This window comes from Haliotis cracherodii, unplaced genomic scaffold (assembly GCF_022045235.1).
Source record: "Haliotis cracherodii isolate W230 unplaced genomic scaffold, xgHalCrac1.p SCAF_19, whole genome shotgun sequence".
Classification (NCBI taxonomy): Eukaryota; Metazoa; Mollusca; class Gastropoda; order Lepetellida; family Haliotidae; genus Haliotis; species Haliotis cracherodii.
The window spans coordinates 3785862-3921194 of record NW_027266274.1 but is presented as its reverse complement, the minus strand read 5'-3'; the positions used below and the strand labels follow the sequence as shown (position 1 = coordinate 3921194).

The 135333-nt window shown below is 41.2% G+C and overlaps 7 protein-coding genes and 1 pseudogene across 10 annotated transcripts; 4 read left to right on the top strand and 4 right to left on the bottom strand.

The window, feature by feature from the left end:
- Positions 1–16713: 16713 nt before the first annotated feature.
- Positions 16714–79364, top strand: LOC139466683 (synaptojanin-2-like). The gene is made up of 35 exons (XM_071248305.1): positions 16714–16846; positions 19846–19932; positions 20578–20845; positions 21724–21949; positions 22404–22487; positions 22956–23114; positions 24585–24751; positions 24913–24994; positions 25277–25432; positions 26046–26202; positions 26814–26993; positions 27657–27762; positions 28734–28874; positions 35634–35826; positions 40901–41059; positions 43490–43643; positions 44622–44700; positions 45932–46135; positions 46856–47106; positions 48660–48746; positions 49415–49635; positions 50145–50259; positions 52431–52534; positions 66210–67769; positions 70822–70929; positions 72047–72163; positions 72277–72494; positions 73801–73896; positions 74440–74639; positions 74803–74910; positions 75399–75476; positions 75603–75698; positions 76237–76390; positions 76588–76834; positions 78061–79364. The coding sequence occupies exons 1-35, from the start codon at positions 16714–16716 to the stop codon at positions 78283–78285; spliced, it is 6720 nt and encodes a 2239-aa protein (XP_071104406.1). The 3' UTR covers positions 78286–79364.
- On the bottom strand, positions 59101–69300 carry LOC139466680 (PIN2/TERF1-interacting telomerase inhibitor 1-like). Of its 3 annotated transcripts, none has more exons than XM_071248299.1 (6): positions 69212–69300; positions 65941–66063; positions 64998–65169; positions 64515–64638; positions 63141–63747; positions 59101–59718 (listed from the first exon to the last, which is right to left on the bottom strand). In XM_071248299.1, exons 1-6 carry the CDS (start codon positions 69282–69284, stop codon positions 59465–59467), a joined length of 1353 nt encoding a protein of 450 aa, XP_071104400.1. In that variant the 5' UTR covers positions 69285–69300; the 3' UTR covers positions 59101–59464. The 3 variants fall into 3 exon arrangements, with proteins under 3 accessions (XP_071104400.1, XP_071104401.1, XP_071104402.1); XM_071248300.1 differs by having other exon boundaries at positions 59101–59723; positions 63152–63747; XM_071248301.1 differs by having other exon boundaries at positions 59633–59723.
- Positions 79365–80669: 1305 nt separating the features above from the next.
- On the bottom strand, positions 80670–85765 carry LOC139467024 (GPI mannosyltransferase 2-like). The gene is made up of 3 exons (XM_071248735.1): positions 85675–85765; positions 84065–85246; positions 80670–82647 (listed from the first exon to the last, which is right to left on the bottom strand). The coding sequence occupies exons 1-3, from the start codon at positions 85750–85752 to the stop codon at positions 82345–82347; spliced, it is 1563 nt and encodes a 520-aa protein (XP_071104836.1). The 5' UTR covers positions 85753–85765; the 3' UTR covers positions 80670–82344.
- A 67-nt stretch (positions 85766–85832) lies between these two features.
- Positions 85833–92877, top strand: LOC139466682 (transcriptional adapter 3-B-like). Of its 2 annotated transcripts, none has more exons than XM_071248303.1 (10): positions 85833–85929; positions 86998–87126; positions 87830–88005; positions 88729–88869; positions 89118–89370; positions 89765–89867; positions 90153–90268; positions 90384–90494; positions 90874–91067; positions 92256–92877. In XM_071248303.1, exons 2-10 carry the CDS (start codon positions 87015–87017, stop codon positions 92382–92384), a joined length of 1335 nt encoding a protein of 444 aa, XP_071104404.1. In that variant the 5' UTR covers positions 85833–85929; positions 86998–87014; the 3' UTR covers positions 92385–92877. The 2 variants fall into 2 exon arrangements, with proteins under 2 accessions (XP_071104404.1, XP_071104403.1); XM_071248302.1 differs by having other exon boundaries at positions 85833–86033.
- Positions 92878–93206: 329 nt separating this feature from the next.
- On the bottom strand, positions 93207–104637 carry LOC139467023 (leucine-rich repeat-containing protein 72-like). The gene is made up of 8 exons (XM_071248734.1): positions 104620–104637; positions 104151–104224; positions 97872–97941; positions 96864–97059; positions 95762–95851; positions 95210–95359; positions 94668–94704; positions 93207–94375 (listed from the first exon to the last, which is right to left on the bottom strand). The coding sequence occupies exons 1-8, from the start codon at positions 104635–104637 to the stop codon at positions 94210–94212; spliced, it is 801 nt and encodes a 266-aa protein (XP_071104835.1). The 3' UTR covers positions 93207–94209.
- On the bottom strand, positions 99686–100723 carry LOC139466595 (uncharacterized; annotated as a pseudogene).
- Positions 104638–104926: 289 nt separating the features above from the next.
- LOC139467022 (dual specificity protein phosphatase 3-like) lies at positions 104927–128563 on the top strand. The gene is made up of 4 exons (XM_071248733.1): positions 104927–104977; positions 121111–121284; positions 127386–127609; positions 128286–128563. Exons 2-4 carry the CDS (start codon positions 121154–121156, stop codon positions 128498–128500), a joined length of 570 nt encoding a protein of 189 aa, XP_071104834.1. The 5' UTR covers positions 104927–104977; positions 121111–121153; the 3' UTR covers positions 128501–128563.
- On the top strand, positions 105196–118206 carry LOC139466679 (uncharacterized). The gene is made up of 4 exons (XM_071248298.1): positions 105196–109599; positions 110155–110308; positions 113162–113280; positions 114675–118206. Exons 1-4 carry the CDS (start codon positions 105654–105656, stop codon positions 115985–115987), a joined length of 5532 nt encoding a protein of 1843 aa, XP_071104399.1. The 5' UTR covers positions 105196–105653; the 3' UTR covers positions 115988–118206.
- Positions 128564–135333: the final 6770 nt, after the last annotated feature.

Here is a 135333-nt window from a genome sequence, read left to right as displayed (position 1 = left end):
CATCTCTACCATAAAACATTTTCAAACCTTTACTGAGTCCTTAATGTTTTAACCTTGATGAAATACAAAAACAAAACAATTTCTAAGTAAGGGTTGCTCTTGAAATCTAGTAGAAAGAGCATGCTCGATATTATCTCAAACGTGGTGAAATCAAGACATCAAGGGCTAGTTGGAGCGACAGACGATCAGGTGATGGACCAGAAATCAAATCACACGATAGCGCATTTACTGAAGAAACCTTGACTAAGATACCAGGTGCTCCTCAAACATTTTGCCACCCGTCAAAAATTCATTCTGTTGGCATACCTATTTGAGCAAATCCCTCTAGATAAAACATAATACAATTTATTTCGAGTTAATCCCGCACCATTAAAAACACATAAATATCCTCTCTTTCCATTTATAATTGCAGTGACTAGCCCTGCACAAAATCAATACCTATACTAAAACAGTTACACTGGCATGTATGGAACACTAGCATATTAAAAACAGGTTTCATGTTCATAAGAGGTGTCTGCTAAAAGCAAAATCGATTGTACGATTCCGATTATTGTCATAAGCATGTGTTTTTGAATCACTAAAAGTGGTGATTATACCAGACAGTCTGACAAAACTCTGTTAACTCCACATATCCGTTTGTATAAAACACACGTTCGTCTTCATAACCCACAGTGTTGGCTCCAAATAATCGTCTTCAAAACACACACTGTTGGCTCCAAATGATCGTCTTCAGAACACACACTGTAGGCTCCAAATAGTGGTGAGAAGCGTCAACTGGAAGCTCCAAATGATCGTCTTCAGAACACACACTGTATGCTCCAAATGGTAGTTCGTAGCGCCAACTGGAAGCTCCAAACGATCGTCTTCATAAAACACACTGTTGGCTCCAAATGATCGTCTTCAAAACACAAACCATAGGCCCAAAATAGTGTTGAGTAGCGCCAACTGGAAGCTCCAAATGATCGTCTTCAGAACACACACTGTTGGCTCCAAATGATCGTCTTCAGAACACACACTGTATGCTCCAAATGGTAGTTCGTAGCGCCAACTGGAAGCTCCAAATGATCGTCTTCACAACACATAATGTAAGCTCCAAATGGTAGTGAGAAGCGCCAACTGGAAGCTCCAAATGATCGTCCCCATAACACACCCTGTCGGCTCCAAATGGTGGTTAGTAGCGCCAACTGAAAGCTCCAAATAATCGTCTTCACAACACATAATGTAAGCTCCAAATGGTAGTGAGAAGCGCCAACTGGAAGCTCCAAATGATCGTCTTCACAACACACATTGTAAGCTCCAAATGGTAGTGAGTAGCGCCAACTGGAATCTCCAAATAATCGTCTTCACGACACTTACTGTAGGCTCCATAACACACACTGCAAGCTCCAAATGATCGTCTTCATAACACACACTGTAAGCTCCAAATGATCGTATTCACAACACACACTGCAAGCTCCAAATGGTAGTTCGTAGCGCCAACTGGAAGCTCCAACTCATCATCTGTATACGACATACTGCAACTTTCGGATGCTATATTAGCAGAACATTCTTTCTCAGGTAAACAGGAAAATCGACCCAACAAACGGAAGTGAAATATTTCATCATTCACATGTAGACACGAGAATATAAAACCTATCAGGTTTTTAAATTTAAATTACTTTCGGATGCAATATTAGCAAAACATTCTTTCTCAGGTAAACAGGAAAATCGACCCAACAAACGGAAGTGAAATATTTCATGATTCACATGTAGAAACGAGAATATAAAACCTATCAGGTTCTAAAATTGAAACGAAAATGGCCCTTCAACAGTACACAACATAATTATTCAAATAACTCATATCAAATTGTATATGTGAAGGAATTCTTCTATCAAACTGTGTACTCAAAATGTTTCATCCTGACCGTTAAACCAACAACACAACTCTTCTTTCAAACTCTATATGCAAAGTAAGTGAAATGCTTTCACATGCAGGTAACAATGAAAATTGATCTTCTACAAAATTGTATCTGAAATGTTTCTTCTTTCACTTGCTGAAACGAAAATTGGCCTCTCTGTCAAACAGTAAATACAAAACGATTCTTCTGTCAAACTGTGTATGGAAGATGTTTCTTTCTTTATTTGTAACAGCGGTACTTCTGACAAGCAGGTACTTGTAGTTTATAAGTGATTTATTCGATGGAGCGTGATGAGTGATATTTGGAGATCCCTAAAGGGTAGTTCGGCCCTATAACATAAATACTTTAATAATATTTAAAAACACACTTTTGAGCTCCAAATAAACATATGTATCACAGACACTGTAAGCTTGAAAGGGTAGTCCGTAGCACAAACTGAAAGTTCAAAGTGCTGGAGCATAATATGGTAGTTGGTAGCGCCAACTGCAACCTCCAAATGCACATCTGTATAACACAGACTGCAAGCTCCAAATGGTTCTTCGTAACGCCAACTGGAAGCTCCAGATGATCATCTGCACATCACGCACTGTGAGTTTCGAATGGATATATTGAAAAACAGACACTGTAAGCTATTAATGAGCATCTTTAAAACACACGTTGCAAGCTCCAAATGGACCTGTATAACACTCATTGCAAACTCCAAATGGACCTGTATAACACACACTGTAACCTCCAAGTGGATCTGTATAACACAAAGTGTAACCTCCAAGTGGATCTGTATAACACACATTGCAAGCTCCAAATGATAGTGAGTGGCGCTAACTGGAAGCTCCAAATGATCGTCTTCATAACACACAGTGTAGGCGCCATAAGATTGTCTTCATAACACACACTGCAAGCTCCAAATGATCGTCTTCATAACACACACTGCAAGCTCCAAATGATTGTCGTCACAACACACACCGCAAGCTCCAAATGATCGTCTTTACAACACACAGTGTAGGCTCCATAAGATTGTCTTCACAACACACACTTTAGGCTCCATAAGATCGTCTTCATAACACACACTGCAAGCTCCAAATGATCGTCTTCACAACACACACTGTAAGCTCCAAATGATTGTCTTCACAACACACACCGTAGGCTCCATAAGATCGTCTTCACAACACACACTTTAAGCTCCAAATGGTAGAGAGTAGCGCCAATTGGAAGCCCCATATCGTCATCTGTATAAGACATACTGCAACTTTCGGATGCTTCTTTCAAACTGTGCACGCGGTTAAAAACGATGTATAACCCTTATTGTAAACTATATAAGAAAATATAGGGGGATTCATACATCAGGTTTTCGATTCATACCCCAATGAACCAACTAAAATAAATTCATAATGCAAAATCAATCTGTTTCCTCGTTGAAACGAAATATGACGTTTTTCTTGAGATATATATACATACACACAAAAAAATTCTTTAATGGCTAAAACAAAAGATATCTTCAGGGAATCTGTAAATACGATATAATTCTTCTTACACATTGCAAGCTCCAAATGATCGTCTTCATAACACACAGTGTAGGCTCCAAATGGTAGTGAGTAGCGCCAACTGGAATCTCCAAATGATCGTCTTCACAACACACACTGTAGGCTCCATAAGATCGTCTTCATAATACACACTGCAAGCTCCAAATGATCGTCTTCACAACACACACTGTAAGCTCCAAATGGTAGAGAGTAGCGCCAATTGGAAGCTCCAAATGATCGTCTTCACAACACACACTTTAAGCTCCAAATGATCGTCTTCACAACACACACTGTAGGCTCCATAAGATCGTCTTCATAACACACACTTTAGGCTCCATTAGATGGTCTTCATAACACACACTGCAAGCTCCAAATGATCGTCTTCATAACACACACTGCAAGCTCCAAATGATCGTCTTCACAACACACACTGCAAGCTCCAAATGATCGTCTTCACAACACACACTGCAAGCTCCAAAAGATCGTCTTCACAACACACACTGTAGGCTCCATAAGATCGTCTTCATAACACACACTGCAAGCTCCAAATGGTAGAGAGTAGCGCCAATTGGAATCTCCAAATGATCGTCTTCATAACACACACTTTAAGCTCCAAATGATCGTCTTCACAACACACATTGTAGGCTCCATAAGGTCGTCTTCATAACACACACTTTAGGCTCCATTAGATGGTCTTCATAACACACACTGCAAGCTCCAAATGATCGTCTTCATAACACACATTTTAAGCTCCAAATGATCGTCTTCACAACACACACCGCAAGCTCAAATGATCGTCTTCATAACACTCACTGCAAGCTTCAAATGATCGTCTTCACAACACACACTGCAAGCTCCAAAAGATCGTCTTCACAACACACACTGTAGGCTCCATAAGATCGTCTTCATAACACACACTGCAAGCTCCAAATGATCATCTGCACAACACACACTGCAAGCTCCAAATTGTAGAGAGTAGCGCCAATTGGAATCTCCAAATGATCGTCCACAACAAACACTGTAGGCTTCATAAGATCGTCTTCATAACACACACTGCAAGCTCCAAATGATCGTCTTCGCAACACACACTGTAAGCTCCAAAAGATCGTCTTCACAACACACACTGTAGGCTCCAAAAGTTTGTCTTCATATCACACACTGCAAGCTCCAAATTATCATCTGCACAACACACACTGCAAGCTCCAAATAGTAGAGAGTAGCGCCAATTGGAATCTCCAAATGATCGTCTTCATAACACACACTTTAAGCTCCAAATGATCGTCTTCATAACACACACTTTAAGCTCCATAAGATCGTCTTCATAACACACACTTTAGGCTCCATTAGATGGTCTTCATAACACACACTGCAAGCTCCAAATGATCGTCTTCATAAAACACACTTTAAGCTCCAAATGATCGTCTTCACAACACACACTGCAAGCTCAAATGATCGTCTTCACACACAGTGTAGGCGCCATAAGATTGTCTTCATAACACACACTGCAAGCTCCAAATGATCGTCTTCATAACACACACTGCAAGCTCCAAATGATTGTCGTCACAACACACACCGCAAGCTCCAAATGATCGTCTTTACAACACACAGTGTAGGCTCCATAAGATTGTCTTCACAACACACACTTTAGGCTCCATAAGATCGTCTTCATAACACACACTGCAAGCTCCAAATGATCGTCTTCACAACACACACTGTAAGCTCCAAATGATTGTCTTCACAACACACACCGTAGGCTCCATAAGATCGTCTTCACAACACACACTTTAAGCTCCAAATGGTAGAGAGTAGCGCCAATTGGAAGCCCCATATCGTCATCTGTATAAGACATACTGCAACTTTCGGATGCTTCTTTCAAACTGTGCACGCGGTTAAAAACGATGTATAACCCTTATTGTAAACTATATAAGAAAATATAGGGGGATTCATACATCAGGTTTTCGATTCATACCCCAATGAACCAACTAAAATAAATTCATAATGCAAAATCAATCTGTTTCCTCGTTGAAACGAAATATGACGTTTTTCTTGAGATATATATACATACACACAAAAAAATTCTTTAATGGCTAAAACAAAAGATATCTTCAGGGAATCTGTAAATACGATATAATTCTTCTTACACATTGCAAGCTCCAAATGATCGTCTTCATAACACACAGTGTAGGCTCCAAATGGTAGTGAGTAGCGCCAACTGGAATCTCCAAATGATCGTCTTCACAACACACACTGTAGGCTCCATAAGATCGTCTTCATAATACACACTGCAAGCTCCAAATGATCGTCTTCACAACACACACTGTAAGCTCCAAATGGTAGAGAGTAGCGCCAATTGGAAGCTCCAAATGATCGTCTTCACAACACACACTTTAAGCTCCAAATGATCGTCTTCACAACACACACTGTAGGCTCCATAAGATCGTCTTCATAACACACACTTTAGGCTCCATTAGATGGTCTTCATAACACACACTGCAAGCTCCAAATGATCGTCTTCATAACACACACTGCAAGCTCCAAATGATCGTCTTCACAACACACACTGCAAGCTCCAAATGATCGTCTTCACAACACACACTGCAAGCTCCAAAAGATCGTCTTCACAACACACACTTTAGGCTCCATAAGATCGTCTTCATAACACACACTGCAAGCTCCAAATGGTAGAGAGTAGCGCCAATTGGAATCTCCAAATGATCGTCTTCATAACACACACTGCAAGCTCCAAATGATCGTCTTCATAACACACATTTTAAGCTCCAAATGATCGTCTTCACAACACACACTGCAAGCTCCAAATGATCATCTGCACAACACACACTGCAAGCTCCAAATTGTAGAGAGTAGCGCCAATTGGAATCTCCAAATGATCGTCCACAACAAACACTGTAGGCTTCATAAGATCGTCTTCATAACACACACTGCAAGCTCCAAATGATCGTCTTCGCAACACACACTGTAAGCTCCAAAAGATCGTCTTCACAACACACACTGTAGGCTCCAAAAGTTTGTCTTCATATCACACACTGCAAGCTCCAAATTATCATCTGCACAACACACACTGCAAGCTCCAAATAGTAGAGAGTAGCGCCAATTGGAATCTCCAAATGATTGTCTTCATAACACACACTTTAAGCTCCAAATGATCGTCTTCATAACACACACTTTAAGCTCCATAAGATCGTCTTCATAACACACACTTTAGGCTCCATTAGATGGTCTTCATAACACACACTGCAAGCTCCAAATGATCGTCTTCATAAAACACACTTTAAGCTCCAAATGATCGTCTTCACAACACACACTGCAAGCTCAAATGATCGTCTTCACAACACACACTTTAAGCTCCAAATGATTGTCTCCACAACACACACTGCAAGCTCCAAATGATCGTCTTCACAACACACACTTTAAGCTCCAAATGATCATCTTCACAACACACACTGCAAGCTCCAAATGATTGTCTTCACAACACACACGTTAAGCTCCAAAAGATTGTCTTCACAACACACACTGCAAGCTCCAAATGATCGTCTTCACAACACACACTGTAGGCTCCATAAGATCGTCTTCATAACACTCACTGCAAGCTCCAAATGATCATCTGAACGACACACTGCAAGCTCCAAATGATCGTCTTCGCAACACACACTGTAAGCTCCAAAAGATCGTCTTCATAACACACACTGCAAGCTCCAAATGATCGTCTTCGCAACACACAATGTAAGCTCCAAAAGATCGTCTTCACAACACACTCTGTAGGCTCCATAAGATCGTCTTCATAACAAACACTGCAAGCTCCAAATGATTGTCTTCATAACACACACTTTAAGCTCCAAATGATCGTCTTCACAACATACACTGCAAGCTCCAAATGATCGTCTTCACAACACACACTGTAGGCTCCATAAGATCGTCTTCATAACACACACTGCAAGCTCCAAATGATCATCTGCACGACACACACTGCAAGCTCCAAATTGTAGAGAGTAGCGCCAATTGGAATCTCCAAAAGATCGTCTTCACAACACACACTGTAGGCTTCATAAGATCGTCTTCATAACACACACTGCAAGCTCCAAATGATCGTCTTCGCAACACACACTGTAAGCTCCAAAAGATCGTCTTCACAACACACACTAGGCTCCATAAGATCGTCTTCATAACAAACACTGCAAGCTCCAAATGATTGTCTTCATAACACACACTTTAGGCTCCATAAGATCGTCTTCAAAACACACACTGTAGGCTCCAAATGATCGTCTTCACAACACACACTTTAGGCTTCAAAAGATCGTCTTCACAACACACACTGCAAGCTCCAAATGATCGTCTTCACAACACACACTTTAGGCTCCATAAGATCGTCTTCACAACACACACTGCAAGCTCCAAATGATCGTCTTCACAACACACACTGCAAGCTCCAAATGATCGTCTTCACAACACACACTGTAGGCTCCATAAGATCGTCTTCATAACAAACACTGTAAGCTCCAAATGATTGTCTTCATAACACACACTTTAAGCTCCAAATGATCGTCTTCATAACACACACTGCAAGCTCCAAATGATCGTCTTCACAACACACACTGTAGGCTCCATAAGATCGTCTTCATAACACATACTGCAAGCTCCAAATGATCGTCTTCACAACACACACTTTAGGCTCCATAAGATCGTCTTCACAACACACACTGTAGGCTCCAAATGATCGTCTTCACAACACACACTGCAAGCTCCAAATGATCGTCTTCACAACACACACATTAGGCTCCATAAGATCGTCTTCACAACACACACTGCAAGCTCCAAATGATCATCTGCACAACACACACTGCAAGCTCCAAATGATAGTGAGTAGCGCCAATTGGAAGCTCCAAATGATCGTCTTCACAACACACACTGTAGGCTCCATAAGATCGTCTTCATAACACACACTGCAAGCTCCAAATGATCGTCTTCGCAACACACACTGTAAGCTCCAAAAGATCGTCTTCACAACACACACTGTAGGCTCCATAAGATCGTCTTCATAACAAACACTGCAAGCTCCAAATGATTGTCTTCATAACACACACTTTAAGCTCCAAATGATCGTCTTCACAACACACACTGCAAGCTCCAAATGATCGTCTTCACAACACACACTGTAGGCTCCATAAGATTGTCTTCATAACACATACTGTAAGCTCCAAATGATCGTCTTCACAACACACACTTTAGGCTCCATAAGATCGTCTTCACAACACACACTGTAGGCTCCAAATGATCGTCTTCACAACACACACTGTAGGCTCCATAAGATCGTCTTCATAACAAACACTGTAAGCTCCAAATGATTGTCTTCATAACACACACTTTAAGCTCCAAATGATCGTCTTCATAACACACACTGCAAGCTCCAAATGATCGTCTTCACAACACACACTGTAGGCTCCATAAGATCGTCTTCATAACACATACTGCAAGCTCCAAATGATCATCTGCACAACACACACTTTAAGCTCCAAATGATAGTGAGTAGCGCCAATTGGAAGCTCCAAATGGTCGTCTTCACAACACACACTGTAGGCTTCATAAAATCGTCTTCATAACACACACTGCAAGCTCCAAATGATTGTCTTCACAACACACACTGTAGGCTCCAAAAGATTGTCTTCATAACACACACTGCAAGCTCCAAATGATCGTCTTCACAACACACACTGTAGGCTCCAAAAGATTGTCTTCATAACACACACTGCAAGCTCCAACTGATCGTCTTCACAACACACACTGTAACCTCCAAAAGATCGTCTTCACAACACACACTGTAGGCTCCAAAAGATTGTCTTCATAACACACACTGCAAGCTCGGAATGATCGTCTTCACAACACACACTGTAAGCTCCAAATGGTAGAGAGTGGTGCCAATTGGAAGCTCCGAATAATCGTCTTCACAACACACACTTTAAGCTCCAAATGATCGTCTTCACAACACACACTGCAAGCTCCAAATGATTGTCTTCACAACACACACTGCAAGCTCCAAATGATCGTCTTCACAACACACACTGCAAGCTCCAAATGATCGTCTTCACAACACACACCGCAAGCTCCAAATGATTGTCTTCACAACACACACTTTAGGCTCCATAAGATCGTCTTCACAACACAAACTGCAAGCTCCAAATGATCGTCTTTACAACACACACTGCAAGCTCCAAATGATCGTCTTCACAACACATGCTGTAGGCTCCATAAGATCGTCTTCATAACACACACTTTAGGCTCCATAAGATCGTCTTCACAACACAAACTGCAAGCTCCAAATGATCGTCTTTACAACACACACTGCAAGCTCCAAATGATCGTCTTTACAACACAAACTGCAAGCTCCAAATGATCGTCTTTACAACACACACTGCAAGCTCCAAATGATAGTGAGTAGCGCCAATTGGAAGCTCCAAATGATCGTCTTCACAACACACACTGTAGGCTTCATAAAATCGTCTTCATAACACACACTGCAAGCTCCAAGTGATCGTCTTCATAACACACACTGCAAGCTCCAAATGATCGTCTTCACAACACACACTGTAAGCTCCAAATGGTAGAGAGTAGCGCCAATTGGAAGCTCCAAATGATCGTCTTCACAACACACACTTTAAGCTCCAAATGATCGTCTTCACAACACACACTATAGGCTACATAAGATCGTCTTCATAACACACACTTAAGGCTCCATAAGATCGTCTTCATAACACACACTGCAAGCCCCAAATGATCGTCTTCATAACACACACTTTAAGCTCCAAATGATCGTCTTCACAACACACACTGCAAGCTCCAAATGATTGTCTTCACAACACACACTTTAAGCTCCAAATGATCGTCCAACTAAAATAAATCCATAATGCAAAATCAATCTGTTTCCTCGTTGAAACGAAATATGACGTTTTTCTTGATATATATATATATATATATATATATATATATATATATATATATATATATATATATATATATATATATATATATATATATATATACACACAAAATAATTCTTTCATGGCTAAAACAAAAAATATCTTCAGGGAATCTGTAAATACGATATAATTCTTCTTTCTCAAATTTAAACACAACTTGGCCCTTCTGTTTAACCGTACACAAAATATCTCTTTAACTTGTTGAAACGGAAAATGTAAAACAGTTCTTCTCTCTAACTGTATCCGAAACGTTTCTTCCTTCATGGTTAAACTGAAACAACTCGTCTTTTAAACTTTATACACGACATTAGCAAAACATTCTTTCTCAGGTAAACAGGAAAATCGACCCGACAAGCGGAAGTGAAATATTTCATCATTCACATGTAGAAACGAGAATAAAGGAACCTATCAGGTTCTAAAACTAAAACAAAAATGGCCCTTCAACAGAACACAACATAATTATTAAAATAACTTATATCAAATTGTATATGTGAAGTAATTCTTCTATCAAACTGTGTACTCAAAATGTTTCATCCTGACCGTTAAACCAACAACACAACTCTTCTTTCAAACTCTTTATGCAAACTCTATATGTAAGTCAAATCCTTTCACATGCAGGTAACAATGAAAATTGATCTTCTACAAAATTGGAAGCTCCAGATGAACATCTGCACATCACGCACTGTGAATTTCGAATGGAAATATTGAAAAACAGACACTGTAAACTATTAATGAGAATCTTTAAAACACACGTTGCAAGCTCCAAATGGACCTGTATAACACACACTGCAAACTCCAAATGGACCTGTATAACACACACTATAACCTCCACGTGGATCTGTATAACACACATTGCAAGCTCCAAGTGGACCTGTATAACACACACTGTAACCTCCAAGTGGATCTGTATAACACACATTGCAAGCTCCAAGTGGATCTGTATAACACACACTGTAACCTCCAAGTGGATCTGTATAACACACATTGCAAGCTCCAAGTGGATCTGTATAACACACACTGTAAGCTCCAAATGGACCTGTATAACACACACTGTAACCTCCAAGTGGATCTGTATAACACACATTGCAAGCTCCAAATGGACCTGTATAACACACACTGTAACCTCCAAGTGGATCTGTATAACACACATTGCAAGCTCCAAGTGGATCTGTATAACACACACTGTAAGCTCCAAATGGACCTGTATAGCACCCTCCTTCACGACTCTCTACTCTCCCAGATTCTCCCTTCTTCCCGACTCTCTACTCTCCCAGATCCTCCCTTCTTCACGACTGTCTACTCTCCCAGATCCTCCCTTCTTCACGACTACTCTCCCAGATCCTCCCTTCTTCCCGACTCTCTACTCTCCCAGATCCTCCTTTCTTCACGACTCTACTCTCCCAGATCCTCCCTTCTTCCCGACTCTCTACTCTCCCAGATCCTCCTTTCTTCACGACTCTACTCTCCCAGATCCTCCCTTCTTCCCGACTCTCTACTCTCCCAGATCCTCCTTTCTTCACGACTCTACTCTCCCAGATCCTCCCTTCTTCCCGACTCTCTACTCTCCCAGATCCTCCCTTCCTCACGACTCTCTACTCTCCCAGATCCTCCCTACTCTCCCAGATCCTCCTTTCTTCACGAATCTCTACTCTGCCAGATCTCCCCCCCCCCTTCTTCGCGAATCTCTTCTCTCCCAGATCCTCCCTTCTTCCCGACTCTCTACTCTCCCAGATCCTCCTTTCTTCACGACTCTACTCTCCCAGATCCTCCCTTCTTCCCGACTCTCTACTCTCCCAGATCCTCCTTTCTTCACGACTCTACTCTCCCAGATCCTCCCTTCTTCACGACTCTCTACTCTCCCAGATCCTCCCTTCCTCACGACTCTCTACTCTCCCAGATCCTCCCTACTCTCCCAGATCCTCCTTTCTTCACGACTCTCTACTCTCCCAGATCCTCCCTTCTTCACGACTCTCTACTCTCTCAGATCCTCCCTTCTTCACGACTACTCTCCCAGATCCTCCCTTCTTCACGACTCTCTACTCTCCCAGATCCCCACTTCTTCGAGACTCTCTACTCTCCCAGATCCTCCTTTCCTCACGACTCTACTCACCCAGACCCTCCCTTCTTTACGACTCTCTACTCTTCCAGATCCTCGCTCCTTCACGTCTCTTTACTCTCCCAAAGGCTCCGCCACTCTCTTTTCTCACAAGCTTTCTTTTTCTCGAAACCCCTTTCTCCAGAACTTTCCACCATCAATTACCCTACCTTCCTTCTCCTGTAATCTGCTTTGTGGGAGTATTCCTTCTCCTCAGTGCATTGACGTATCGAAATAATTGTAATATGTCTGTTGATGAATGACATTTTGATAATTAGTACATTGACTATCGGTTGTTTTGTTCCAAGTGAGACATGTACTTCGTACAAGAGATCCTGTCATAGTCGCCGTTTTTAGCCGCCTCGATAAAATAACAAGTAATTTGAAGGGTCTTTCCACCGACATTTAGGCTTTCAATAAATTCTTTAGTGTGTAGCTCCCAAAGTTAAGGAGAAATATTACCTATATTTGTTGAATGCGGTCCCTGTGCGTGCGACTGATGAGTTTGCCGCACGTCGTTATGAAATCTCATTTTTCGATTCTTTTTGGTGATGTTTATGCATGAATAATCATATTTTGCTGTGTTATTCAGTTCCAAGGTTTAAGCATACTAAAACACACAAATGCTTGCAGAATACCTGTTTAACTTATTCTAAGCTCTATCCCCATATTATCCAAATAGTCAAACTACCATGTAGCGCTACATCAGTAGCATAAAACAAACATGGCGGACAGGCATCCGATAAAATGCATGTGTATAATTACAGGTACAACCTTAGAGCCCCTATAAAACCCTTGAACGTCCCTTAGACAAATTGTATTTTCAACTTGTTTTGGAACAATATTTCAATTACGAAATTAACCCTCAAAGTGCAGACAATCTGATAGAAGTCTCTTTGGGAGTTAAATATTTAACATTTATTATGTGACACAAACATACGATAAAACAGACCTGGGAATAATAGCTATGATTTCAACAGGCATTAAAACGAGGATGAAAACGATCATTTTTTTGTTTTCTTTTCCTGTAAATGACACAGTCTATGACCATGGCTTATGGAGTGCAATTTTTCTCTTATACAGCTAAATTCTTTACCTGAAGTCTTCAATTCTACAAGATCTACCCTTGCGTCGTGTCTCAATACGTGTTGCAGAGCCCATGTTGCCATATCGGAATGAGCTGCATGTATTTTTATGACGTCATTTCATTGTGACGTAACAGTTAACAATCAGTCGGTCGCTTCCGTCGGTTTCCTCGGTAACAGGGCCCGTTGTACGAAATGATATTGGTGGAAGACTACCTTTAGTCTGTTAGTATTTTTAACCTAACACGCACGGGAGACGACGCAAACGGTGGAAGTTCTATATTCAATCCAACTATGGATAGTATAACTGTATGATGCCATATAATATGTTACATAAAATCCACGCATCATAGGTCATAATATGTACCCAATCAGTAAATGTTTTTTTTAAACAAAAAAACCCATCCCATTGTTATAAATAGACAGCATCCGCGGTAGTTTTGAAGTAGTCCTTGTTTCCAATAATTACACACTTATGTATATCTGTGTAAGACTCTGCCTAAATTCTTGAGTTAAATTTCATGATCTCACCAGTGGAAGTACATCTGGCGGCCGCCATTTAAAATATAGAGGCATACAGTGAAACATGATCTCACCAGTGGCGGGTATGGGCCACCGTAGGCATACAGAACATGATGTGGGTCCACATATATCCCATGTACTCTTTTATCAAATGTTCTTATTATGAATTATGCGTATGCAGGGAGAAGGAAGAGTATGCATGTGGTTTTATTCCGCTTTCCAGACCGACAAGGACATAGGAATGTGTTTCATACATTGTACCCATCTGGGGAATCGAACCCGGATTTCCGGCGTGGTGAGCCAGCACTCCAGCCACCAGATTTGTTTCTTTTAACACATGCAGATATCAGACTTACGATATCATCAAGGACAGAAACATCGACGTAATGAGAAGACAGGCGTTATCCTAAAATAGCTAAACTGTGAGCCAGCGCTTTTACCAGTTGTTCTTAATGTATTTTACTTTCTTTCCCTTTTAAAATCATGAAAAATAACGAACCTCCTGAAGGCCTTTAAGTTATCGCATATTGTATTCCTCTACACACGTGTTACAGTTGTTGCGAGTTTGAAACATGATCGTATTGAGAAACAAAAAAGCAATAACACAAAGCCTCACTATCATTCAGAGTAGGACCATATCTGAATTTCTGAAATGTGCCCCCATTTCTTAAGTTATGCCGACCCTTTGTATGTAAAATGGGACTGTATCACTCCTCGACTTATTTCGATTAGGACTCTTTTAAATTTGTATTTTTGCAATAATTCAACTTCTCATTTGTTTATTAAACGCTTTGCTATCGTATCTCCGTGCTAAATAAACGGATTCCAAGATGTTAGTTCCCGTGCATGCATATCACTCGTGTATATCTTTCTACATCACCTAACAGACCCGTGAAGATCCAAGTCAGCAACCCAGTCTTGTCTCAGAGGCGACTATGCTTGTCGTAAGAGGCGCATGGTCGCTGACTTGTTTGATGGATGTCATCGTATTTCCACTGCGTGGATCGATGCTCATGATGTCAGTCACTGGATTGACGATTATTTACAGACCGCCTTCATATAGCTGGAATATTGCTGAGTGTGGTGTTAAACAAATAAACAAATAAAACAAAACATCATCAAACAGATATATCGTATAACATATTACAATTAGGAGAATTGGGTTGACCCCACCACAGGCAGCCAGACTGTATGTTTGTATCAAGGTCTGAAATAGATAATTAAATTACTGATGCGTAAATTCAATGGACAGAGCACACAATCGGTTAGTGGGTGTGTACTGAACGTACAACTTAACGAACCGTGACCTAAACGTGTATCATACTGGCCTACAGAATATATTCCTCACACGTCAATTACACATTGAAGACGTATGTAAAGAAATGCAAATACAACATAAATACCTGTTACAATATTGAATTTAACATTATGTGTGGACTTTAAATTGTGTTGACCCTGAGAACCCGTGTAGCTCATACCACAAACCAAGGAAAATCTTTCACGGCCGTCTCACTGTAGTGAGTGAGTTGCATTTAATTTCCGAAGTCCGAAGTGGTGCAGGTCTTAGACGTGCACGGGTATGGTGCTGACAAACTTAGAAACATAATCGGGGCGAACCGGGATTCGAACCCACAATCATATGTTTCTGGCGTGCCCAAGGGACGCAACTCTGCACAGCGAATCGCGGCGCCTTAGACGACTGGGCCACCCGTGCCCCACTCTCACTGTAAATACGTGTAAAATGTGTGACTATAAACACAAATCCGTATAGGACTACACCATTGTCCCTAAAGAGGCAAGAAACCATATCCATCCCCACTATACAAAGTACATAAACTTTCTGACAAAGATATTAGTATAATTCATTTATTCAACCAAATGTAGGTATTGACACACGGGAAAACCCATCTCTAAATAAGTTTCTTTTAACATATATCTCTTTACAGAATAAAATTATTGTTTCATCAAGTAGGCTGATAAAAGGCAACAATGAATGAAAGTTCAATTAGTCTGGGTAGATTCTAGGTTCTAGAGATTTCGTAACTATTACATATCTTAAAATGTGTATGGTTTAGACGGGCAATAAAGGGACATAATCATTATCCTAGTTTAAAACCACTATGCTTGTCTCAACATCCAACAACCACGTATCTTGTCTATTAAAAGTACTTTATAATGAACGAAGAGTGCATTTTCATGTTTAATCTACTCTATTTCTCAGAGAAAGCTCCCTTCTCTAATTTTTTTTCATTTTCACACATAATTGTATTAATAGATATATCCGTTCGGCAGATATATTTTAATTTCAACACAAAACATTCAAAACCCACTTTTTTCTGCTTACACAATTTGTGTGAAATATCATATCATGGACGTGATTACATTGACATTCCTATGCTAAACATATACCATTATAATCTTAACCATTACCGAATGGATTGCGGTATATATATTCCGAAAGGACAGAATCAAGTCTATTTCCTCACTAATGAACCCCTTTATACCAGTTGCACAAGATTATTTCATGCTGATATGTATGGATAATCGAGAACGAGGGGCAGATCCAAGGGGAGGTAATCACAGGAGCTGTCATAGACCGGCAAGATGGCGATGGGGAAAGGCTACCGAATATTTCACAAGGTTCCACCGGACCGTGAAACTCCATATAGTGTTATAATGGAGAGCAAATCAAAGGATGAAAGTCTAATGTTCGAGTCCGATGCAGTGGTGGTCTTATGTAAGTTCAGAGATATCTTTTTCGCGATATTTTATGGACGTAATCAATAAGAAAAATTGACGAATAGGCAATGACAGGTAGCCTTACTAAACATAGAGGTCACCCAGGTGGTTGAACTATGATATTTTTAGTTCCTTTGTCTCACGTGTGTACACCTATGTGTACTTATAGCATCTACGGTTTACAACAGCGTATATTACGGTGCAGTGCGTCGAATTATTTCCAGAAATATAGACCTGAGCCGTGATTATAATCAATAGGAGACCAACATCCGATTATAAAAACGATGCCTTTATAAGGGTGTTAGATATCCGATACCATATAGTGATATAGCCCCCACATCGTCTAGACATGTGCACCTGTAACGCCATGACATACACACACTCTTCAAACAGGCCAAAATAGAAAATAGAAACAAAATAAATAGTGAGCTCGATTTGTTTCAATGGATTTAAATGGTTGCACACAAGTGGTTTTAGAATATTTAGTGTCCATGGATCATAGAAACAATGTTGATTTATCCCTGTGTTGTCCCAGTGCATATGGAGAGCATATTATGGATGGTAGACGGTACTGTCAGATTATTATATGATTTTCATTGTTATAATAATAAACATTATCATGATTGATAAAGATGTTAAAAATAGAAAATAAAATCATAACATGTCTTTTAAGACAAGTCACGTTCTTCAGTATAGTAATCAAAGGCAATGGCTGGCTGGTGGAATATCACATTGATTAGCAGGGTCAGGCCAGGCCAATTTAATTGCATGTTTATGGATGAAACAGTCTTATGATACTTATTTGTTTAGAAAATTGCGAAAGAAGAAAAGAAATATCAGCAAATATTGATAGAATCCAAAGATCGTTTTTTGGAAACAAATGCAATATGGCTAGTTAGATTATTTAGTCATGTTGGTTGGCATAATCATAACGGTTGGCTAATATCGTGAAATAACAACAAATCAGACAGTTTGTACTAAAAGTTGAAGCATGCATTTAACATTTCAAGGATTTCAAGGATGAAAGTATGAGAATCTGTACTTTACCGAGAAAGTGTTTTCCCGAATGTAACATTTGTTAGATAAGCAAGTTGTCGTTGTCATGAGTGTCAAGTAAGTTGGAACCTAATTCAGGCCTACCAAAGAAAACCAGCAGAGAGCAACCAAACACACTTTAAATAAGTAGCCAAACAAATTACAAACAAGATACAATCCCCATAAAGTTTGCATCGTAATGATTACAACCTGGCACATTTTCAGTGGAACTAAACACAGTGAATCACACAGGCTGCAACAAACCGAGTGCACACTCGTTTGTTGCAGTCATCATTGTGATGTAAACTTTATGGGGATTGTGTCTTGTTTGTAAGAAAGTGGACACATTCTTTGGTTTGGTTGTTTTTCTTTGGTAGGCATGTAATGCAGCACTAGAAAGCTGCTCAGATCCGACAAGGTGCTGTGATGGGAGCACCTTGGGTGTTGTTGCATGAACAACATCACAATTTGAGACTGTTATGTAGTTTTGCAAAAGCCTCAGCTATCAACTAGTTTAGGATGCAACAGTTTTGAAACTGAAGTACTGAAACAGAAAGCCACGTCACAAGGTATACAGGTCATCACATTTGAAACGATATGCACTACACTGACAGTGCCGCAGACCGTTGCCCTCCACATCAGGGTTCTGAACTTGTGACTTAGTCATCAGGAGGGAGGCTCAAATGGCCCAGAAGTCTTTACAGATGCCATATTGTGCTGTACAAAGTTGTATCCCATAAATGCCATCACTCACTATTCCTCAGGTCTTCACCAGCAGGTAATTGGTTAATTGTACTTTCAGGTTTAGCTTTCATCTCTTGCAGTTGATTGTGCGTTGTAACTTTTTCCTCTCGGTGCTCTCAGCAACTGCAGTTCCTACACCCCTGCTTTGTGTCCACCTCGTAATATAGGTGAAATATTGGAAAAGGAGGCATAAAATCATACAACGGCATCAAAGGCAAATCATTTGTTTAGAGATGAATAAGCTGCACTCCTAAGTTGTCTATGTCAGTATGTGTTTCAGCCTCAGTACTAAGCTGAATGAGCTGCATTGCTAAATTGTCCATGTGTTTCAGCCTCAGTACTGAGGTGAATGAGCTGCACTGCTACATTGTCCATGTGTTTCAGCCTCAGTACTGAGGTGAATGAGCTGTAGTGCTACATTGTCTATGTGTTTCAACCTCAGTACTGAGCTGAATGATCTGTATTGCTACATTGTCCATGTGTTTCAGCCTCAGTACTGAGGTGAATGAGCTGCGCTGCTACATTGTCCATGTGTTTCAGCCTCAGTACTGAGCTGAATGAGCTGTAGTGCTACATTGTCTATGTGTTTCAACCTCAGTACTGAGCTGAATGAGCTGTAGTGCTACATTGTCTATGTGTTTCAACCTCAGTACTGAGCTGAATGAGCTGTAGTGCTACATTGTCTATGTGTTTCAACCTCAGTACTGAGGTGAATGAGCTGCACTGCTACATTGTCCATGTGTTTCAGCCTCAGTACTGAGGTGAATGAGCTGTAGTGCTACATTGTCCATGTGTTTCAGCCTCAGTACTGAGGTGAATGAGCTGCACTGCTACATTGTCCATGTGTTTCAACCTCAGTACTGAGCTGAATGAGCTGTAGTGCTACATTGTCCATGTGTTTCAACCTCAGTACTGAGCTGAATGAGCTGTAGTGCTACATTGTCTATGTGTTTCAGCCCCAGTACTGAGCTGAATGAGCTGTAGTGCTACATTGTCTATGTGTTTCAGCCACAGTACTGAGCTGAATGAGCTGTAGTGCTACATTGTCCATGTGTTTCAGCCTCAGTACTGAGGTGAATGAGCTGTAGTGCTACATTGTCCATGTGTTTCAGCCTCAGTACTGAACTGAATGAGGTGCAATGCTAAACTGTCCAAGTCTATTTCAGCCTCTAGTCTCGGCAGAATACGTTGCCATGCTACATTGTCTGTATGTTTCAGCCTCGGCGGAGATGGACACTATCAGGAAGCAGTATACCAAGGTGCTTGATGCCTACGGTTGTCTGGGGGTTCTAGGCGTCAACTTAGGTAAATACAGTTATATCAACACCCTATCGCCCATTGCTGGGATGTCCAGGGTATTACCATGGCCCATCAAAGTCATTTCAGGAAAAAGATACATGTATTCTGCATGTTCAGCATAAAGTTGCCAAAGTCTACACCGTGTACACTGGTTGCTATTTGTGCTAGATTATGCTGTCCACACTTGTGTCATTAGGTTTACAGTATGGTCACATTTTAATTTGTTGTCAGATCGTTTTCATAAAGAGTACAAATACATTGCACATAGTAAATGGTAATAATGATGTTGATAAAGAAGAATTTCTTATTCAAATCTGAAAAAAAATACCTTGAAGTATCCAAAGGAAAAGTCTCTGATCTTCATGATTGAATCATTCAAGTCTCAATAAGAAAGCTGTGATATCCAATTTCTCAATGTTCTCAGGCCCCCATTCCACAAAGTGATCTTAGCGCCAAGGTGATCCATCTCCAATTCTTAGCATTGACTTACGACAGTTGTAGTGCTAAGATAGCTTTGTGGAACAGGTCCCAGTTATGAACTTGTAAATATGGCAGACCAGACAAAGTCCCACAATGAGATCCTATTACTTGTAAGACATGTTGCCATCCTTGTTCAACCTGTACTGACCCTAGTTCCATGGTTATTGGTAGGCCGAGAGAAGATCATGTACCTGGTGATGGTGTCGGGTTGTCTCTCTGTGGGCAAGATTACAGAATCAGAAGTATTCAAGGTGACCAGTGTTCAGTTTGTGTCGTTACGCAATGAGCCTACAGACGAGGATAGGATTGTGGAGCTTCGGAAACTGCTGTCATCTGGAACATTCTACTTCTCCTGGTCTCAGACAGGTGCGCCCTGGGACCTCAGTCTGTGTGCTCAGCGAAAACAGCAGGACACGGAGACTGACAACAGATTCTTCTGGTGAGTGGAGGAGTGGTGCTCAGTGAGACATCTAGGGGTGACTATTGGTCTGGAAATCACTATTGTGATAACTGTTGATGTTGAAAGAAACTATCGCGTTAAATATCGATAGTTTTCAGTGTATCATTTTAGATGGATTTTAGAGTTGAATTAAACCTTGAAACTGAAGTTTCCTTTGGATGTGATTACCATAACAACAAATAAAATGTAAAGTTTGAGATATGACTGATTTGTTTTTTCTTTACCCTAATAATTTAAGAAAATGAAACTTCCACATTACCACGTGTAAATTACTACCACTCATGATCAAAAGAAAAACCAATTTGAACAGCATTGTATGTATTTTTTTGATATGGTAAATACAGTCAAAACTATCGATATTCCTTGATCGGAGACAATCGATTTATTGACTTTAAGTGCTTACCAATAGCAATATATCGATATTTCGATTTATCGTGACACCCTTAGAGACATCATCCATTTCAATCTCCAAGGACTGATTTGGGGACTGAAGACAAATTGTTGACAGGTTCCAAGAACAGTTCACTTTGTTGGAATAATCATTCCTAGGCTTAGTTTGCTCATGATGATGATGAGGATGATGATGATGAGGATGATGATGATACAATTAAAATGATTGGTAACCGTGGTAGTACAGGACTGTGAAGATCCGGGTTGGCATCAATCTTCACCAACCCATGCTTGTTGTAAAAGTCGACTAACTGGATTAGGTGGTCCGACTCGCTGACTTGGTTGATGCATGTCATTGTATCCCAATTGTGTAAATTGATGCTCATGATGTCAATCACTGATCCAGACTCAATTAATAGTTCAACATCCATTTTCCCTCCGCTAACTCAGCTGTGGTTGTGTTCCAGGAACCGGATGCTGCACGTGCACCTACAGAGATACAGCATAGATTGTGGTCAGTGGCTGCTGAAGATCATGTGTGGCGGGGTTGAGATCCGCACCATCTACGCCGCTCACCGCCAGGCCAAGGCGTGTATCATCACTCGTCTCAGCTGCGAGAGGGCAGGCACTCGCTTCAATGTTCGGGGTACCAATGATGACGGACATGTGGCCAACTTCTGTGAAACTGAACAGGTACAGCAATAGGTGTCCGAATGTTTATGTTAGTGTCAGGATGTTCAGCGGATGGTCAGTACAGATCCCAGGTGGGGTGATTCTGGGTTAGAATTTGTCCCCAGCAACCTATGCTGGGTGCAAGAGGTGACTTAATTGATAGAGTGCTCAGACCCACTGACTTGTTTGATTGCATGTCGTTGTACCCCTATGGTGTGGATCAAATTACATGTGAGAATACTCCCTCAGTATGTCCTACCTTGGGGAATTCCCTGTGAGAATACTCCCTCAGTATGTCCTACCTTGGGGGATTCCCTGTGAGAATACTCCCTCGGTATGTCCCACCTTGGGGGATTCCCTGTGAGAATACTCCCTCATTATGTCCCACCTTGGGGGATTCCGTGTGAGAATACCGTGTAGACTGCAGAACTGACTGACTGAATATTTACACTCTCTCTCTGTGTCTGTCTTTCAGGTGACATTTCTAGACGATCAAGTGAGCTCTTTCATCCAGACGCGAGGCTCAGTTCCGCTGTTCTGGGAACAAACAGGGATACAGGTGAGTCTGCGGGAAGTGTTACAGACCACTCCATCCCTCACAGGACACGCCTGTTTTGATTCCAGGGAAGTAGTACTGGTCCCGAGTAAACCAGCTTGGACATTAGGGCTGACTAATGAGGATTGGGAGGCAACAATATGTGGCCTGACTAGTTGTGTGTCATCATTACAAAACCCCTTGGGTTGTTGCTCATGCTATCAACCACTGGCTTGGCCTGTCCAGGATCTATTGTTGGCCACCATTATAAAGCTGGAATATTGCTGACTTTGGATGAAACAACATTCACTATTCTCTGGACTCATTTCATCTACAAACAAGATTTATGTATATTCTGATACTGCCGTGCTTGTTACGGTAATTAATTTTGTTTGACATTTCATTTTAAAGCCATCAGCATATCAATCTGAATTTGAGCATGTCCATTTCTTGTTGTGACTGTACATAGACCTACAGTACCATTCTTTGTAGGTTGGCTCTCACAAGATCCACATGTCGCGTGGGTACGAGGCGTCTGCCCCATCCTACGATCGCCACTTGCAGATGATCAAGAAGCAGTATGGAGACCAGGTCCTCGTCAATCTGCTGGGATGCAAGGAAGGAGAGAAGATGCTCAGTCAGGCTTATCAGGTAGAGTTAGCAGCGAAGCTAATTGGCAACAAATAGACATGAATGTCTGCATGACGTTTGGCGGTTTATTATTTGGTGTCATAGATGAATCTGATAATTGGTACAATAAAAATCTCAAGTTTATGACAAATTGATTTGGATGGTTGTCCTTTCATTTACAATGGATGGTGGACAGTGTTTGTAAGATTCTTTAAACATGATAAAAACAGAAAAGTTTAGAAAATATATGTTGCTTACCTGATTTATTATCAGGTTTCAGTTTCAGTTAGTGGTAGGTAGGCTTTAGTTAGTGGTAGGTAGGCTTTAGTTAGTGGTAGGTAGGCTTTAGTTAGTGGTAGAAAGGTTTCAGTTAGTGGTAGAAAGGTTTCAGTTAGAGGTAGGTAGGCTTAAGTTAGTGTTAGAAAGGTTTCAGTTAGTGGTAGGTAGGCTTTAGTTAGTGGTGGAAAGGTTTCAGTTAGTGTTAGAAAGGTTTCAGTTAGTGGTAGGTAGGCTTCAGTTAGTGGTAGATAGGTTTCAGTTAGTGGTAGATAGGTTTCAGTTAGTGGTAGGTAGGCTTCAGTTAGTGGTAGATAGGTTTCAGTTAGTGGTAGGTAGGCTTCAGTTAGTGGTAGATAGGTTTCAGATAGTGGCAGGTAGGCTTTAGTTAGTGGTATGTAGGCTTCAGTTAGTGGTAGAAAGGTTTCAGTTAGTGTTAGAAAGGTTTCAGTTAGTGGTAGATAGGCTTCAGTTAGTGGTAGGTAGGCTTCTGTTAGTGGCAGGGTTCAGTTAGTGGTATGTTGGCTTTAGTTAGTGGTAGATAGGTTTCAGTTAGTGGTAGATAGGTTTCAGTTAGTGGTAGATAGGCTTCAGTTAGTGGTAGATAGGTTTCAGTTAGTGGTAGGTAGGCTTTAGCTAGTGGTAGATAGGCTTCAGTTAGTGGTAGGTAGGTTTCAGTTAGTGGCAGGTAGGTTTCAGTTAGTGGTGGGTAGGTTTCAGTTAGTGGTAGATAGGTTTCAGTTAGTGGTAGATAGGTTTCAGGTAGTGGTAGGTAGGCTTTAGTTAGTGGTAGTTAAGCTTTTGTTAGTGGTAGGTAGGTTTCAGTTAGTGGTAGGTAGGCTTCAGTTAGTGGTAGGTAGGCTTTAGTTAGTGGTAGATAGGTTTCAGTTAGTGGTAGATAGGTTTCAGTTAGTGGTAGATGGGTTTCAGTTAGTGGTAGGTAGGCTTCAGTTAGTGGTAGATAGGTTTCAGTTAGTGGTAGATAGGTTTCAGTTAGTGGTAGGTAGGCTTCAGTTAGTGGTAGGTAGGCTTTAGTTAGTGGTAGGTAGGTTTCAGTTAGTGGTAGATAGGTTTCAGTTAGTGGTAGATAGGTTTCAGTTAGTGGTAGGTAGGCTTTAGTTAGTGGTAGATAGGTTTCAGTTACTGGCATAGGAATGCTTTGGCTGATGAAATGTTTCAGCCAGGGTTATTTTCTTTCCTTCCTTTTTCCCCCAGAACCACCACAAAGCATCTGTACACAGTCAGGACACGCCCTACTATGAGTTCGACTACCACTCAGAAGTCCGAGGCAATCTTAAAAACTTGGAAAAGCTCAAGAGCAGAATAATCAAACATGTTCACAACTTTGAATTTTTCTACTCCGAGAAATCTGGAATCAAAAGGTATGTCTCCAGTCTGTTGTCATTTTGACCTTGAAAATCTTTCAGACCTAGAAAATAAGTCTTCCCTAGATTTGGGATGGACATTTTATATTTTGTCATCATGATTGACAATGTTTCTATATGTCCAAGTGTGACACATGTATGTATTGTGTGTTCTACAGACAGCAGACGGGGACCATCCGGACCAACTGTGTGGACTGCCTGGACCGGACTAACTCTGTACAGAGCATGATAGGGATGGAGGTAAGCTGGCCACGTGGTGGGCAGGGATTGATCAGCTCCAAGATAGTGACATGGGTAGGGTCTCTGTTATAACTACATGTCCCTTGCTGTGTTGTGGGGTGGCTAGCCTAGTGCTTGAAGCAATCGCTCAGCAGGCCTGAGTTCAATTCCTCATATGGGTACAATATGTGATCCCCATTTCTTGTGTCCCCATCATGATATGGCTGGAATAGTGCTTCATGCAGTGTCAAATCCAACTCAATCACTCTTTTTCTGTGTTGGTAATGTTAAAATGTTCTACAGATCCTGCCGAAGCAGATTGAAAGTCTGGGACTAGCCAACAAGCCACAGATGTTGTCAAGGTTCCAGGAGGTGTACAAGCAGATCTGGGGGCTCAACGGCGACCATGTTAGCAAGATCTATGCTGGAACAGGTGCACTTGGTGGTGGGAGGTCAAAGGTATAGCATCAGCTTACTCTCAGGGGGTTAGGGGTAGTAGTGTTGTGTAGGTGTGACAGCTTCACTTCACAGGCACTAAGTAGACCTGGACTGTGTCATACTACATGTTATGTCTGGAGAACCACTTACACTAAGCACCTTCCAATGTGATAGCATCTCTGAAGATCAATCAAGTCAAATCCCAAATGGGACACTATAATTTCACTAACATAAGAGTAACTAACATTTCATTTACAGCGGTTGTGGAGTTCACTTAAAGTATCATTCTTTCTGGGTCTACCTATCTCGAAAAGTCAAGTTGTGGCAAATTATTAGCCCAAAACTACATGAACATTGTTGGCTACCTATGGTCAACATTATCTTTCATTATCATGATTACAGTATATCATCCAAAACATGTGCCCAACAGTAACAAGCATATTCCAGTTAATTTAGCAGGTTGTGTCAGGAATAAGGTTTATAAGGTGCTGTCGGATCAGATGATAAAGGATGCTTTGGCTGTGCACAACATCAAATTGAGGTGAAGGGTCATGTTTGTTGTGTGTTTGTATTCACTGTGTGATGAGGAGGGAAAGGTTCCGTGTTGTCACAGTCTGTCCTACTTCTTTCACAGTACTCAGACGCAGCTAGATCGGCAACTCGGACCATACAGAACAACTTCCTGGATAACAGTAAACAGGAAGCCATTGATATCCTGTTGCTAGGCAGCTCTTTATATGGAGAGCTGGCAGACAAGGCCAGGTCATTGCTGAGTCCCAGATGTCTTCATGGTGTGTACAGAACTATTATTAGAATACCCTACAGTAGGATAGAGTTAATCACATGACATATGTACATTTGTACGTGTACCAGTTTAGGATTGATAGTGTATTCAACGGGATGCTTCCCTATACGTTTTAGTTCACCTGATTGAACGTCAAGTGAGCTGATGTCATGGCGTGTTGTCCGTCCAGTGTCCACAGAATTTAAATCTAATTATAAACATGGCTGCACTTATTTCTCCATAAATGTAGTGAGCTTCAGAGTCTTGTTACCATGGTTACTCTAGTTTTAGGTAAGAGATAGGAAGTAAGTTGAAACATGTTGATTATTACATGATTACTGTCCTCCATAGTTGTAAACAGTAGTGCTGTTAGTGTAAATTAGAGCAGTCTGTTTTATGATGCTGTGCCCATTCTTGGTTTTGCATGTATTTATGAATACTGTTTATAAACACCAAGTTTTAGAAGAATATTTTGAGCCTAAATAATTCAGGCTTAACTATTTTTAATTAAAATAACAGCAGTGAGTTGATCGATTTAGATGGATTTGACTACAGAAAGTGCTCTTACTTTGATGTGTGATTACGAGGATGAAGCTGTAGACTGATATTGTGTTGCAGCTGCCCCCAGCATCCTGTACGGCATGGTGCAGCGATATAAGGAGTACACCAAGCCCACACAACTCAGGGTCGGGGTCGGTACGTGGAACGTCAATGGTGGCAAACACTTTCGTAGCGTGGCGTTCAAACACCAGTCTGTCAGTGACTGGCTGCTGGATGCACACAAGAAGGCAAAACCAGGTCAGTTGTGCTAACGGAACTGTTGGATTCGAAAGTTTGAAAGGCTAGATTGTGTATTATCCTTATTATATATGCAGAAGTTACTTGACATAACATTTGTATTTGATTAGAGTAATAGTAGGTCCCAGAGATTGATTAATACCTTCATCATCTTTGTAATGTCTGTAATTGAAGTAGTTTTATATTATCATATAATGGGTAGGTTTCTCGACAGGTTAAAGCCCACAGATAAAAACGATATTCGTAGGGGTCATAGGAGGAGAGAGATGCAAATATCAAAGGTCAAGTAGGGACTACTTTCAATGTTTATAAACAAACATGGCGTCACCCTTGTCATTCGGCGATCGAGTCAGAATTAACCATTGGCAATCTGGATAAACTACAGGGATGATTGCTATCATTATTGAAAGAACAGTCTATTATACTGAAAATCAGTGTCTTGTATCAGTCTTGAATATACTGACAGTCAACTGACAGGCTTGTCTCCCTACTCCTGTGTTATGTCGTGCCTCTCTCAGGGAGAAGCCAAGAGTGTTCATCAAAACTGTTCAGACAAAATCATCATGTCCTGTAAGTCCTTATCAACACTGGTAGAATCTGAAGACATTTTATTGAATCTTCCAAAGTGTTGATTTGGCCACTGAAATGACTTGTTATTTGTAGGCACCTTGGAAGATGAGTCAGTTGACTATGAGAAGCCTGTGGACATTTATGCAATAGGGTTTGAGGAAATAGTGGACTTGAATGCAAGCAACATCATGAGTGCAAGGTAAGGAATTTATTGTTACATCACCTCAGCTATCTCAGATAAAACCTTGTACCTTTGCCAGTGGCCACAAGCCAAAACACTTCTTTCTCAGTTGTAATTGCAACTTTGTCACCTGATATATTTATTGTAGTCGCCACATGGCTCGTAAGATTGTTATCATGGTTATTTGAAGTGAAATAATCTGAAAATGTAACTTGGCGCCTTGGTAAAACATAACATGGAGCCCTGCAAGCGAACAAGATTGGAGGAATCATCACTTCCTGAATGATTCAAGCAATCAGAAATGTTTATCATTCCGTTCACTTTTTGACATTCAACATGTTTCAACTTTAGATGCAGTAAGTTACTTTTATAACAAACACGCTTATCACAAACTGACAGATATAAGAAACTGTTTTTTTTCCACTGCCATTTGTTGTATATTTGATCATATAAAATTGATTGATATAACGAACACGCTTATAACGAAATAATAGATATAAACTCATTTTGTGGTCCCCTGTGACAATGTTTATGTTAATACGAACTGTTAATCTCTGAGCTGCTCACGTGTTACAACGCACATCTGTTCAAAGTGACTATAAACAATTGAAGGCAAGTGATTAACTGGATCAAGTACTGACACATTGTCTTCAATTTGCACCCTCAACTAAGAATTGACTCCTATGTCTGTATGTTAATGAAACTATCAATAAGATATTTATAACATGTCTTTACTTATGTTATACATTTTATGTCATTATGGGATGCCTGCAGTCGAAATACTTACAACTAACTACAGATATAACAAACTAAGATTAGTGGTCCTTTGAGTTTGTTATAACCGTACTTCACTGTATATATATGAACATGGTGAAGATGTGATCAATTACGCCAGGCACAGTGAATAAGTGTCAAGACAACTGAAGGCTATTTCCATGTGTACATTTATCCTCTGTTTACAATTATTGGTGGTTAAAATTTGATTGCAGCACAGCAAATGCCCGTGAGTGGCAAAAGGATTTGTTGAAGACAATCTCGCGAGACAACAAATATGTGCAGCTGACTCACATTCAGTTGGTGGGCGTCGTCCTCTACGTCTTCATCAGGCCACACCTTGCACCATTCATTAGGTCAGTACCAGGCACTACACATGGCTGCTGTTAGTTCAGGCTTGAAGTAATAACATTAGAACATGTTTTAAGTCATCTATTCAAATCACCAACTAAATATGTTTCAATTTTGCCAGGCTTTGTTTCAGTGTGTTGAGTCAACAATCTCCGATATATGCCTTCTCCAACACTTGCTAATAGCTGTAACTAACAAGGGAAGTAATTTTAGATTTACCAGTTAAATGTCATATGTTACATGAGAACAACTGTTCAGGGACAACTCATATGAATATGTAATTTTGTGATTGGTTATATTTTTGTCTACTTTGCAGTAATTAGACAGACATCAAGGAAACAATGGACATACAGTGATGATTTACATGTAATATATGAAAAGTAACTGTTGTATCATGCTTATTTCCGGCTTTCTACTTGGATTTTTTTCACCGTGTCAGCTGGCTTAGCAATCTAGATCCAGGCGACACTCATTTAAAGTTTCCAGAAAATATATACCATGAATAAAGAAAATAGATACATCTTATGTTTTCATACAAAAATCATTCTAGTAATAGTTATTTCGGATGAAATGCAAAGTATTACTGTCAAGCAACATCAGTTCCGGGCTGGCTTCCAAACACTGCTGACATCTCCAGTGTAACCTGAAACAGCTAGAAAAAAATCTTGAGATCTTCTACTCAAGTGCACAGGTTAACCCTATTACATTAAGTAATACGTTACCACTGTTATACCGAAGCTGTTGTCTCCCACAACTGCTCTTATAGCGAAATCTACCACAGAGATTCAATTACCTCATGCAGCACGTGCGTAGCCACCTGAGCTGCCATGTGACACCCCTCACTCGTATCTTCGCTTGCCTCAGCAAGATGTACAAAGACTTCTCGGAAACGTTCCTGTTTCTTCATCCTTTGCTGATATTTATTACTGTTTTTTTAAAGGCATATAAACTGTATCTATTGAGGGCGTTTGCTTTAACTACGCTCGGAAATATTTTTCCCGCCAAAAGGAAAAAAAATTCCCGCCCTTTTCTCTATATACTTATGGGGTGTTTCGTCTGCACGTTGCGTCTTACGTTCCCCTGTTATAGTATGTTGTTGTTTTTTTACATCACCTATTTCTCTAACGCTAAAATATGTGTATGTTTTATATTCGCATTACTCGTTTATTTTCTTGTGAAAATGTTCGCTGTGAATATATGTGGTGCTTCGCCGTGCTCCACCCCCTCCACTCCCGCAACCAGGCGTTGCGCGATGTTCCGCAAATTTCTATCGTTGCCCGCGGTGCAGGGTTCCTTGCGGGGACACCTGGTGCACCCTGTGTGACGGTCTGGGGCCTGAGACGCTCGAGCACTACAGGCTCTACGTGCAGTCTGTCTCCACCCCTGTGGTGGCCGGCTCGTCCGGTCGGGGTTCCCTTGTGGGTACCACTTCCACATCTGCAGCGGATCCCCTGGCGGCCCTTGGGCTGACCGGGGACTCCGTTACCGCGTTGCTTTCGCAACTCGTTGACTCCAAGCTAGCGGCCTTATCCCAGGATAGGCCGCTGGCTGTTCCGTCCCCGGCCTCTTCGGTGGCCGGGGGTTTGGACGCGGGGTCTTTCGGTGCGACGGGGGCTCCCGGGGTCACTGGTCCTTCCCCCTAACCGCTATCAGTTAAGGACCGTGTGGCCATGGTTTTTTAGGACATGCCCAAGCCCCTGCTGGTACCGCGGGGAATCCACGGCTCCGTGGGTTCCGCCGAGGTCTACGAGGAGTCGTCCGACAAGGCTTTCCCTGCTTCAACCTTGTTGCGCGGTATTAAGCCTTCCCTGGAGAAAGCCTTTGCTGCGGCCTCCGGTCGGGGACTCCCGTTGCCTTTGCCGTCCTGGAGACAGGGATACAGGGCTACGGTGCCACAGGGTACCTTGCAGCAGTTGGACACCCTCGCTAGGCGCTCCATGCTCGCTATGTCGCACGGGGATACCTACTTGGCAGCAGCGGCCAGTCTGGTCGAAGGTTCTCCCACGGACCGAGACCAGCGCATTTACAACTGTTTAATCGGTTTAAATGCTTCGCTTGAGTACGTCGCCAGAGTTTCGGCCTTTCTTTCCGGCACGTGCCTCTTCCTCAGACGGCAAGCGTACCTTGCCGCCTCGGGGTTGGAAGCTGCTAACCAGGAGATCCTCCTTTCCCAGCCTTGGTCTGCACGGACCTTGTTTAATAACAAGATCCCTGGCGTTCTGAAAGAACGTCAGGCTGCTGTGTCCGCCGAGGCCTCTCCGCACACGCTGGATCTTGTTGGCCGGTAAGTCCAAGGGGTCGGGTCCTTCTTCCTCCGGGAAGAAGCCCCGCCCTGAGGGCGCCGGTAAGGGCAATCTGCCGTCCTTTCATGGGAAGAAGGGACACTGGGGGAAGCCCAAACCGCCTAAGGACGGCAAGGGCTCCTCCAGGTGACTGTCACTGGAGGAGTTTGTATGCCGACAGTGTCAACTTTGGTTGGCCCGTAGGCGAACCCGAGTCTCTTGGCTCTGGACAGTTGCGCCTGCAGCAGCCTGTCAGGCCTCCCTTTCCTTCCCCAGAAGGAGCCAGACTCCAGACTTACTGGGTACGGCTATCGGCTAGATCTCAAGGGGGATCTGCCGCTCACCGTCGCCCTGTTGGAAGATTTCTATTCGGAAGCCGATCTTCCCATCCTCGCCGATGCCATCGGCAGGTTGGTGGAGAAGAGGGTGGTACGGGAGTTAGCCCTACCAGAAATAACACCGGGGTTTTACTCCAGGATATTTCTCGTTCCCAAGAAGGACAGTGCCGAACTCACAACATGATTCACAACCTGAAATTGTTCAACGAGTTTTATCTACACAAACCGCCCAAGTTCAGAATGTTGACCTTGGCGGACTTGAAAGCACTGATCATACCCACCGACTGGCTTGCATCGATGCTTATCTGCATGTTCCGATTCATTCGGACCATCACAAGTATCTCAGGTTCGTCTTTCAAGGCCGGCACTACAAATTGGTAGCACTCCCATTCGGCCTATTGTCCGCTCCCTGGCTGTTCACCCGGTGAACCACCCCCATAGTGGGGTTCCTCCACCAGAGGGGTGTCCGGTACTTCGCGTACCTGGACGACTCGCTTGTGGCCAATTGAATGATGGACACCCTGTCACGCCAACTCGATTTCACACTTCGGCTATTGGAGCAATTGGGGTGGATTGTCAATCTCCCCAAGAGCGGGTTAACCCCCTCGCAGAACTTGATGTTCATCGGAGGTCGGTTTGACACAGTGACCCATCGCCTCTTTGTCCCCCCAGATCGGTAGCACAAGATTCAGGCGATGATTGCCAAAGTCTTAGCGGTGCAACAGACTGTTCACTTTTGGGAACAACTTTTAGGGCTACTTGTATCAGCACAAGACTGCACTGAACGGGGTCATCTCCAACTCTGCCCGCTGCAACGGTTTCTCATCCAGTTGTTAGCACAGGGGGAGAACAGTGCGTCTGTCGCCCTCCCAGATCGGCTCCGACCGCATCTGGAGTGGTGGACGGTCCCATACAACATCTTATCAGGAGTCTCTATGCGGCCCTACCGGGCCACGTTGAACCTGTATACAGACGCCTCTCTAGTGGGCTGGGGCGCCCATCTAGAGGGGGAGGTGAGCTCGGGGCTGTGGTGCGTAGATGAACTAGGTCTTCACATCAATTGCCTAGAGTTCAAGGCAGTGATCAACACAGTCAATCACTGGAAGCATCGTCTAGTCGGCGCCCGACTCATGCTGGCAACCGACAACACGACGGTAGCGTCTTATGTGAACAAACTGGGGGGAACCCACAGTCACTAACTACTTGATCTCACGTTCGAGTTTTATGCTCTGGTGGACAGTATCCCGTGCCAGGTGTGCGTCTGTCACATCACCGATGTGAGGAACGTAGTGGCAGACGCTCTGACGCTCAATCCAGTAGTGTTTCAGTGGCTGTGCGAACGTCTGGGTCGTCCGATGTTCGACCTGTTCGCAACACGGTTCAACAATCAACTCCTGTTGTTTGTATCACCAGTCACGGGCCCGAGGGCCATTGATCACGATGCACTCGTGTTAGACTGGACGGGCATGGACACTTACTGGACGCTTACCCGCCGACGGCGTTAATACCACTTATTCTAAGCAGGCTCCGAGGAGTTCGATGTCGATTGTTACTGATCACGCCCATGTGGCCGAACAGATCATGGTATCCCGACTTGCTGGCCCAGGCCACGCAGTTGCCACTTCCACTGCCTGTGAGACTGGATCTGCTGATCCACCCTCACACCCGTCAACTTCATCCAAACGTAGGGCAGTTCAATCTGCACGAGTGGATGTTGTCACCGAGTGATTGAGGAAGAAAGGGTTCTCTCGTCGGGCGTCTTGGGCATACGTTAGTATGCATCGTGATTCTACCCAGAAGTAGTATAATGCACGCTGGGCTATTTTCACGAAGTGGTGTTGTAAACATCACATTCATTCACCAGATAAGGTATCTGTGCAGGATATTGCTCGTTTCATGTCTCACAAGAGACCCGGAAACTCTCCGGGGATTCCATTGCCAACTATGTCTCGTCCGTTGCTATGGTACGGGACGTTGCTATGGGTACCAGTCTCTCAAAAGAGCTGGTGATTCGGGGTATTATCAAGGGTTTCAAGCAGCAAGATCTTAAAAAGGGGCGCCTTCGGGCACCGGCCTGGGATCTCTCCTTAGTGTTAAAATCACTTACGGAGGCTCTGTATGAACCTTTGAGTGGTGCTTCGTTCCGGCGTGTGACTTGCAAAACAGCATTTCTCCTCTCCTTTGCCACGGCGCCACGAGTGTCGGAAATACACGCACTCGATGTCACCAAGGTTCGATTCGATAGGGGCGACGAAGGAGCGGTCCGCCTGGGCCTGCTCATGGGCTTCGTCACTAAGAATCAGAACTTTGGCCAAACGGAGAGAGAATTCACTGTAAGATCACTCAAGGAAATCTTATATCCTGCTGATACCGAGGACAGATCACTGTGTTCGGTTAGGGCCCTTAAGTATTATCTTAAGGCCTCGAATGAACGTAGACAAGGGCGCGACCGTCTGTTCATATCATGTAACCCTAATCAGACTGCTGGCATAACTCGCAACTGGATTGCGCTATGGCTTCGTTCATCAATCTGGCGTACCGGTCACGGGGGGTACTGATTGCAGGGTCAAACCCGCACGAGATCCGTGCGCTAGCGGCAACATTTGCTCTACACTCTAATATCTCTGTTCACAGAATATTGAGAGGTTGTTACTGGCGTTCTGACTCAGTATTTGCCAATCATTACCTCAGAAACGTTTCTAATGCAGATGTGGAGGGTGTGCACTGTCTTGGGCCGCTGATCGCGGCACAAGCAGTCATCTAAGGGGTGTGCCTACCACAGTTCCGAACTCCTCAGGCTTCAGACTTTTGCATGGTGGTCAATCTGGGTCGACGCCAGTGTTCCCACCGCCGTGGGTAACAGGAGTGGGGGTCCCGCAAACCAGCGCTCTCACACCACAGATGAGGGGGCTTTTTGTGTGTTTTGTCCTTATTTGTATTTTTGACAATTATGTATTTAATTGTCCGTCATGTGTCCCAACCTTGTAATGCATGCTTACAAATACTGGAATTTGGACACGCGCCTAACGCATACTTTAAGTAGGCTTGCTTTGGGATATACGGTCCGGATGAAATTAATTTCCCTCTTCCCGACGGTTTAACCTGATCTAAGATTCAGCTCACACGGGTACTGTGTTCTCATCCACTGCAGCGATGAAATACCTATCCAGTGAGGCCGTTTGGAGTCACCAATCGTTTGGCAAAGACGATTGAGCCTTATGGTATGCGCTTGACAGTGCTTTGGTATTCCTATAGGGTAACGCCAAGCTGGGAGCATGCGCATTGAGTGCTTCCGCCTGTCAGGTTTGGGTTGTAGCGCTCCGCACCGCCTACTGTGGTAATCAGCCTCGGTATAACAGTGGTAACGTATTACTTAATGTAATTTGTAGAATTTTCCTTTTCGAAATATTCTATCAGTAATACGTTACCACTTGGCTGATGCCCGCCCGACCGTCCCCTGAGCACTTGCTCTCGTAAGAGACAAGAGTGAAGGGTGTCACATGGCAGCTCAGGTGGCTACGCACGTGCTGCATGAGGTAATTGAATCTCTGTGGTATATTTCGCTATAAGAGCAGTTGTGGGAGACAACAGCCTCGGTATAACAGTGGTAACGTATTACTTATAGAATATTCCGAATGGGAAAATTCTACAATTTATACCCCGCTAATAACAGGTAAAAAAAACCTAGCGTTATAGCGTTATCCTTTATCCAAACACACAACTAGTAGACAGAACACATTTGACCAGGATGTCACAGCATTGTCATTGTGATATGTAAGTACAGGGATTTATCTAGACCTGCTTAGAGCCCCAAGTCTACAGTCTCTAAATATTTCCCAAATTGAATCACAAATTTCCCAATTTGTGTTAAATAGTAATAACTAATGCAATGGTTTTGCAGTGGTGACTTGTAATTCACTGACCAATTTGGGCAAAATAAAGATTTTTTTCCCAAATTAAATGCCAAGGTTACCTAGTTTGGAGTCCGGGGCCCCGTTCTACAAAGTGATTGTAGTGCTACGATTGTTGAAATTCTATGTATTGTATGGAAGTTACGAAAACGGTACGATTGCTTTGTGGAAAAGGGCCTAGGATCAATCCCTGAAGTGTTTGCTATGTAGTGATGACATTCTTGTCCTTGCAGAGATGTGGCTATAGAGAAGGTGAAGACTGGCCTTGGGGGTGCTGCCGGGAACAAGGGGGGCGTGGCAATACGTATGTTGGTTCACAGCACGTCAGTGTGCTTTGTGTGTGCTCATCTGGCAGCAGGCCAATCTCAGGTCAATGAGAGGAACGCTGACTATGTGGAGATTACGCGCAAAATGATGTTCCCAATGGTAAGTGTTTCACCATTGTCCTTCACTGCGGGGTGGGGGGTCTGAAGTGGCTGGGATTGGTTTGATGTGCTACTTGTATGTATGCTACTTATACTTGGTACTGTACATCTGGAATATACTGTGCCATGAAAGCGTAGACCCCCTCCGTGGTCTAGTGGTAGAGTGTCCCCCTGGATAGTGGAAGGTCCGGGGTTCGATCTTCAACCGCGTCATACCAAAAGACGTTAAAATATGGTACTTGTTGTTACCATGCCTGGTGCTCGCCATTAAGGGGTTAAAACAAATACTGGTCGGATCGGAGTCTGTATACTGTGCCTGAGTGAGGTATTCATGTTAATCTGCAGCATGGTATCTCAGCACTATAAAATCAGCATTAGTCCGGACTAGTAAAAGCAGACACACAGAATTTTATTTATGTTTTATTAAATCTTGATGACTAGGATCACTGCCAGTGGAACATTACTTGTTCCCATGACTCCCTAATCCAGAATGTTTTTAATGGAACAATTTCACTGGGAAGTGTGCATCTAGATTGCAAATGATTATAAGAGGTTTATCTGTACTTATTAGAGCCTCTGTGGTCTAGTGGATAGAGCATCTGCCAGGAGAGCAGAAGGTCAGTGGTTTGATCCCTGGCCATGTTACCCCGTCTGACTTTCGTCATTAAGGGGATAAGACATGACTTGTTGGCTCTGAGTATAATTGGTGTGAGTGGAGTATCCATGTTAAGCTGTGGCATGGTATCTCAGTGGACTAACCCTGTTCAACAGGCTGAGTCTGGACGAGCACAAGCAGCCACACACATTCGCGCATGCACTTAGCTATATAAGTGCAATAATCTTGAACCCGATGTGAAAACCCATTTTACCCACCTTAACTATACCTACCAGATTTTCAGTATATGCCAGTTAGATGTGTTGGATATTATGTATCAGAATTGGGGCTGCACTTTACTTCATGGGATTTCTTCCACAAAACTTACTTTGAATCAAGATGTAGATAAACCGTTGTACATGTCCTATTACTGTCTTCCACTGTCTGCCCAGCAGAGCCTCGGCTAGAGTTGGTTCTTTGTGGCTGCCATCTTAGTAATTGCATCAACACACATATGATTACTCTGGCTGTGTCTTGTACACATGCTATACATACCTGATGTGAAGCATGTACAGATTACTGCTGGACTAAACATCAATATCATTATCAACCATCAGTTACAATACTTGTATTTCACTGGCATCAATTAAACAAGTCTTACCCTTAAATCCCCAATATACTTATGGCATACCCTCTCGGCCAACCTTGTCCCTTTCCGCTACTTTCCGTAATCGCAAAGAAGACTCGGCTGTGAGTGTAGGAAATGGGGCAACTTCTGCCCCAACCGTAAACAGGCTTCTGCCTAGACACGATCTAGATGCACATTTTTGCGTCTTAATGTTTGATCTGTGTAAAGATATTCTGTGACTTTGTCTTATATTGTAGTTGTAAAACTTATAGAACGACCCTCGTATTCTGCTGTTCTGCAGTGCAATTAACCACTCAGATATAACATGATATAATGCACATATTCCTCGTCGTGGTAGATATACTTCCGCTTGGCTAGATGTGAGATCCTACATACATGTAGTGACACTTTAACATGAGATGAGATATCACAAGGAAATCTTGAACATATGACAAGGAAGCATACAGTTATTTACAAAGTTTCAAGGATTAAATGGAGTTCAGTGATTAAAGATATGAGGGGAAAGGATAGACAATAAAATAATTGATTGTCATTTTCAAAACAAGTTGTCAGCTGTTTAGGAAAGTCAAGGAAACATGATCAATTCCATGATAAGGTGGTATGGTTTTATATTTGCGACAAAACAGCAGGTTTTTCACATCCACACCACTAAGGTAATAATCAAGATGATAAGAATCTAAAAACTGATCAAACAGCTAAGAGAAATGATATTTCTGGACGATATGAGCCTTGGGGACCATGGACACAGCTACTAGTCGGAGACAAGGCATCGGGACGAGTTGTTGGCTCCCCTGTTGTTAAAGTACTTCTGCTCTCATGTGAGTGGCGGACCAGATGGATGTAGCTGTCTAGCCCAAGTTGTACCTGTTGAGTGTAGAAACCTACATAATGCCATGCTTCCAGCTGTGCTGCTGTTCCCCCATCTATATGTATATATATATTTCTCTCTACAGGATGTGTGTATGGTATGTATAGCCACAGCATGTGTAGCATGCATGCATGTTATGTACATAGGCCCTCCTAGCAGGCTAGCTCAGTCTTGTCTGTACACATGATGTGTTCAGGAGCCAGGCCTCCTAATGCTTTCACTGTGGAAGGTATGTTTACGTGTGTAGACTCGAGTGTGTGTCGCCTTGTTGAATGTGTAGTCTGCACATCAGATGCTGGCTATTGACTCAGCTGCAAAATGCTGAGTTTACTTGGGTTGGCAGTGGCTGAATCAATGTATGTTTTGGAAGTTTATTACCTATCTCCTTGATTATCAAGTGTATTATATATCTCAATGTTATGTGAATCATCTCCTGCATCCATTTGTTGCCATGGTTTCGTTTGGGAAGCAGTGACACAATCTCCCTTTCTCATCAGTAACTTTTCACAGTTTCTTTTGCACGTGAAAATAATTTGATTGCACAGATACTTTTTAGGTTTAGGAATCAATATAAACCTATGTCAGCCTATGGGTCTGGGGTATTATATGATAAAAGAATGGAAATATGATACACTGGATAATAGGAGATACTTAACTACATCAGAGACCAGATACCGATGTATGGTCTGACTAGATGTACCTGGGACACATACATATTGGCCTTTGGTATGCTTCCAATACAGTACTAAGCCAACCCTGCTGAACTGCAAGCCAGACAAGGTGTTACATCTATTCTAGTGACTTTGTTGTGTCTATACTTGTGAGTTTAGTTTGTTTGACCTTGTAATGATTGTAACATAATGTGGCGTTCTCAGGGAAGTGTTTACCATGGTGACATACCGTGTGAGAGTGAAGGTTGTAGGTGCTTGTCTGTATGAGCCCGGAGTGTTAGCCATCGTGTGTTGTTGCTCAGGCAGTGTCACAACTAACATGCATGCTTCTAATCTCAAAGTCCAAATCAGAATTCAGTGTTTTTATGCTGATGACCAGTGCAAACTAATGCAGATTCTAAGCCATTCCTTGTACAACTGTTATGTCACTGCATCTGCAAGCCCCCTCTAGCTCCACAGCAGGACATGTGCCTGGAGCCACTCACTCACATATCCAACTAACTACACCACACAGATGCTCGTCAATGTAATGCAGCGATCATATGTTCCAACTTGCATGAAGCTCACATATATCGAGGTCCATGTTTGCATAAATATGACATGATTATGATGTCACGTAAGAGTGTTGAGGATTTTTCTTCAGGGAATTGGATTCTTTTATATTAGTTCCAAATGTTCAAGTATTGTTTGTCTGTTTTTGTTTGCATGGTTTCTAGATATCTAGAGTTGTGATATGTATAATTATGTCTCTTCCCCTCACCCCCAAGGCAGGGGAGACATATTGTTTTCAGTTCTGTTCATGTTGGTGTTGGCGTCCGTGTTCCCATCCTGTTCCAATACATAAATTGGAAACTGTTCAATGTTTTTCAGCAAAACTTGGCATATGCATTGCATCAGTTGAACGGGTGTCTTTTGTTATTTCAAACTTTTTCAAAATTTACTTTGTGTCAAATGAGGGTAGGGTTTGTTTCCGGGCCATAACTGGAAAACCTTTTAACAATTTCAACATGAAGATGCCATATGCATTGCTCATAACAAATCTGGTGCCTTTGGCTAGTTTGTAGTTTTTCTCAATTTTATTTTGTTACAGGCTCGGTTTCCAAGCTATTACTCTCAAACTAATGAATATATTTGCATGAAAGTATACATGTGCAATGACCACATGTTCAACTATTGACTTTTCATACTTTTCAATTTTTTAGTTTATTGTGTTGCCATGGAAACAATTTGGACTAAGTCTCAAACAAGGAGTATTTTGTTTCCTGCCAAAACTCATCAGCTAATGAACATTTGTGCATGAAACCAATATCTTTGCTATATTTTGCTATTATTGTTTTTCGTATTTGCCAACACATTTACAGTAACAACTTGAACTAATGTATCACAAAAAAAAGGAATTGGGAGACATGTTTTTGAGTTTATTCCTGTGTAGGTGATAAGTCTCCTATAGCCTGGACACTTTCACCGCATTCATCAATTATATTTTGACCCTCCATGGCTGGGCAGAGAGTAGAACACTCATACAATCCTTATGACAAAACTAATGTATTTCTAGCAGCAGTAAGTATTGTTTTGTCAACTATTCATGCCATGTTCTCGTTTACCTTTGTATTTGTTATGAAACACATTGTAACATAGTTATATGGTAAATGTCATAGCAGCATAACAGACACTATGGTAACACGATGGACATCCTGGTTACACAACTGACATCCTGGTTACACGACTGACATCCTGGTTACACGACTGACATCCTGGTTACACAACGGGCATCCTTGTTACACAGCGGGCATCCTAGTTACACAATGGGCATCCTGGTTACACAACAGGCATCCTGGTTACACAATGGGCATCCTGGTTACACAACGGGCATCCTGGTTACACAACGGGCATCCTGGTTACACAATGGGCATCCTGGTTACACAACGGGCATCCTTGTTACACAATAGGCATCCTGGTTACACAATGGGCATCCTGGTTACACAACGGGCATCCTTGTTACACAATAGGCATCCTGGTTACACAACGGGCATTCTGGTTACACAACGGGCATCCTGGTTACACAACGGGCATCATGGTCACACAACGGGCATCCTGGTTACACAACGGGCATCCTCATTACACAACGGGCATCATGGTTACACGACTGACATCCTGGTTACACAACGGGCATCCTGGTTACACAACAGGCATCATGGTGTGTATTGAAGGGACGAACCATACAAGTGTGTTTTTTGTCTGGTGAAGGATTTGTGTGTATTGCGTATGGTATAAGAATCGTGTGTATTGCAGGGCCGGACTATCTCTAGTCACGACTACGTGTTCTGGTGCGGAGACTTCAACTACCGCATCGACATGGACATAGACCAGGTGAAGGACCTGGTCCGCAGTGAGAACTGGGCAGCACTGCAGCACTATGACCAGCTCAATGTACAAAGGGCGGAGGGCAAGGTAGGTCCTTTGTCTTCAGGATCACTGGTTATACTTCCTTGTGTCACTCACCCCAATGTTACAGACCCCCTCCGTGGTCTAGTGGTAGAGCATCCGCCTGGAGAGCGGTAGGTACGGGGTTCGATCCCCGGCCGTGTCATACCAAAAGATGTTAAAAGATGGTACTTGTTGTTACCTGGCTTGACACTCAGCATTAAGGGGATAAAACAAGGATTGGTTGGCTCAGAGTCAGTATACTGTGTCTGAGTGGGGTATTCATGTTAAACTACAGCATGGTATGTCAGTGGGCTAGCATTATAGAATTGGCATCAGTTTGGACCATTACAAGCAGCTACACATACAAACGTGCATGTAGTCGCTTCATACATGCAACAATCTTGGACGTGACATTAAAGGGGCACTGATCTAAAGCAATTCCCCGGGACTGGTTGTTGCCTTTGTTATTGTTTTTTTCCCGTGAGTACCCGGATGATATAGCAGAAACCTAGACTAGTTCACAACCTGTGCTGCGCAATTCGTAAGGGCATTTGTCACTTTTATTGATAGTATAAGGGCATAGGGTATCCACCGTGCAAGATAACAGTGATTAATCAATCAATGTATTTTCTGTTAATCCTTTGATGACTACGAATGATCCGCTGATTTACAAAAAAAGTATATCAACTGATCATTCATCTCTTGGTGGGCTGCCAGGTGCATATTCATAACACACATTTCACCTCACTTCAAACCTGGATTTAGATTGAATAATTACCCCAGACACAATAAATGACAAATGGGAACCTTTGTCAGGTAATCAAAGTGGTGCTACCACTAATTATACCTGTAATAAATTCATTAACTCAGCATCAAGTGAATGATGACAAATACACAAGGGTTATACTAGAAAACGTGGATGACAACAAGGACGTAGTAATCATATTATTGACACAATCCGAAATCCAAAAATGCTTTCACTGCATGGATACTTTTTTTAACTATAAGTATAACAATCAGGGGTATTTCCAAATGACGACAACCGATGAGCTCCGCCGTTCTTTTTGTCTGTTTGTTTAGGCTGAAGAAATTAATTACCATGCGCCCTTTGTCGAAATCTTTATAGATCATGGTTAACCAATCAGTGTTCAAAAATGGGTAAAACAAATATTGCTTCCAAGTTTATTTAGCTGTTCTTGCAGACGGTAGCCCAGTCTCTGGTCACGCTCAGTTGCGTTGTGTATCATCCGGGTATTCACGGGGGAAAACAATAACAAAGGCAGCAACCAGTCCCGGGGAATTGGTTTAGATCAGTGCCCCTTTAAACCCCATTTCATCTCATCACCCAATGTTACAGGAATTGTCATCTGTGTATGGGCTTCCTTGAGATTCACATACTGTTTCAGTCTGCTTGTTGGTTGTGGATTTGATGCCCACCAAATTCACACGTCGGTCTTAATTACAATTTTGAGTACCTTTTCCTCTTCCCATCGTATCTTAGTTGTTTTCAGTTATGAAAAGTCTTCAAAGTAGGTCAAGGAAGGGGAGTAACCCTTTGTATTCTTATCCCCCTAATTGTATTTTATTTTATTTCGCTGATGTCACCCAAATGATAATACCAGTACTTGTGATAAGGGATCTCTTGGCAAAACAACACATTTTTTAAATGTTTTTCGATCACTGAAAATGTGATCTTCAGGCCTCAAAGTTGCAACTAAAACGGGAGCCAATGCGACCTAAATTTCAGTTTGTCTACTGTCTAAAACTCAGAGGTAGCCAAATGACTACCTTGAAAAATATCTAGTAGCAACTAAATTCTATTGCTAAACATCTGTAGACACAAAAAAAAATAACAGCTGATATTGGAAAACACGTCTGCTAATAATTGTACTCGCAAATAATTCCTTCTAAAGTCAACAATGAACCAAAATACATAAATATTAATGTAATTAGTACTTTATTTCAGATGACAATGCTCATTGGATAAGCAAGGATATACTGATATAATCAAGTAACATAAACTGCATCATTGTTCGAGTCACAAAAAACAATAATCAAGTACAGTTTCCACTAATATACAAAAACTGGTGCTATAACTTGTACATATTTTAATAGTTATTTGATAATGATCATTTCAAATGCGTTTGGCTACCTACAATATTGGCTTGACTTCTTGATGTTACCACTGGCTACCTGGAACAAAATACTTGTAGCCACATGGCTACTTGGTAAAACTTTAAAACTTTGAGGCCTGATCTTGCAAAAGAAATTGATTTGATCAATGATTTAAACAAAAGCTTTTATCTACCTCTCATAAATTAAATCATCACAGTTGCATTGCATGTAGTTTCATGAAAACACTTGCATTTCAATTGCCTTCATTAGAATTGTCAAGAATGATGTGTCTCTAGAATTGCCAAGAATGATGTGTCGTTATGTGTGCTTGTTGTGTAGTCGTTTGCTGGATTCAACGAGGGGAAGACCAACTTTCCACCAACCTACAAGTACGATCTGTTCAGTGATGACTACGACACCAGCGAGAAGTCCCGCACACCAGCGTGGACAGACAGGGTGCTGTGGAGGCGCAAACACCTCCTGCCCAGAGAACGTAAGTGTAGACGTAGAGCTGGTGATGTGTGAGTGTGTAGACCTAGAGCTGGTGATGTGTGAGTGTGTAGACGTAGAGCTGGTGATGTGTGAGTGTGTAGACGTAGAGCTGGTGATGTGTGAGAGTGTAGACGTAGAGCTGGTGATGTGTGAGTGTGTAGACGTAGAGCTGGTGATGTGTGAGTGTGTAGACGTAGAGCTGGTGATGTGTGAGAGTGTAGACGTAGAGCTGGTGATGTGTGAGAGTGTAGACGTAGAGCTGGTGATGTGTGAGTGTGTAGACGTAGAGCTGGTGATGTGTGAGTGTGTAGACGTAGAGCTGGTGATGTGTGAGTGTGTAGACGTAGAGCTGGTGATGTGTGAGTGTGTAGACGTAGAGCTGGTGATGTGTGAGTGTGTAGACGTAGAGCTGGTGATGTGTGAGTGTGTAGACGTAGAGCTGGTGATGTGTGAGTGTGTAGACGTAGAGCTGGTGATGTGTAGATGTAGATCTGTGAGTGTGTAGATTGTAGATGTGTGAGTGTGTAGATTGTAGATGTGTGAGTGTGAAGATTGTAGATGTGTGAGTGTGTAGATTGTAGATGTGTGAGTGTGTAAATGGTAGATGTGTGTGTGTGTAAATTGTAGATGTGTGAGTGTGTAGATTGTAGATGTGTGAGTGTGTAGATTGTAGATGTGTGAGTGTGTAGATTGTAGATGTGTGAGTGTGAAGATTGTAGATGCGTGAGTGTGTAGATTGTAGATGTGTGAATGTGTAAATTGTAGATTCGTGAGTGCGAGTGTAAGTGGGAGCCAGTGTTTGAGGCTTCACAGACTACAATAGTAAAGAACAGTTAGTGTTTTAATATGGAACCCAGCTGCTTCATGACCCATCCAATATTATCAAGAAAGACCTACTGGTGCCAAATAATCTCTTTGTTCTGTATAAGAAGAGACGGAGGAGGAGGAGGGGTGTAATGTGAGGAGTGTTGTGTTACAGAGGAGGAAGATGACCCCAGCTGGAGTGAGGGGAAGCTGGTACTGTATGACCGGGCGGACCTGAAGACATCAGATCACAGGTAGCTAGCCAACACCCACACCAGTCACTGTCTCCCTTGTGTGCATGCTATTGGGTGACAATAGGTCATGCCAGATAACTGGGCTGAAACAACACCTACTGCTGATCCTACTTTCTAGTGTTATTTTTAGTGTTATTTCTAGATCATGTGTTCCCATCCTATATATTCATAAATGTCTAAGGTCCTGGAAAATGTTTTATCAATAGTGTCTCATTTCCAGGATGACCCCATGTATGTTTTGTTTTTGACTATGACAAGAACCCCTTGACTTTTAACAGGTGCCTCTTGTGCACATTGACCTCCTTCTTTCTTTATTTGGACAGTTAGATTAAATAAGAAATATTTTAGAAAAACGTATTTTGGACAAAGTTAATTATCATACCTCCATTGCAGAAAGATGAGATCTAATTGGTTCACGTGATCTTGACAAAATACTGTTTATCCCAACTTGGAGGGAAAAAATTTATATGCGGAGGAATAAATCTCTTATGTCCCGGCACAAGAAAGAGGCAGAGTAAATCCTTTATACCCGCTTCAAAGCTAAAAGCTACACGCTATGTCAATGGAAGTCACGTGACACAGCGCAAGCTAACCTCAGCTCAATCAAACAGCTGTTGTCAATCAATTGAAATTTTTTTTCAATGTCATATTAAAACATGTAGGTAAGATAAATTCATTGTGGCGAGTATTACAAAACCTAATGCAGGACGCATAAAACGCCATGTACCCCTCGTGATCCTGCTACAACTTAAAATGTATCCGCCTTGGAGGGAAATAAATTTCTCACCAGGAGAATAAATCCCTTATACCCTGCCACAAACAAGACAGATTATACATGGATTTCTAAGAGGGAGAATAAATTCATAATACCCTGCTTTGATGCAAAAAGCAACATGCTTTTTCCAAGTCAATGAGAGTCAGGTGACAGAGCACAAGTTAACCTCAGCTCAATCGTACAGCTATTTTCAATCAATTTGAATTGTTTTAGTTCTTTGACAAATGTCAAAATTGTCTGTAGTATAAATTCGGTTTACCAGTATCACTCGGTGTACATGTGGTTTTATGCGTCCCTCAACCACATGTACCCCGAGTGATACTGCTACAACTTTTAATACTCTTATTACAGCAGAAATCCTTATTCAGACTCAGTGTACTGCCTGAGTCGTCTGTGGAACACACAAGTATCACCTTGTGTTCATAGTGCCAGTGCTATGTCTGCTTTCTGATTCAGGCCTGTGCTGGCCCTGCTGGACATTGATGTGCTGGCTGTTGACGAGGCTTGCAAGGAGAGAGTGATGCACGAGGTTGTAGCTCACCAGGGACCACCAGATGGCACTGTCATCGTGTCACTGGCCTCGGGGGCGGAGTTTGACGATGATACTATCGACCAGGTGGTCAGCACTTTCACTGAGGTGGGGGACGTCACAGTGGTCAGGTGGGTCGCACAACAGCATCAACACACGACACAACGACCCTCGTTGTGGCCATTCCTTTGGGAATTCTGTGGTTGAATTAGTCCACAGTATTTGTTTGTTGTTTAACGCCGCACCCAGCAATATTCCAGTTTTATGACGGCGGTCTGTAAATAATCAAGTCTGGACCTGACATCATGAGCATCGATCCATGCAATTTGGATATGATGACATGCATCAAACAACTCAGCAAGCATGGTCACCTGATCCTGTTAGTCGCCTATTACAACAAGCATGGTTTGCTGAAGATCTGTTCTAACCTGAATCTTCACGGTCAGGTCCACAGTAATCTATGCTTGTCGTGAGAGTAAACTAAGATGACCTGGATGGCTAGGCTCTGTGATTTGTGTCCATGGTGAAGGTTGGTGCTCAAGCTTTCAATCACCTATTTGCTTGGTCCAGACTTGATTATCTCCAGGCTGCCATGATATTACTGGAATATTGCTGACTGTAGTGTTTGACAACATTCACATATTGTTTAGGTCCAATATTCTTTCTTAAAAATGAATCCTAGCTACCAGCAGTGTTGAACTAAGATGAACTAACATCATGTTCTTTATGTTTGATTATTCTGGTATTTTCTTTCGTACAACTGAAGGTTACCACTGACAAGATGTCAGCATGAATGGAGGCAGTTTCTGTACCAGTTGTTTAAACAGAATATGTGATCTCCATTCACACAGATTTGTGGGCAGTGACATGTGGGTCATCTACAAGAGTGGTGACAGTGCTCTCGATGCCCAGGCTCTCGACCAGCAGCAGGTCAACGGGGAGACTATCCGGGTGAGACTGTGCACTCCAGACTGGCGTAATGTCATCGAGAAAGAGCTGAAAATGTGTGCCCTCAACACAACAGCTTTGTACAATCAGTTCTCCAACAGTCTACTGGGAGATGACTTCAGCATGCCCGCCATGGACTATGTCATGGATGATGGTGAGTACCAGTCTTTCTTGCTTTTAAGGGACTCCATGAAGCCAGATTAGACTGGATCGGAAGATGAATATAAACAGGGCCGTGGTCTTCTGGCAGCAACCATGGCTTTGCACCAGAGGTTTCTCCTCCAAGGAGAACAGGTGCCTTGTATGTTATCATTGACAGGCCTCCTGTAAGTTGTGACACAGGCCTTCTGTCAGTGTGTCTGTCAGCTGTGACACAGGCCTTCTGTCAGTATGTCTGTTAGCTGTGACACAGGCCTTCTGTCAGTATGTCTGTTAGCTGTGACACAGGCCTTCTGTCAGTATGTCTGTTAGCTGTGACACAGGCCTTCTGTCAGTGTGTCTGTTAGCTGTGACACAGGCCTTCTGTCAGTATGTCTGTTAGCTGTGACACAGGCCTTCTGTCAGTGTGTCTGTTAGCTGTGACACAGGCCTTCTGTCAGTATGTCTGTTAGCTGTGACACAGGCCTTCTGTCAGTGTGTCTGTTAGCTGTGACACAGGCCTTCTGTCAGTATGTCTGTTAGCTGTGACACAGGCCTTCTGTCAGTATGTCTGTTAACTGTGACACAGGCCTTCTGTCAGTATGTCTGTTAGCTGTGACACAGGCCTTCTGTCAGTATGTCTGTTAGCTGAGACACAGGCCTTCTGTCAGTGTGTCTGTTAGCTGTGACACAGGCCTTCTGTCAGTGTGTCTGTTAGCTGTGACACAGGCCTTCTGTCAGTGTGTCTGTTAGCTGTGACACAGGCCTTCTGTCAGTTTGTCTGTTAGCTGTGACACAGGCCTTCTGTCAGTATGTCTGTTAGCTGTGACACAGGCCTTCTGTCAGTATGTCTGTTAGCTGTGACACAGGCCCTCTGTCAGTATGTCTGTTAGCTGTGACACAGGCCTTCTGTCAGTGTGTCTGTTAGCTGTGACACAGGCCTTCTGTCAGTATGTCTGTTAGCTGTGACACAGGCCTTCTGTCAGTGTGTCTGTTAGCTGTGACACAGGCCTTCTGTCAATGTGTCTGTTAGCTGTGACACAGGCCTTCTGTCAGTGTGTCTGTTAGCTGTGACACAGGCCGTCTGTCAGTATGTCTGTTAGCTGTGACACAGGCCCTCTGTCAGTATGTCTGTTAGCTGTGACACAGGCCTTCTGTCAGTGTGTCTGTTAGCTGTGACACAGGCAATCTGTCAGTATGTCTGTTAGCTGTGACACAGGCCTTCTGTCAGTGTGTCTGTTAGCTGTGACACATGCCTTCTGTCAGATTGACAACATATGATGAAGAAACAGTAAATGTTTTTAGTTATTCAGCCTTTTTCATCACTACATGTTTAAATGAGCTATTTCTCATGACCCACGGCATGGTCCATATAAAAACGTAATTTGAAAAGTGATGGTAGACATGATGAAATGAAAATGTTCAGTGAAAGGGATGTTAAACTGATTATCAAGGACCAGTATACTGAAGTGTCATTATTTCTGATATGGAACATGAAGTATGAAGTGATATGATTCAGCCTGAGTTTAGTTCACTGTGAGTCCTATTCACCATGTTGTCATGTTCCAGACGAGGGTGACCTTCTGGCTGGGGAGGACGCCATGCTGCCCGCTCCCCTGGCCCCACTGTCCAGGAACAGTAGTCCGTCATCCTCAGGTCAGTCCCCATTTCCCCCTCAACCGGGTAACAGTGTGCTGCAGCATGCATCTTCATGCATTGTTCACCAGGATCTGATATGGCACATAACCTAGGCTATATATTCATATCCTTTTTCTTTCAATATGATCAAATAAATGTGAAGCTGAATAAGATGTATACAGCGGTAGTAATGAGCCACTACCAGTAAGGAAGCTCCCCCACCCACAGATTCTTCTTGTGGGATCAGCCCTTGTCATTACCTCTATATTCAAAGTTAAAGATGTAGGGGATCACTAGATTCAGGTACCATGGAAAATAGCTCATGGACCCCAGGACCCACCCTCTCCTTTTAGTTACTTAATGCTGGGATACATCACAGGGTTTCACTTACATCGTCAGTCTTCCATATCTTGTATACACTGCATTCCTCCATCACAATTTTAATGAAAATATATTAAATGGTGTCGTCGTGCACCCTTTACTGTTGATCGTCATGATGTCCATCTGTGTCATGCATGTATTGTTATAATTGAGCTGTATTTCGTTACAAACCATATGCAATGTGATGTTAAACCCAATTCAAACACCACCCAACCATCCACCAACTCACTCACTCACCTGACCACCCACATACCCACAGAATCACTCAGGTGTACCGGTATGTGACATATTGTTGTTTCCCACAGGCCGCAACAGTCCAGCTGTACAGGAGGAAACACTGACTGACATCCCTGGGGGACCCCCTGGAGGACCCCCGAGTCGACCCCCAGCAGCCCCGTCCCGCCCTGACAAACCTCCGCCACGCCCTGCTGCTGGCCCCGGTGCTGGTGTCGTACCTCCGGGTGGGGCTGAGGGCCTCATTGTTCCAGAGCCTGGGGCCAGACTTCGGAGCGCACCATCGCCTGAGGTAGTTTGAATGTGAACATCTCACTATCTGTCTTTATTTTTCAAATCTCAGGATAACCTAATACTAACTCTACTGTTGAGATGCCAGATGCATTTACACAGGAGTCTCCAGGGATGTTCTGTAGAGATCCCCGTACCCTTCACTTTTAGCACCAAGCCTGTGAAGGCATGTTCTATCCTTCACTTCCAACATTGGTCCAGCTTGGGGCTTTTGGTTTCAAATTTGCATACCCCATTTTGTGACACTTCTGTACATGCTACTCTCTCAACCAATGGGGCCATATAAATACTGTGGAGAGTCATGTTTTGGAAATCTTTAAATTGGGAAATATTTTTCAAAGTATGCAAATTGACTTAGATGTTGTTGACACTATTAGCTGTTGGCCCGAAACTTGATAATCCGCTATTCCAGCACATGCAAAGCATGATGACACAGCTTTTACTGAGGCATGTGTGATCTGACTCCTCACATTTATCGTAAACAAACATATATTTTTGTATTTGTCACAGATGCCCCGCAAACAGCCTCCACAGAGGCCCGGCGCCCCTCCTGCTAAGCCTCCACCGCCACAGCGTCCCCCCGGGGGGCCACCTAAAGCAGCAGCATCTAGTCAAGGCCCCCCAGGTGAGATGTAACAATGTAAAGACTTTATTCCAGTTGTGTCATCAGACATCTTGGACACACACACCCTTGGATGGTTGTCATACATTCTACCGTGACACAACACTGAAGAATGCTTGCTTCTCATTGTTCAAAATCAGGTGTCTATGTCCATTTGATACCTCAAAGTCACCATGTCACCCAAAAACATGGCGTATGAAAACATTGATCTATCGACAGTGCGTATAACAAGGGCTGCTGTAAGCTGTTTTCAAAGCCTTCTTGACGTCATGGTGTAACCAGAGTGGCTTGTTGAAGGAATCGAGGGACGCAGAAAACCTCATGTAACCCGAGTGATCTTGCTAACACAAATTTGTCTTGCCAACATGATTTAATGGGACATTGAAAAAGAATTAAAACAAATTCATATATACAGAAAACAGTTGTTCGATTGAGCAGAGGTTAGCTTGTGCTATGTCACTGACTTTCATTGACTTGGAAAAAAGTTTTTTAGATTGTAACATGACATAATTATGGTAACATTCTTATGTATATACAACAACTCTAAACTAACACATAAACCTACCTGTGATAAATGGAAATCTATCCAGCGATGGTAAGACTGACTTGAACACTCCAAGAGGGGTGACGAGTCACATGGGTGCACCCTATCACTGAATATAGGCAGCTGGGGCAAAACAATGGAGACCCAGAGAAACAACACAGCCAGCAAGCGCAATGGTGACTACTATTGTAATATTGCAGCAGGTTAGATTGAGTGCTTGAACTAGAACTAAGACTCAGGAATTGAAATAGAAGCTGAAATTAAAATACACTTGATAAACATAAGTACATACTACTAAAATGGTATGATTGAGAGAAACATACTGTGATTTTAAATTTCAGGTCGTCGCACTGTAGATTTGATACCTCTAAACATATGCATTTGAAATTTACATAGAAAAATAAGAGGTATCAGATCGACAGTCAAATTTCAAATCACAGTTTGTTTATCTCCTAACTTTATTTTTGGTAGCTCATCTGAACTCTTTTGCCACCTCATATGATGTCAAAAGCCATCACAATCCCATAATTTTGACATCTATGAATACACAAGGCCTATGTAGAAACTGTATATGGATGGTCTTCGCAACAGTGCACGTAGGATTCTGATCCGACTTTAGACATGATAACCATTTTGTCATGCTCATTTTTTGTCATTTATGACTACCGGTACAAGAAGTATGTAGTATGCCCAATAACATGATTATTGGTGTGATATGGCCTTTGACCTACAATACAAACTGTGTACAGAAATACCACTTTATTTTGACCTTTCATGACCTTTCATTAAGCCATTGTTTGTTGTTCTTTGTTATGATGAATGAAAGCGTGCTGAAATCATCATTTTGAAATATGTTAAGTTTGACCTTAAAAATTGTAAATAACATATTGATAATATTCAGATTAGCAACAGAGCCACATAGCTGTAATTATTTGAGTGTAAGCTTGGGCAGCATTCCAATCTGTTAAGTGTTGGTAAGCTTGAATCAGGTTGTAAGAAATGTGTCTGCTGCCATGGTGACGTGGATGAGTCAAGCACTGGGAATGGCACTCTCTTGCAACCTGTGGGGAAGGAAGAAGCCATGGAGCCAGACACCTCAGCAACAGAGTTTGCACTTTGTCATGATATAATATAATGTCAGAGATAATCAGATGATTAGGTTTGATATTTTTTTTGATCCCTATGCCAATAAAAATGTTGTTTAAAGTAGTATGTCTTGGCAAGTAGATTGTTGTGTGCACAGACAAAAGATCAACTGGTGACCCACACAGTCATAATAAGTATTAATTTTTAATTTGCCATATTTAAATTTGTTTTTTGTTTGTTTGTTTGTCTTTCGTTGCCCAACTCAGTAATATTCCAGCTTTATGACAGCAGTCTGTAAATAATCAAGTCTGGACCAGACAATTCTTTGATTGACATCATGAGCATCAATCTATGCAATTGGGATACAATGACATGCATCAATCAAGTCAGAGATCCTAACCACCCAATCCTGTTAGTCGCCTCTTGCGACAAGCATGGGTTGCTGAAGACCAATTCTAACCTGGATCTTCATCGTTCTATATTTAGTAACTACAGTTACTTTAAAGTATAGTATGACTGTAGTATTGGTGTCTCTTCCCGCCAGGTTCTCCCGGGAGGAATGTGGGGAGAGAGGCCCCCAAGATCCGCCAGCCCCTCCGCCCCCCACCCTCAGCCAACGTGAAGGCCAGGAAGGGAGGTCCCCGCGTGGTGAGTTAAACAGGCTCTTCTCCTTCTGTTGTGGCTTAGATCTGATCTGACCACAGTGTGGGGTGCACTTCTGGATTTAGTGTGGCTAGAATCAAAGAATGCTGTGTGATTTATGTCTTTGTTCATCCGTGTTGTCACCATCTTAACTATCATTTCAAACAGTTTCATGCAGAATGTGAGATGTTGATATCCAGTGTTAACCAAACCATGAAACAGTTTCTGATGTGAGTGTCACTGTGTGACTTCTGCCTTTAGCAGCCCCTACATGTGTTCTCAGTTGCAGCAACTTAACTTTGGGGCATGGAAATAAATATTTGATTTCTGATCTTCATCTGATGATCAATAACCCAGTGTGTGTTTCTATTAACCTCGCATGACCTCCCTCCTTTTGTAGATCTCTTCTATTGGTCTCCCCACCAACGTAACACATCACACACATGCTAGCAGTATTGAAGAGGCACAGAAATTGATAGGTAACCTGATGGGTGGTAACCAAGGAAACGCGGATGTTAATTTACCACCTCCCATGATGCCAAGCAACACTCCTGCACCTGTTGGAGGTATGTATGAAACACCTTTCTCAACAGCCAGTTTCTGTAGGTCAACATCAGAATTATGTCATTGGTACATTATTATGTTATTCAGATATTTAATTTTGCTAAGGAATGATACTGGAAATCAAATTATTTTTTGTACAGTGCAAATGAATCGTTATTTTCTGAGAACAGAAGCAAATACTGAAGGCCATAGTTTTGTAAAGTAGAAAGAAGATAACACTGATTGCACAGTTTCACTAGTTCAGTGACTGCTATTATTTTCGTTCTCTTCCAGCCATGTCTTCCTCCACTTCATCTTTGGCTGCACCTACACCAATCCCCCGAAGTCGGACTGCCCAGGACATGGCAGGTCCTGACGCCTCCTCCATCAACCAGGTCCCTCCCAAACCGATGCCGAGGTTCCGCAGTATGGAGAACTTGGCGTCGGTCAAGTCCGGTGGGGAGGTTGCTGGAGCCCCTGCCCCTGTAGCCCGACCCCGGCCAGCTCCCAGGAAGGACGTGCAGAGTGCTGTGATATCTCCAGTCTCAGACCCGGATGATCCCTTCGTAGTGAAACCACCACATCGACCACTGTCTGCAGTAGGCAGACCACCTCCCCCTGTACCCAGTGGTCCACCTCTTGGATCTCGATCAGAAGAAACATCTAGTCAAAGTTCTCATAATATTTTAGATGCTCCTTTGTTCGGGGACACCAGCAGTGAGCCCGACCCATTTGATACAAGTGCAATACCCAAGTTTCTCAGTCATGACCCACCCCCTGTACCCATACGACCACCAGATGGGACATCGAGATCTCCCATGTCTGATCCTCCATGTCCGGACGTCAGTCCTCCACCAACACCTCCAGCGCTGGAGACATGTCCGTCGGAGCCTGTTGGAGGCCCTGAGCGAAGTGAACCCTTCCAATCCCCCTCCCCAACACACTTTGGAGACTGCCCCCAGGAGTCCCCTCCTGCTCCACCCAGCTGCCCCACTGAACCACCCCCACCTCCACCCAGGCTAGATTCATTTCCACCAGAAGTTGCAGCCCAGGATTCAGATAGGTCCCAAAGCTCAAATATGCCCCCTTCTATACCCCCACCCAATCTACCCCCTCCCCCTATCCCTGTCCGCCCTGGCCCACCAGATGTTGCTCCTCCCCCAATGATGGGTCCTCCCCCTGTACCCAGTCGCCCAGCTGCAGTACCCCCTGTCCCACCAAGACAGTAGGAGGCATCATGGGCAGGGTGGGTGAACAGCGCTGGCTACACACTGTACATGGAGGAGCCACTTCAAGTAGATCTAGCCAAACTAGGCATGTCAGGTGCTCTAGCTGTAGATATCACAGATCGCTGTGTATAGTGTAAGGAGATAGGGTATTTATTTCATCAAAAAGTCCTGTACTTGTGAATCTAGAAAGTCACCTGTGTGAGAATTTAGAATGTTGTGAAGACATTCATTGTAAATAACACATGGTACATGTATTTATTTCACACACCAAATGGTAGGCAACAATTTTCTGGTTAGTGTAAATGGATCTTTGAGTAGATGCGTCCCTAGTCTTGCCAGATTGAGAATTCCCCCGTCCCCCAGCATAATACCACCTGTGTAATAGAAGCTGTTTGTTACACTTTTTTTTGCAAGATTTGTTATTGAGACTTTGTAGATATCTTTTTGTACATTGTCTTTTTATACAGCCATTATTGGTTTACATTGTTAATGTGGACTTTTTAAGATGTGTATGGTATACTTGTTTTACATATATGCAACTCTGAGTTATCCCCCTTTACGTGTAAGGAAATCAACATTATACAAAGGACGAAGTAGGATAAAGGACCTATTAGGTCCACTGGAAAACTTTTAAATAATAGCATAAAAATGGCTAAAATGGATTGTTTTTCTTCTTTAAACTTTCAAGTTTTGGACTCCTGGCTAGCTAATTTCATAAAGTTCATAAGTATGGTTAATATGGGCTCAAAAATGTTTGAACCTCATGAGAAAAAGACAAAGTCTGTGTAGTCTCTGTGAGATTTTTTTGCCCTTGTTTGTATTGCCTTCATCTAGATCTAAGTCAAGCTACTTGGGTCCAAGAATTCAAACTTACACATTAGCATTAATTAAGCACCACCCACTTTCTTGGATATGTAGTACATTAAAAAATTGACTGGTGTGATTCATTGTTGGAAACATGACAAAAGAGTTGTAAATTGACAAACAGAACGCCTGGTCCTCCGCCATTCCCGGTGCAGTGCCTGGGACAGTTCATTCGGGGTCTCTAGCTCTCCCAAAGGTGTTCAATTGAGTTCACATCAGGGTTTGTCATTACTTTTGGGAATTGGATTTTGAAACAGGTGGTGCTTATATAATGTACATGTGTATATTCGAATAAAACTTCTTGAAACCTTGAGATCAGACTTTTAAATACATTATAGCCCGACTGTTACATTTACTGTTGTCACAAGTCCAAAGGAAACAGGACAAGGTCTGATGCTCATCCACATAAACACACATGCTTACTTTCAAATTCTTTCTTAGAGTTTTGCTCATTTCTCAACTAATGCAAATTCTGTGGTCCTAAAAAGGTGTTGTTATTCCCCGTCCAAAAGTAGATAATTTTAAACAATCACATTTGTGCTGTAACGCTCGGTAATAAATGGCTCCTACACATTGCTACTGCACAATCTCTTCTCATACCAGTGTACCAAGACTATCAGTGTCCTCTCCCGGATACATGTATATACAGCGCAGTAACTTAACCTGGTCACATAAGGCTAAACGAATCCTATTACCTTGACCAGAACACCCTTTTACACAGCTGGTACAGCCTGGTGAACATCATTGTCCAGATGTTTTTGGTTTGGTTTGTTGTTTTACGCCGCACTCAGCAATGTTCCAGCTATATGACGGCGGTCTGTAAATAATTGAGTCTGGACCAGACAATCCAGTGATTGATGTCATGAGCATCGATCCACACAATTGGGATCGATGACATGCATCAACCAAGTCAGCGAACTGACCACCCGATCCCATTTGTCGCCTCTTACGACAAGCATAGTTGCCTCTTACGACAAGCATAGTCGCCTTTTACGGCAAGAATGGGTTGCTGAAGACCTATTCTATCCAGATCTTCATGGGTCTTGTCTAGATGTAACCAATGATTTACAGTATTCTATTCAGTGCTATGCTGTATACAGCTTCTCACAGCAGACAATCTGTGATATTCTTGTTTGTTTGCAGCAGTTGTTTGATCCATGTGAATCTCATCTGTGTAGTCAGCACCCCATCCGCACAATGCTGAAGGCTGTATTCTGTTCATACATAGACACAAAGAACTTCCATGTCCAGCTCACATTCCACAGGGTCATAGAATATTGGCCAACTTGTTCATTACATTGACAGCTGTCATCAATTCAAAATACTATGAGGATATATCAAGCAATTAAAGTGTTGAAGCAAAAGGAAAAGTTATAATTTAGATCATGTTCTATTAAAGCAATTCAATTCTTCTGAACTTACAAAAGACTACTTAAACATTTCCCTGTCTGATTTGGCTGGTCTGACCTGCTCAGTGGTCCAATCGTTTAAGTGCAGCCAGTCTCTGTAGAGTTGAGTCCCTTGTGAATGCCAGAATCCTACGATCATGATGCGTGGTAAACATCCATGACCTACTTTAATTTGGGTTTCCCACTATGTTAAACTGAAACTATGATAAAACTAAAGAACTATTCAAATTGGTGTTCAAACCCAATTCAACCACTCAATTCTGAATTGTCCATCTTGCTCCTTCATTGAAATGTGTTGTGACCAACTGGGGCTAACTCAGTCGACTTTGGTGCTTTTCAAGTTTGGATCTCCATACACAGGGAGTTGTAGTGCCCCCTCCCATCACGTCTGTGCCCACCCTCATCAAGCTGCATCTCTATACAGAGCTATGGTTCAGTGTCTGGGGTACACCCACTTCTCACAGATCACATGGATCTCTACACAGTCGCAGTGTGGCCCCACTCATCATTGTGCTTCCCTCGAGGTGTCAGTGACTGCAAGCATAATCAGTAGGGACCACAACAGTGACATACTTTCCCTTCACATAATTTTTATGAATGTAATTGGCTTATTTTCTTGATTTATGGCCAAAGTATTCACATACTGACATGGTCATGTTGGTTTTCATTTATCCTTATTCAGAGATGTACATTTTCTTCAAAACACACAACACACTTAATCAATGCCAAAAGTTGAATGTTTCATCTGCTGATGTGTAGGTAGAGAAACATGTTGTCCTTTCAGTGTGGCAGCCATCTTGGTTGGCATGTAATGGTGGCAGTGGCCTGTTGACGTTAACTGTAGTTATAGAAGTGAGCATCTTGGTGCAGGCGTACCTGTAAACTACATGCCATAGTTCTACCACATAGGCAGATAAAACAGGCAAAATAATGACTTACAGAAAACTGATGAGCCCTTTTATTTTCATGTGGAAAAATGGCAGGAAATGATTGCTTCTGGAGATATGAATTTTGACTTAGTGAAAAACATTGTCCCGCATGTTTGTTGGTGAGGACAGATTCAGAGAAGCAACCATCAATGTTTTTGTTGGCATTATCTAGTCTTTCACGTTGTATGGAGAAACATTCCATGACAGTATTGTTGTTTGTTGACTGTGTTGATGTACATAGCCTTCTAGGAACCACACTGTAGACATATAATAAAACATATCAAACATTCACCTGGCTTCACTCATCTGTCACTGAAGGGTTCACATAAACAAACGTTTTTGCTGCTGATGATGATGCGATCGGTCATCACAGACTGACTTGTTAATCTCCCTATCTTGGTGAGTATGTCCTTCCCATATTATTGAGACCTATGACATTTACGTAAGCCTATGACAAAGGTGTTAGTCAAAATCATGCCTTCCTATCATGTTTCATTTCTAAAACTAAGCTGACCAAGACAGTTTGGTCAATTCGGAATAATAACCAAAACGCAATTTTCCCATTATTACACTTTACATAAAATATCTTGACTGTACATACTGATAATCTGATCATAGAACAGCTGAAACCAGACCCCGAGTCAGATCAGAGCACAGCTTAGCACCGACCCATTGAATTAAAATAGGTCTTTGACCTCAAAACTATCCACCCACAAGGCATGGACGACAAGATCTTGTCCTGAAGTTCCCAACCCCTCACACTGTCCATGGACATATTCATGTATAAACAGTAGGTATTAGTTTAAAATCTCGTCTTTCTCAAACCCAACCAGCTTCAAATATTAACCTAGCACTGTGAAATGGTGCAATATGACAATTAATTTTGGACAGACACTGACAGTGTCTACTGCATCGCAATGCTCAGATCTCCAGCTGTAGATTGTAACTAGAAAGGTGTTTGCATGACATGTGAAAACAGAAGCAAATCCCCACCATTTCCTGAATGCCCTAAAAATGGCCCTATCAGAAACATGTATCATGAACCATTTGACTTCCCCGCATCAGACAATGGACCTCACACATGCCCAATCAATGCAGTACAACAGGGAGCTACTTAATGATGTGAGAAAAAATAGTTGATACTTTTGAAATAAACTAAGCCAAATGCACTTCATGTACCTCAATGTTGATCAAATAATGTGCGTACGATCTTCCGCTCTATTCCACTAGACCATGAAGGCAGTCCCTAAAACAAGATATTGTGGTTGGTAGGTAGGTGGTTTGTGTTTTATCAGACCTCAAAAATAAGTCATGAAACTATAAACTCCTAAATCCTATACATCATCTTGTGGTAAGCACTGACCGAACCAGACATAATGCGTCAATGATGTGGAGTATAAAATAGTTCATCTGACGCTACTTTTTGAGAACCACATTAATAAAAGTATTATTCCAGGGATTGATGTCTGCAATTGATTGAAGATACTCACATGTTTTTTTAAGTTTCAGGAGCACAATAATATGTGATTTCGCTTGCATTCATGTGTGACCAATCCATTTACTGGATGTATTCCATGGATGATAGAGAAATAGGACACTGGTGTAAATACATTTTTAATCAACAATCCATCAACAGCATAATATCACATCTTTCTGACACCTGTTTTGTCATAATAGTTATATTTCTATGTCACATACAGCATGTACAGTTAGAAAGGGGAAGAGTTTCACTACTTGATGTCTTCTTGTGGAGATGCTGTCATCTTCAGAATTGTGGCCTCACTGGCTCCTCATACCCTCATTGCAGTTTCCTTGAAAGCACTTCAGTCAGCTCTGCCTAGCAACACAGTGACGGTACGTCAGTATTACCTTCACAACACTGTTGTCATGACAATACAGAAAGTGTCCTTAATGCCCATTCTTCATTGTCAGTGTCATGGCCATGTTCATCATTTGTTGCATTCAGAGTTGTTTATCTTGTTTCTTTGCCTTCATTTGCCACAATACCAAGTTATGTTTACTTTCAATTCTCTTCAGCAACTCTGAAACTGAGTGTGATGATTTATTATATCCGTCAATAGATGCCACATTGGCACCTCTGAAGGAGGCACAAGCACTCTGCACTAGATGAGGGAGTTTCTGTGGCCGCAGCCCGGGTCTCCTGTTTGACAACTTGCTTCCATTCTTCCTCCTGTGTCCTCCAAGCTCACTGCTCTCTACACTGCAGATAAATAATATTTCACTCAGTTCCATTTTGAAATGAACAATATTGCCCCCAACAACACTTGTTCAAATGCATTATGAAATCATGTGATATTGTCAAAATTAAAGACTGTAGGGTAATCCCTATTTGTGGGGTTTATCTGATGCGGGATTTAAAACAAATAATAAAATTTTACACTACAGTGAGTAATATGGCACCTATATTAAAGCTATACCATAGCTATCTCTACATAATGAAGTCAGTGACCAGAAGAATTAGCAACGCCCAATGCTGTTAGGGTAAGATGGGTGGGGGACTGACGACAAGCTAGGTGGGGGACAACACTAGATGGGTGGGGGACTGACAACAAGCTAGGTGGGGGACAACACTAGATAGGTGGGGGACTGACCACAAGCTAGCTGGCGGACAACACTAGATGGGTGGGGGACTGACAACAAGCTAGGTGGGGGACAACACTAGATGAGCGGGGGACTGACAAGAAGCTAGGTGGGGGACAACACTAGATGGGTGGGGGACAACACTAGATGGGTGGGGGACAACACTAGATGGGTGGGGGACAACACTAGATAGGCGGGGGACTGACAACAAGCTAGCTGGCGGACAACACTAGATGGGTGGGGGGCTGACAAGAAGCTAGGTGGGGGACAACACTAGATGGGCGGGGGACTGACAAGAAGCTAGGTGGGGGACAACACTAGATGGGTGGGGGACAACACTAGATGGGTGGGGGACAACACTAGATGGGTAGGGGACAACACTAGATGGGTGGGGGACAACACTAGATGGGTGGGGGACAACACTAGATGGGTGGGGGACAACACTAGATGGGTGGGGGACAACACTAGATGGGTAGGGGACAACACTAGATAGGCGGGGGACTGACAACAAGCTAGCTGGCGGACAACACTAGATGGGTGGGGGGCTGACAACAAGCTAGGTGGGGGACAACACTAGATGGGTGGGGGACAACACTAGATGGGTGGGGGACAACACTAGATGGGTGGGGGACTGACAAGAAGCTAGGTGGGGGACAACACTAGATGGGTGGGGGACAACACTAGATGGGTGGGGGACAACACTAGATGGGTGGGGGACAACACTAGATGGGTGGGGGACAACACTAGATAGGCGGGGGACAACACTAGATGGGTGGGGGACAACACTAGATGGGTGGGGGACAACACTAGATGGGTGGGGGACAACACTAGATAGGTGGGGGACAACACTAGATGGGTGGGGGACAACACTAGATGGGTGGGGGACAACACTAGATGGGTGGGGGACAACACTAGATGGGTGGGGGACAACACTAGATGGGTGGGGGACTGACCACAAGCTAGGTGAGGGACAACACTAGATAGGTGGGGGACAACACTAGATGGGTGGGGGACTGACAACAAGCTAGGTGGGGGACAACACTAGATAGGTGGGGGACTGACAACAAGCTAGGTGAGGGACAACACTAGATGGGTGGGGGACTGACAACAAGCTAGGTGGGGGACAACACTAGATGGGTGGGGGACAACACTAGATGGGTGGGGGACTGACAACAAGCTAGGTGAGGGACAACACTAGATGGGTGGGGGACAACACTAGATGGGTGGGGGACTGACAACAAGCTAGGTGAGGGACAACACTAGATGGGTGGGGGACAACACTAGATAGGTGGGGGACTGACAACAAGCTAGGTGAGGGACAACACTAGATGGGTGGGGGACAACACTAGATGGGTGGGGGACTGACAACAAGCTAGGTGAGGGACAACACTAGATGGGTGGGGGACAACACTAGATAGGTGGGGGACTGACAACAAGCTAGGTGAGGGACAACACTAGATGGGTGGGGGACAACACTAGATGGGCGGGGGACAACACTAGATGGGTGGGGGACAACACTAGATGGGTGGGGGACTGACAACAAGCTAGGTGAGGGACAACACTAGATGGGCGGGGGACTGACAAGCTAGGTGAGGGACAACACTAGATGGGTGGGGGACAACACTAGATGGGTGGGGGACTGACAACAAGCTAGGTGAGGGACAACACTAGATGGGCGGGGGACTGACAAGCTAGGTGAGGGACAACACTAGATGGGTGGGGGACAACACTAGATGGGTGGGGGACTGACAACAAGCTAGGTGAGGGACAACACTAGATGGGTGGGGGACAACACTAGATGGGCGGGGGACAACACTAGATGGGTGGGGGACAACACTAGATGGGTGGGGGACTGACAACAAGCTAGGTGAGGGACAACACTAGATGGGTGGGGGACAACACTAGATAGGTGGGGGACTGACAACAAGCTAGGTGAGGGACAACACTAGATGGGTGGGGGACAACACTAGATGGGCGGGGGACAACACTAGATGGGTGGGGGACAACACTAGATGGGTGGGGGACTGACAACAAGCTAGGTGAGGGACAACACTAGATGGGTGGGGGACAACACTAGATAGGTGGGGGACTGACAACAAGCTAGGTGAGGGACAACACTAGATGGGTGGGGGACAACACTAGATGGGCGGGGGACAACACTAGATGGGTGGGGGACAACACTAGATGGGCGGGGGACTGACAACAAGCTAGGTGAGGGACAACACTAGATAGGTGGGGGACTGACAACAAGCTAGGTGGGGGACAACACTAGATGGGTCGGGGACAACACTAGATGGGCGGGGGACAACACTAGATGGGTGGGGGACAACACTAGATAGGTGGGGGACTGACAACAAGCTAGGTGGGGGACAACACTAGATGGGTTGGGGACAACACTAGATAGGTGGGGGACTGACAACAAGCTAGGTGGGGGACAACACTAGATGGGTTGGGGACAACACTAGATAGGTGGGGGACTGACAACAAGCTAGGTGGGGGACAACACTAGATAGGTGGGGGACTGACAACAAGCTAGGTGGGGGACAACACTAGATAGGTGGGGGACTGACCACAAGCTAGGTGGGGGACAACACTAGATGGGTTGGGGACAACACTAGATAGGTGGGGAACTGACAACAAGCTAGGTGGGGGACAACACTAGATGGGTGGGGGACAACACTAGATAGGTGGGGGACTGACAACAAGCTAGGTGGGGGACAACACTAGATGGGTTGGGGACCACTAGATGGGTAGGGGACAACACTAGATAGGCGGGGGACTGACAACAAGCTAGGTGGGGGACAACACTAGATGGGTTGGGGACCACTAGATGGGTAGGGGACAACACTAGATAGGCGGGGGACTGACCACAAGCTAGCTGGGGGACAACACTAGATGGGCGGGGGACGACTAGCCACTAGATGGGCAGGGGACAACACTAGATGGGTGGGGGACTGGCCGCTAGATGGGTGAGGAAGTAAATGTTTCATTCACACACTTGGCAACACAATACCACCTCCATAGCTACAAATTTCACCTTCAACTTGCCTAGCTGCTGACTTCTTCTTCTTTTTCTTCTTCTTCTTCTTGCTTTTCTGAGTCACCTGTTCCTTTACTTCCTTCTCATTCTCTTCGTCCTCCCTCTTCCTCTTCTTGGCCTCCTTCTTCTGTGTTTGCTCCTCCACGCCACCATCTGTGTTGTCCACAACTCGCTCCTCATCACCAGCCAAGTCTGCAGTCTCTGCGTGTTTCCTTTTACACTTTTTACTTTTCTTCTTCTGAGGCTCAACGTCACAACTGCCTATATTATCTGGTTCTATATGCATGTCTCTATTATTTTTCACAGTTTCTTCTATGTCCTTATTTTTTCGTTTTGACTTTTTCTTATTTTTCTTCCTACTGTGAGTGTCAGCTGCTGACTCTGATGGCTGTTCTATATTATCTGATGGCTGTTCTATATTATCTGATGGCTGTTCTATATTATCTGATACTAGTACAGAGTTATCTTCCCTTGATGGTGATGACCTCTGACCCTTCAGGGCAGCCATCTTTTTAGCAAAGTATTCTTGCATGGTAGAGGTGCTATTTATGGTATTGAAGCCATGTGACGTGTCAGCCTTGGAGTCTTCGGACCCTGAGGATTCCTACAAAAGATCGATAGTATTCACTTACTGTAAGACCAGTAAGTCTAAAAGTTTTTTTAATCATAATCATTAGTACATGAATTTCCATTGAAAAACATGACTGATAAGAATTTTCCTCCACCACACCTACTGAGTGCTGATGAATTTACTAAATATAGTCATCTCATCTTCAGACAGCATACACATGAAGTATTTTATGCACTAATCTCAATGTTAATAAGGCATTACCATCATCGGATCATAGGTTTTCGGATGGCCATGTTTATCGCAATTATTCGCGCAATAACCATAATGTTCAGATGATGGCCTGTTTTTTAAGATAAAGTTGTCTGTGATAAGTGAGTGAGATGTTTTACAGCTGTACTTGTGATTAGCAAGAAACATATGAATGTTTCTTAAGCGTTTGAAAATACGTAACATGCGGATAATTAGCATTAAATATTTTTTTAGTTCTGCTAAAAATCATAACACATTATCCCCTCTTAATTTCAAGTCAAAGTTGTTTTCATGTAAATCAAGTTTAGGACGTCTTAAGTTCAACTTGTTCTCCAAATAATGTGAATGAAAATGTAAAACATACCAAATTGCAAATGGCGTGACTTCACCACTTGGCAAATGCTTGGAGTTCACAAAGATTCCTGAAGAAATTTTGAATGCTTTCTCATACTCCGAACATAAAGCCTGTCAGACAGGCCAACAGAGCGTGTTTCCATATTCCATGTAACTTGCTTGTGTAACAAGTGTTCTATACATTGGTAGTAACTCACTGCTGATTCCAGTGCTGGAGAGTCCTTTCCAGAGGTAGGTTTGGCTGCCCGTTTACCAAATATACATTTGAGATCTTCATGTGATCTTGAAGATAAGTCTTTGCCTTTAGTGAACTTGCCATAACTGCAAAGTATATTCATGACAACCCTGTACCAACATCCTAACATCAAAAACATGAGTAGCAGACATTGCTTACAGATCCGTTAACCTTAAAATAATAAAATATATGGATTGGAGGAGGGGGAGAGGAAGAAAAAAGAGAGAACGAGAAATAGAGAGGGGGGAGAAAGAAATAAGCTGAGCAGCTTTTTAATTTTTGTCTCCAAAACAAGGTTGTATGAACTGTTACAAATTAAATTCAAACCATGAGACATTCATCCACTTGTATCATGAGTCAGTCTGAAGTACAACAATATCGCTGCATTTGAGTGATCCCTAACGGAAACACCAAGAAGGGTGCTGGAGATATCCTGATTACATACTGCACTCTGCTTCGTGACGACTGGGACTTCTTCTCCAGGCTGGCTACCTGGTGAGTGGTGGGGGAATCCACCTCCCCTCCTCCGTGACCCTCGTTCAGTGTTTCTAGCAAGCTGTTGAAGTCATCTTGGTGAGCTATCCAGTTATCTGCCTGGTTCTTGGTAGCCCCAACTCCTGCAACACAAACAAACACCCAAGCACTGTAGCCCCAATGTCTATTACCATTCCTCAATGTCAGAATGTCAAGATCTGATTGGTTCATGTGATCTTGATAAATTATGATGTATCCCACCTGTAAGGGGAATAAATGTCTGAGCGTGAGAGTGAGTGAGTGAGCCCGAAGTGATGCATGTCTCCGATGTTTACCACTTCGGTGAAACCCACGAGCACGGGTATGGTGCTGACAAACCTAGAAACATAATCGGGGTGAACCAGGATTCGAACCCACAATCATAGGTTTCTGGCGTGCCCAAGGGACGCAACTCCCTTAAACCCCACTAGCAAAAAACTGCATGCTTTTTCCGAGATAATGAAAGTCACGTGATGTAGCCTCGACACCGCAATCAAGCGGTTTTCTATCAATATGGAATTGCATCCCTCCGGCTCGTGGTATAAAACCTAACGTGGGATGCATAAAACCCAATGTACTCCTCGTGATCCTACTACAACTTATATTGCATTATCACTAGAAAGCAGCTAAACAATTGCTGATGCAATGTCGAAAAACCTCAACTGAACTCGCAAAGCAAACAAAGCTCATTTTATAAGTGAGTGAGTTAGGTTGTTATGCTGCTCTTAGAAATATTCCAGCAATATCACGGTTGGGGGGGGGGGGGGGGGGGGACAACAAAAATGGGCTTCACAACCCATTTTATGATTTTTTTTTACCATGATTACTTTTACCATGCTAATATTCAGATGTTTACATCAATCATTTTCACATACCCTTCTGGTCATTTTTAAAGCTGACTTTCACATTTTCAACTCTGCCATCTTCATTAGCTCCCAGGCCCTTTCCCTTTGACCAACCCATTCTCTCCAACATTTTCTGGCCAAACTTGCTGCCATCTGCAAAATAAAATAAAAACTAAAATACACAGCTTCATGCTGCCATGTCAACCTTTATGTTTCTCCTAGTGTTTCCATTAACCTCTCAGATACCCACGAGTTTCTTTATCAGAGGTACTCTGTAACTCTATTGTTTATGTTGACAGGTTGAGTCCCTGTGGCGGTCACTGAGCAGTGTGTCCATGAAGGCTGTGGGCAGCGCAGTGTCCTCCTGGTGGCACACTATCACACCTCTCATCACCTTCTCCCAGCCCCTAGCCAGTGCTGAAGAAACTCCAATCACCTTCACACTTCCTGTGTCTAAAGAGGACCGAGCTTGCAGCCAGACCTTCATCACAGAGGACACACTGTGCAGCTACACACGGCCACCGTGTGGAGGTGTTACAACCTATACACATCCCCTAGAGTGGCAGGGAAAGTCGGCCTCATACACAAAGCCATCTACTGATGATGCAGTTGAGACCTACAGTGATCCCCTAGAATATCCCATCAATAACATCACTGACATCTCACCACTCCCTCAAGTTGAAACACACAGCTCGTCTGCCAGAGAAGGCTTCACGAGTTCTGTTCAGCCTTTGCTCAGTACCAAGATTCAGATATCCACTGCACATTCCCTCAAGCACAGGGATGATGATGATGATGATGACTTTCAAGCAACATTCAATAGTTCAAGTGATGACACTCAAATGTCATGCATGGCCAAGCAATACACAAGCAACAAAACTGACCAAGCTTCTCAAATAGTACCAATAAATGGCATCCGATCTCCCTTAGAAACAGAGGTCCAACAGAAAGTACCCTCTACAGAATGTACCAACATTTCCCCAAGTCCTGAGGTCCAACCAATATGTAATACTGGGATCAAACGCTGTTGTTGCTCTACAGAAAGTACGAAAGAAAGCCAACAACAGCATATAGTCTGCCTTGATGGTCAGTTCCAGCACACTACATGTATTGCCAAACAAGGAAGACAAGTCTTGGTTCTGTCTCAACACCTTCCTGAGGTGACCACCATTATGCAACTGTCACACAGCACACAGGCCATGCTCAGAGCTGAGCAACAACTCCTCCCCCAGCCAGCAACAGCTTCTCCCTACACGCTGGTCTCCCTCACTCCACCATTGGCTCACCCACATCAACCCCTGACTGCCTGCTCTGGAGCCTGGCAACTGGAGGCCATACTGCCTAGCATATCTCATCCAGATGCTCCATTATCACTTACAGGATTCACCGAATGCATTCAATTCAAATCTTCTCTTACTCAACTTTCAAAAGACATACCATATCCTCCTCTGCTACAGGGGAAAGTAAGTCTGTTCATGACACACATTCAAGCAATGCTTGAAGCTCAAACAATTGGTCATCTTGATGAGGGTACAATTACACTTATCAAGAGCCTTGTTCCATTTACACCATGGATTGAACAACTGGTAAATTCAGGAAGACAGGAAACAAAAGCTGTGTTACCTTTTATACAACTTCAACCATATGCTGAAAAGAAACTTAAATCATTTGGCTACACCAAGTCAGAACAAGGAAAATCACCTTGTAGAGCTGTATGGTCAGTAGATAGCATGAAAATAATGGACTGTGAAAAGAAAAGCTTCAATCTGACAACACTGATCCAAGCAGCTTCCAACAAAATTGACACAACAGCTACACAGGCATCAGAGAAGACAGAGGGACGGTTTGAGTTGGGCAAGGTAAGATCAAGTGTGTGAGAGAATGTTATTATATGTCACACTCATCAATATTCCAGCTACATAATGAGAGTCTGCAAATAATCAAATCCAAACAGGCAATTCCATGGTTGATACCATGACTACAGTATTTGGGCACAACAAAACACAATAAAGCAGGTTACACATTGTGCAACCACTGAATTGGCGAAAAACAGCACTTTGCCTGATGTAAAAACGGCTACTATTGCCAGGCTAAAATGGCACCTTATTTTTTTTTTAACCTTAAGACTTGGTTTTCAGTAACAATAAATAAATAAAACAAAACACACATGTTCACATGCAGTTGCAAATAATTCTGAAATGTTGGTCGCCTTACAACATTAGAAATTAGCCTCTACTCCAATTTACTTGCAGACTCTGCTAGGGATTCGCAACTTACTTTATTTTGAAAACAGCACATGCTTTGAAGTTTTAAGTACCTTTACTCAAGTTAACTCAATGTCAAGCTGAAACTGAGTTTAAGATTTATGACAGAGTGCTATGCTACATGGAACACTGCCCTCACTAAATACCCTAAGTAAACCACCCTCAAGCCAGCACCAAATTAGCAGCATCGAAGAAGACTTACCCCTCCTTTGTGTAAGATGTTATAGAAGAGGTGATTGATTTCATGAACTCTAACATTGGTTTACAATAGAATATAAAAAAAACCAGACTGATGAACTAACTTAGTATAAACAAGTGACATATTTATGATATGTATTTATATACTACTAAATAAATCACCCTTATCGTTATTCAAAATATTAGGTCCCGTTTTCCCTCAACAATCAGTAAATTTGATCAGATGACGTTTTGCTGAGGTAACGTCTTAGCCTGCACCCGACAACTCAAAATATGACCAAAACAGCCTATTGTTTTTTAGCCTGAATTTTCATAAAACTATTATTTTTTAGTAATATTCATTTCTGATGGGAGGAAATTGTCTCTAACAATATGTAAGTGATCTTTTTTATATTTTTATGTTACACTCAAATGACATGTTGTACAGGTTGTGAACGAATCGTAAACGAAGTAATAAATGAAGTAAATACCGAAAATAAGTTGTATTTATTTTTATGATACGATTCTTCGGTTATCCCCATCCTCTGTTGGTGATTGCACTTGCTGGGACACAGCTGATAATAAACAATGAGTAGCTGTATTAATCAGACATACATTCGTAGCCGTCACGTTATTTCAGCATTTTCAATTTATTTCCCTAATGATGTCATATATCACAAAAACACACGCTTCTCGAACCACCTTTACTTTGCACAACATAGGCCTAACGATATCCTTATGATTTGGGCCACGTGGTCAAATGCCTTTGGCAGTTTTCTCGATCTGTGTTTTGTGGTAGTGGCATCAGACATGATACAAGTAACAGTTCTCAAAAACAGTATTTGATCGTAGTTACACACCATTACTCCAATTTGTCCCTTGAGGATTTATCGATATTTTTTGTTTACGTCGAGGTTCAGCCAACATCGCCATTTTGAACGGAAGTAGTTTCCCGTGCTTCAAAAGTAACGATTAAATGGATTGGTCCGCCGCTTGTGTGTTTTCCAATCAAAGCGAATGTTACAATTACGAAGTTCAAAGTTGAGGTCAAAGTTGAAAACGTGCTTGCTCTTGTCCTTTCTAATGGCGGTTATCACAGCCAATCAAAACCATTTTGTCAAGAATCAACCAATCAGCTACGACGCACTCACAACAACCGAGAACAGGCAAATTTGAAATGACGATGACCAGAGAGTGACAAGGGGAAGATTGAGGCGATTATTTCTTATTTTTGAGAGGTAGAAAATTATTTGAAGAGCAAAAAGTTTGGTGCCATAAGTCCAGAATGAGTAGTGCAGCAAGAAAAGACGATGGGCGCTCCAAAGACGTAATACCAGAAATTTTAGTAGACCCAAGTGGAAAGCGGTACATGAAAGGAAGGTTTCTAGGCAAGGTATGGATCTGTTCAGACACGTCTCTGGGCTAATGTTATTGCTCGAACGGCTGACAATGTTTTCAATAATAAACGTTGAAAGTATGATCACTTTGAATGTGTGTTGACATATCGGACACCCTATTTCATTTTTGTAGTCCAATGATGTCAAAAGTGATAATTATTTGAATTCAACAATCGTTAGCCATAGTCACAAACATGAATTTTATTTTAAATACCTTTACAAAAAAGTCTGTATTTCTAGTTGCCTTTGTAAACTTACTTTGTGAGTTATTATAGATTTTAAGGTCACTGATTTCGATAATGTTAAACGATGTAAATATGAAGGATCGTGGGTCACTGAACATCGTCCCATGATTCAAATTTTTATCAATGAATATTTGATTGGCCCTGGACAAATCTAAATGTTTATACGGTATCTTGGTTATATGAGTAACATATGTAAAGATTTTATTATGCTAACTGCAGTTCCTTTGTTTTTTCTTTCAAATTTGGATTTTATAAATCATTAATCGGCATCAGTTAATATGCATCTTAGTATTTAACCATGGTAACTTTTGAGACTAATTCAAAAGCCCAAGACAGTCAGTAAGACTTTTGCCCATATCTCACCCCACCAAAACAAAATTATATATGATTAAAAGGACCGAGTGGCAATGCATGTATAACTTTTGGAAAAGGGATACATACAGAAATCTTTTGAGAATGTCTTGATAATGTTTTAACAATAAAAAAAAAACACCCAAGTATATCTATATGTCATACAGGTAAAGGACGTTGAAAGATCTGACTAGTCATGAGTATTGGGTGTTAGCAGCTAAATGTTGTAACCTGGTTGATGGTGTGTGATTGCGTCTCCCCTCGCCCCCACCCACACCCTCTCCCTATTGATGTGGATCGTTGCTTATGTGATCGACAACTGGTTTGTCTGTTTACTGGCTGCCATTTTGTAGTTGCAATATTGTTGTCTGTAGCATAAGCAACATTCATAAAACTTTCCCTCATACCTCCAATTCTATAAAGTGTTATTTTTAATATGGTTTGAAACGAAATTCATCATGTTATTTTTTCTTTTAGGGTGGATTTGCAAAATGTTACGAATTAACAGACTTGGACTCAAAGGAGGTGTTTGCTGGGAAGATTGTGTCCAAATCTCTACTTGTGAAACAACATCAAAAAGACAAGGTTTGTTGACTTTCATCCTTGTATATGAAACAATGGCAACTGACATGAGTGAACTTTGAAGAGTCTGACTGCAACAACTAATCTAAAACTGAAATCTAGTTGCTATTCTTTTTACTAGACACATACCTTATATACTTTTCAATATGGAGAAAATCACAATCTGTTACAGGGATTTATCTAGACCAGATTAGAGGCCAATGTTCAATATGTTGTGTTCATGACTACCGGGTAATCATCTAATCTTATGGTTTTGTATGGCTGACTTGTAGTTTATCTGATTACAGGACCAATATGGGGAAAGGGTTTTCAATGCTCAGTTTAACATTATTGCATTGAACCCAATATTAAAATACCTCTGGATTTAGGAAAATTAGAACTTGAAAAACAATCCCAATTTTGAACAAATTAACGCTCTTTCCTAATATGCATGCCAAGGCCACTTAACTTGGAATCCCAGATAAATCCCTGTGTTGGGGAAAAGCTGCTGAAAGTACATTATAGGCTAGCAGTCTTTGCTAGTGCAGGGCTTTGTGTAAGAAACTTGATTTAACTTTCACCAGGTGCATGTTGACATGAAAATCAAGTTGCAACAAACAAAACCAGGGTGCATCCTGGTCCCATAAATATACAAATTTGAAACGTAGACCTGTCTGCTGTCTTCGTGTAAGTTAATGGCACATTGCTGTAAAATGTAATAGGGACATATACACAATATTAAATAAACAAATACCCAAAGTTTGATGTCAAGACTAAAGCGGTATGACAAATTGCAGGTAACACAGGGATTAGTGTTGTAGTGTTTAAAGTTAACTTTAGAGGTACTGAGTGAGTTCACGAAAAAGGTTGCGTGGACAAGCCTTGTTAGCCAGGCACAAATTTGAAGTGTGTGGATATTTTGTACTTGTTTTGTAGACATAAATATTAGGTTGCATTTTTCAGTGATAGGTTGTACTTATGCATGTTTCATATAGTTAAGTCGAGCTGTGTAATGTGATCAGTGACTGACTTGATAGTCATTTTCATGTAGTGATATGTAGGTAGATTTGTTTTATTTGTGGTAGTTAATGTGGCCTTTTTGATACTTTGTTTTCAACTGTTGACTATTATTATTTTCCAGATGGCACAGGAGATAGCAATTCACAGAGAACTGAACCATCGTCATGTTGTACAGTTTCGATCATTCTTTGAAGATTCTGATAATGTCTACATAGTACTGGAACTTTGTCGAAGAAGGGTAAGTCATTTACTTCCATAGGATTGTAAAGGAGATATATGTGCCTGTTAGTTACTGAATAAAACTACCACACAATACAAATCTATGTATTGATTGTATATGTCTGTTTGCAGTCACTGATGGAATTGCACAAGAGGAGGAAAGCTATCACAGAGCCAGAGGCTCGGTACTTTGTGAAGCAGGTGGTCACTGCTTGTCAGTACCTCCATCACAATAAGGTTATACACAGGGATCTGAAGTTAGGCAACCTCTTCATCAATGATGAGATGGAGATCAAGATCGGTGATTTTGGCCTGGCCACTAAAGTCGGCTATGATGGAGAGAGGAAAAGGTGAGTTGGTGCAGCCGGGACCTCGGAGAATAACCTCTCAGATGCAAGGACGTATCTTTCCAGCAATTCAATATTTTCTAAGTTCAAAGCCTCGATCACAAATGGAGACATACCTTTCAGTCTATGGTTGGAACACAAACTTGTTGGCAACATTATGAACAATGGATGACATTTTCAATTCAGTGTGACAGTGCATTCATATGACATAACGCTCTGAGTTCTTCGCAAACAAACAAAATTAGAAAAGATCTTGTGAGAATTACCTGGGATAATTTCCCTTGTTATCTGTGCTTTAATGGGTAATAAAAGGACCTTCACATCGCAGTCAAGAAATATATTGTCAGCAGTGTTCAAAATTCAGCATGACGGTTTAGGGGTCTTGTCATAAGCCTAATGTTAACAGTTATTGAGTTAAACATTTTGGGGTCCCTGTCTTCAAATACTATACTCCAAGGAACCCATGGTCCTTTCTTTATTTCAAACACTACTCAGCATTTTCATCAGTATCATTTACAGGCTTGCAACCAGTGATTTCATCAGGACATGTCCGTGATTTCATGTACATTTGAAAGGACAGTTCAGGGATTTATCTAGGATTCCTAAGTGCCTGTGGAATTACGTCATCTTAAAATAATGAAACAATTAGTGAATACTGGTCAATCAGCATGAAAATTACTGAAAATAATTTCACATAAATTTTAATATCTATTTCAAAAGTCTAGGGTTCTTGTATGATTACCCCTAGGCTTGTACTTCTGTGAAGTGAGGGGTAATCACTTCACACTGAGATGGATCAGTTGTTTTTGACTAATTTCAGATTAGTTTTCATCTGATATAAAAAGTCAGTGAACAATACCTTGTGTGCAGATCTGTGCTCATATTTGTAATGTATGTGCTGATTTGGAGTGTCCTTTAATTAACCGGAGATAAACACCCGAAGATGCCTGGTGCTACCCATAATATCTAGCACAACACCAGCAGTTGTTTCATTTGCTGTTGATGGGTGTAATTATTATTATTCTGTCTCATCAGAGACAGTGTTTACAAGATCTTCAAGTCCCATGAAGATTCACAGTTAGAATTGGTCTTCAAGAGATGACTAACGGGATCGGGTGGTCAGACTCGCTGACTTGGTTAATGAATGTCGTTTCCAAATCGCGTAGATCGATGCTTGTGGTGTCAGTTACTGGATTGTCTGATCCAGCCTCGATAATTTACAGACCACCGTTATATATTGTGAATATTGCTGACGGTGGCATCAAACAACAAACAAACATGATATTCACAAATGTGACGTGTATTTCAGAACACTGTGTGGAACACCTAACTACATTGCACCAGAGGTTCTGTGTAAGAAAGGCCACAGTTTTGAGGTGGACATCTGGTCACTGGGCTGTATTCTGTGAGTATTTCTACTGCCACAAGGTCACATGACCTATGGATAATTTTGATTCAGTTTGATATTTTGGACCTTTCAGGTAACAGAGCAGTCACCAGATAAATTGTTCTTGTCATGCAATCAAATTTGCTATCCCTCAGTAGTTTAACAGGTGCCAATCCATTTTCATGACGATGCAGCTGTATATTTTCTGTGAATCATGTTTCATTCAAGAAATAGCAATAGTGATATCTTTTAGAGGGGGGTCAGAAATCCTTGTCAACGTAGCCACATTTATGTCATTTTAAAGAAATGGTCATGATTTTAGTCAATTGTTTAATACCATTACCAATTCCCTTTTGCACAGACTCAATGCATCAAATTTTGATTTGGAGGCCACTCTATTGCTCAAATTACAGTGTGCTTGCTTTTACCCGGCACAAAAAGTGTGCTTGACGGCTGATAGTTGGGAAAATGTTTTACTGACAACAATTGTATTCACACCTACCATTATGAATTCTTTTTGGAATGTTTTTCAAATTATAACTTAGCTCACATTTTTCCTAGGTACACCTTGCTGGTAGGCAAGCCCCCATTTGAGACCTCGTGTCTCAGAGATACATACATGAAAATCAAGAAGAATGAGTACAACATCCCATCCCGTGTGAGTCTCCCGGCACGGAACCTGATCGGCAAGATGCTGAAGGCCGACCCCACAGACAGACCCACGATTGACCAGATCATGGAGGAAGAGTTCTTCTCCTCGGGTATGTCTTGCAGCATGCACAAGTAGGGATCTTATTGCAAATTCCCTGTTATATCATACGATTATTTCAGATAGTGGTCATTCTTCGCTAAGAACAAAGAAGGTATGCAATAGACATGCTGTGTGTAATCTGTACAAGTTATCCATGCTGCTCTGTTTTCCAGGCTACCTCCCAAACAATCTGCCCACCAGTTGCCTCACTATGGCTCCTAGGTTTGATACGCTCTACAAGTCAGAAGGTCTTCATCGTAAACCTCTCCTGGAAATTAATGGTGAGACGGTTTTCCTTACTAATTTGTCCATAGAATGAACTTTCTGCCATGTGGCCGTCTCCTAATGGTGTGTTAATTCTCCATACATGACCATGATGATTGTCATCTCGCACTGCTGATCATTAAACACTAGACGGGATACTGTGAATGGTGCAGGTGTAGAAAGATGGCTGTGTGACAATATTGAAAGGAAATTGGTCCATTGTTAATATTACATGTAAGTGGTCACCGGATGCAGGGTCCTGTTGCACAAAGCTATCTTATTACTATTGTATGCCTAGAGTTAACTCACCTTAGAGTTAAAATCGCTTTGTGCAGTAGGGCCCTGATCATGGATGTCTTCATTACTTGAGTGTTGATGGGTATTCACAATCCTGTTGCTGTGAATCCTTTTGTAGCCCAGTGTTCTATATTAGAAGTTTAGCCTCATCACCTCCACAACACAGACAAAACCCCATTGTTATGCTGACCCATTGTGTTGTTTCCAGATATGCGTGCTCAGTCAGCAGACCCTACCAAGAGGGAAATGGAGAAGAAAGAGAGTGACAAGGCACAAGCAAGATGTGGTAAGGACATCTAGTCTTGATGTCAGTAACATAAGGGGACCTCAGTCCCTACAATACTGCTATACGAGTGATTCTCACTCAGCTTTGGTCTATTCATGTTGACATATGAGTAATATTGTGTTGCAGGTAGTGAGTCTCAGGACAACTGGTTGACTGACTTGTGTGGACAGTTGTCAGCTGTCGTGGCAGCTAAACCAGGGGAGAAGATCTGTATACAGGACGGTAAGCCAACATACCTTCTGTTTATATTTGAGTAAATCGTGACGATTATTGACATGATTATTGAACCCTTCATTTACATATGGCTAAAAAAAAATAAGTCTTGGTTCTCAGGCACCGCCCGCATCCTAAAGTTTGCTGCACATTTCGTTTATATTTCCATTTTTAAAAAACCCAAAAAACAAATCCTTAAATATTACAAGTCCAGTGGTAGTCAACTGTATTCCAGGATTTTTACTCATCAAGGAATACATTTATGCAGGGAGGCCCTTTCCCAGGTTGATTGTACACAACTGTTTATTTGGTTGCATACTAGTTAGAACAGCCAAAAAAAATCACACCGCCCACCCGCAATATATTTTCAAAAGCCATTGCCCGAGAACCAATTCTTTTATTTTTTTAAGCCTAATGTATTTAACAATTGTAGTTTATCATTAATCGCTATAACTGTAGATCAAGTAAAACATGTATACTGTGAACTGTTAATGCAGCTGAAACTCCTGTAAGAACATATTTGAAACAATGTTTGATTCCTCCTTAGATGATGCTATTGATCCTGCATGCATCCCTATCTACTGGGTGAGCAAGTGGGTGGACTACTCAGACAAGTATGGCCTCGGCTACCAGCTTTGTGATAACAGTGTAGGAGTACTCTTCAATGACTCAACTCGACTTATACTACTGGCTAATGGAGAGTGAGTACCTTCTGCTAACATCAATCAATCTGAATATTTCACAATTAAATAGAGTACATTTCCAGAAAAAATCATAAATTTACAATGTGTCTGTGCAAGACAACCAATTTTATATATATCAAAGATTGAGAACGGATCCTTATTCAAAGTAGAGCATTTTGGTAATGAAGTACATGTATCTGTATTTGCATTTGAAGGAACACACAGTACATTGAGAGAGATGGCACAGAACACTACCACACTCTGAGGGCATTCCCCGAGAATCTCACCAAGAAAGTGACACTGCTGAAGTACTTCAGGAACTACATGAATGAACACCTCCTCAAGGCTGGAGCCAACATGACTCCCCGAGAGTCGGACCAGATTGCTCGCCTGCCGTTCTTGCGAACATGGTTCAGGACAAGGAGTGCCATGGTTTTGCAGCTGAGCAATGGAACTGTACAGGTATGGCAATTTCTCTTTCTTTGGATTCACCAGCACAATAACACCAATAATTGTTTCATGTCCTGAAAGTCCTAAAATGAGGACTGGGTGGTTACAATACAAGAACAGGCTGATCACCATGCCCCGATAGTAAGGACCCTTGTGTATCCTTGTGCCTCAATGGTACGGATCCATGTGTATCATTGTGCCCCTATGGTATGGGTCCTTGTGTATCATCGTGCCCCCATGGTATGGGTCCTTGTGTATCATTGTGCCCCCAATATATGGATCCTTGTGTATTGTGCTCCGATGGTATGGGTCTTTGTGTATCATCGTGCCCCCATGGTATGGATCCTTGTGTATCATTGTGCCCCTATGGTATGGATCCTTGTGTATCATTGTGCCCCTATGGTATGGGTCCTTGTGTATCATCGTGCCCCCATGGTATGGGTCCTTGTGTATCATTGTGCCCCCAATATATGGATCCTTGTGTATTGTGCTCCGATGGTTTGGGTCTTTGTGTATCATCGTGCCCCGATGGTATGGATCCTTGTGTATCATTGTGCCCCAATATATGGATCCTTGTGTATTGTGCTCCGATGGTATGGGTCTGTGTATCATCGTGCCCCCATTGTATGGGTCCTTGTGTATCATCATGCCCCCATTGTATGGGTCCTTGTGTATCATTGTGCCCCTATGTTATGGATCCTTGTGTATCATCATGCCCCCATTGTATGGGTCCTTGTGTATCATCGTGCCCCCATTGTATGGGTCCTTGTGTATCATCGTGCCCCCATGGTATGGGTCCTTTTGTATCATTTAGCCCCTGTGGTATGGATCCTTGTGTATCATTGTGCCCCTATGTTATGGATCCTTGTGTATCATCATGCCCCCATTGTATGGGTCCTTGTGTATCATCGTGCCCCCATGGTATGGGTCCTTGTGTATCATTGTGCCCCCATGGTATGGGTCCTTGTGTATCATTGTGCCCCCAATATATGGATCCTTGTGTATTGTGCTCCGATGGTATGGGTCTTTGTGTATCATCGTGCCCTGATGGTATGGATCCTTGTGTATCATCGTGCTCCGATGGTATGGGTCCCTGTGTATCATCGTTCCCTGATGGTATGGGTCCTTGTGTATCATCGTGCCCCCCGATGGTATGGATCCTTGTGTACATTTATGTACGTCATCAAGACCTGAGGAAAAGCTTCATGGAATAAATGCTTTTCTTCTTTCTTTTGCAGATCAATTTTTTCTCTGACCACACCAAGATCATTCTGTGCCCTCTGATGGCAGCTGTGACATACATTGATGAAAAGAGAGACACTACCACATTCAGACTAAATCTAATTGAGAAGTTTGGATGCTCAAAAGAACTAAGTGGGCGCTTGCGTTATGCTCGCTCTATGGTGGAAAGGCTACTCACAACCAAATCAGGCTCAGTTCGAGGAAGATCAGCAGCATCTTAGACATGAGACGTGTTCAGTCCTTGACTGAGTGACTTGATATCATCGTGACCAAGCTCCAGTCCCACCATGCAATGCAACATTCCTGCAGCAGTGAAGCACATTGATATTGTTGCTCTGCACAGGGTACGAGGTGACATCACATGTACTACACCAGGAGATCAACTTTGCTTGCTTATCAAATAGGAGTCTCAATGTGGATCTGGGTTACTGTTATTGCAGAGTAATGTCATATGTCAGTTTAAGTGCTTTAGTCACATGTGCATTACAGAAAGTGCTGGAATATTTGGTCGATTCGTAGACATCTCCTTATGGATTCTTATCAACATGTGAGAAAAGAGAAAAAATATTTTTAATGGTTTTTGTTTTGGGTATTTTTTCTTTTACATAGGTTTTGTGTAATACTTTGTGCTTTCTTATAGAAACCTATTTCTTTCGTTGAAGGTCATATGTGAAAAAGTAACTGGTCAATACATCTGTACATTGTCTTCCATGAAGAAGGGGCATTATTTCTGTCTGTCCCAGGCAACATTACATATTCTATGACATGCATCCACTACATTGCATACAAACATGACATAAATAGGCCCCTTGCAGTCAAGGTGTACAGTGCACCTGTAGGTAGCCCTTTTAGCTATGTAAGCGCATAGATATCTCTAACATCTTGTTTTTTTGCATGGGACTGTGATAAGCCAATAGGATTTGTGATGCCCTAACCAATCAATCACTTCATAACATGCCGTTTTTGGTAATCTTTTGTAAATAGTATTCCCGACACCTGGGCAAGTGATATCTAGCTGCCTTGTGTCACCAGTCTGTACAAACCATTTATCATCATGATAACTTATCAAGTAAATTGCCGCAGTGGTGAAATGTTTTGTGTTCTTTGCCCGTGATGTGGTCTCAGGGTCAGCCATGCTTGTGGTAGCCGTGAAGATGGTGTGTGAGAATTGGTGACCATGTTTATTGTAAAATGAATTTTCAGGACAAATGCCAGGAAAACTTGTATTGGATTGTAACATAGTTCAGATTTTCATCACTGTGGTGTTACGACGTGTGGTTGTGCTATTCCTGAAGAAAATAAATCATTGCACATAACCTCATGTTCAGAATAAATCTGTTACAATGTTCAGCTTTGTTTTGTTGTTTCAAACATGTTATATTTTATTATCAACTATGAATTCAAAATATTTGGAGTGTTGGTGGCTGATTTTCAGTGGTGAAATAATACTTTGTAATTATTACCAACCTCATTTTCAGTAATTGACAATACAATACTTTTGAGGTGTGACATTCCCCTCCCAAATGAGAGCTCTATCCAGAGTTCCAAGATCTTATGGTACAAGATTGTTTCTGTGACCATGTGTCCAAGCTCAACCCAGACATGGCACACTGAATTTAAGTCTACAAATTGTTTGATGGGCATTACTTAGAAGTTGACAGATGACAAGGTAGACACAGTTTTATGTATAACAACTTCTTCAATACTGTAAAAAGCGACTTTTTGGTATAAATCCTTATACCGTTGTCAAGCAGGACTGAATGAGGGACTTAGTACAGAATATATATAGTAGGTACAGGAATAACAGCGAATTAACAGTAACAACAATTGCATACATGAGTGGTATAACATAGGTAAGGTGTTAACAAGGGGATAATACTGTCACAACACGATGGACAGAAAACACAGGTGGAAGCCAATTAAACAGGATAAGTGATTATTGCTTGATGAGTTCAGAGTAGGCGGATGGGATGAAATAGCCTTGATCTCTGTTGATTGATGACTTGTTGCGGCGAATGTGCATTGCTTCTGTTATTTTTCGTTTATTGAAATAAAAAAAACGTCGCTTTTTACATCATTCAAGAAGTTGTCCATAAAATTGTCTACCTCGTTAAGTCTACACGCAGATCACTCTCTCCTGTGTGCCTTCTTGCTGGATAAAGGTGTTTACCATGTTTCCATGGTGTGGACGAGTGAAATCTCAACAGATCAGGTGCCTCTATAGTGACGTGTGAACCACCAAATCAATTTTGCACCAATACCATAGTCTGTCAACCCGCTTTTACACAATTATTTTCCATTACACACAATCATGCAATGAAAATTGGTTATTATTGAATAATAATCATTGATCTAACTAGAAATACCAGCTTTGTCATTTCATGTCTGAAAACAGATAATTTCTTAATTAGAATTTTGTGATCATTGACATGATCCTCTAGTAAGGGTAAGAACAGAAGGTATAATTTCTCACATTTGAATTTTCTCCCATATTAAACTAATACCCTTGATATAACTACTATTCAAAAGCTATCAAATTATAAAATCTGCTTTTGTGACAAAAAACAAATATCTTGGAGAACTGTTCATGGAACTCTTTATTTGTATTCTATAAAATATATTGATGGCACCTTCAAAGTAGGCTAATTATTCATGGCATTTTAAAAGGATTGTATACTTGCCCTTTTTGCTACTGATCAATAATAGCGTGATCATATAACTAAATATGGCTGCAAGACCTGATGACAAACATCATTTTCATCACACAACTGCCCATCTTAAAAACTCACTTGAGTGGCCAGCAGATACACAACAGCACACATAAACATAAAAAAAGCTACAGGTAATTAAAAAAACATGGTAATGTTTGAATGATGCCAATATCAAAATTAAAATGTTTGAAACACTCCAGTATTCTATTTCTTTGATGACAATTTGTCTGAAATCTTGTTTCTACTGGGAAATTCTCCACAGTGCAACTGGTCTGCCAATCACAACCACTTGACAGCATGAGACACACAGTGAGGTAGTGTGTGGGGGATGCCCTGCCTTGAGTACATCACACAGCTTGTCACTTTCATGTTTTCCCTGGGTCATGTTTGGACATAACCACCTAAAAGTGTTATAATGGTTAAATAAAACACATCTGTTTGCCAATATTAGACATGAAACAATATCAACTTTTTCAAAATCTAAACTTGTGAAAAATTCCAACATTTTACCTGATATCAGCAACAAAGTTTCCCTGATCAAACCAGCAAGAAATAATGCAGACGGACACACAATGAGAAATATGGTACTATTCATATCTAAAAGTGAAACAATCATGATAATAGCTGCCTTTCGAACAATGACCATTCAACTCATAAAATGTCATAGTACCAATACACTGAATATCAGAAGACTTCATTTGTCTCAAGGTATTACTAGTACCAGGGATAGAAACTATCTGTTTTAGTCCACTAGTCCTTATAATGATAACATATAGAATAAAACCTTAATAATGGCTAATTTCTAGTAGTCCTTAACTGTTGGGCAGTTTGGCAAGGATTATAGGACTAGTGCCAATTTCTAATGTTGCTAGTACATCGTGGACAATAGCCCATACCTGCAATGAACATGCAGTGCATAATTCTAGCAAGTTGTGCCTCACAGATTGGCACTGTCACTATCAGTACCTCAAAGCACTAGGGATGAAACAGATTCATTGTGGGAATACTTGTCTGGAAGTACTAATAAGAGTAGTCTGAATTACACAAAGATGTCTTGCCATCGGTGTGATTGACACACACTTTGTCACACAATCTCAATCATATAATTTCAGAGTATAAAAAATATTAAGAACTTTACGCTTGATAAACACCATTTACACATACTCTCATGTGAGATAATACTTATAACCTCAGATCAATGCTTAACACTTCTTTGGTAATTGACTTTCATTTTACAACTGGAAAAATTGCTCATCTGTCCTAAGTCTACAGCTGACCCTTTTCATACTTACAATCGGGAAGAAGTCCTATGGCTGAATGATATTATTATATGACGATACAGTATCAATATTGTGTAAACTACCGGTATTTCATTTTGGAAGGTTTTCCTGTACAGATATTATAATTAGTTCCTACAACTGCATACTTGTGCTAAGATCACATGTAGGTCAAGACCTCAGGACAAACCATCCCACCCAAAGCATGTGCAAACTAAGACAAGACAGCACCCTCTCTAGCAGTACAGATGAGTGTTTGTGATGTAGAGATAACATGGCAGTAATTGGGTAATTATGTCCAGGGGAGGAAGTTGGCAAAAGCTGCTGTCCCAACTACAAAGTAAACCATGAAGTAGAACAGCACAAGTTTGGTGTTGGTGCTCTGCTTCCAGAAGTCGGAGATCTGGTCAATGAGCAGGTTCCCCTTCTGAGCCTGCTGCAGGTTGGCCCCTCTCTCGACACGCTGGACTCTCCCTGGGGAGAAGATGTTGTACTGGTTGGAGGAGAAGTTGTCATGGTAGGTCCTCTCCGTGATGAGTCGAGCAGCAAACCAGTAGATAACAGGGGAGGTGGACGCAAGGAGACGGGTCATTATCTGAGAGACAAATATACATAAAATTAATGTTCAGAATAGCTGAGAAAAATAATAATCAATAAATGTAAGTTGGTGATGATCGTTAATAATATTTGCTGACATCTATATCCCAACAACAAAGTGCAATGTCAGGGATTTACCCAGGCACTCTCAGAGTCAGAGTTCAATATTCAACCTAAAGTCTGCAATGGAGATATTCCAGTAAAAGTTATAATAAATTTTAACGAAATATGTGATATAAATTTTCATATGTGACTAAGTTGGATACGAGGGTCGGCTGAAAGGTTCTGAGCCTAACTATGAGTATGATGGACTGCATTGATGGAGTTAGCGGCCAATTATTTTTCAACATTATCCCCATCTTCAAGGCTCTTTCTTCCCCTCTTGAACTCTGCTGCACACCTCACAAGTGACAAAGGAAGGAGCATCATTCCCAATGGGGACACTATGTCTGCAGGGATGGCTGTTTGGAGTTAGCACTTTCAGTGGGAGATACTTGATGACAGTACAGAAGCCAATTTTGTACATTTTCATCAACATGGAATACATAGTCACTTTAATACCTGCAGACATATGCAGCCTGTAAGCATGGAAAGTATTTTACTAATACATGCAAAATATTTAGTGTGTACTATACATAATTGTAGTTAGACTCAGCACTTTTCAGTCACCCCTTTTGTAATTGCATTTTATTACCTACGAGGGCAAACATATTGAGGTTCATTAAAATCATATGTGCCCTAGGGTCATATCACGTCACGAGACAACAGTGTATTATTTCATTCATCCAGACGGCATTGTTGACATCATTCGAAGATCTTATTGTGAAGTCGGCATGACGTCACGCTAGAAACAACCTCATAGATGGAGATTGTTGACGTCATTTGACAAATTGTGGTTCCACTGCAGTTGCGACTTGCTGTCCTTATAGGTAAACACTATCAAAATAATTATTCGTCTCTGTATGTAGACATCTTCTTTGGTAATAAATAGAAAATTATATTCAAGTTCATGTCATACTATGTTTACGACACTTGCGCCTAAATTCCAGTATTCAGACACTTGTGTTGTAAATATAGTATGATATGAACACTCATATAAAATCCTCTATTTATGTAATGTCAGAATACCCCATTATAAGAATATAAGAACTGACAAAAATTCCCAATTTTGGAAAAATAGAAATGATTTTTTACACATGTCCCTTCCATAAAAATCCTAATAAAATCTTTGGGTGGTAATGTCTTAATTTGCTTCATGCTAACAACAGCTTGTAGATACAACAAACAGGTATGAACAACGCCACAGAGATAATAATCCATGGACAGTGTATTTTGATGGGTATGATCATATTTCTTGGTGCAAAGATGTATGTATACTATGCAAGGAGCATTAATAGATTCTTAAAAAAACTCACCTGGATGTGTGCAAAGAAAATTCCAAAGACAGTCATGAACACCAGATGACCAACATAGATAAAAAGTCTGGTGTTCTTGAAGCCAAAGTTTCCTTTCTGTAAGTCTGTCTTCTTGTCTGTCTGTCCCTCCTGTACCATGCCGAGTCTGTGGCAGCAGTCTGTGTTGAGCCTGTAGTAGTACACGCATGCACACACACTCAGCACCAGCATTGGGGCGGCAAGCAAGAAGTTGGGGACCTGCTTCAGCTCATAGTACTGGAGAAAGCCCACACCCCAGTGGTGCTTCTGGATGTAGCTGTAGGACAAGGGAAGTAACTGTGAACACCATGGGGATGGAGCATCACTCACAAGCTTGTAGTTCTGGGAGCGGCCATAGCGAACAAGGTGATTTGGTAAATCTGCATCATTTGACAAACAGAATATTCTGTAAATGTAATATTGATACAAACAGAACGGGCCAGCACATAACACAACCGCAACAATGGCTGGTGTCAGATACAGATATGTCATTGATGCCATCATCATCCCCTTTTCAGTCATGGTTTCAAATCTCGCTTTTGTCGCTTGTTGCATACTGGACATAAACCCCTTAGCTCTCCTGAACAAGATGAACCCGATTGCTACAAGGCCATTTGACCGTGTAGATGCACTTAGTCCAAACCAAAATGCTGCCTTCATTGTGTCACCACTGGCAAAAGCCAGGAGTCCGGAGAAAAAGAGGTAGGTAAAAAGACATTCGGAGTAGGGAGCTGTCATGAAGATGCTGGCTGGGGTGATGCAGAACAACAAAGCTGCCTTGTATGCTAATCTCTCATCTTTGAGAACCTGGACTCCCAAGTGAAACAGCGTTGATGCTGACTTTGTGAAGAAGTAGACATTCAGCGCCACGCCAATGATTAAGCAGAGGTTTAACTTGGACATGATCTGACCTGCAAATGAGAAGCAGTAGAAAACATCGGCGATTTTTCCCACCATGACTGGGTATAGGGGGAAGAATGCTATAGCATTCTCATAGATGTAACCATGCTCTGCAACATGGATGAAGTAAACGGCATCCCATCTTCTGAGTCCACCCACTCCGATGTCCACGATACTGTCCACTGCTGTCTGGTTGTGGGTTGGGGATGTTGGAGGGTTGAAAACTTCAGCATCATGGTCAGGAATAACAGCATTGAAGATCACCTGAAAGATAGAATACATTTCTTGTCTGCGAGTTTGTTGGCATAGAATATTAGTTACATGGTCCAGTGACTGAATCAACCAAAGATGTACATCTTTGAACCATCTTAAAATAGATTACAAAAATAATCATTATTCTAGAATGAATACACTTATTGTTTCAAAGAAACATACATATTTATTGATATCAAAGTACTGTTTTGATATTTAGTTTCTGTGAAGGTCCAACAGTTCATGGTCAACTATATCGAAATGTTACACATAGTGCATGGTCAGTCTCAGCAGGACAACTTCTACAGGTAGTTCATGTTCAGGATTGTACTGGGGCTTCATTCACCGGTCAAAGTGAGCACCTGCTATCCAACAAATCGCAACTAAATATGGGTGATGTCCTTTAGGAAAGTGCATGCGGATGAAAGAAATCTACTCACCTGAAAAAATAAGATGATCAGTCGTGTTTGCAATGCAAAACTTTCGACTTTTTGCTCCAACCTTACAAGATAAACCATTGTCGATGTTTTCTTTGCGTCCACAACGCTGATTGGTGGAATAACTAAAGAAGCTTCACTGTCATTGGTTGTATGCAGGAAATGGCCGACAGTTCACCTGCTGCTTTGTTCGTGATATGAACCCGTACATGAGAATGGCTCCTGTTATTATTTCTCGTGAAAGTGAAAATCGACGCTGTAGATATATTTCCATTCATAAACAAATTGTTAATTTTGCATGATACATATACACTTTAACGCAATGGAGTAGATCTAACTGTAAAGTGAACAGTGAAACTCCGGTAAGTGATGTAGGCAAGCCCAATGGAGTTGATCACAAATAAACATTTATATATCGTGTTGCAAATGGAATTACACCATTGTTTTTCTTAAATACTTTCCCTAGACAGTAGACACATGCGGAACGATAAAGTGTTCGTTATTAAAACAGTTTTTATGCTTTAGCTTGGACGCACAATAGTATGGCAGAGACCATATACCGATATGGTCTCTGAGTATGGTGACTGTCATCATTAAGAGAAGACATGAGTTAGGCTTATATGATATAAGCATACCATATATGCAGTATATGTGGTGAATGGTTATGGCCAGCATATGCTTATGAAACAAAGTAACATGTCGTTTGTAATGCACAATTAAGTGGACGATCATGAAATATTAGAGTGTAATCTCATTACTATTAATAGAGGGGTAGTCTGTCTTACAGACCCTGATACAAATATATATCAAATACAGCCCATGCAAGTCTATAATGTTTGGCAAGTCTAGATTACTGCAGTATCTGAAAATGGAAGAGAGTCAACTGTTTTTTCTGTACGATATGTTCATTTCAGATACTAGATGTTACTCTAATAGAGGGGCAATGCACTGTGGTCTACAGCCTAGGACTAGATTTTGTAATTTGTACTATTTGTGCTAGTACTCCTTTGTCTCTATGATAATAGGTTACTCATTCACAGATGGATATTCTCATCATCCAGTGATTGACATCATGATGATCAATCCATGCAATTGGGGTACGATGAAATGCATCAACTAAGTCAGTGAGCCTGACCACCAATCCTGTTAGTCGCCCCTTCTGACAAACATGGGTTGTAGAAGACAAATTCTAACCTGTAATGTTGATGTATTTTCATTGTTACCTGTACCAGGTGTGCCATAGGGATCATTTAAGGTTAAATGGTGCTTCAGAAAATATTTTAGTATGTAAAGTTATTGTACACCAATAATATTTTCATATTTCAGTGTTTCAATAGAATATAATGAAAGGTAAAGGCAAAGGCATGCAGGAATCAAAGGGAGATTGCTGTCCTCTACAATTCCCAGACCTTCAGCCTGTTGACCATACTAAAGACTGTCCAAAGCTTACTAATGGTACAGTATTGATAGTGAGAAGCTGCATTATTAGAGCAGTGTTAAGAGATGATAGATCACCCAAAGACTCCTAAAGTATTGGCTGTAGTCTTTTAATCAAAGGACCCCACAACATCTTCAAGTCCAGAGTTTGTGTTTTGCATAGCATAAAAATAAAGATCTGTTTTCAGATTCATTATTCATTCCAAACTCAAGCCTCAAATGTGAACACTCACCTGTAATAACATTAACACATGTCAATCCATTCTGAAAATAACCTTTCAAGACACTCTCTCAATACAGGAAATTTTTATTCCCATATTTGACATAATAAGCACCTAGGGCGCTCTCAAAATTAGAAATAGGGAGCTCTTAAAATAATATTATTTTGGTGAAAAACAACAGAGTTGAAAGATCATAAATTTCGTGGTTTATGGTGACGGCCTGAAATGTTTATATATGACAGATATATTTTTCCAGAATTTAATTTCCCATAATTAAGGATGCATATAACACACGTATTATGAACGAATAAATAAGTCTTGTGTACATTGATCAGTCAGAAGGTTTGTTAATTGGGATTGTTCACTAGCCAACATATAAGCAAATATCGCCGTCCACGCTTATTAGAGAGGGCGCTTATTACGTCGAATATGGTAATCCCCTTCAGTTTTTCCAGAGGCATGACAACACCTCACCATGCCCTACTTGTATCCATGTACAGTTCTAGAGAGGAGTGAGGAGGATGGGGTGAGTATTGATGAGATGAGCAGTATCCAGACTGACCTGGAAACACTGCTGGCGGCTGCAGGCAAGAGGCTGAAGCTATTGGAGAGTGAGATACAGACCCTGGTTAACTGGCAGGATAAGAAGGATAAGAAGCCCACACCAGGCAAACAGGTAATGGCCATTGTTTCTGTCAGAGGCTATGTCTGTGGATTTGTTTCATTACACTAGCAACACTGCAATAAGTACCCTCTTTGAAATTCAGACATTGATGCTGCATAATTAAGGTTAGTGTTTCCTATATTGAACAACATAAAAAAATCTAGACGTGTGAATCACTGTTTCAGTAACATGAATCAGGCTTCCAGAGATTGTAGATGAGTTGTGACCCAGCAACTCTCAAGATGTTGATGCTTACAAGAATGTGAAGATTATGACAAATATGTGATACCTGTTAGGATTTTCTTTTATGGTTGTTACCCTTGGATGAGATGTGTTGTTTTGTGGACACATTATTCTCCCCATGTATCTTTTAAAGTAGCTCATTCCAAGCACTTCTTTATCCCAAAACAGGCCTACATGGTCGTGCTAATCATGAACTGGCTGACTATGATGTGTTTGTGTGAAGTCTGTAAGGAATAGCAAGAATGATTATTTGAACATGTGGGTTTCTATGCAAGTTTAAGTCAAAGTGCTGTACATGTTTTAAAAGGGGTGTTGTGAACTGTAAGGGAGTTTCATTGGCGTAATTTTGGGGCTTCCAATCTTAATATATCAAAATGTCTTCTTTAAGTTTTGAATCATACTTGCAATTGTAATAGCACATGTTTATGAAATGCTAACAATGACAGACGATGGTGACTGGTTTCAAATGTCAATGTTTGTCGTCTCCCCCAGCAACCAGAGACTCCCACATCTGGCAAGCGGGGAAAGGGAGGTGGCGAGGACAAGCCCAGCAAAAAGTTCAAAGACAGTAATGGCAAAGGTTCAAGTGTTACCCCACCCCCACCGAGCAGACCAAAGAGCAAGGTCGCACAGGTATGAGGATGCAAGACTAGGCGGAATTGTTTAATCATGGTATTGTGTATGTTTGTTTTAAGCAACAACAGTACTACTTCCAAAAACTCAAAAGTTCAAGAAATCTGTTGATGAAAAGATTCTGATGTAACAATATCTACTCGTTTTGAGATGTGTATAAGCAACAAGTCCTATTAAATGAACTGTCATAGTATTATTGCCAGAACATACTGTCAGTGTGATGCAATGTACATTTGATACTGCTTCAGTCCAAGAATCAGGAATTTGATTTTGTGGACTCTCCAGCCGATTTGCCCAAACTGCCAAAGAATGATGCTGTGAACCGCTTCTGGGTGTCGGTTGAGCCTTACTGTGCAGAGATCTCAAATGAGGATTTGAAATTACTAGAGGAAATACTGAAGTCACATGAGGACGAGTGTGAATACTACAAGATCCCCGCCCTGGGCAAACACTACGCCGAGAAGTGGGCGGAGGAGGACCTCAAGGAGGAGCAGCGAGATGGTGAGCAGAATGGGGGGAATTCCCAGGGTGTAGCTATATCACAGCAGCTTGGGGATGGGTCGGGGAGGGGGTCCCAGGAGGATGTTTAGCCTGCTCTGATATGCTTAGGGAGTTATCCTATCCTGTCCGGGAATCACTTCAGTGTTATAGAAAGAAAGCTGGACAAGACTCATCCTATGACACTAGGACTCCCATCTTGAACATCATTCTTGCAGTTTGGAAGGTGTATAATGCTCGCATAATTGGCTTATTGTTAGGTTACAGGAAGGTTACCATAGTTAGAGATGTACGTTAACTGACTACATTAAGAAGATGAAGTCACTCTGTGGTGTCTCTGTTCTTGTGTGTGTTGTTGAATATTTCCCCTGTTACTGTCAGTGGGTTTGTGTTGCAGGTGCTAAGATCAATGACAAGAAGCGAAACTCCAACTCCAATCACAACAACTCTGTCATGAGTCCCACTGAAACAGCCACATTGCTCAAGAAGGCAGAAGCAAAGTAAGCAGCTTTGAAATGTGCACGTGCCGGTAGGCAGGTAGATCTTGTGTTCGGCCCGCAGTTTCAAATTTGTATGGGTCCTTATGTCCTGTGGTAAATATACCTGGCGATTTATATGTCACAATAAGCTGCAGTTTATTTAAAGGAATGATTGTAAATGTATCCAAATGAATTTGATACGTTGTAACATGTGCTTGTGGTTGTTGAGATTTTGATACGTTGTAACATGCTTGTGATTGTTGAGATTTTGATATGTTGTAACATGTGCTTGTGGTTGTTGACCAGTAACCTGGATGAGTCCCCGTTCGGACACCTGACCCAGCGCCTGGTGGCTGCGCTGATTGAGGAGAACATCATGACCCCTATAGATGACTCCCTGGCGGACATTGCAGGGGGCAAAGGTCAGTGCTGCTCTGTTGCTGTTGTTGTCAGCTGAATTCGGTCACTTCTTTGATGTGAATCAACTGCTGTGACTCTAGAAATTAAACAGTGATCGTTTGCAACTCCTCTGTTTAGAGTCGGCTGAGGAGGCGCCCGCCATCTCCCCACGCATGCTGGCGAAACAGCTGAACATTGTCAACCCAGCCCACTTAGAGAGGAGGATTAAACGAGAATTAGAGGAACAAGGTGGGTCGACTTCGGATCATATTTAATATTTCCAACTGCTTATAAAGACGGCAATGATAACGCAGGAACATTGTTGAATGCTGGGCAAGAACACATTCACCCAAGTGATTGAGATAGCGTAAGCAATGATTCAAGCCTATTCAGTATGATGACAATGAATTAGATCATACAGTCATGTTATCTACTTTAAATATTTATCTACAACAAAACCTCAGATATTGACGGGGTTGGGGTGAAATTACGTTATTTTTGAGTCCAGTTAAAGCCTTCTGTCTTAAGTGTCTGGGTGCGCTGATGGTGTGTTGTGTCATCATCATAGTTATGTGTTTGTTTGTGATGATGTACAAAGGGCTTGCCAGTACGGATGTCTCGTTTCCAGGTTTAATAGAGATAGATGACAAGGTGGAAGACAACCCAGATGATGAGATACTTGCGGAGCTGCGTCGCAAGCAACAGGAACTGAAGGCATTGAGCCAGCGAAATGTAACTATCACCAAAACACTGTACAAGCTTGCCAAGGAAGAGATGGCAAGACAGGAGATGAGAAAGAAGCTGTCAGCAGCTGATGCAGAGGTCAGTAGAAGTCTTTCCCCTCCTTGGTCCCTTAGTGTTGAGGGCCGAGATAACTTACATTGAGAGCCGACATAAGTTACATTGAGAGCTGACATAACTTACATTGAGAGCTGAGATAACTTACATTGAGAGCCGACATAACTTACATTGAGAGCTGAGATAACTTACATTGAGAGCTGAGATAACTTACATTGAGAGCTGACATAACTTACATTGAGAGCTGAGATAACGTGTCAGCTGGCCACTACAGATTCAGAGTGTGGATCGTCTTTGGACAAGTGACCATCACTGAAAACATCATTCATCTGTGATCTTCCTTACAACATGTAATGATACATATATATTAGTGGAACGACGTTTCTGCAGAAACAATATATTATTTTCTATACACAAAAGATTATTGGAGATTATTGAGAATGGAGGCAAATATTATTCAGCGCGAGTCCCTTGGGATGCAGCTGTTTGAATCCTTAAAACAAATATAACTGTGTCATCCATGTTACTTTCAACTGACATTCCTATTGTGAAAAGAAAAGTTCAAATAATCAAATGTCATTCCAAGGAAATATCAATCAATGATTAGTATAACATGATCAGGCTTCAGAACCTGGTCTGACGTCATTAAGTTCTTGTGAGTCAAGTGAAGTGTGCCACATATCGCGAGAAAAGTCAAGGTCATGCCCATGAATCATGTTTTAATCAAAAAACATGCCCTGGCCATGTGCTGCCTAGGTATCAACCTTCTGCACTCACCCTGTATGACCTGACGGATAGTGAGTCTTCGGCTCCTGGTTTGCCAGGCCCTGACCCTATTTTTTATAAGCCACTTTCAGTCTGTGCCAAAACATCTGAGTGCCCAAACTTTTAGTGTTACCATGTTAGTAATATCTAAATATTTTATATATTCGTATACTTATCCTACATTATGATGTCTAAGGAGCAATGCAGGATAATTTAAAAAAAATTGTATTTTATGAGCTTCGGACAAGTGGCTTAAGTCACAGACTGCACTTTTATGTAGCTGGAATATTGGTGACTTGAGCATATAACTACATTCACTCTCACTGAATGTGTTCGTGTGTACTTGACACTAAGTTATCAGAGTTGATCTCGTAGTATTTTCTGGGAGGGTATTGGTTGGATATTACGTAGAGACTTGACTAAAAATCTCAGATGGCATTTGTCTAGGTGATGGAAGCCTACCGAAAGATTCAGGCAGCTAAACAGAAGAAGAAAACACCAACAAAAAAGGAAAAAGATGGAGCACAGAAAGCTTTGAAGGAGAGGGATGCAATATTGAAAGCCCTTGAAGTGTGAACATGGACATTGTGTTACTCAACTTTACAGCAAGGATGAGGAATGATTCCTCTGCTTTCCGATTGCATCGCAATGGATCAACTTGACTGCCATAAATGAATATTACATGAGGGATGATTCAGCGACGTCAGGACTTACCCGTGGTGTTGGCGAGTTGTTTCAACATAGTTTCTGTGACATCAAGGAAGTATTCTGGCTGTATATCCCTCTCAGAGAAAGTGATGCATTAGCGTAACCATGAAACCTGATGATGGGAATCAGTCCTATTACAGTGACAATGTGTACATACATGTGACCGCAGTACTTGCAGGTGCAGCTCAGTTTGGTTGGTAGATTATCTGTTTTCATTACCTACCAGTCAGGGTTTTTTTAGCTCATAAGGGTGTTTGTGTGTGTACAATGTCTTGTATTAATCATGCTATGTTCTACTGTAAGGAGTGGATGGCTTATATGAGGACTAATTGTGTTTGTATGACTGGAATTGTGTAAATAAATGGACTATCATACACATGACACTACATATGTTCTTGTGTCTTTACTGAGACAAACAGTAAAAGGGTGAGAGGCTTGGGTAATTGTGATCGACAATCTCTTTCTTTTCTTTTTTCTTTAACATGTTGAAATATGTAACTGGAAACCTTTTGAAAAGATTCAGAAGACGTGTTGCAATGCATATTTTATTACAGAAATGCCATGTGTAAAATAATTGGACAAGAGCCATGTAGAAATGGTAGAAACAAAATGCATTTGTAGAAGCAGTCATTCTAAACATGCTAAATATATAAATTTTTATGTGTTAATTATATTGCAAATTCTGTATTTCTGTAAGAGTAAACATGTATATACAATTTTTAAGAAATGTTTGTATAAAAGGATAAATAACATAATTGGTCAGTAGATATAGATGTTACGTAACTGAATTATTATCAATAAGTACTACTAAATACTGTAAGTAGGGAACAGATTTGTTACAGCATCAAATCACATCAATGTTAATACTGGATATGTAGACTTTTGTACATAATAGAATAATCATACAAATATCAAATATACATATGTTAAAAATATATCACATGAAATGCCTAGAGTATTCCAATACTGACATTCTTTGATTCTTTGAATAATACTGAGAAACAGACTGGAAAACTGTGTGTAATACTGGCTAGTACTGTATTAAATTCGGTGAAGTATCTCATGTTATGTAATGTTCAATGAAGACATAAACGTGAAAGTTCACTTGTAACAAACTCAAAATACCAACACTTCAAAACAAACATATGACCTAGTGTTGATTTGTTCAGTAACACAGACAATAACCGTGGTTACACTAAAACAATGAATCAGGAAAGGAAATCACCAGTTAATCACTGCATCAAAGGCACAAAATCAGGTGAGACCATACTGGAATCAGACATTCATGATTATGTTCAGTGACGGAGAAAAATAACTTTGTTGATTTCTAAGACATTATTGATTTTGTAAAGAGAAATCACCCTACTGGCCATTGTATACAAATGAACAGAATCATAGTAAGATCTACCAATAAGAACCAAACTGAAGAGAAGTAAGACCATGATGATCAAATATGAGATGGAGTTGTCTCCCTTTGATCATTGTAATTGAATGTGCAAATCTAAAAAGTTACATTCAATTGGAACTGTTTGAAGAGACAACATATGAATACTGAGCTCTGAGGTCTGTGACAGGCTTGAGTGCACTGTCTGAATACAGCTGGTCATCTTGCAAGTGAGTGAATGCATAAACCACAGCAGTGTCGTAATATTTACTAGTAGCCTGTATCTCCAGACATAATCACCATCTTTTTTCATCGATACACATGTGTGATGATTTCTGGAGAGTCAAACATCTCTTCAGCTGTTCTTCGAGCTTTTATTCGGGGAACCTTTGACCAGTCAAAGCTAGTGTAAATTGTGATTGATTTGTTCAGGCGACGTGCATTTACTGCTTCTTCTGGGTCTTCATTAGGCGGGCTGCCAATAGAAAATAGGATATTTATATTTTGACAAGTCTAGCAAAGATTCTGTTTACATTCTTATTATTTCTTTAATGAGGATTAAAGCTGTCTCACTTAAATAACATCCTGTCTGAAAGACCTTTAATTCTGTTGTCTCGCAAAATACAGAAATTTCTGATTCACTGCTATTACCGTACTTTTCAGGCAAGGACTCGTTTTTCAAAAGTAATTACCATTTGCCACATATATATTATAACATAGGGTTGTGAGAACCATATTAACATGTCCTATTTTCCAAATACACCTACCACTCTCTCAAGTAGCTGTTGCCAATATCTCCAGGATCTGCAAGGTAGACAATTCATCATGATATGAAATCCTGTACGCTCCGCTAGTGTTACATTACTTCACAAACAGAGAGTCCATACTCATTTTCTGTGACATTTGTGTGTGACAATAAGATCTATCTTGTCAGCAGACTCTCAGCGTGTAAGTCAAAGTGTGAATAAGGCCAAGCAAGTGATTTCCCAACCACCAAGCTGGCCTGATGGCTTCTATGTCTAATCAGATAGCTAGATTCTGTAACAAGTAATACTGAAAACTAGACACATCAACACAACTAGTCATTCTGGTGCTTTTCGTTCATACTTTTTTATATATCATGATTGCATATCATCCTTCAACAAACTGACATGAGCAAACTATACAAAACAGCTGTTACTGTCAATATGAGAATATATTGTATGAGCATACTTTTCAGAGTATCCTGTTCTGTGGTGAACTACTTGTCCAGCTATAAGTTCTGAGTATGGGTCAGACTATCTCTGTTTGTGATAGTGCTGGGACTCACCTGCTCTGACTGGGATGTGAATGTGAAGGGGATTATAGCTCGGCAATGGGGGACCACCTGATCTACGACCAAAGGCAACAGTGTCGCTGATCTTCTCTTGTTCTTGATTATATATCTTCCTCGCCTTATCACGCTCAGACTTTAAGACCTCTGTGAAAATTAGTTTGTAAGACAATTACTTAGCTGGGTTAGTATCAACAACATAAAAACCCCAACCTAACTACATTCATATGGTATTGTACACATCTCGGTACACAAAGATAAACTTGAATTCACAAATTTATGTCAGCGTACTAGAAATTACAAGTCATAAAAATTAGTCATAAGACATGTGATTTTTTACCCATAAGGTCCCTTATCTCATGGTTGGTCTCATACATTATTTACTTGCTCTGAATATATTAAGTGACCTCTCATTAAATTAGTTTTGGCTAAAGGCTTCAAACAACACAATCAAAGAATACAAATAAAGATTTTAACTTGGTGGTAGTCTCATTGTGTGGCCAGTTTATGTTAATGGCGACAAATGCAGCATGTTGTCACACTCTTTACCTTTTCTATCCAAGAGATCCACAGATGGGACAGACTGCACCACAAAGAGCCTGTAACCACTTTCTTGAGCCATTGGATTGTTGAATAAGTCTGAAGAACAAATGAAAAGAAAGTGAAAGAGTGTTGTGATATAAAAAGACATTACAAACATAAAGTGTTATATACATAGTAAAGATAACACTGTATAAAACAATAGTGTTTGATAAAACAACTATACTATATATGAGGATGAGTGTCAGGACTTTATCAGGATATAAAGGGACAGTTGTTTGTGAGAACAAATACTGAGGTGAAGCCCATCTTCCTGAGGCAAGGGAGTTAACTGACTGTACAAGTCCAGTTTCCACACTTGCCAAACTAGGCTGGAATTTTGAGGTCTGATGGAAGCGCCACCTGAGTTATGTCCCTTCCATGTCCCTGCTATTGACCGATCAGATTCCACCTCTCCTATCACTTACATGTTCTTATAACAAAATGGCAGGGTCCAGTCAGGACAAATTGATTGATAATCAAGGTTACCAGGTTTACCTCGCGAAGTGCATCGAATCACTTGAGGACCTTGATTAAAAACATGAAAAGATTTGGAAAATATCAGGTGACGCCCCGTTGACGGTACACTTGCTCTTAATACCCTGCAATCGACTGAAATCTGCATGGCAGTCGTCATGTTTTTCATAAACTGGATGTCGATTTTGATGTGTGATTTTGATTGGACTACGCATAGACTTGTTAGTCCAGCCAAAACATAACTCCATAATTCCATCCTAGTTCGGCAAGAGTGGAAACTGGACTTGCCTCGGGAAAATGGGGGAAGAAGCCAAGACCTGTTGTTCTCGCAACTGTTCCTTTTAATCCTCATGAAGTAATGTCACAAGTCCTTTATCTGAGAGTCAAATACTCACTGAATAGAATATCTATGTGCGTATATATAGGGAACAGTGCTTTTCATTTTCCACTAAAAGCCCACAAACCCACGTCTTGAGGTACCTGAGGGTCAAGCGGCACTATTGCATGAAGCGAGTGTTAGAGTATAATATCGGGGATACTATTGTACTGTGACATAAATGATGAATGCCCAGGTTAAGTCAGCTTTAGCACTCACTAAGTGTCTTCAAGCTCTGCATCTTCTTAATCTCGGTGAGGATCCGGTCAAGCTTTGTGAGCTGGTTGTTGTGCAGCATAAGGACTTGCAGACACGTCAAGTGATGGAAAGCCCCGGTGATATCAACCAGCTCATTGTTGTGAAGGTACAGCTCTGATAGCTGGTAGTTCTCACTCAAACAATTTAGCTGCCGTAGCTGTAAAAGGAATCTTCAGAAATCATAATTGATGACATAACGTACATACATAAATAAATATTTTAGAAAATAATTTAATCTAACTATTCAAATGAAATACAAGAAATTGGGTCACTGTGCTTTCTGCTTGTTTACAATGCACACAAATCAACAGTTCACTATGGTGGACTAGAGGTACATAAGGAAATCCCACACCGTGTCAACATTTGTGCAAACAAGTATCATTAACAGTATCTAATTTCAATGTGTTTTTCACATAGGTATAAAGTCTTACTCTTTAAGAAACATAATTTCCGTATAAAGTCCTATTAATTTAACAAAAAGATACACACTTTCTCTAGTCTGTCTTACAGACCCTGATACAAATATATATCAAATACAGCCCATGCAAGTCTATAATGTTTGGCTAGTCTAGATCACTGCAGTATCAGGAGTCCTTTTTCTTATATTTTTATTAAGATAACTGAACAACTGATTTTTTATGTAAGATGTGTTCATTTCAGAGACTAGATGTTAGTCTAACACTTTCTCATTTAGACATTTCCTTCAATTTTTAACATGCAGCAATAATGATGTCACAATAGTACTTTAAAGACCCAGACCAGACAATCCAACACGAGCATCGATCACGAGCAACGATCTACACAATTGGGATACAATGAAATGCATCAACCAAGTTAACCAAGTCAGTTAAAATTACAAAGGGCTTGCTGAAATGTAAAGTAGATGGCCTGTCTGTCGAAATTTCACCCCTTCTCTGTGTATGTTTGAGTTTTATAACTGGATCTCAACAACCAGCCGCCATAACTTACCTTATTACCATTCAGCCATAAGCATCTTAAATAACGGAAACGCTGCAGATCACATACTTCTGTGAGACTTCTGAAACACACATCATCACAACTGCAATCTGAGATACACATACAGTATCTTTATGAAACAGAAACAGTCCATAACCTGATCAAAGGGAATTCATTCTCAAATCTCTACAGGGTTTTACCAGATACAAAACATCAGGTCATATAAATAAAATGTTTTTATTCTGTTCAGAAATAATCAAAGTTAAGTCAGTCCATCGCTGATTTTCCACCTAAATCAGAAAGTATGGTTTCAAACCAGAAAAGCTATGATCAGATTATGGCTTCGTGTCATGTGCAGTGCTATACGTATTAAGTAGATCGCCCTATGTAAATTAAAGGTGTAATGATATGATGGGGTAGCGACATGATACATATCCGGATACTATGGGTGTGATATGATTCATATCCCAATACAGTAGTTATATTTCCCAAGTTGATATTCTTCCAACCCTGAATCAATTGTTATAACATTTCAGTGATCAAAGATTGGATATTGCAGGGCAGAAACATATTGGCTAGAGCTCACAGTGAATGTTATGCTGTTTCTGTGGAAACCATGAAATACTGGCGAATCTGGTGGTTGAACAGTTTCTGTTATTACTAACATGTTTTTAAACAAGTATATAACTTGTAATGAAATGTATTGTATGTATCACGACAAAGGGGTAGAAAATTAATGTATTTTGCCCCATATCGCGATGTAATACTGTATCGCCATATCATTATACCACAAATGTAAATCCCTGCATTATCTTGCCATATGTTGTATATGGCTGCTTATCAGTCAGTACTAATGCATGCCAATGATACCATTGAATATCATGAAAGGTCCACTCAATTTTATGGAATCATATAAGTTTGTCATCAAGATGACATTTGTAACAAAGATTTTACCATTAGCACAATTAAAGGAGAAAACACCTTAGGTTTGAGTATATTCATTTCTTGTTCAGTATTGGAAGATAAATTCCTTGCAAAAACATTAATGTATGTTTTATATTAGATAATGACGTTCCTATCTTTGTGTACTATATAGTAAGTTATATATTCCTTGCAACTGATCAATTATTTGTGTTACAGCTGCGTCAGCAAAGTCTGCAAGGACCCTATATCTGCTCATGTTTACACGTCATAATTTCTGCAGATGTGAAGATCCGGGGTAGAAAAGGTCTTCAGAAACCCTTGCTTACCATAAAAGGCGACTAAACTTGTCGTAAGAGGCAACTAATGGGATTGGTTGGTCAGACTCGCTGACTTGGTTGATGCATGTCATTGTATCCTAATTGCGTGGATCGATGCTCATGTCAATCACTGGATTGTCGGGTCCAGGCTTGATTATTTACAGACGGCAGTCATATAGCTGGAATATTGCTGAGTGTGGCGTTAAACAAACAAACAAAATCTGCAGACAAGCGCTAACTGATGTTCGCAAATAAAACAAAACAACTACATTGTCATTGATAATAAGTTCAAAATTTTATCCTTCATTATCATAGAGGTATGTATTCACAAGTAACTAAAACTTGAGAAAACTTTCAAATATTTAGTTATTTGTAGTAAGCACCAAGTCAATACACCCTCCCCCCCCCCCCCCTGTGCGCTGAATGAAGAAAGACAACATGTTACAGTGTCTGTGTTCAGCTGTCTTTAGCTACTTGAGATACCAGACAATACAGTGAATGCATTAACGGTACTTATGAATGAATGAATGATGTTTATTCTCGTAAATCACGGCAGTGATACAGAGATGTAATTGGATACAGGAATTAGATACAATAGGAGAAAACATGTCTGTGGAACATTTCCATACATGATCTTATATAACTTGCCAGTTTTAATAGAATTGGCTTATAAGTAATGGACATCAAATGAGAGAAATTTATGGCAGAAGGATACATACAGTAGAATTGAGGCAAAAACTTGTTTCTAATTTCTGAGAGTTTTGGACATTCTAATAAAAAGTGCATTTCATCACATATTAAATTTTTACACAATGTACATTTTCTTTCCTCTCTTACAATATTATACCATCTTCCTGTTTCAATGAGTAATCTATGATTTGCTGTTCTAAAACGTGCAAGAGAGATGCGTAAGGTGATTGGTAGTTCTAGGAAATAAGGTTCTAGGGATGGTAACTCTTTAAACATGTTATAATAGTAACCTTTAGATGAATTTTCCTTTGATTCTCACCATCTTTGCAGAAAATTATCAATGAGAACATGTTTCACATTTTGTTTCAACCATGCGGCACTAGTAAAGGTTTGAGACAACCAAATGTAATTAAAGCCTATATTTTGAAGAATGCATTTTACTTCTTTTAATAGTGGGAAATGGTAATCTGGATTTGCAAAGGACATTTGAAACATAAGTTTATATACTATACTAGAAAGGCTAGTTGGTGATGATGTTAGCTTGCACCAATATGAAATCATTCTTATCTTGATGAAAATGCTGAGAGGATACCTACCTAGTTCACCATATACCATGTAATCAGGTGTTGACTGTTTTAACTTGAGAATATATTTACAAAATTTAAGATGTACACGTTCAATTACAATAGCAATTTCAAAACCCCACTCCTCAGATCCATATAACAATACTGGCTGAACAAGTTGATCAAATAATTTCAGTTGACAGTCAATAGGAATTTCTAATATTCTAATTTTACGAAATACAGCGTACATTGCTCTAGATGCCTGATCTGTCAGTCTTTTTAGGGCCTTACAAAATCTACCAGTGTTTGTAAATAAAATACCAAGGTAAACATATTCTTTAACAACATGAAAAATCGAGCCATTTGACATAAAACTGAAGACTATTTGTGGAGCGCTTGGCAAAAATAACAACTTTCGTTTTGTCAAGATTGACTTTAAGTTTCCAGATAGTGAAATATTCTTCAAATATAGTGAGGCACTTTCTTAAATCTTCTAGGCTTTCGGCCATTAAAACAGTATCATCGGCATACAAAATGAGAAAAAGGTTTTTTAACAGTTCAAGTGAATCTATTAAAAGGTTATTACATTATGCAGTCCTTCAAAATCATTGTTCAAGGTCATTAAGGTACAAAGCAAACAGGAAAGGTGACACATTTTCAACTTGTCTTACACCAATTTGACATGGGAAGAAACCTGACACCTTGTTATTATGTGAAACACAAGATTTCATATTTTGATACATATTATATATGACATTAAAACATTTTCCTTTGATATTAGACTTTATCATTTTTTGTCCACAGACCACACCTCCATACTGTATCAAAAGCTTTGCTAAAATCGACGAAAACACAATACAACTTCTTATTAAGATTTCTATAGACATCAATGAGAGCTTTAAGAATAAACATATTGTCAATTGTAAAAAGTATTTTTTTCTAAATCCTGCTTGCGCTTCGCTTATTAGATTAGTCTGAACTGAGTAAGCTTGTAAACGATTATTCAATAGTGTAGTGAACAATTTACCTAAACAGCTCAGGATAGAATGCCTCTGTAATTGTCTGGGTCAGCTTGGTTTCCTTTGTTTTTGTAGATTGGTTTTATTTTGCCAACAAGCCAAGCTTCAGGTGAAACTCCAGTGTCAAAAACGAGGTTAAAAAGCCTTACGTAAACCGGCATCATAACATGAATAGAGCTTTTAATGTACTCATTGTAAATACCATCCAACCCACAAGCCTTATTGTTCTTCAATGCACGGATCGCTGACATAATTTCTTCTTTTGTAATCCTACAATCTAAGATATCATCATGATTATCATAATTTATGTTATTGGCAAAAACATTGTCATTATCATCAGAACTTTGATTAAGATCTTTAAAAAATTCAAACAATTTGTCCATACTAATTTTTTCTGCTGTTTTCTTTGGTTCAAATGATTTTAAAATTTCCCAAATATTCTTAGGGTTACTATCCTTACATTCCCTCAGTTGTTGGACACATTTGTTTTGATATGTCTTAAATGCCTTCTTTACGGTTTTACTATAAGCTCTACTAGCTGAAATGTACATAGCTTTGCTATTACTGTCTTTAGTCCTTCCATATATACATTTACGCTTGTGGTAAAATCTACGTGATGATTTACATTTTTCATCAAACCAGGGTTTATGCTTGTGCTTATGTACAGAGTGTCTTGAATTTTTTACAGCACCTAGAGTAGTTTCAGCCGCAGTAACCAGCGTCTGAGAGAGTTTATTTACAATTTGTTTAATGTCATTTGGCTCTATTTGGTCTTTACATGCATCTAATTCTGTACACAGATGGGTAATGGCAACATTATCGATATTACGTAAAAATGCTTCAATTTTATCAGGAATCCATCTTTTTACAACTTTATGTACATGTACATCTTTGTCATCATCTATAACTGGAGACAGTTGTTGTGCTGTACAATCTAACGTTAACGATAAGCAGTGTACATCGGACGAGATCGGGTCAAACTCCTGCACCTCAAAATCTATTAATAATGGGAATGTTTCTGCTGATACAATACAATAATCGACAACACTGGCATTTCTGCAGGTCAGTTTACCAATACCCTTGTCTTTGCCTAATCTCCCATTTACAATATACAATCCGTTACTTTTACATAAATCCAGGAAATTATACCCGTTACAGTTTGTTTCAGTATCCATTGATATTCTATCTAACTTTACATCGTTGTCAACTAGAAGTTGTACATTTGAAAACAAAAATTCCTCGTCAATAATATCATTGTCACATAAATATTCGTCCAAAATGATAAAATCCGGTAGATTTTTAGTACGACAATTCATATCACCATTAATACACATGTACTGTGAGCAGTTTGACATACGAATGATATCATTTTCTAGTGTTGTAAATATTTCCGGTGAATGAAATCTACTTTGATCTGGTGGTATATACACAGTTCCTAGGATAAGGTCATCGTTAACATGCAGGAAATCACTTGGTATCTTACAATACACCATAAAACAATATCATGTATGGACTAAAGGACGCTCTACACTAGACCACAGAGACAGTCCAATGTCATCTGAGTCCCTTCTTACAAGTTTGTTTTGCCAATTGCACAAATGGAAGTTCAGTTATATCATGTTTAAGGATGTCCTCACAGATTTAGGTGTCACTATGCAGGGCCATCAGGCCAGAGAGGCAGAGATTTGCAACACAATATATAAATATTTCAGATTGAAATTACTTTCACATTCATAAATAAAGATATAGTTTTGTAAAGACTTAAGCCTGTATCCCTCTCCAAAAGTAATATATGTATGCATTGTCACTCATTCCTTTTAATCATATATATTTTTTAGGGGGGGATATGCGTGGAAGTCTTACCTTTGTTTAATTTAATTACATTATTATTCATATTTTACCACTGTTAATTATCAGCCATGCACAAACATGCTAGGTTGCAGACAGTATAATACAGTGATGCATAAGCCGAGTTGTATATTGGGTCATGCCCCCCTTTCACTATGAAACAAACATCCCGAATAACCCTGAATCGGAAACTTTTGAAATTCGTGATGAATCAGCTAATAATGCCAACTTTCGTGGCTAATCGGGTTGAAAAATATTAAGAATGCCAGGAATGGGTTAAGAAACATATATGAATTACATGATTCATGTACGGATCATGCACGAATTGTAAGAATCACCTACGACTAAGTTACAAATATGCCGCACGTTGTTCTTACTTAATTCTTGCATGATTTGTAGTTGACTCAGGACATTCATGGCTGTTTTGGGATGTTTTTTGGTTGAGGACAAGACATTTTTGGAGCCATGAATAGCTAAGAATAGCCAAGAATGCAAAAGAATGAATTACGAAGCTGTTATGGAACATAAAAATTAATTACGAAAGGATTACGATACAGCCACAAAATTGCAATTTGGGGACCCTTTCACGAAAGTTTTTGACAAACAAAAACTTTCTTGCCGATTTGAAGAACTCCCACAAACTGTACGAATGTTTGGGAAAAAAAATAAGATTCATTTAAGAACTTCAAGAAATGATTATCTACGAACATAAAACTTTTCCTGTTCAGGGTGATTCGGGATATTCGTGGTCGAAGTGAAATGGAGGCATAAGGGTATTTAAGATTCTTTTAATTCTTATGTTGGATAATAGATACTAAGGGTAATTATAAAGGGCAGGGACAGACAAAGTAAAGAAAAAAACAGGGTCATATACAAAATACATTCTTAGTGCAAATCCTATTCTGTATCTTTGAAAATAAGTAATCTCACTTGTCAGAAAGGTAGAGCTCTTCTACATCTTTATCTTTTCTGATCCTTCTATTGCTTAAGAGCTGTTTCAAAACCTGTTGAAAAAAGTGGATCATCTAGTCAGCAACATATATTCTACATGCACAGTCAACAATCAATAAACAAGATGTAATGAATGCTAGAGCCATTAGGTTCGGATGATCAAGACTAATAGCCAACAGTTCTACAGAATGACAGAACGGTAAATACACATTTTGTTTGATAAACTATGCTATCACCAAGCTTACCTTTTCATTCATTTTCAGATTTGTTTATGGATATTAGGCCTAATGATGTACTGTCATCTAAACTGTCCCAATGATATTACCCTGATAAAGAGGAATTTCCGTTAAAATGTTGGGTCCAAAAGTTGCTGACATAAATGAAAATGTCAAAATATCATGTGTCTCCAGCAAAATATCTGCATTTCACACATATGCTCCGCTCTTACCTTTTCACTGGCGGCCATGTTTTTGGTTGCTAAAATAACAGACGTAGAGCGATTTTGCGAAACTTTCGCATTTATACAAAATGATCAAACTCTGCTGATTTTTACCAGTTTATGAAACAAAAACCCAGGCTGGTATTGGTATCAATACTATGAAAACCCCTATCTATACATTGATAGCTTCACAAATTGTAATCATGATTGAATCATTCAGAATATTCGAAACCAAAGCCCTTGTTTACATATTTTTTCTAAACTGGTTCCCTTGTTGGTACGCGACGCAAGTTTAGCGCGATTTATACTGGTTTACGTAGACAGGACCCCAGTCCAAATATTTTTCATAAGGGAGGTAACCATTTCTGTAAGTATTTTAAAACTATTTTGGAAACAAACATCGTGTGATAAATTGACGCAGATCATCCTTACGCAGATATAGTCATATCATAGCACAAATTTTCATCAGCAGTGTTTCATTGTTCAAGAGCCGAGTTTCGGTCCCGTTCGACCTTCTCAGTCCTTTGAGGACAACAGTGAAAATAGTGATAGGTATTATGCAATGAATTATCTGTATATGCCGTGCATGTTTCTCAATCCTTATGTCGAAGTTATGTAAAAAAACTGACGAGGCAAGACCCGAGGAAAGTTTGGCCTGTGCCTCTCTTCTGATGCGGCCATGTGATCAGTTTGTGATTTACCGCGATATGACGTCATACTAGGGGAATCCCCTATTCAGGTTTCACATGGTGTTGTCCGTATTTCCAGGAATAGACCTTGTACACACGTCACGTATTGACTATCATCACCTGACAAAAACGCTCCCTTTGAATATTGTCTCACACGAACGTCGAAAGAAAGTAAGTTGGTATTCCCGGTGATGCTAAAATTAGAAATGTGATCGTGGTGTGATTAACGACGCAGCGAACAACTGTGTGCAACATATTGCTTAGGACTATACAGCCAAAGGATAATCACTTTCAACAGGAATTGTACTAAACTGAATATCTTTTCTAGATGATTTAGCTATCTGTTGAGCAGAGATGAGCAGCCAACAAGAGGTTCCACTTTACTGTGTTATTTGTTCAAAGCAATTTAGTGGTGCTCTATCAGCTCAGCAGCATTTCATCAGTGAGGCTCACAGGAAAAAAGAAGACCAGATTAAAAATTCAGTGTTTCAGGGAAACACAAGAACATACTGGTGTGACCCATGCAATGTCCAATGTAACACAGCTGAACAGTTTCAACAACACATTGTCAGCCCTAGACACAAAGAGATTGTAAGAAGAAGTTTAGGTTTCGCATACCAAGCTGCAACACCAGTTCAAAACCCTCTCCTTTCTGGGAGGGTACAGCATGTCGGTAGCAGTCCCACACAGGGGCTTAACCAGACAGTACCTTTCAAGATGTCCAGTGAAACCGCAAGAAAGGAATATGACTTTAATGGTTCTAGAGGTTATTGCCATCTCTGTGACATTGACTTGACCTCTCCACAACATGCCCGGCAACATCTCAGTGGATCCAAACATCAGAAGAAACAAAAACAGATGGAGGCTGGAGAGGACAACACCAATGTGTTGAAGTGTCAGATTTGCAATGTACCATTTACCAGTCTTGGCAATGCTCAGGAACATCTTGCAAGTGCAAAGCACTTGAAGAAGAAGAGAGAGATGGAGGGACAGGACAATGTTTTCAACAGTAGCTCTCCCCTGTATGGTGTTTCAAACATCTCACAGCCAAGTAACGCCCCTACAAGGTTGGGAATATCCCCCTCAGAGACAGGTACTGGACTGTTTGCTGATGTCCCAGTTTACAGCAACAGTAGTTCTATGCCTGAAACTAGACCAAGTCAAACAATGGCACCATTACTGACAACTAGTTCTACTCTAGTTGGAAACATGTCAGTGTCTGATACTGTGAAAACTAGTTCTGGTGATGGTAATGAATACAATGTTCCTTATACTTTCGATGGAAAGGAGGGTTACTGCAATGTCTGTCATGTGGATTTTACATCTCCTCAAAATGCCCAGCAACATCTTGATGGATCCCGACATAAGAAAGCAGAGAAGCAATGGAAATTAGGACAATCTGCCAGTGAGGTGCTCAAATGTGACTTGTGTAATGTTGTATTCTCCGGCCCTGAGAGTGCCCAGCAACACTTTGACAGTGATAGACACAAGAAGAGGTCACAGCTGCCCAAAACAAATTTCACACTTCAGGAGCAGGAGAAACCGCAGCTTTCCCAGAAAATGACCTTGGTAAATAACCCACTTGCAACTCCAGGTGCTACCGTTCAGACCTGCCTGCCAATGAACATCCAGCCGGAGTCTAATTCTTTGACAGAACCAAAAGTGAGTCAGTTTCCAAAAGCTCCAAGTTTAGCTCAAATTATGCTTCCCAACGAAAACAAACTGACATATTCAGCTGGGCCAACAGGCTATTTGCCACTGACTGTAAGTAATCAGAATGAAGGTAGTCTGTGTTTATCTGTTCATGGAGGAACTTTGACAGATGTTCCAATTCTGGGTAGCTATTCATGTCTACAAAATCTAAACATGGTCAATCAACATTTCCCCCACATTACTGATGGTAATAATTCTAACAATTCATCAGAGAATACACAAATGCAAAGAACTCCTTTGTCTCAAGAAAACGTAACAGAAGAACAGGAATATATTTTTTATGGGAGCACTGGACGATGTAACATCTGCAAAATTGAACTGACGTCTCGTGAACATGCGAACCAACACCTTAGTGGTAAGAAGCATGCGAAAGCTAAAGGCTTGCATTCAGCAGGTACTGGTGATGTTTTGGTCAACAATGGTCCTGATGTCAGTGAGAGAACAGCTGGTGTCAAACCATCTACCAGTCCTCAGACACCATATCGGTTTGATGGCAACAGAGGATGGTGTAACGTCTGCAGCATCGAACTAACGTCTTCTCAACATGCACAACAGCATCTCAATGGTAAGAATCACACAAATGCTTTAGCACGATGGCAAGCAACAAACAGACATGAGGAATCAAAGGAGTCTGCAGAACGAAGGCTTTACGAGTTCGATGGAATGAGAGGCTTCTGCAATGTGTGTAACATTGAACTTACCTCTAAGGCACATGCTAGTCAACACTTAGCAGGGAAACCACATGAAAAGGCTGTACAGAGATTGAATTTGGTTGATGCAGTTGATGCACATAGAGACCCTTCTTCTGGAGTGTCCCAGCCTGGTGATGCGATGGAGGAGCCAGCGTATGTGTTTACTGGTGGAAGAGGCCGATGCTTTGTTTGTAACATAGAGCTGACATCTCCACAGCATGCCACCCAGCACCTTCAAGGTCGGAGTCACGCCAGGGCTGAGGAAAAGAGGAAGATGATCAACCAGAATGGGATACTGTCACTCCAGTGTAAGGTTTGTCTCAAGTCATTCAGTGGACAAGAAAGTGCTGCACAGCATTATGCCTCTGCCAAACATATAAGCAAGGCAGGGCTGACCAAGGGTTCCTTGGATCCGGTCGGGATAGAAGCTGGGGGCCTGTACTCAGCAGGCAGAGAGAACTCGGTAGGCCACTCCCCACGAAACATGTATGTGTGTGAGGTATGCCAGTGCCAAGTGAACTCATTTGAACAGTTGTCAATCCATAAGAAAAGTCCCAAGCATCTACAGACTGTGGAAAAGAAGCAGCGATATGTCGCTGTGGCTCTATCGGCTTATGGTGATGAAAATAGCAGAGGGTCTAGTGTTGAAGATAGTCAGGACAAGACGGAATCCAAGCAAGGGAGCTACAAGGATGTCTGGGAAGCTCTTCGTACAGGAGAAGTCACTGCAGTCAAAGGCATAACTCCAAATACTGAAGTGAAGGAAATAATCTCTTCAATTTCCAGGAGTGTTCCTATCACTACAGCATCAAATGTCAGTTCCGATCTAGTCGGACACTGGGAACATCTTGATACTGATGGGAGACAGTCTACAAGAGTGAGTGAAGCTGGTTCGGGTGTGAGAAAGTTATCAAGTACAAATAGTGCCAGCAAAACACTTAGCACGGAGCGAGAACGAAGCCCAGGAATGTCTGCTGCAGCCGAGGAAACGGTTTCCAAGGACAATAGAATTAACACAGAAATAACTCCTTCAAGAAATGTTATTTTCAAAAGCACTTCATTGGCCAAACTAGTCATGGGCAGGGGATCCACCATTGTCAACCCAACCATTACCACAACAGATGCGATGCCTCTGAGGATGAGAACAGCAGCGATCACTCAACCGACATCTACCGACGTTGGAGACACTGATGACTTCCAAGATAATGTCAAGGGATCAGGTGGAAGTAGGCGACCCAGCACTCACAACCCGCTAAAAAACCAGACCACTGTCCGACACAGAGGAAATAAAGTTCCTCTTGATGTGTTTGAAAACCTGAATTCAGATGAAGAAGAATCTTCTCGAAGTAAGACATTGCCATTGGATGATGACCTGCCTGGTGGTGAGGCTGACAGTTTAATCAGTTACAACACAAATGCTAGCAGTATTCTCAATGATGGACCACATGTTTCTATGGGCTCCAGTACCACTGATCACAACCACTCCATAGCTCCAAGACAAGATAGAAACATATCTCTCCTGACAGATGCTGAGTCAAGTATCTGTCCATCCTCTAATTTTGAGCTGCTCATTGGCCATGTTGGTATAGGTGCAATACCAAAGGTGCCACCAAAGAACCCTTTTGGTGGATATTACAAATTTTACTGTGACATCTGTAATCGGCCGATGAACACAGATAAAGACTACCAGGCTCACCTGCAGAGTCGAGCTCATCAACAGCAGGCAGCGGAAGTGGAGGCTCCCCGGGTGAACCTGGGACAGATACAGAGGGTGCTCAGTATCGATGATGCAGAGGAAGCAGCCTATCATGTGACCAACACCATGCCTCGCAGCTACCAGGTGGATCTGTTCTGCAAAACCATGGAAGGCGACAAGGTCATCTTCTTGCCAACAGGTGAGTCAGTGGTTTTCTCCTTCAACACTTCAGCATTAGAAATTGGTACTAGTCCTGTACTCCTTGCCAAACTGCCCAATAATTAAGGCATCATAAGGATAAATAGAAATTTGCCATTTTTAAGGGTTTTGCTATATGTTATAATTATAAGGACTAATGGACTAAAAATGTATGTTTCTAACACTGCTGTTTTCTTTAAATCTTCATACTGCAAAACTGTTTCATTCCCATTATCCAGTATCTGTATCAAATACATTGGAAACAAATATTTGACTGTGCTAATTTAAACATGTTAAAGATAAGACCTGCACTACTATGCTGGCCTCATCAGCTGTCCAGTGTGTTATATCTCCAGGCCGTTGTGTGCCACCAAGGCTTCTTGAAAGATGTTTGCCTGATCATTAACAAACATGGGGAGGGAATTTATTGGTGATATCGACGTTTGTTTCAATCAGGAGAAGACTGTGTCATTCTTTAGTTTTAGTATTAATTGTGCTATAAGATATTGTATACTCTCAGATGTCACGATGCAACATGACATGTTTGCTGCTGCAGGGACTGGGAAGACGCTGGTGTCGGTGATGACGCTGAGCTGTATGCTGCAACGGAACCCACGGCGCCCAGTGTTGTTCCTGGTGGACAAGGTGTTGTTGGTGCTGCAGCAGTCAAAGTACATCACCAATGAACTTGGGAATCGGAAGTACAAGCGGTAAGTAGTCTCTGTATATTTCTGTGTACAAAAGTCACAGTATGCACTGACACTTATATCTTCTTATATGATATTTTGCCAGAATGTTGATGCCGTAAGATACCCTCAATAGTTGTGTCCCCTAGCCATACAAGGATCAGCTATTTGTTGGCTGTTGTCAATAATTTGTCCTAATTAATGTCTTTGGTGTGTAACCAAAGCTTGAGGATAAACGTCTACTACCTGCTTCATATGGAGCTTTTTTCCCACTTGAAATAATGCACTTTGAAATATAGCAGAATTCAGCCCAACAGAGTTAATGTATACATTGTAAAGGTACTTCAGACATTGATGTATTAACGGTTATCATCCACATTCCGGTCAGTGAAATCTCCCGCTATTGTTCCTGTTGCTATCATGTGACACAGGATATGCTATCCTTACAAAATGGCCTCCATTCTGTAGTAGAAGGAAGATGCGCTGGAGATAGTGCAGTTTGTCTGCACCCTGCTTGAGTCCCATTGTGTCAGTAACCTGCTGGCCATCGGAGGACGTTGACTTCGCATCCTTATCAAGAAGTCAACATGATATACTTGACAATGATGCTTTACAGTAGCTATTTTGTCCTTTTGCATGCCCATTGTGTCAGTAACCTGCTGGCCATCGGAGGACGTTGACTTAGCATCCTTATCAAGAAGTCAACATGATATACTTGACAATGATGCTTCACAGTAGCTATTTTGTCCTTTTGCATGCCCATTGTGTCAGTAACCTGCTGGCCATCGGAGGACGTTGACTTCGCATCCTTATCAAGAAGTCAACATGATATACTTGACAATGATGCTTTACAGTAGCTATTTTGTCCTTTTGCATGCCCATTGTGTCAGTAACCTGCTGGCCATCGGAGGACGTTGACTTCGTATCCTTATCAAGAAGTCAACATGATATACTTGACAATGATGCTTTACAGTAGCTATTTTGTCCTTTTGCATGCCCATTGTGTCAGTAACCTGCTGGCCATCGGAGGACGTTGACTTCGCATCCTTATCAAGAAGTCAACATGATATACTTGACAATGATGCTTTACAGTAGCTATTTTGTCCTTTTGCATGCCCATTGTGTCAGTAACCTGCTGGCCATCGGAGGACGTTGACTTCGCATCCTTATCAAGAAGTCAACATGATATACTTGACAATGATGCTTTACAGTAGCTATTTTGTCCTTTTGCATGCCCATTGTCACATGATCAGTGAACTGAGGGGCAAATCCAGTATTGCCACACAAGAATTCTGTTACCGATTTTATCTCCAGAAACAGAATACAGACCTGCTTGAAGTGCTGAAGTCATGTTAAGGGTTAGAAAGTCCATATGTACCAGCATGTCAATGCAATAGAATTTGTTAGCATAAATCAGCCTGTGCGTTAGCCACTCGTCAAATGCCTGAGTTCAGTAAAACATCTTTAGGTTAGCTATTTTAACATTACAATGTACTGAAAATGATGTTGACAGAAAAGTTTGGGACACAGACACAGACAGGTAACTAAACTGAAATGCTTTTCATATTGAGAGTTGTTAGTTTGCTGGTTGCTATGGCTACATAAAAGGTATAGTCTTGTTTCTCTTTACCACAAAACTTTTAATAACAAATGCCAACTTTTCAACTTGATGTAAAAAAATGTAACTATAGAAAAGAAAATATTTGATGTTTGAGGTAACAGATACCAGCTTTACAGGGTTAGAACCGAAAATAAAGCATTACTAGCCGAGGTAAGGATAATATGCCCTTGTAAGGGTAAAACAAGGTGGAAATTTGGAAATTTGTTCTGGCCCACAGCACTTTGTACTAGCCCCGGGCTAGCAGGCTAGTGTTAAGTTCTAACCCTGTTGTAGGGGGCACGGGTGGCCCAGTCGTCTAAGGCGCCGCGATTCGCTGTGCAGAGTTGCGTCCCTTGGGCACGCCAGAAACCTATGATCGTGGGTTCGAATCCCGGTTCGCCCCGATTATGTTTCTAGGTTTGTCAGCACCATACCTGTGCTCGTGGGTTTCGCCGAAGTGGTAAACGTCTAAGACCTGCATCACTTCGGGCTTTCCTCCCACATTAAGCTGACACGCCGTGATATAACTGGAATACTGTTAAAAGCGGCATTGAACCCAACTTACTCACTCACTCTAACCCTGCTTTAAACAAATATTGGTACTTAATGTTCTTCAACATTATTATTTTACCAAAAAGGATTTGCATATACGAAAGGCATCAAAGTGTGTAGCACAGTTATTACATAAGTCAGCATGAAGTGGGCAGCCGTAAAGAAGAGTACTCAAGCCTTGCAAGGTTTTGTTCTACAGTCCGTGTCGCTATTACGACGTCACACTCATTGTGATGCAGAAAATATGTCACAGTCAGCTATAGAAAAGCTCAAATTTCAAGCTGAACGATACTCTCTCAATTTCTATCGTGTTTTCTGCACAAAATGTGTTGCTACACATACTTCGAATGTTGTAGTTACCACACATCTGCATTTTATAAGTGAGTGAGTATGGTGTTACGCTGCTTTTAGCAATATTCGAGCAATATCACAGCGGGCTTCACACATTGTACCAATGTCAGGAATCGAACCCGGGTCTTCAGGGTGACGAGGGATGCTTTAACCACTAGGCTACCCGACCGCTCCTGCATTTTATAAGCTATAGTTGTACATATAATTATTTAAAATGCCTGCTGACAGTGACTGAGAAAGAAGTACTTCACTATTTGTGGTCAATAAAATCAGCCGTTTCAATCAGAGGTGGTAATTGTCATTTGATACCTATGACTGACCAATCAGAATTGAGTATTTCCCAAATTCATGGTAGAATACCATGTTACTTCCAGCATGACAAGTGATGGGGAGGAGCAGGAGCGTGAGCTGAAAATAGCCACACTGTGTGGGAACATACTGCCTCAAGGCACCACGCCCCTCTACAAGCATGACGTCATCGTCAGCACGGCAGGTACATGCTGCACACTTGTTAAGTGGAAACACTTTACTATAACTCTTTGATGTATGGAGTGTTAGAAATTATTTTGTAGTTTGACTAGTCTCAGTCTACTTAATGGTAAAGTGGTAGTCCACAAGGAAATGCCACTTGTCCTTCCTGAATTTTACTTGTCTCGAACTAGTCGACTATTGTTAATTTTGAACTTTTAAAAACCCTATTTCTTCACACTTATCAACCTATGCTAACTGTGATATATCTGTGCTGTAGGCTAACTGTGATATATCTGTGTTGTAGGCTAATTGTGATATATATCTGTGTTGTAGGCTAACTGTGATATATCTGTGTTGTAGACTAACTGATATATCTGTGTTGTAGGCTAACTGATACATCTGTGTTGTGGGCTTACTGATATATATCTGTGTTGTAGGCTAACTGTGATATATCTGTGTTGTAGGCTAACTGTCATATATCTGTGTTGTAGGCTAACTGATATATATCTGTGTTGTAGGATAACTGTGATAATATCTGTGTTGTAGGCTAATTGTGATATATCTGTGTTGTAGGATAACTGTGATTTATATCTGTGTTGTAGGCTAACTGTGATATATCTGTGTTGTAGGCTAACTGTGATATATTTCTGTGCTGTAGGATAACTGTGATATATCTGTGTTGTAGGCTAACTGTGATATATCTGTGTTGTAGGCTAACTGTGATATATATCTGTGCTGTAGGCTAACTGTGATATATCTTTGTTATAGGCTAACTGTCATATATCTGTGTTGTAGGCTAACTGATATATATCTGTGTTGTAGGCTAACTGTGATATATCTGTGTTGTAGGCTAACTGTCATATATCTGTGTTGTAGGCTAACTGATACATATCTGTGTTGTAGGCTAATTGTGATATATCTGTGTTGTGGGCTAACTGATATATATCTGTGTTGTAGGCTAACTGTGATATATCTGTGTTGTGGGCTAACTGATATATATCTGTGTTGTAGGCTAATTGTGATATATCTGTGTTGTGGGCTAACTGATATATATCTGTGTTGTAGGCTAATTGTGATATATCTGTGTTGTAGGCTAACTGTCATATATCTGTGTTGTAGGCTAACTGATATATATCTGTGTTGTGGGCTAATTGTGATATATCTGTGTTGTAGGCTTACTGTGATATATCTGTGTTGTAGGCTAACTGTGATATATCTGTGTTGTAGACTGTGATATAAACGTGTTGTAGACTAACTGTGTTATATATCCTTGTTGTAGTCTATCTGTTGTATATCTGTGTTGTAGCCTAACAGTGTTATATATCCTTGTTGTAGTCTATCTGTTGTATATCTGTGTTGTAGCCTAACTGTGATATATCTGTGTTGTAGTATATCTGTTGTATATCTGTGTTGTAGCCTATGCTGACAATCTACTACTGAAGCAGCAGCTTCGCTGGGAAGACTTCTCACTGGTTGTATTTGATGAAGCTCATCACTGTGTCAAGAATCACCCCTTCAATCGCCTCCTGGAGGCGTACCACCGCCCGTGCCAGCCAGAACACAGACCCAAAGTGCTAGGTCTGACCGCCTCCCCTGCAGGGCGCGACAGTGTAGAGAGCACGGTCAGCATGCTGCACGAGTTATTCCACAACCTTGGGGGAGCCAGCATTGCCATCGTCCAGGGTGATTGTGTGGGAGAACTGAAGCGGTATCAGTCCAGTGCTAAGCTGAAGATCAACTATGAGCCGTTTTCGGATGAAGAAAGAGCTTTCCGGAAGACACTGTTGGTGTACATTTGCCAGTGTTACTTGAAGCTGTCGGAGTTGTGCACTATTGACACTGACTGTCATTTTGGAGTGGAGAAGATGCAGGGAGAAGACTTGGAAGACTTTGTAGAGCACTTGGACAATGCTGCTACTGAAAGGTTTGTCCGAGCTCTTGGGAACTGCCAGGCCAAATCCCAGCAACCACAAGTCAAAATGAATATGGACTTCCTTGTCAATCATTGCAAGATACTTTTAATTGCGCTGTCTGATTTGGACAGTGTTGGGATACCCACAGCTGTAGCTGACCTGCAGACGTTCAACCAGACTCCAGCACAGAGTGGCTTCCAGCACGCTCAGGGGATGGGGATACAGTGTGAAAAGCTGCAAGATGCCATGAGAAGAGCTGCTCACTCAGCTCATGTCCAGCAGGAGTTTGATGACAACCCTCTTCATATCACTCTGTACACACAGTTACTCACTACTCTCACCAATGATAAATACATCAACTGGAAAGCTGGCAGAAATGCAATGGCCTTGATTCTCGTCCGGGAGCGAGCACATGCACACAGACTGAGCAATTTCCTGAAGCAGACACAATTTGCATCAGCCAACAGTCTGAAGATCACATCGGTGGTTGGCCATGGATCTGGTCAGGCTGATGGTGGCATGAAGGTGAAGCAGCAGAAGAAGGTGCTTGATGGAGTGAAGAGCAAGAAGTATAACATCATTGTAGCCACATCTGTAGCAGAGGAAGGCGTGGATATCCCCGAGTGTGAGCTGGTGGTCTGCATGAACCCGCCCAACACAGTCACCACGCTCGTACAGATGCGGGGGCGGGCCAGGAAGAAGGACAGCCACTTTGTCATCCTGTGTAAGAGCAGTGATGAGAAAGACAAGATCCAGAATATTCTTCGGCGGGAACAGTTCATGATGAAAGCTGCTGAGCATTGTGTGCAGGAGTGATGTCCATGTACAACAGTCTAGCCTGGAGGCAGGGATTGTCCATGTACAACAGTCTAGCCTGGAGGCAGGGATTGTCCATGTACAACAGTCTAGCCTGGAGGCAGGGATTGTCCATGTACAACAGTCTAGCCTGGAGGCAGGGACAACACCATGTACAACAGTCTAGCCTGGAGGCAGGGATGGTCCATGTACAACAGTCTAGCCTGGAGGCAGGGATTGTCCATGTACAACAGTCTAGCCTGGAGGCAGGGATTGTCCATGTACAACAGTCTAGCCTGGAGGCAGGGATTGTCCATGGATAATAGGAGAGCTTAAAGGTTTTCAGATTTGATGACAAGAACATTTTGTTATTTTGTTGTGTTATATATGTATGCCTCAATTAGAGAATATAGAACTTTCCTACTTATTTGAGAATGAATTTTTGAGCAGATTTTGCTATTTAACATGTGGAACAGGGGTAGACACCATTGTTCATATCCAACTGGTCCACACATCATTTTGCACAAATGAGTAATGTGGAGTAACTAGATTTTAGGATAAAACCACTGGTCCCTCTAGAGTTTCATTTGTCTTGGACTAATGGCCTAGTGTCCGTGTCTCTCCCTGTGGGATAGAATTGCTGGTCCTTCAAAGACAGACATTGTGCTGGGCTCAGTTTGGGGCCAGTATTTCAGGCACAAACTAGAGCAATTTTTTCCAGTTGTCATTCATATGCCAGAATACTGTTTCTCATGTCAGCATTGCTTGTAACCATATTTGTTTTATCAAGTTCACTTGAAACGCATACTTTGCTTGTTTTGTTATTGTTCACAGAGTGAAAACCCTGGCATGGCATTGTCATGGACACAGTTTCATGTTAAGACTAATTATTTGTTTCATATTAAATGGTGTAAAAAAATATTTTTGTCTGATTTTATTTCCTCCTAACTTGACAACACTTGTTCATACCACACACTTCCTGTGAAATGTGACTAGTATTAGTTTAGCCTGAATTTGACCTCTACCCCCCGGTTGTTGTATCTCGTGTCAACTGTCATGTCGAATGTTATTGACTTTAGGGAATATGTTCCAATGTTAGGGACTTGTGGCTCATGGCATGTCAAGGTCACTAGATTAAGACATGAATGGGTTCCTGTGTTGAAAATGTTTTGGTAAAGATAAGTCTATCAGGGCTCCAGATAACTTTTTGAGCTGTGTTGAGTTTTTACTTGAAGGTTTTTATTTTAATTGGGTTATTACATTTCTCATTATTTCTTCACTCATCTATTCATCACTCTATTGGGTTTTAAAATAAATAAAATAATGTTTTAGATATATATAAGGGTTCTAATTAAAGGCTTGACTTAGAAAGTAATTGTGCTTCAGAAATTAGCTCCATTGTACACATGCTGAAAAAGCTTCATTGAGTATTTACGCATGCTGTTTTTATACATTTGAGTTTTTCATTTAATGCATTGGTTTCTGTACGCAAGTTAATGAAAGTAATTAGGTTTTGAATATATTTTCTTTTTTGGGGGGGGTATTTTACGCAAATATGCTGCTTATCTGAAGCTCTGGTCGATGGTCAAGGTAAGCTTTAAAGGTTTGTAAGACATGGTTACTTCTACAGGCATGAGACTTTATATTTGCTTTTCTACAGCCTCAAATGTTAATGGCATATCTATCAAAATCTTTTTACGGTTGATGTGATTTGTTGTTTAATGCCACACTCAGCAATATTCCAGCTATATGACTGCGGTCGTGAAATAATCTAATCTGGACCAGACAATCCAGTGATTTACCTAATGAGCATCGATTTACACAATTGGGACCACCCGATCCTGTTAGACGCCTCTTACAAAAAGCATTGGTTGCTGAAGACCAATTCTAACCCAGATCTTCACGGGACACAGTTGATGTGGACAGTGCCTTTAATATTCATTGCCAGTTACTCTTGCAATTTTACAATACAATCTTTAGACTTTTGATAGTTTGTGCATCTTAAAAAGTGGTCCAGGAGAAGTGGTGAAGATTTGCTTCAGATGTATGACCGTGACTATATCTGTGTTTATGCCATGTATGTCGTACATTATTGTGTTGGAATGATTACTGCAGTGGGCTGATGTTGTTCCACACCAGTGGGTTCATTGGTTGATTACTTATGTTTGTTTGTCTGCCTGTCAGGTTATGTCACAGAATATTTATTTTTTTTGCTTTTGATCTGGAAAAGATACATCCAACCTATGATCAATAAAATAATAAAACATTTTGTTTGAAATGACTTCTGTTGGTATTTTATATGAAATTATTTGGAAAATATGTGTGTTATGATTTACAGAAAGTTATGCTTGTCGCATTAAAGACAATAATGGTACATTTATATAACACAACTATCCTTCGTTGTCACCAGATCCGAGTCTAGCCACATTGCAGTCTCTACTGGAGTATTCACAGTAAGCTGTGCATATTTGTGTTCTTGTTCATGCAGCCCTCTATGTAGCGACCATTTTGGTGGCCAAATGCAACTTAAATGTACGATTGAGGACCTAAATTTATCTACTGTTCGCCCCTTGGCTACCTATAAATAAACTTGTAGCATGGGTTGCGAGCGGTACCTTTGATCTTACTGTGCTGTATCATGGTAGTAAGAGCACGGTTTGTTAAAGATTATTACCATTGGCTGATGCCAAGGTCAGCAAATCCCGCCTACTGGCTTGAGAAATTTCAAACTTACAGCAATGTTTCTTTAGTGTTGTACACAGTGTTCAAGAGTAATAACGTAAATAAACAACAAAAAACAATAGAAATGTTTATAACTTTTTTAAAAGATTACAATGTAAGTGTCAAACATAAAAACAACTGGACACAGAACGCATAAATTTCTAAAGTGCCTTTGAAAATTCCAAAGTTTACACTTGATTTCACAATTAGATTAAAAGTTAAAAAGGGTTCGAAGGCAGAAAGCATATGACGTCTTATTTAACATCATATCATAAGTCACTATATTTTACACAAACTCGCACAATTTTGGAATGAACGTCGCAACCCGTGCTACAAGTCACTTACAATACCCACCTACTCGTTGTTTGGGCAGTAAGAGCACGGTTTGGCTCCGCCCCTCGGTCCTTTTGTCTGTCAATCAAATGCCAAGCCAAACCGTGCTCTTACTGCCCAAACAACTCATCTTGGTGTGTTGTAACTATAACATAAATTGCGACAATATTTGTTTAAGATGTAAACAGATAGTAATTGAAAATCTAGTTTACCAAGTTGTGTTTGGCCAATGCTGAATAAATAATTAAAAACAATGTTTCATTGATAGCTGGGGGTGTTTTGTAACCCTGTTGTATTTGCATGAACATAAGTGATATTGTACCAAAAGGAAATATTTACATTATTTATTAAAGTACCTGTCTATTACAATTGAATACCCATCTTCACACCGTGAAGCCCCTCCATACACGTGTCCTATCTCCGATGAAACCTCTGGAAATATGTGTCCTATCTCAGATTCTCAGTCTTACTCCTTGGAAAAAAGGTTTGGCTCCTAAAAACTTAGTCTTGGCTCCTACAATATCATTGTCAGGAGCTGCATATCTCTCTAACAAAAAAACAAACTTTGATCGCTTGTTCATGTCAGCATGCTCGTCATGAAGTGATCCCACCCTCTGTGGACAGTGTTCACATTGTATGGAGGCTCCATTTACAGAAGTTTAGTCTGGTTTGGTGAACTTCTTCTTCACAGATGCCATTTTGCTCTTCTTGGTGAAAATTCTAACCGAAAAAGATGTTGACTTGTCCGGTATTGGGTGAGAAATAGAATTAAACAAGGAGAAATATTTTGTTTGGAATATAGTCTACAATGAGTGCCGATCATGAACAAATTTTGAAACAACTTCAATAATCCTCATTTACAAGAACATTTTGGTAGCAGTAAATATTTCACATTTTGGATGCTAGAACCACTGAATGGATTGAGATGGAACATGTTGTCAACAAGGCCATTAGTTCAAGACGATGAGTGAGAGTGATGGGGTTGCCTTGAACAGAGTCAGCACAATGTGTGAGGACAGGCTGGACTGACATGTAGATATTTGCCACTTCCATGAAACCCTCAAGCATGGGTCAGGTGCTGACAAACCCATCTTCCCGAGGCAAGGGCGTTAACCGACTATAAAAGTCTTGTTTCCACCCTTGCTGAAGTCTATGCATTGTCCAATCAAAATCGCTTAACGAAATCAACATCTGGTTTGTAAATTACCATGCAGATTTTGGTGAATTGCAGATTTGCAAAGCATGTGTACCGTCAGCTCAGTGTCAAGAGATATTTCCCAAAAGTTTTCATGTTTTTATTGTCTTGACTGGACATCACCATTTTGTTGGAAGCAAATGCAAGTGATATGAGAGGTGAAATCTGATTGGTCAGTAGGATGGACATAGATGGGACATACGGTAACTTGTAATAGTCACTCGGGCGCTACAATCAAGCCTAGAAATTCCAAGAGTGGAAACTGGACATTCATAGTCAGTTAACTCCCTTGCCTCAGGAAGCAAGACAAATAATGTTGTTGAATTCAAACCCATGAACAGAGGATCCTGGTGTTTTGTTTTCATTTTACTGCCTCTGTGTCCTAGACGCCACTTGACGCTAATGAGAATACAACAAGGACTGATCGGCTTTCAGTCAGTACATACTGTGTCTGAGTGGGGTACTTATGTTAAATGAAGCATAATATCTCAGTGGGTTAATTAGCACTATGAAACTGACACAACTCCAGACTAGTACAAGCAGCCACGGTAGGCAGAGCCATATAATAATTATATATAATCATATAATCAATAATTAAATTTTTGTTGTGTTCATTGAATTTCCTGCATTCTGATTAGCTGAATTGGTCACGTGTTATTGCATTCAGTTCCCAATGAATGTCAAAAATTCAATTCCTGGGGGCATGGGTCCAATATATGGCATGACTGACTGACTTATTATTATGTGTTTCTCATTAAAAAATTAAGAACTCTCTCTCTCTCTCTCTCTCTCTCTCTCTCTCTCTCAGACATGATATTGCTAAAAGCTGTGTAAAACATGTTCACTAACACAATCATGAGAAAGAACGTCAGACATGTTTCCTTCTCTTACCTAGACGAAGTGGAGGTGTGTACTCTGTGGTACACCTGCAGCCACCCATGGAGTCTGCTGCTGCTGCATGCACTGTGGAGGAGCTTGATGACATCATCACCCAGCCTGCTGGCGGACTGACCATGCTGCCCAACACAGCATATGACGAGGTGTATGACAATCTCCTTGTTGGGGAAGAGTAAGTGCACTCTTCAATACAGTCTAGTCACAAACAAACAGAAATATTCATTTGGCCCAGCTGAAGGTTTCAGCCATCCTGTGCCGAGGCCTGTTCATTGTTCTCTATGTTCCTCGACCCTGTCTGTACTTTAGTTATTCTTAGATTGTAATGAAGTATTCAGAAGCTGGACTTCATGAAAAAATAGTAATATACATAGGTAGCCTCCAATAATCTTTATGTAGCCCTGTTGCTGACATCAATATGGACGAGGGTTGAAATCTACTTCTTTGTTATTTCTTTGTGTTTGAGTATTTCATTGTAACTTATAAAATCATTACTATGTTTTGCTATTAATATTAGGAGGTATGGGTATCAAAGTCCAACTAGATGCTGCATTTAGATGCTTTTAATGTGGGACAAATGCCAAAAGAGACTCAGGTGTGACACATTTACCTCAAACCTGGAAACATAATATATATTGTTAGTTAAACTAGTCCATAAGCTATGAATAAAATACAGTGAAATCTGAATGACAAGTTGGGTTAGAAGGTTGTTTTTGTATGTTTTCTTCAGAAATATTATGACTTACACTTGCTCACATTATTGTTATTCACCCTCTAATTGCTCCCACTGCAGCCATTTTGTGTTCATGTATTGTGAAGGCTTAATGTGAGAACTGTATATGGGAAATAGAGTATGTACCGGTAATGTTTTTCTGAGTATCTATATATTTTTATCTTCACATCTATACTTTTATCAAATAAAGATATACAACTGGATTTGTGGAACTAAGATGTGTATATCATTCCAGCAAAAGTGATTCTGAAAAAGGTGCTGACTGAATTCTGATTGACTCAGTTGGGTGTGTGGTTTGTTTGTTTAACAGAACTCAACAAAATCTGTTTGTTCTTGAACAGGATTCAACAAAATCTGTTTGTTCTTGAACATGATTCAACAAAATCTGTTCACTACTCCTTCATGACACTTTGCATGCATGTCAGACAGGTAGTGAACATGTGCCAGTTACTATATTATGATTTTGTTATTCAACATTTCAGAAGTTCAATTTGGCCCTCTATGTTGTATTTGTGTCCCGCATACCACAGTGCTGAGAGCTGAACCCCTTCTCAATAGAACCTCCGACTCCTGTGTGCAAAAGACAGCCTTCAATATAGCCAGTTATGTATCGATGTGAATTATATTGAACATGAGGCAATGATGTCTGTTGTATGGAGACCTCTGTTATTTCATTTGTTTGTTCAACTTGCCTAGCTTGTATGTCCACAGCTGTATAGATTCAAATTTCCGAAACATTCAGGTGATCTACACAATGTTTGGCTCTATGTTTATTCATGTTCTTTCTCAGTAGGCAGAAAACAAATTCAAACTTGTTTGCAATAATGGCATACTTGTTTGCACAAGGAACGATGCCACTTTTATGATGTGATGATGTGTACAAAGTTCATACTCCAATGAAGTTATACAGTTGTCTTTATGTCCCTGTTGTAAATATTGATGTGTAGATTTGGACAATGTAGGATATTGATAAGGACCCTTTTAGCCCACTAGATATATATATACTCTAAAAATGAGCAAAACATTTAGGCGTCATTATCAATGTTCATTCAAATACATATAAGACTTTTCCCATTTTCCCTGTTTTGGGCTGACAAGACTAAGTGTATAGATAAGGCTAAAATATGTCATGAAGGATGAGTAAGAAGTTTTAAGGAAACCTTTTTCTCAAGTTTGGACCCAAGCTGATTTGCTTAGGTAAAGAAACAGATCTTGGGCCATGGGCATGATCAAACATCATATGTGACCCAGCAGTAGAAGAGGGACCTTATGGGTGGTAGGATCATATGTGACCCAGCAGGAGAAGAGGGACCTTATAGGTACTAGGATCATATGTGACCCAGCAGTAGAAGAGGGACCTTATGGGTGCTAGGATCATGTGTGACCCAGCAGGAGAAGAGGGACCTTATCGGTGCTAGGATCATATGTGACCCAGCAGGAGAAGAGGGACCTTATGGGTGCTAGGATCATATGTGACCCAGCAGGAGAAGAGGGACCTTATGGGTGGTAGGATCATATGTGACCCAGCAGTAGAAGAGGGGCCTTATGGGTACTAGGATCATATGTGACCCAGCAGGAGAAGAGGGACCTTATGGGTGCTAGGATCATATGTGACCCAGCAGGAAAAGAGGGACCTTATGGGTACTAGGATCATATGTGACCCAGCAGGAGAAGAGGGACCTTGTGGGTGCTAGGATCATGTGTGACCCAGCAGGAGAAGAGGGACCTTATGGGTGCTAGGATCATATGTGACCCAGCAGGAGAAGAGGGACCTTATCGGTGCTGGGATACAATTGTGCTGGGACATCATAAGGAAAGACGTTTGACGCCAACTTCCGTATAAGTCGCCATGTGTGTGGACTGTACAAAAATATCTTATTTTTCTCTCTTTAGTTAGTAATGTAATAAAAACATTGTCTCCAAACATTTCAGCATACATGTCTAATTTCAATTAATCAGATATTATATCTGAAAACTGCAGTCATCACATAAACAGTGATAATTCTGAAAAAAGGACTTTGCAGAAAATAAGTCCATGTGTTTGATGCCATGTATATTTGTAATAAATATGAATTTAAGGTTATGAATTGTATTTTTGTGGTCCTAAGATACTTTAGTTTTAAAAAATAATGAGGAGTCAAAACATGATTTTTCCCCACAAGGTCTTTTATCTTGTGGTTGGTCACATATGTCCAATCTGCTTTACTAAACAGTATGAGGTCATGTGGACAGATGAAGGCCATGATGTGTATTACATCCCAGCAAGATTGTCTGATAAAGTACATCAAATAATCAAGTTATCAAAGAACTTTCATATATATACAGTTATCCCCAGTCACGAAGGTGTGCCTGTACATTGTGGATATCTTGGTGGTGAAGGGTTGAAAATAAGGAGGGCATCATGTGGCACTATGTCAACATTCCTCCTCAAATTTATCATCATATATCTGGAGAACGCCTCAATTTGTTAAAGATGTTTTTGAGTATTTAAAATATTTAGCAATTACGCTGACATCTTTTTTATATAAATAAATGCAATATGATATGTGTAATTTGTAGTGGTGTTTTACAAACCAATATACCTTTATATACAGAGGGTCCATATATGGTCATGTTGGAGGAAATTACCTCCAAAATTACATGCTTGATCGCACAAGCTACCTCCAAAATTACACGCTTGATCGCACTCCAGCAGCCCAGCCTCCATTCACGGTCATGGTCTGCTGCACACGTTCTCAGCAAGGCTACCCTGTTCTTCAACCTTTTTAACCCTTAGACATTCTCCTTTCCACAATTAGCAATGACCACTTGTACACTGTACTTTCCTTTGTATGAGTGGGATTTAAGGATTAAAATATACTACTCTTTCTTTCAACAACCGAAATGTGACAAGGGTCATTATTCTTAGGTAAATATTCAGTGAGGAAACGATGGATTGAACAAGCACCCCTAAAATTGAAAAGGAAAATATTTTACAATGTTAGAATTATATAATCCATGTTAAATCAAGGTTACTTGACACATCCCCACTAGCCATACTCTTGACAAACATAGAATCCATACCAGTATTAAATACTGAGCAACAAAAGTTCCTGTGACATTGAATATGATTTAATGCAAAGTTAAATTTTTTACCAAATCTGAAACAATTTCGGTTTGCAACAGATATAAGACTCCTGTAAGTGTTCAAATGGTTTCATTTGCCATACTGACTTCAAAAAATGCATTATTTCATAAAAAAACAAGAACATGCCAAAATGTCAATTTACAAATCAATAGCGTGTGGCCACCTCTGGTTGCGATGCAAGTAACACATCTTCGTTTCATGGAATGGACCAGGCGTCGCACAAAGTCCTGTAGGATATCTGTCCATATTTGCTGGAGCATGTTTCGAAGTTCCTGGAGTGTCTGTGGAACAAGTGGTTGACGTCGAAGGCGCCGATCCATCTCATCCCACAGGTGCTCGATTGGTGAGAGATCAGGGGAGCATGCTGGCAAGGGGATAACATTCACATTGTTTTGTTGAAGAGAATCCTGAACTAGTCGAGCAATATGAGGCCGGGCATTGTCATGTTGAAAGGTAATGCCTGGGCCATGACGACGCAAAAGCGGTAGAACAACAGGGCCGATGATCTCGTCGCGGTAGCGCTTTTCATTGAGATTTACATCTACCACTATCAAACGGGTTCTCTGTCTTGCTGTAATCTCACCCCATACCATAACTCTGCTGCCCCCGAACTGATCTTCTTCCATGACACAATGATTGATGTAACATTCACCTCGACGTCGGTACACTCGAATCCGTCCATCGCTGTGGCTGAGGTGAGAACGCTGTCTGCACCACTGCTTGTCACTGTTGCTGGCTGGAATAGATTACATAGGTATGTTGTTCAAATCCAGTTGTCTTGTCGATTATTGGTTATGCGTGGCCTGCCACTCCAAGGATGGTCTCTGACTGCATTCCTCCTTTGCCAATGTTGCCATAAACACCAACTGGTGTTTCTGTGGACGTTAAATTGTCTTGCAACATCACGTTGACTCGATCCTGCTTCAAGCATGCCAATGGCTCGCAGACGCTCATTTTCAGACAGGCGTGGCATTTCGTAATGTTGAATAATTGCGTAATTTTGTTGTTTTTCTGAGTGGTTGTTGTCAGCACGATGCTTAACAATGCATATGGAAATTTTTATACCCATTCTTGGGTAGTGAAATGCATGAGGCTACAACATTGAAAGCCAAACTTTACTTGAAAAACTTTTACTTTTACTTTGAAAAATACTCTAAAATATTGGTGTCACAGGAACTTTTGTTGTTAATTACATATACATGTCTCCCCACAACTAATGAAACGATCGCGTGTATTCTGTACCCGGCTGGTGGTAATACCCAATCAGCTTGCAGATCCAGGGTAGACTACCGGAAGGCCTTCGGCAACCCACGCTTAGACAACTATGCTTATCGTAAGAGGAGACTAAAGAGATCGGGTAGTCGGGCTCACTGACTTGGTTGAAGCATGTCATCGATCACAAATGCGTGGATCGATGCTCATGATATCAATCACTGGATTGTCTGGACCAGATTCGATTATTTACAGACCGCCGTCATGTAGCTGGAATATTGCTGAGTGAGGCGTTAAACAACAAACAAACAAATAAAAAAGCCTAGCCAGCCGTGCTAATTAAGCCCCACCTCCTTCTTTGTACTTTTAAGAATTGTTTGGATTGTTACAAATAAAGACCTCAAAATACATACTTTTAATTGAGTTTACGTTTTCATGCCTTTTTTTTCTTGGCCATCGTATTGTAAATTATATAAGAAAATCTATTACTTTTTTCATGACACTTTCACTTTAATTCCAAATATATTAAAAAATTCTTTTCTGAAAGCTATCAAACAAAATGCTTTGCCAGGTAATTTAATTAGGAATCTCCAATGTGCCAAAGGTCAAATTCACTGGATAATGTATCAGTATCAATCTTAAAAAGTAGGATTATATTTTAGCAAAAGAAATATTGGAATATTGTTTTCATCGCTATTTTACTTGCTTAAACCTGATACCTTAGTAGTTCTTGGACCATTTGAAGTTCTCTTGAGTAAGGTGAAGGTCCATGAAGATCCGGGGTAGAATAGGTCTTCAGCAACCATTGCTTGCTTTAAAAGGTGACTATGCTTGTCGTTAGAGGCGACTAACGGGATCGGGTGGTCAGGCTCACTGACTTGGTTGAAGCATGTCATCGATCACAATTGCGCGGATCGATGCTCTTGATATCAATCACTGGATTGTCTGGTCCAGATTCAATTATTTACAGACCGCCGTCCTTATAGCTGGAATATTGCTGAGTGCGGCGTTAAGCAACAAACCCACCAACCAGGGTGAAGGTCGCAACAAGAGTCAAGGTGAAGAGTCAATAAAATGTTTATGTAGGATAGAGTAATACTATTATTACTAATAGGTCACTTTATGAGTAGCTTCAACCAACATGATTTGTTAGGCAGTCTCATTGACCTCCATGTGAATCATCAAGTACCCTTTCTTATTGAAGGTCGATCGCCCGTGATCTGGTGCAGCTCCGAAGGCTCGGAGTCACTCACATCCTGAATGCTGCCCATGGCGTTGATATCTACCATGTAAACACCAATGAGGACATGTATAGGAAGATCAAGGTTACTTTCAAGGGCATTGAAGCCATCGATCATATGAGTTTTAACCTTTACCCTTTCTTCCAAGAGTCAGCTGATTTCATAGAGAAGGCATTGGACAACGGGGGTAAGTTTCCACCCACACGGCTGAGTGCATGAAGTTAGTGAACATAGTACCATTCTGCTCTCATACAGTATCCAAGTTGGGTGTCAAGAAAAGAATAGTTTCCCGGTACCCCAAGCTTTTGAGAGCTGACTACTGAAGATTGGAAGGTTGTGTTTTGTTACTGCTGATTGCTTGCATTGCTCATGCTATCAACCACTGCTTTTTGATAGAAACCTTGCAACAATGTAATTTTTGTGGCATTCAATTATTTTTTTCTACAGTCTGAAGTATAATTAGTTTTTTCACGATTTTCAGGGACAATTTCAAAAGACTTTTATCGAATGGTGGGTCCCTACTATGTAATTTAGCAGAAGACTTGTGTCTCTCCTGGCGTTTGTTTGTTGATGAAGCACCTATGACATTCGCCAAGGCCTGTTATAGCATATCTGTTATCATCTTGGAAAGGTCTTTTTACAAATGTGCACTAAACAAAACTGAGGATTTGAAAAGCAGTTTTAATACATATGCTTATCCAAATTTCAGGTTTTGGGATTAAGAATGTGTTGTGCACTTAGAAACCTAATATAATCAGGGGTGATTATAGTGATGATTTGAACCTTCAGATTGACCAGTCAGAATGGAATAGTTTCAAAAGATCATTGTAGTATTTTGTTTAAATGCATAAATTGACTTGCAGGTAAAATCCTGGTCCACTGTATACAAGGAGTAAGTCGATCTGCCACACTGGCTGTGGCATTCCTGATGCTCAAACGTCACATGACAGTCAAAGATGCTCTCCGATTTGTCAGGAGCCATCGAGAGGTGTGCCCAAATACAGGTTTCCTACAACAGCTAATTAAACTGGACTCACAGCTAGGGCAGCAAAGATGTAACAAAATACAAACAGAGTGATGCAGTGCCAAGTTCTGGAGCCATCCAGCTCATCTTGGATAGGTTTGTTCTTGGTTACAGCTCAGATTCAAATTTAAATAAACATAACATTCAGGATATCATTAACCTTTAGCCTGCTGAATCATTGTCACACTTCTTTGCCCTGCCTGCTGGATTAGTTCTGCTCCTATGTCAGTGTTACATGGCAACTCCAGGGGCCCGTTCCACAAAGCGATCGTAGCGCTAAGATGATCGTAACTCCCATACTTTAACATAGACTTCCGTCAGTCGTAGTGCTAAGATGGCTTTGTGGAACGGGCCCCAGGTCATCAGGGCTGTAGACAGGTCAATGTTACCTGGCAACTCCATGTCATCAGGGCTGTAGACAGGTCAATGTTACCTGGCAACTCCATGTCATCAGGGCTGTAGACAGGTCAATATTACCTGGCAACTCCATGTCATCAGGGCTGTAGACAGGTCAATGTTACCTGGCTGTAGACAAGTGACTTTTGCAGTTCAGTTTCTCAACAATGTACACGTAAAAATATTTCCCATGTGGGGAACTCCTTGTGGACTAAATTGAATTGAGTGGTCAAGCTTGGCGACAGTTAGTTGCATGTTTGGCGACAGTTAGTTGCATGTCATCCTAGCTTGGTGATTTCAGATGGTGGTCATAATATCAACCACTGCATTGTTCGGTTTAATCCCTACCATTGCCTATTTAGCCTTTTTGCAATGTAATCTGAGTGGTCGTTGGTCTGAGCACTGGCATGATGTTGTCCTCTTGCTGTAACCAGACAGAGGTTAAAATACCTATTCGAATGCAAAGCAGCCATTTGTATTAATGGGTGATAAGATATAAATACAAAGTTTTACAAACCTATGAACTATTGACAATGGTTTTTCGGGTCCAGACATGAATATTTACTGGTTACCTAGACTGACCTTTAGTCCAAGAAATAAAGATATCTTCCGCAAAATTATATAGGTATCTACGAAATTAAAATAAATAAAAACCCAAATGGAGCCCAGGGCACTCTATAATTTCAGGTGGAGCTGAGGAAATCTAGACTTGCCAAATCATTCTAAACTTTCTTAATCTATCAGGTCACCGTGATATTGTATGAATACTGTTGACGGTAGTGTAAACAACATTCAGTGTCTGAGCCAAAACCTTTTTTCATTACTAGCCCAAATTTATTTTGAGAAGAATAGAGTCTTAATGTTACCACTATTAGAATTGGCATTTTGAACAAGTGACTAAATTGCATACTCACTCATTCCCGAAACTCTTTCTCAGTATGAAGCCATCCAAGGGAATCTAGCACATAACTTTCCTTAGTACCCCATACGACCCCAAGGACAGCCTGGGTCCCTTGTACCCAATGCCAAGGAACCAACTACTGGTACTGTATTCGCCATAATAAGTGCCCTGGGCACTTTGAAAATTAACAAAGTGGGGGGCTATTAAAACCATACACAACAAGTTGAATTTGTCGCCAGAGATTGAGCAGGAAAAAGTAAACTTGATTCAAAAGACATGAAACATATCTCTTTTATATCTTGTGTTTTCTGTAAGTCTGTGTTTGAAAAAATCGGGACCCACAAACTTAAGAAGCTGCAGGCCCTGACTGAACTCTTCAGGTCCTCATTCAAATAAACTGCATCTTATTGTGACATATAAATCGACACGTAAATAAACAAGTTCTAAACTACATGCCTGACACAAGATTAACCTGCCATGCTAGAGCCTAGTACAGGGTGCTCCTAAGGCTTATATACAGACTGTCATGTACATTATAGAGCCTAGTACAGAGTGCTCCTAAGGCTTATGTACAGACTGTCATGTACATTATAGAGCTTAGTACAGGGTGCTCCTAAGGCTTATATGCAGACTGTCATGTACATTGTGGAGCTTAGTACAGGGTGCTCCTAAGGCTTATATACAGACTGTCATGTACATTATAGGGCCTAGTACAGGGTGCTCCTAAGGCTTATGTACAGACTGTCATGTACATTATAGAGCTTAGTACAGGGTGCTCCTAAGGCTTATATACAGACTGTCATGTACATTGTGGAGCCTAGTACAGGGTGCTCCTAAGGCTTATATACAGACTGTCATGTACATTGTAGAGCTTAGTACAGGGTGCTCCTAAGGCTTATGTACAGACTGTCATGTACATTGTAGAGCCTAGTACAGGGTGCTCCTAAGGCTTATATACAGACTGTCATGTACATTGTAGAGCCTAGTACAGGGTGCTCCTAAGGCTTATGTACAGACTGTCATGTACATGGTAGAGCCTAGTACAGGGTGCTCCTAAGGCTTATGTACAGACTGTCATGTACATTATAGAGCTTAGTACAGGGTGCTCCTAAGGCTTATGTACAGACTGTCATGTACATTATAGAGCTTAGTACAGGGTGCTCCTAAGGCTTATATACAGACTGTCATGTACATTGTGGAGCTTAGTACAGGGTGCTCCTAAGGCTTATGTACAGACTGTCATGTACATTATAGAGCTTAGTACAGGGTGCTCCTAAGGCTTATATACAGACTGTCATGTACATTGTGGAGCTTAGTACAGGGTGCTCCTAAGGCTTATGTACAGACTGTCATGTACATTGTAGAGCTTAGTACAGGGTGCTCCTAAGGCTTATGTACAGACTGTCATGTACATTATAGAGCCTAGTACAGGGTGCTCCTAAGGCTTATATACAGACTGTCATGTACATTGTGGAGCTTAGTACAGGGTGCTCCTAAGGCTTATATACAGACTGTCATGTACATTGTGGAGCTTAGTACAGGGTGCTCCTAAGGCTTATGTACAGACTGTCATGTACATTATAGAGCCTAGTACAGGGTGCTCCTAAGGCTTATATACAGACTGTCATGTACATTATAGAGCCTACAGACTGTTGTAGAAGTTGGTCAAGGGGCGTGGCACTTACTGAGGTCCTAATGATCTGGTGGATACAATGTGTGATGTGGCCGACTGTGTGACACTGTACTTCGAGGGTGTGGATTTCTGCTGGTGCTGTCATTCACTGATTTACATGGCCATGACTAGGTCATTATACTCCTGACCTAAAAGGGCGGGGATATATAGTAATACCAAGGAATTCTGTCTGTCTGTCCTTCTGAGGACATTTTTGGTGTGACCCATAACTTGAAAACTACTGCATAGATTCTTTTCAAACTTGAACACATTTTATGCCTATAGGAGAGGTGCAGTGTGAAGTTTGATTTCAATGTTTGGATGTTTTTACTGAAACATTTGTGCAACCTGTTACTTGAGAACCACTTCTTGGATTCTTTTCCAATTTGGGGTACAGTTTCTACACCATCAGGTGAGGTGCAGTGCAAAGTTTTGATTTCGATAAGCAAATTTGTCTGAGAAATATTACATTTTTCATGTTTTGAACTCAGAAATATGTGGGAGTCGAAGTTGGGGGTGTTAGTGTGCCCTGCTCATTTTTTGTCTTGTTTACAGGTGGCTGTAAGGTGGAACATTGCTCACTGCAGCTTAAACAGCAATCAGTCGCCAATTAAATGAAAAAATTAAAAACATTCATTCAAAGTTTCAAACAAGCAAATTCACTAAGAGTATGAAAAATATAAATACTAACAGAAAGCCTGAATGCGACATGAAATGCAAAAAAACTGACAAACTGGCTTCTTGAAATTGAAAATACTTCAGAAGGGACAACGAGTGATACTCACTATACTATAGTGGCCAACTGAAATACATGGACATAAAGAAGCTAAACATGAAAATGTCAAAGGCTCAGTCAGCGATAAACGCTTTATATCCTTATTCATTTACATATCACGCTGGCATCATCCCTCGACCAATATCAGAAACCTGTGTAACAGCCTCGGTCTAATATGGCCTGACCATATCAGGGCCATGTCAGACCGAGGCCAGGGCCATATCAGACTGAGGCTGTTAGTCCATATCAGACTGAGGCTGTTAGACCATATCAGACTGAGGCTGTTAGGCCATATCAGACCGAGGCTGTTAGGCCATATCAGACCGAGGCTGTTAGGCCATATCAGACCAAGGTTGTTAGGCCATATCAGACCGAGGCTGTTAGGCCATATCAGACCGAAGTTGTTAGGCCATATCAGACCGAGGCTGTTAGGCCATATCAGACCGAGGTTGTTAGGCCATATCAGACCGAGGCTGTTAGGCCATATCAGACTGAGGTTGTTAGGCCATATAAGACCGAGGCCATTAGGCCATATCAGACCAAGGCTGTTAGGCCATATCAGACCGAGGCCATTATATCAGAACAAGGCTGTTAGGCCCTATCAGACTGAGGCCAGGGCCATATCATAGCAATAATTCGCCTTCTCTGAAGAGTAAGACCTATACATGATCACACACTGGAAGTTATATGGTCATCAAATGCTGTAAAACAAACAACTAAAAGATAACAAGGGGAAAAGGGTTTATTTCTTAAAATATTAAAATGATCAATCCTTCAAAAGACAAAATGAGAAAGTAAGCATTTGATAGGTTCAGAGAAGATCATGGTGAGGTAGTGTACCCACTGGTCCACACACAGACTGGTGAGGTAGTGTACCCTCGGTCCACACACAGACTGGTGAGGTAGTGTACCCTCGGTCCACACTCAGACGGGTGAGGTCGTGTACCCACCGGTCCACACACAGACTGGTGAGGTAGTGTACCCACTGGTTCACACACAGACTGGTGAGGTAGTGTACCAACCGGTCCACACACAGACTGGTGAGGTAGTGTACACATGGTCCACACACAGACTGGTGAGGTAGTGTACACACGGTCCACACACAGACTGGTGAGGTAGTGTACCCTAGGTCCACACACAGACTGGTGATGTAGTGTACCCACGGTCCACACACAGACTGGTGAGGTAGTGTACCCATGGTCCACACACAGACTGGTGATGTAGAGTACCCACCGGTCCACACACAGACTGGTGAGGTAGTGTACCCATGGTCCACACACAGACTGATGCTGTAGAGTACCAACTGGTCCACACACCGACTGGTGAGGTAGTGTACCCACCGGTCCACACACAGACTGGTAAGGTAGTGTACCCATGGTCCGCACACAGACTGGTAAGGTAGTGTACCCACGGTCCACACACAGACTGGTGATGTAGTGTACCCACGGTCCACACACCGACTGGTGAGGTAGTGTACCCACCGGTCCGCACACAGACTGGTAAGGTAGTGTACCCACCGGTCCACACACAGACTGGTGAGGTAGTGTACCCACCGGTCCACACACAGACTGGTAAGGTAGTGTTATTTCATTAATATAATAGTAACATTTGTTTGTTTGTTTGTTGTTTAACGCCACGTTCAGCAATAATCCAGCTATATGAAGGCAGTCTGTAAATAATCGATTCTTGACCAGACAATCCAGTGATTTACATTATGAGCATTGATGCATGTGATTGGGATACGATGACATGCATCAGCCAAATCAGCTAGCCTGACCACCTGATCCGTTAGTCACCTCTTATGGCAAGCATGGGTTTGCTGAAGACCTATTCTAACCCGGATCTCCATGTGTACATATAATAGTGACAACTGATATGGGTATATTATCATAGCAACATAATAATGACCCACGGAAGAAGTTCATTTATAGAACTGCATAACAATCAGGGTTTCATGTCATGAGCTCATCAAGTCTGAGTGTTACCATGGTTACCATAGTGCACATCTCACTGCTAGGTCACAGACTGGAATCTGTGAAGCATAAAATTTGATAATGATAAAAATATATATGTATGTGTATTGTGGTGACATTTTGCTTGATTACATGTGAGAAAGTAAGAGAGTGATGAAATAAATGCCAAATTGGTTCAAAATTGGAGAATGGTTCGGGATTATTACATATTGAATGACAAATTATTGTCCCCCCCATTTCTTTATTAACTCATGATTCTAATATAAAGAAATATGGCACTGCCACATGTTGTCTATGAAATCTTATTATACAATAGGCCCTACATTTCTCTCCTCTAAAAAAACTATTTTCCTGATGCTGATGGTTAAACTTGCTTTTGTATAATCTAGATAGGATCTGGATTTAACCTACAATACATATATACCAACACAACTACTGTATCATACTGCAGTTTTAGCCGTAATCCCCTCAGGTGCAGATGATTGCATGATATTAAATTTGCTGTCCAATCAGTGACCGTTCGACTGACTGTAAAATTACAGTACTTCTATAATAAACTGTTATATTTTACATTAACAATGTTCAACAATATCACTAAAATTGGTCTGTGACACCATTTTGAAAAAAACTGTGGCCTGTGCTGTCAGAAGTTGACACATTGTTCGGTATGTCTCCAACATCAGTGCTCCAGGATTCTGAACTCAGGCCGAATATTGAAGGACTTGTTTCGATATAAAGATCGAGTTTCAGTACCCATGAAGGTAACAGTGTCTGAACAAGACCAATTAAATGAAAAAATTAAAAACATTCATTCAAAGTTTCAAAAACAAGCAAATTCACTAAGAGTATGAAAAATATAAATACTAACAGAAAGCCTGAATGCGACGTGAAATGCAAAAAAACTGACAAACTGGCTTCTTGAAATTAAAAATACGTCAGAAGGGACAACGAGTGAAACTCACTATACTATAGTGGCCAACTGAAATACATGGACATAAAGAAGCTAAACATGAAAATGTCAAAGGCTCAGTCAGTATTAAGTGATGAACGCTTTATATCCTTATTCATTTACGTATCACGCTGGCATCATCCCTCTACCAATATCAGAAACCTGTGTAACAGCCTTGGTCTAATATGGCCTGACCATATCAGGGCCATATCAGACCGAGG

What these genes read in the sequence shown, in the direction of transcription:
- LOC139466683 (XM_071248305.1), top strand. Translation starts at nt 16,714, where the DNA reads ATGGCGATGGGGAAAGGCTACCGAATATTTCACAAGGTTCCACCGGAC. An exon ending in GAGTCCCAGATGTCTTCATG is followed by an intron (nt 26,203 to 26,813) that starts GTGTGTACAGAA and finishes ATTGTGTTGCAG; the next exon opens with CTGCCCCCAGCATCCTGTAC. An exon ending in TACAAAGGGCGGAGGGCAAG is followed by an intron (nt 41,060 to 43,489) that starts GTAGGTCCTTTG and finishes CTTGTTGTGTAG; the next exon opens with TCGTTTGCTGGATTCAACGA.
- LOC139466680 (XM_071248299.1), bottom strand. Translation starts at nt 69,284, where the DNA reads ATGGCGATGTTGGCTGAACCTCGACGTAAACAAAAAATATCGATAAAT. An exon ending in TCGTCACGAAGCAGAGTGCA is followed by an intron (nt 64,639 to 64,997) that starts GTATGTAATCAG and finishes TATACTTTGCAG; the next exon opens with TTATGGCAAGTTCACTAAAG. An exon ending in CTCCAGCACTGGAATCAGCA is followed by an intron (nt 63,748 to 64,514) that starts GTGAGTTACTAC and finishes GATCTTTTGTAG; the next exon opens with GAATCCTCAGGGTCCGAAGA.
- LOC139467024 (XM_071248735.1), bottom strand. Translation starts at nt 85,752, where the DNA reads ATGGTTTATCTTGTAAGGTTGGAGCAAAAAGTCGAAAGTTTTGCATTG. An exon ending in TGATCATCTTATTTTTTCAG is followed by an intron (nt 85,247 to 85,674) that starts GTGAGTAGATTT and finishes TCTATCTTTCAG; the next exon opens with GTGATCTTCAATGCTGTTAT. An exon ending in TTTTCTTTGCACACATCCAG is followed by an intron (nt 82,648 to 84,064) that starts GTGAGTTTTTTT and finishes TTTGTCTCTCAG; the next exon opens with ATAATGACCCGTCTCCTTGC.
- LOC139466682 (XM_071248303.1), top strand. Translation starts at nt 87,015, where the DNA reads ATGAAAGGTAAAGGCAAAGGCATGCAGGAATCAAAGGGAGATTGCTGT. An exon ending in CAAGGAGGAGCAGCGAGATG is followed by an intron (nt 89,371 to 89,764) that starts GTGAGCAGAATG and finishes TTTGTGTTGCAG; the next exon opens with GTGCTAAGATCAATGACAAG. An exon ending in TGTCAGCAGCTGATGCAGAG is followed by an intron (nt 91,068 to 92,255) that starts GTCAGTAGAAGT and finishes GCATTTGTCTAG; the next exon opens with GTGATGGAAGCCTACCGAAA.
- LOC139467023 (XM_071248734.1), bottom strand. An exon ending in TATGGCTGAATGGTAATAAG is followed by an intron (nt 97,060 to 97,871) that starts GTAAGTTATGGC and finishes TTCCTTTTACAG; the next exon opens with CTACGGCAGCTAAATTGTTT. An exon ending in GCAGAGCTTGAAGACACTTA is followed by an intron (nt 95,852 to 96,863) that starts GTGAGTGCTAAA and finishes TTTGTTCTTCAG; the next exon opens with ACTTATTCAACAATCCAATG.
- LOC139466679 (XM_071248298.1), top strand. Translation starts at nt 105,654, where the DNA reads ATGAGCAGCCAACAAGAGGTTCCACTTTACTGTGTTATTTGTTCAAAG. An exon ending in GGTCATCTTCTTGCCAACAG is followed by an intron (nt 109,600 to 110,154) that starts GTGAGTCAGTGG and finishes TTGCTGCTGCAG; the next exon opens with GGACTGGGAAGACGCTGGTG. An exon ending in CGTCATCGTCAGCACGGCAG is followed by an intron (nt 113,281 to 114,674) that starts GTACATGCTGCA and finishes TCTGTGTTGTAG; the next exon opens with CCTATGCTGACAATCTACTA.
- LOC139467022 (XM_071248733.1), top strand. Translation starts at nt 121,154, where the DNA reads ATGGAGTCTGCTGCTGCTGCATGCACTGTGGAGGAGCTTGATGACATC. An exon ending in AATCTCCTTGTTGGGGAAGA is followed by an intron (nt 121,285 to 127,385) that starts GTAAGTGCACTC and finishes TTCTTATTGAAG; the next exon opens with GTCGATCGCCCGTGATCTGG. An exon ending in GAAGGCATTGGACAACGGGG is followed by an intron (nt 127,610 to 128,285) that starts GTAAGTTTCCAC and finishes ATTGACTTGCAG; the next exon opens with GTAAAATCCTGGTCCACTGT.